This window comes from Vicia villosa, unplaced genomic scaffold, assembly GCF_029867415.1.
Source record: "Vicia villosa cultivar HV-30 ecotype Madison, WI unplaced genomic scaffold, Vvil1.0 ctg.000030F_1_1, whole genome shotgun sequence".
In the NCBI taxonomy this organism is placed as follows: domain Eukaryota; kingdom Viridiplantae; phylum Streptophyta; class Magnoliopsida; order Fabales; family Fabaceae; genus Vicia; species Vicia villosa.
In genome coordinates this window covers 79481-223659 of record NW_026704964.1, presented here as the reverse complement: position 1 = coordinate 223659, position 144179 = coordinate 79481, and the positions used below count along the sequence as shown (strand labels likewise).

The 144179-nt window shown below is 33.9% G+C and overlaps 10 protein-coding genes and 3 long non-coding RNA genes across 17 annotated transcripts; 6 read left to right on the top strand and 7 right to left on the bottom strand.

The window, feature by feature from the left end:
- Window positions 1-2356: 2356 nt before the first annotated feature.
- On the bottom strand, window positions 2357-3409 carry LOC131622498 (uncharacterized). The gene is made up of 2 exons (XM_058893536.1): window positions 3190-3409; window positions 2357-3075 (listed from the first exon to the last, which is right to left on the bottom strand). Exons 1-2 carry the CDS (start codon window positions 3407-3409, stop codon window positions 2357-2359), a joined length of 939 nt encoding a protein of 312 aa, XP_058749519.1.
- A 13492-nt stretch (window positions 3410-16901) lies between these two features.
- LOC131622497 (uncharacterized) lies at window positions 16902-17988 on the top strand. Its single transcript, XM_058893535.1, has 2 exons — window positions 16902-17158; window positions 17270-17988. Exons 1-2 carry the CDS (start codon window positions 16939-16941, stop codon window positions 17986-17988), a joined length of 939 nt encoding a protein of 312 aa, XP_058749518.1. The 5' UTR covers window positions 16902-16938.
- A 3553-nt stretch (window positions 17989-21541) lies between these two features.
- LOC131622408 (putative germin-like protein 2-1) lies at window positions 21542-22346 on the bottom strand. Of its 2 annotated transcripts, none has more exons than XM_058893439.1 (2): window positions 22232-22346; window positions 21542-22068 (listed from the first exon to the last, which is right to left on the bottom strand). In XM_058893439.1, the coding sequence occupies exons 1-2, from the start codon at window positions 22344-22346 to the stop codon at window positions 21542-21544; spliced, it is 642 nt and encodes a 213-aa protein (XP_058749422.1). The 2 variants fall into 2 exon arrangements, with proteins under 2 accessions (XP_058749422.1, XP_058749423.1); XM_058893440.1 differs by having other exon boundaries at window positions 21542-22059.
- A 15508-nt stretch (window positions 22347-37854) lies between these two features.
- LOC131622438 (uncharacterized) lies at window positions 37855-38258 on the top strand. Its single transcript, XR_009289899.1, has 3 exons — window positions 37855-37917; window positions 38022-38102; window positions 38199-38258. It is a non-coding gene; the product is annotated as an uncharacterized LOC131622438 (long non-coding RNA).
- Window positions 38259-54178: 15920 nt separating this feature from the next.
- On the bottom strand, window positions 54179-54993 carry LOC131622407 (putative germin-like protein 2-1). The gene is made up of 2 exons (XM_058893438.1): window positions 54867-54993; window positions 54179-54705 (listed from the first exon to the last, which is right to left on the bottom strand). The coding sequence occupies exons 1-2, from the start codon at window positions 54991-54993 to the stop codon at window positions 54179-54181; spliced, it is 654 nt and encodes a 217-aa protein (XP_058749421.1).
- Window positions 54994-59956: 4963 nt separating this feature from the next.
- Window positions 59957-60933, bottom strand: LOC131622440 (putative germin-like protein 2-1). Its single transcript, XM_058893466.1, has one exon. The coding sequence runs from the start codon at window positions 60811-60813 to the stop codon at window positions 60166-60168; it is 648 nt and encodes a 215-aa protein (XP_058749449.1). The 5' UTR covers window positions 60814-60933; the 3' UTR covers window positions 59957-60165.
- A 1365-nt stretch (window positions 60934-62298) lies between these two features.
- LOC131622441 (uncharacterized) lies at window positions 62299-64892 on the bottom strand. 4 transcript variants are annotated; one of them, XR_009289903.1, is made up of 3 exons: window positions 64774-64892; window positions 63086-64670; window positions 62299-62633 (listed from the first exon to the last, which is right to left on the bottom strand). It is a non-coding gene; the product is annotated as an uncharacterized LOC131622441 (long non-coding RNA). The 4 variants fall into 4 exon arrangements; XR_009289901.1 differs by having other exon boundaries at window positions 63086-63257; window positions 64185-64887; XR_009289902.1 differs by having other exon boundaries at window positions 63086-63257; window positions 64195-64887.
- A 1645-nt stretch (window positions 64893-66537) lies between these two features.
- Window positions 66538-69288, bottom strand: LOC131622439 (tubulin beta chain). The gene is made up of 3 exons (XM_058893465.1): window positions 68656-69288; window positions 68278-68547; window positions 66538-67440 (listed from the first exon to the last, which is right to left on the bottom strand). The coding sequence occupies exons 1-3, from the start codon at window positions 69047-69049 to the stop codon at window positions 66770-66772; spliced, it is 1335 nt and encodes a 444-aa protein (XP_058749448.1). The 5' UTR covers window positions 69050-69288; the 3' UTR covers window positions 66538-66769.
- Window positions 69289-78277: 8989 nt separating this feature from the next.
- Window positions 78278-79304, bottom strand: LOC131622406 (uncharacterized). The gene is made up of 3 exons (XR_009289890.1): window positions 79146-79304; window positions 79009-79044; window positions 78278-78861 (listed from the first exon to the last, which is right to left on the bottom strand). It is a non-coding gene; the product is annotated as an uncharacterized LOC131622406 (long non-coding RNA).
- Window positions 79305-90214: 10910 nt separating this feature from the next.
- On the top strand, window positions 90215-104929 carry LOC131622496 (uncharacterized). The gene is made up of 4 exons (XM_058893534.1): window positions 90215-90221; window positions 92060-94036; window positions 104040-104273; window positions 104673-104929. Exons 1-4 carry the CDS (start codon window positions 90215-90217, stop codon window positions 104927-104929), a joined length of 2475 nt encoding a protein of 824 aa, XP_058749517.1.
- A 6485-nt stretch (window positions 104930-111414) lies between these two features.
- Window positions 111415-112955, top strand: LOC131622405 (uncharacterized). The gene has a single exon (XM_058893437.1). The coding sequence runs from the start codon at window positions 111634-111636 to the stop codon at window positions 112765-112767; it is 1134 nt and encodes a 377-aa protein (XP_058749420.1). The 5' UTR covers window positions 111415-111633; the 3' UTR covers window positions 112768-112955.
- A 10601-nt stretch (window positions 112956-123556) lies between these two features.
- On the top strand, window positions 123557-124042 carry LOC131622495 (uncharacterized). Its single transcript, XM_058893533.1, has one exon. It carries the CDS (start codon window positions 123557-123559, stop codon window positions 124040-124042), a length of 486 nt encoding a protein of 161 aa, XP_058749516.1.
- A 104-nt stretch (window positions 124043-124146) lies between these two features.
- On the top strand, window positions 124147-125064 carry LOC131622494 (uncharacterized). The gene has a single exon (XM_058893532.1). The coding sequence runs from the start codon at window positions 124147-124149 to the stop codon at window positions 125062-125064; it is 918 nt and encodes a 305-aa protein (XP_058749515.1).
- The last annotated feature ends 19115 nt before the right edge of the window (window positions 125065-144179 follow it).

The following is a 144179-nucleotide window of genomic DNA, read 5'->3' as shown; positions in this document are numbered from 1 at the left end:
TTGCCCCCACCTCTTATGTTAAGCGAACCAATGATCATGAGACAGAATTTTTCAACCCCTTCCTTCCTGACAAAGAGCCATTATCCGCAAAATCCATTCCATTGAGCTTCAAGATGAAGTCTGATACCGAACCTCCATTAGCATGAACCCCTAAGTCAGAAACCATACTCCAAATCTTCTTGCCAACATTCGAATCCAGCTGGCCCAAATTCCTACAGTTACTCCTTGCAATATCGGATTCCTCCGGTTGGCAACCATAAAGCACCGTCGACTGCCTCTTATCTTTGTGATCAGCTAAAAAGCTGGGACCCGAAAAAGAGGAAATAGGATCTAAAAACGTGTTACTCACAGTAACAGCACCGCTAGCCACTTTCCTAATCCTTGATTTTTTGTTTTTTTGTTTTTGGCTTTGGGCCTCCCCTTTGAGATTTTAAAAAGCCTAATGGATTCGGACAGGTTTCTAAATCTCACTTTCTTACCCAACACCTTTTCATTAAGTGCCGTGGGTCCCTCTCTAAAACTCCTCTCCACCCTTTCAGGTACTAGTGAGCTATTAGGAAGAGCCTTTTCAGGATCCACTTTGTTGCAAATTAATTCCCTACTTTTTGTCAAACACGTGTTCTTTTTCCATTCATCCACCGCATGGTCAAAAGAAAGTTCCTGCGAACCTACCTCCCCTACAGTTGACGTGTCCACATCATGCCTTCTCCCCATGCAGCACTCTTTACCCACCGGATCAAAAGCTAATCCACCACGTTCTCCGCCCCCTTCCTGAGAAAAAGGTTCTAACACCAGAGACAAAGATACAACTTCTTCTTCACTACCTCTAAAACCTTCAGATAACCCTCCGTTAACCAGCGACATTTCTTCAGAGTCAGAGGCCTCCGTCTCCGACGCCATTGCCTTTGTATTTGTAGAGTTGTTTCCAAACGACACAAAGCACTCCTCCTTCAGATGTAATGTGAATAAAGCACCATCAATTCTTACCCTAACCACTGCCGGGACCTCCTCCGTGAAACGAATCCGAACCAAAACTCTAGCCACTCCAAAGTTTGTTCTTTTACTAATGTCCTCATCAGAACAGACATAATGCCCGAAAGAGTTTACCAATTTCTCAAAGAAGTCCATCGTCCAAGCATGGCATGGGACGCCATGGATGCGGATCCAAGAAGAACGTTCCGAATCGACATCTACCTCCTTCCAAGGCCTAATGACGTTAAACCACTGCTTCCACCATGACTCCGCCTCGCATATCAAATCGCAAATTTCGCCTTCCTCCGATTCCTCCAACAAACAAATATTGGGACCCATGGGAGTTACTTTTGTTGCATAATAACCTTCTGAAAAGAAATGCTCCTGGATATTATAAGAAGATCCCGGGGCATGAACAAAACCAACATAAGCCTTTGATAACGCGGTCTTCACCTCCTCATTCGAACTGTAAACCAGCTCTTTAGCACCACTAACTTCCTCTGACTGGCCATCGCCCCTCTGCGAGTTCAACACCGCCTCCACATAAGAACCAACCCTCTTTCCACTGTTAACCTCAGTCACCTTCTTCCCCGACTGCGCCTTTCCTACAAATCCAGGTACACTACTCGCATTGCCCATGACAGCCTCGTCCACCTTTCGAGAGAACCGTGGTATGTTTGCGTGTATCTTAGTCCCGTCAATCATTATACCGTCGAGTTTTAACGCCAGCATTCTCAGATCATCAACGTCGCAAAACCGTCCAAAACCGAACCTTCTCCCCCATTTGTTTCTCCTTGGTGAGATGACAACCTCAACACACTTCCCTACACACCCGAACAAACCGAACAAATCCACGGCCTTGATTCTGTCGGGAAAGTCCGAACAGAAAATAGATGAAACCTCACCACATCCCTTTCCCCTAATCATTCCTTTATATGGGAAGACATCCCACCTTTCTCTTATGTTGCTGAACACCTTTTTAGACGCCGGTCTCCACTCCATGATGCTGAAAGCGTCCCGCAACGCTTTATCCCCTGGTCAAACGAACAAGTTTCCGGCGAAGGAGAGAGAACAGAGCATTGGTTATATAGTGTTGCTGCTTTTCTTAGTGTGAAACGACTTAAAAATATACTTTTGGATTTTTCTATACCTTTTGTTTTTTTTATGCTTTGCGTACTTTTAATATTGGGTCTCAGCGTTCTTTTAAGCCTTCGCGACCGACCAGGAACTTGTATCATAAACAACTAAGCACATTAATTTAAAAAGCATAACATATAAATATATTTTATTTCATTTAGAATACATATGATCAATACATAATTTTCGATACTTTATTATAATTTATATAGATAGATAGAAAGAAAAGTCAAGTGATATTGAAGTATCACTCCACCACCATAGCAATAATATCATTATTGTTGAATCCTTTATTGGCAACAAAACGAGCAACAGAACAATCTGGGGAGAACAAGCTTGTAGTTTCATACTCTTTTCCTCCTCCCATTATTGGCATCTTTGCTCCAATATTCACACCACTCACATAATCAGGTTTATATGTCTGACCCAACACGCCACTCACATTGTTGCTCAAAGAATAGAATTTGAAACCTAAATCAAGGTGAGCAAAACAATCATCTTTCGTGATACCATAATTATGAACCCTCGAATCTTCTTCTGTTATAGGGACAACCTTCGCAGTTATCCTAAATTGTCCTTCAACTTCAACAACGATGCTGTTTGTGGAAGTTTCCCTAACAATGGACACGCCGGATGATTCCCATTTCGCACCTTCTGATTCTTGGAGAGTGATCGGTTCGCCATCGAACGATAAGGCAAGACGATCCACAGAATCTTCCCATGTGGCTGTTTTCCGTGCTCCAAGGAAGATTTGGTGATTGTCAAAGAGAATAGCAATCGATTGGACCCAAGTGAAGTCCCTCTTCATGTTGTCATTTCTTCTACCTATGAAGTGTGCGTTGATATGGAGATTGGTGTCAGAAACAAGACAGAAGGTGTTGTCTTTCTTGCCATGGAAGTAAAAAGTGAGTCCATCACCACCAATGAAACGAGGGTCTTGACAAACAGATCCCGGTTTGTCACAGTCTGCAAATCAAGAATCATCATTATCTAATTAATCACTGTATATATATTCATGCAAAAATTTATATAACTTATTTAAACCTAATTTGGAAAATATAGAAAAATAGAAAGTCTTACTGCAAATTGGTTTGCATGAGGGACAGTCCACAGTACAACCATAAGGACAAAACTTAGGACATACATGAACTAAATTATAGCAATGTTTGTATTTCTGTATCTTGCAGCTTGCATAGCCATGCTGGCCTTTAGCAATTCCTGGAGGAGTTGCCCCTGCCTCCGCCAATAGAACAAACACAAGTATCATTGACACTAAAATTTGAACCATCATTTTAGCCATTGAAGGTAAACGAATTTGCTATTCTTAACTTAAAGTTTAGAATACGGATATATTAGTTATTTGTTTGATGTGTGTGAATAACTGGCCAAGAGCATTGCTTTTTATAGGCATAGAAGAGAATCTATCATGACAAGAATAGAGAAGGATTTCCAAATTAAGAATGTGATGTTTTCTTGTTAGTAACTACATCTTTTCACACATGGTGGGTTTCTTAAGAAGAGATTAAGCTTTAATTTGGCTCTATTCATATGAATGCAAGCTTGAGAAAGCTTTATGCTTGCTTCTATCACGTTCAAAGTGGTCATGTTAATTTTGTATATGTCACTTCAGAATGAAGTAATGATATGCATTGTTATACCCAGATAAGGATGCGTCCAATCATGTTGAGGAACCCATTGAAATTGTTTTGGCAAGTCACGAGAGAACAATTATTTGAAAAACCAAATTACAAATAAATTAATGCTTGTCAAATCTGGGCCTTTATTCTCAGCAAAGTAAAAAAGCTCCTGTACTTTCTTATCTATGAATATTCTTTCAGAATAACTAAAAATAGTAAAAAAAAAATAATTCCATCTACATAGTTTTCCTGCAATGAAGCACGGACACGATCCGAGTATCGGATACGATACGTATCCGATACGGTGATACGTTACTAATTGAATAATATAAGATACGATACGTTTAAGATATGCATATAAAGATTAAAATAAAATATTTAGTTAAATTATAGTCTAACAAAACCACTCTCATAATAGAACTTTCAATACATAACTATATTACTAAAAAAATATTAAATCTAAGATACTGGTATAATATCAATGTTGGAAAATGTTAGTCATATAAATAGCCACTAATAATAGCCTTGAAAACTTAGCATAGTTATTATTAATGCCTATTACTTTTAGAGTGTTGCTATTCTTACATTGGAAATGATACACCGTATGCATACACCATCACAAATACAAAAGTGTGGGTGTGTTTATGTATTTGAAAATATGAAAAGAAATTATTAGATATATTAAAAAAAGCCAAAACCGTATTAAAGTACGGTGTAGTTGTCATTTTTAGGTGTACCAATATTATTTCTCTTACTTTTATGATAACGTACAACTATTGCCTAATATGCCTAATAGGAAGTCCCAACTAATGATGAATAATGATGAATTTAATTAAATAAGATATTAAAAATTGATAAAAAAATTATTGGAATATAAATATTAGGAAATAATTAAATAGGGAAATAAATAATGACTATTAAAAAATAAAAAAAATAAATGAAGAGTCATTAAAAAAATAAAATCTGCAAAAAAAATTGAAGATCAAGTATCGGGACGTATCGGAAGCGTATCGCAGCCGTATCGGATTTTTTTTTATTTTAAAAAAAAATTCGGATACTCCTTCGATACGTATCGGCAGCGTATCAGAGCGTATCGGAGCGTATCGGATACGATACGACATGGATTTTGAAGTATCGGTGCTTCATAGTTTTCCTGACATTAGCAAAGTAAGTTATCTGGTCCTTGTAAAAAAAATTGTACTACTAGATGTCTTGATCTTAAGTCATCCGATCCACATTTATCACTACACGATGTCGTAAGGTTGAGTCATTCGGTCCACATTTTTCTTTACCGATATCTTGATGTTAAGTCATCAGATCTACATTTCTCACTACCGAAAGTATTGATGTCAAGTCATATAGTCCACGTGTTTCTTCATCAAATGTCTTGATGTCAAGTTATCCGGTCTACATGCTTCTTTATTGGATGTCTTGATGGTAAATCATCTGGTCTATATTTTTTTCAAAATTTTTCTATAATTATGTTATTTTTTTACCAATGGTGCGTAGGAGAGGACGACACGGTAGGATAATGCAGCACTAACATATAAGAAAAGAAGACTTCTGAGCTCAGCAAGAGGAGATGGATGCACAAGGTGCAAGTTGCACATGAGCAGCAAGCCAGCAGCAACATTATATCTCACGAGGATCGTATGACGCGTCTCTTCTAGTACTGTATGCACATCATGTTTCTCCCCAATTTAGTTTTATCAGGTTAAATAATCTTTAATTTTAATTATTATTTATATTTTATTATTGTATAATTCAAATTTTATTAGGAGTGAAGTGCAAAAAAAACTTAAAAGATGCGACACATGGTAGTAAGTTTTTAAAGTTGGTTCTAGTGTGTATCCCGCTTGTGATTCAAGCTTACATGGATGTTTATCTTCACTCCAGAGATTAGCAATAACCCATTGTTTTACTTAAGTTAAGTTTCAATCGGTCTGTAATTTTCTTGTTTTGGTTTCTTTTTGGTGTAATTTCGAATGGTTGGAGCTTTTTAATATATTTCTTGATTTCAAAAAAAAAGAAAAGAGAATAAGTTTAAAAAGGTTTGATCCCAACCTTATATCAGAATTTGTTGAGAGGAGGAATCTGGGAACATTGTCATTTCATATGCTATTTGGAGAAATGACAATTATTTTAGATGATGTTTCATGTCTACTTCACCTTTTATAAGAGGTAATTTTTATGATCCCTCACTAGGTATCAACGAAGAAGGTTTATTTGCTCTTTTCGTTGAGTTATTAGGATTGATAATGTAGGAGGCCACACTTGAGAACCGTACTTGTAGGGGTCCACATTTCTGTCTAGATGGGTTGCATACTATATTTGATAGGCATCGAGATTTTAGTTCATTCGACTATGCTTCAAAAACTTACATGTTGTTGCTGGTCAGATGTACTTTTTTTTGTTGCAGAAAAAAGTTTTACTCTAGTAAAGGAAAAATATATACCATTAATTAGAAAATTGTAACATGTGGTGGATATAGTTCGGGCGCAACTGCCATGGGCACCCTATACACGTTTTTAGAAGATGGATCTATATTTACTTGTAAATATCTTGGAGGATATGCCACTATGATATACGTATTTACTTATTTATCATTTATTTTTTAATGTTGAAACAATGCTGGATTCACGAGTATTTTCTAGCTATTGGAAAGAGAGGAGAAAGTTGGGCATCAAATAGTAGTGATGGGCTTCATAGAGCTATGAGATAGTATATAAGCATGTGACATTGAAGGTTGGTGAGTTTAGGAGGGTGTTGGGTGAGATGTCATATCGTGATTTCAATTAGCGTCCATTCGAGATGCACAAACAAGTTAAGCCATTTGATGATATATGTTTGTATAGAGGTTATCTTGGATGGGGTGACACAATTGTTTCTTACTTACCTGACATATGTATACCCCAATTAGTTTTAGACAATATATATCACCTCCACATTCCGATTATAATACATGATGTTGATGTTGAGTGGATTGGTTATCATTCTAATATTCATGAGGTAGTTATCTGAAGGTCATAATGGATACATGGTTGGTATAATAGATTATCACATCCTCGATTAGTAGCAACCCTTCAGGATGCATAAAGATCAATTATTTTTCCGGACTATGATGCGAGATTGTCAAATTTGATATTATCATCGATTGCTCGCTCAAATTTGATGTTATTGTGATACTTATTTATGGCAGTAATGATTGAGAACAACAACATCTAATTTAATATAACATTTATAACATCCATCAGAATATAAAATACATTAATAACATCAATAAAATAATTCTAAGCTAACAATGTTTGACGCTACAGGTGTAAGTTGTTGCCAATTTTGTAGCTATATATAGAATCCTAATATCTTAGACATTGCTTTCGAAGAATGAAATTTCTTCCAATCCAATGTGATTTATGATAAAATAAACCCTTGCTTCATTTTTATCTGATTAAAAAAATGACGTCAAAAAATAAATAATCAATTCATAATAAAAGTGAGTAATTAATTAAATAAAAGCAAATACATAATTACCGAACCTAATGATTTTGGATGACAAAACTAGTGGAATAAAAGGAGACCACATGCGAAAGTGAAATAGTAATAGGAGAGAAATTCACACTATGATAACCTATACTGACAAGAATGATATTATATGAATTTGTTATAACATAACCCATATCTAGTATTATTATTAATTTCTCTTGTGGTTGAGGACCCAAACTTTATATCTTCAAATATTCTCTCACTTTTTGTAAGTGTTCTCCAAATGACTTCTCATAGAGACTTTGTCAAGCTCTTAATTCATTATCCAAGTCTTTACGGACCATGGATCAACCATCCTAACCATATCCACACAATGATACAATGGCTATAAACCCACGCAGATTCCCATAAAAAGGACTAGTGTGTGCATGCTCAACTTCATAAAAACTCTTTCAAAAATAAACTATAATGTTGTCCAATTATAACATGAAGTTGTTATTCATATAACTTCCCAATATTTCACAAGTCACCTATATAGTTCTATAACATCTGTCTTAATTTCTAAGGAGCATAATTAAACGTAAAATGAAAGAAAATATCAAACGAGCAGACTCAAACCCTAAAAAGAAAAAATTGGTTTAATATCATTTTTTATCCCATATGTTAACCTCGAGGTTCATTTTTTCCACCTAACTTTAAAAAGGTTCATAGTGGTCCTTTAACTCTTCAATTAGCGGCAGATTTTATAATTTTTTATCCCATATGTTAGTCTTTTTCTCTAATTAGCGACAAATTTAGCGGCATATTTTATAATTTTTCGATCGCTAATCAGACAAAAAGGACTAACATGATACGTTTTTAATAGTTAAGGAACCAATTTGGATCATTTTTAAGTTAAGGGACCAAAATGAACCCCAAGGATAACATACGAGCCAAAAGAGTATTAAGCCAAAAAAATTAGCAAAGGAATATAAACGTTAAACATAAAAAATCATACATATTAGTCGTAGTGTTTCCCGAATACAACACTCGATTGGTCCATATTCCAAAAAATCTATGACTACGGGGAGTTAACCACGCGTCTTTCACATAATCAATGAATTGACTACAATCAACATGTGCTTGATCAAGCTATTGCAACCAATGATGATACTTTACCTCATAACTGACCAAAACAAGATTAATCCTCAGTGCATCTATCGCCTCTTGCATATCATTCACAACATATTGCTTTCATTTTCCTTTATGTGAAATCAACAAAGCAAATTAATCGTCATTGAAAAAATAACATCATTTTCTTTCTTCAAATCAAAATCCATATCAGTCAACATCACTTATGGAAAAATATATGTGCCAGCTCTTATTTGCAATAAAAAAAGTCAACTTGTTTGACGCCATACAAACAATTTCATACATTGGTTGTCTATACTTGTTTGTCTTGTACATGTTGTCTATAATCAACACAATAGGAAAAATATTCAACAACTTCACTTAAACTGGGCGGGCCCGAAAAAATCTCTCAGAACATCTGAGTCATCTCTTCTACTAGTCTAGTAAGTATAATTTACACCTTTCATCATCTTACACCAAATGTTTTATCTCAATTCTAGGACCTATGATATTTTTTGGTAACTTACTCTTATGTTTATATATTTCCATAATTCAAATGATATTCTCAAGATCTCTCTATTGCAAGGAAAAAATATGCATCTAGGTGGAAGATTCCTCTTTTTCAAATCAACATGCTTTCAATGATCCGCATTTATACGATCAACAATAGTATAACCTTCAAATCTATATGGTAATTCATCGTTGTCAAGTCTGCCTTTTACATCAACAATAGTGATCTGATTTTGAATATACAACAATATTTTTTAATAGCACTTTCTGTTGCACTATCCATTTGCTTTTGTGACCAACAAATATTAATTTGATGCTTCTCACTCTCTTTCGTGTTTCGGTATCTAAATGAGTAATGATGAAAATCACCTAATGTATGACGCCAACCTATATAACACACCTTATTACCTCTTCTTATGTACCAAATTTTTACGTGGCTAAGAATGCATCAATGGTATTAATAATACGGTGAGAGAACTGACTTTTTTAAATGTTGCGGATAGCAAGAGTCGCCACCGACTTTTATTTTATCCAATTAGGAAAGGCAAAAATAACAGGAAAGACCTTTGAAAGATTTTGAGTTCGAGGGGTAAGTTATACAAAGGGAAGGTGTAAGCACCCTTTGTATCCATGGTTATCCATGGGCTCTTAATTGCTTAGCTCACTTTTGAATGTTTGAATTGTTTGAAAGTAAGTGTAGTGTGTGAATTGTAAAAGATTTTGAATAAGGACTTTAGCTTGTAAATAAGCGTAGCCCTTTTGAATTGATTTGAAAAAGGGGTGTGAAGAGTAATTTGAAAGTTTGAATGTGGAGCAAGCATTTGAGAGCAATTACCTTAAGTTTAAATTTTCTGTTCTTTAAGACTTTAGTTGGAAAGGGCTATCCATACCATAAAGAGGGCAGTTAGCCCTTTCATTGGATTTGATAGGGTCATCGAGGTTTATCGTTCGCCATAAAACTGCCCCTACTATAAAGAGGGCAGGTAGTCTGTAGGGAAGGATATAATAGTCATTAAGGAAACCATGAGGATACCTTAGCATTCGAAGGGGCGATCATCATTTTATTCGAGGCAACACTGAGAGAATAGATCTCATATGATGATTTTACTTGTATGCAGTAGGTTAAGGTATCCTCGTATTCGAGGGACTTGACTATTTTTTCAATTGAAAGGCAACAGGCAATTCACCTGTCATTCGAAACAACCTCATACATTCATGAAAATTAAAATCAAGACCACATTCGGTTTCGTCTTGGTCATGCGAGTCCAATAGTACCTGTATTAAGCCCTAATTTCTGCTAAATCAAAGAACCCTATTTTAAAGCTCACGAACCTTAACATGGTGGATGTCTCACACTAACGAATAAATGCAATTAAATTTCCAGAAACGTTCATTACATCACACTGATCACAAATATGCAACAAAAATTCGTTTATGATGCAGAAATCATTGGGATCGAGTGTAAATAGAAAACGCAAACCGTGAGTTTGGAGGACGTGTTCTTGATGTTGTAGCCTTGGTTGGAGAATGAATGAAAATCCCTCTGTGATGCTCCAGGGAGGTGTTGGAATCTCCAAAAGTCCTTGAATTGCCCTCCAACCTCGAATTCGATCTCTCACTTTTCTTGAATTTTTAAGAACTCAATTAGGGTTCTTATGGCCAGAAATTCGTCCCCCTTGCATCTGGAATTGTTGGATACTTATGGTGGAAGAGTTTAGGTCAACAAAACCTGATTAAATCTCTTAGAATCTTTGATTGTAATCTTGGAAAATTTGATTGGAAATTGTTTCTAAACTTGGCCTTATTTGCTTCAATCTACTCCAATCACCATGTGCACGAAATTGAATTGAAAATATGGCATAAATTATGATTAGATTTGATTCCTATATGCCTTCAAATCAAATATTTGATCTTTACATGATTTACATAAACTATTTATCACTTTGAAATGATTAATAATTCATATAAAATCAAATAAAATTCAAAAATTCGTGGCAATAATATTTGGAGTCTTGGATAACTTGAGGATCAATATTGGGCCAAAAAAGATTGGGCTTGTTTGCAAGAAAATCCATTTTGAATCACTTTTGTTTCACATTTTTCCTTCAAAATTGTCCAACTTTGACAAGGCATATCTCCCTCAATTTTTAAGATATGAGATAGTTCTAGGACTTTTTGGAAAGATAGAGATGTCCTTTACAAGCCACTTTGGAACCTTTTTCCCATTTTGAGATTTTATCTTGATGATATGGGCTTTGACAAAAAACTGCTTTTGGTTGACTTTCAAAAAGGACCTGTAATGTTTTGGCTCATATCTTCCAAATAAAGCATTTTTGGCCTTGGCATTAGAGAGACAAAGTTGTATAGAATTCAATTTCCTTCAAAATATGCTTTAGTTGGGAAATTTTTGATGTTCCATGTGAAAGTTATGGCTGGTCAAAGTTCAGTTGACTTTTAGGTCAAAAACCCTAATTTAGAAACTTTGAGTTTTGTTGATTTCTGAACTTTCCTTGATGAATCATGATCAACCCTTGATCAAATGATGAATGTTACTTCAAGATGTTGATGTTGACCAAAAATCAGGAGTTTTGACTGTAATTTGACCATGGTTGACTTTTAGGTCAAACTGGTCGACTGTTGACCATTTGAACTGTTGACTGAGCAATCTTGTGAATCAGAGCTTGAAACTTGGCATGAGGATCCTTTGAAGCATATGATAGGCCATGGAGTCCACTTGAGGCATCAAAAGTTGATTTTTCTTGGAGAGAAGCAAAACTTTAGTTGTGGGTTGTTTGTTTAGGAGAGTGTGCATTCAGTCAAGTCTTGAGCCTTTGATTTTCATGTGAGCTTGAGTATAAAATGTGGTGGGCAAATTTTGGGGTATGACAGTATCTATATATGTCTAGTTTCTATCGCAAATTGTGAGAGAGAGAGAGAGAGATAGTTTCTTGATCAAACAAGAAAACAATTCAATTTATGAAGAGAGAGAAAGAGAGAGGGAGAGAGTGAGAGAGAGATAGAGGAAATAAGAAGATAGAGAAATAGAGTTGGTTATGACAATTATTCCTTACTTTCTCATTAAGCATTAATGATTACAAGCAAAGCACAATAACAACCAACCTCTCTTAACAACCTAAGAGAAAAACCTATTCATAGGCTTTTATCATATGTATGTCAAGTATGATGATAACACTCATACATGACATGCATAGTTACTGCATAATAACATACATAATCAACTTCGACTACAACATGCACATCCCAGTTGAACCTTGAAGCTACCCCTGTCGAGACTAGAGTTCGATCCAAATCACCATACATATCCTTTAAGGGATCTCCATATTTGTGAAACATTAAAAAAAATCCATAAATTCACTTTTGATCCCGCCTATTTAATTTTTTTAATCTTTTAGTATCCCTTTATAAAAAGTTCAGCTTTTTGGTTCTCTGTTCAACAGTTTTTGAGAATTTTTTGGTCCCCTTTCTGATCTATCTGGTTGTTACTTGATTTTGTGATGTAGCACTGACATGGCGTTGTGTATGTGACGTGAAGGATATATACATTGTGTTTGATCCAACAAGTGCACATGTGCGTGGATTCTTGACTCTAGTTCTTCTTATGACATGATGTTGCATTGGGAATGGTTCACTATAGTCAGGTCATGTAATTTTGTATTTATTTATCTAGGAAATGATAAAGTATGTACTATCACTAGAACATGACAAATTAATATTTCTATGGACGATGGTGGTGTGCGAATATTGAAAAAAGTTAGATATATTCCTGTTCCGGGCTCGGGATTCTTGTAAGGCCGCGACCTTCAGACGAGCATACTCATGCACACTTCACTGATCTACCCGGCAATAACTTACAGGACCAGTCAAGTATACAAGCCGGATAGGGGCTGCTGTACGGATCTATCTAGGTTTTCATAGTCGGGTTCCGAGGCCCCATAAACGGATACCTCAGCCGAGTACTCGTAAAGGGTCGAGTAGGGATGGAATACGAAGGGTCATGATATAGTCTGGAAGTAACGCCTAGCCGTTATGTACAAGTCGGCAGTAACTGATGATTGAATGTGTCATTAATGAACCTCGCATTAATGGCTAAGCCAACGTCTGTAACGACATAAAGCCAAAAGGCACCTCTATAATGAGGTTCTGAAGGCCAAAATAAGCTATAAAAGGGGCTTCCGCCAAAGGGATAAGCAAGACACTCATCTTGGATCAAAGTGCTTAGCCCACTGCTTCCAAATCTCCTAAGCTACCCACAAATATCATTCTGCTTGCAAGCTTCCCTCTCCTCTGAGGGCAAGCTCTATCACACTAAAGTTTTTACACAAGAACAATTCCAAAATTGAGGAAGAACTTGATTTACCTAGGTACTCTACTGGAAAATGGTTTCTAATATAGGTCCGATGGAGATAGGGACATTATGAAGGTTAGTTAAGGGGCATTGATTGTGATGAAATCATGGAAGACTGCATGTAACGTCTATAAACTGCTGGGGAACATTGTTATAGGTGATGTTACTTTAGTTGATTTGATAATTATACAACCAAACTCTAGCATATGCTTCTAGGTCAATTGAGTGATAATGGAATGATTGGGCTTCATGAGAAAAATATATTGAAGGGATGATCGCAGTTGCAAGTTGAAATTGTGCAAGTATTGTATACTTGGGAAACAATGTTATGTTCAATTCAAAATAAAAAAAAGCATAAAACATTAGGAATTTTAAACTACGATCATTCATATATTTCCAGGCCTATAAAAGAGGGTTCCTTTGGTGGTTTCAAGTATTTTGTGACTTTCAAAAATGTTTTTTCTCGCAAGTTTTGGGTGTATTTCTTGAAGCAAAAATTTAAAGTCATTATCAAATTCAAGTTGTGAAAGGCAAAGGTAGGGGATCAAACAGGCAAAAATATCAAGAATTTGCGGTTAGATAATGGGAAAATGTACATTGATTTGAAATTTAATAAGTTTTGTGAAGAACACAATATTCTCATACATTTCTCAGTATGTAAGAGACCAAAACAAATTAGTATGATAGAGATAATGAATATGTCTCTAAATTAAAGGGAAATATGTCACTTATTAAATGTTGGATTATCAAAAGGTTACTGGGTAGAGGCAATTAACATAGTGTGCTATCTTATCAAAAAGTCATCACATGCTTAATTGGAGGGAAAGGTTATCTAAGAGGTATGGAAAGGAAATCTTATTGATCTTGACATCTTAAGGATTTTTTGGCGAGTGAAGATCGACCCAAACTGGATCCAAAGTCGAACAAATGTGTCTTTGTAAGTTACACAAAAGGTGCGAAGGTGTTCAAGTTATTGGATTCAATTTAAAAGGAGATTGTAATCAACATCGATGTTGTTTTAGATAAACAATTAATGTTAAATCAATCAGTTGCAACAGATGTATTAACATTTGAAGAAGAAACTTCTAGTAACTAGGTGATTCGTGTGGATGTTGAACTACCAACAGTGAACAATATACAAGAAGTTCCTAAACCTCGGGAGGAACCAGACTCTGATACTGAAATTGACCACATACCTGAAGTTTTAGATGGAGTACAAGATTATATTCTTGTACAACACAGAGAAAACTATTCAACCAAGCCATCAAAAAGATATGGGTATGAAGACTTGAGAGCCTATGCACTTCTTACTAGTTTTCAAGACCCTTTAACCTTTTGAGAGACTATATCTATTCAAGAGAAAAATAAGTGGATAGGTGCAATGGTGGAGGAGATGCAGTCCTTGAAGAAAAATCATACATGGGAGCTTGCTCATATTCTTAATGGAAAAAGGGCCATCAGTTGTAATTAGTTGTTCAAGAGATAACCAACACTAGGAGAAAAAGAAGGGGAAGTTTAAGGCTCTTTTTGTAGCAAAAGGGTCATTTGCAATAGAATGGATTTAGTTATGATGAGATTTTTTCTCGGATCGTCTGACATACTTCTATAATTGCAGTGTTAGCCTTGGTAGTTAGCTAAGACATGCATTTATAGCAGATGGGTGTGAAGACAATATTTCTTCACGCTAATCTAAATGAGAAAATTTACATGGAACTTACATGGAGGTTTAGTGACATTGGACATGGAAGACTAATTTTCATATTGAAGAGGTCTTTGTGTAGTTTAAAGTAGTCTCCAAGGCAATGGTACAAACACTTTTATTCATACATACTTCACTTTGGCCACAGAAGGTGTGAGTATGAATATTTTGTTTATGTTATGAGTCTTGTCGATGGCTCTTTTATTTTCTTCTTACTATATGTGGATGATATGTTAATTGATATTAATCATTTACATGATGTAAATGAATTGAAAATCATGTTGAGAAAATAGTTTGATATGAAAGACTTAGGTGATGCTAAGAAGATTCTTGATATGGAAATTCACAAGGATAGAAGTGCTATAAAATATGGATCTCTTATAAAATCTATGTTGAAAAGGTGTCATACAAGTTTGGTATGAGTAATTTGAAGGTTGGGAGTACTTCATTAGTGAATCACTTTAAACTCTCATTAGATTAGTGTCCAAAGACAGATGTAGAAGTTGAGTATATGTCATATGTCCTTTATGCAAGTGATCTTGGTTGTTTAAGGCATGTTATCATCACCACTATACCAAATTTAGCACAAGCTGTAAGTCAAGTTTATAAATTTTTGTCCAAACTAGGAAAATATCAGTAGGAAGCAGTCCATTGAATTTTCAAGTATTTGAAGGGTACTATGAGTTATGGTATCCTATTTAGGAGTGAATAAGGTGATCTTTCAGTTGTAGAATGTATTGATTCAGTTTGAGATATAAATGACATGAGGTTTACAACAGGGTACATCTTTACTTTATCCGGAGAACCTATTTGTTAGAAATCATCGGTTTAATTCATAGTGGTCATGTCGATAACTGAGTAGTATACACGGCGGAAAATGAAGCTGCTAAAGAAGTCTTATGGCTTATAGGAATGGTGAGAGAATTAGGTGTTGAGCAAAGTGGAGTTCGATTACATTGTGATAGTCCGAGTACCATTAATTTGGAAACCAATGAGATGTATAATGTCAAGACCAAGCATATTAATGTGAGATTTCACAAGATCAGAGAGTTACTTGCATCTGAGCAGATATTACTTGTAAAGTTTCATACTTCGAAGATTTAGGTTATATGTTGACCAAGTCAATTATCAGTGACAAATTTAGACATTGCTTAGACTTATTACATGTTTCTAAGTGTTAGGCAGAATGTGTATTTCCCAAGTTGTCAGAATGAATCGTGAAGGTAGAGATTGTTGAATATGACTCATATATTGTGAAAATTACTGTGGAGATTATTATGGGTAGAGATAGCTATTTCCCGCGGGTAACTGAGGATTAGAGTTTAGGTAGACAGAACCCTAATATTATATATATGGTTTGTAACACTTAAACCCTAATTTTATCAAACATAAATCAATGGAATTATTGCTACTCTATAGTTGTAGTGATAAGTACCATTGAGTGAACTGCGTTTACAAATATCAATCGTATTTATTATCTTTTTATTTTGTTTCTCTGTAGTCCTCTTTAATGTTCATCGTTGTTCTAACATAATGATTTAAATCTATTTACTAAAATTTAGTTTTTTCTTTTTGTTTTATTCAGGGAAGGGCGGATCTTCCTTAGAGGTAAAGATGTGGCGGCACTTCTCAAATAAATGAATAAAAATACATGCATCCTTTTGTAGGTGCACACTGTATATCTTTACTTCATTTTAAAGTGACATATACAAAATTAACATGACCACTTTGAACGTGATAGAAGCAAACATAAAGCTTTCTCAAGCTTGCATTCATATGAATAGAGCCAAATTAAAGCTTAATCTCTTCTTAAGAAACCCACCATGTGTGAAAAGATGTAGTTACTAACAAGAAAACATCACATTCTTAATTTGGAAATCCTTCTCTACTCTTGTCATGATATATTCTCTTCAATGCCTATAAAAAGCAATGCTCTTGGCCAGTTATTCACACACATCAAACAAATAACTAATATATCCATATTCTAAACTTTAAGTTAAGAATAGCGAATTTGTTTACCTTCAATGGCTAAAATGATGGTTCAAATTTTAGTGTCAATGATACTTGTGTTTGTTCTAATGGCAGAGGCAGGGGCAACTCCTCCAGGAATTGCTAAAGGCCAGCATGGCTATGCAAGCTGCAAGATACAGAAATACAAACATTGCTATAATTTAGTTCATGTATGTCCTAAGTTTTGTCCTTATGGTTGTACTGTGGACTGTCCCTCATGCAAACCAATTTGCAGTAAGACTTTATATTTTTCTATATCTCCAAATTAGGTTTAAATAATTTATATAAATTTTTGCATGAATATATACAGTGATTTATTTGACAATGATGATTCTTTATTTGCAGATTGTGATAAACCAGGATCTGTTTGTCAAGACCCTCGTTTCATTGGTGGTGATGGACTCACTTTTTACTTCCATGGCAAGAAAGACAACAACTTCTGTCTTGTTTCTGACACCAATCTCCATATCAACGCACACTTCATAGGTAGAAGAAATGACAACATGAAGAGGGACTTCACTTGGGTCCAATCCATTGCTATTCTCTTTGACAATCACCAAATCTTCCTTGGAGCACGGAAAACAGCCACATGGGAAGATTCTGTGGATCGTCTTGCCCTCTCATTCAACGGCGAACCGATCACTCTCCTAGAATCAGAAGGTGCAAAATGGGAATCATCTGGTGTGTCCATTGTTAGGGAAACTTCCACAAACAATATCATTGTTGAAGTTGAAGGAAAATTTAGGATAACCGCGAAAGTGGTCCCTATAACAGAAGAAGATTCGAGGGTTCACAATTATGGTATCACGAAAGATGATTGTTTTGCTCACCTTGATTTAGGTTTCAAATTCTATTCATTGAGCAACCAAGTGAGTGGGGTGTTGGGTCAGACATACAAACCTGATTATGTGAGTGGTGTGAAAATTGGAGCAAAGATGCCAATAATGGGAGGTGGAAAAGAGTATGAAACTACAAGCTTGTTCTCCCCAGATTGTTCTGTTGCTCGTTTTGTTGCCAATAAAGGATTCAACAATAATGATATTATTGCTATGGTGGTGGAGTGATACTTCAATATCACTTGACTTTTCTATCTATCTATTTATATAAATTACAATAAAGTATCGAGAAAATTGTGTATTGATCATATGTATTCTAAATGAAATAAAATATAATTATATATTATGCTTTTTAAATTAATATGCGAGTAAAATTTTTCCTTATCCCATCACATTGGTTTGATTGAAACTATAGGTATATTAAGGTTCACACCTAAATATGAATAATTTATTCGTCGAATTGATAATGATTGTTCAGCATAAAGAATAGCACTTCATCCATCTCAAAATAATTATTATAATCGATCATTTACCAGGATTAAGAAAACGTGATAAATGAAAGAGAATATTATTTTTATCAAATTATTCTTATTTATTATTGGTGTATTCGAATCATCGTAAATATAAAATGAGAGAATAATAAATTGAGTCTATTAATTAGATGGTAGAATTGGAAGATAAAAATTAAAATTGTATTAGAAACTAAAAACGACAATTATTTTGGGACAAATAAATATATCAGATGCGACAGTTATTTAGGACGAAGTGAGTAAAGATTAGTGAAATAATTTATCCGACAAGTTAACTACATTATGGATGAAACTATTACATAGAACTTTGATGTAACTGAGCCAATACTTTCTGTTAGGTTGTTAGAAGTTTGTTTGTAGTTCTAACTAACTGTACAATTGATATAAGTAGTGGATAGCTCCAATATTTTGGCAAATTTGGTGTAATATCTCATTTGATCAATGCAATAGTAATCAGGGGTGGTTCCAAGGCCCAACGAGTCCGGGCACGCGCCTGGGCTCAACCCCTATTTTTTTTGTATTCCCTCCAATTTAATAGCTGACTTTTAGACAAAATCAATGGTAAAATTAAGGGCAAAATTAGTAAAAATAGGATGTGAAAATTAAAACAAATGAATAATCAATTATGTAAAGATTTTGCCCAGACTATCTAAAATTCTTGACTCCGCCGCTGATAGTAATTCTTCAATCTCTTTCTATGGTGCTTTTGTTTATCTTTCACATGATATCATCAACCTGTGAATTTAACACCACCATTTTCGTTGCACATCTGCATTAATTTCACAAATCTCAATCTCATTTTCATCTTCTTCATGTTTTGTTTTTTCTCTTCTTAGATTTCTACTTCAACAATGTCAATTGAAAGTCATTCGAGCTCCAATGGTGGTCCTGCTCATAATTTGAATCACAACAAGGGTTATCATAATGATACTCTCAATCTAAATTTCATGCATCCAAATGAAATATCTATTATGGTGTTAATCACTCCATTATTGAATGCAAAAAATTATCATTCTTGGTCGAGGTCCATGACCTTGGTGCTAAGATCCAAGAACAAGCTACACTTCATCAATGACGCTTTACCAAGACCACTAGATGAAGATCAAGATTCTATTGCATGGGATCACTATAACACCATGATTATGTCATGGTTAAACAATTATGTTGAATCTGAGATTTCTCAGAGCATCTTGTGGATGGAAACCGTATCAAGCATTTGGAAGGATCTTAAGGATCGGTTCTATCATGGTTTAGTTCAAAACATTGCTTATGTGATATCTCTGCCGTGTTAATTTTCATTATCTTCTTGTAACTATTTTCACTAATCAACGATATTCATTTAGTCATTTGCCGTTTATATAAAGAATCTTTAAATTTTCTGTCACACAATCCTTAAACATGAGTTACAAAATTCTTTAACCAAGTACAACCATTCAGCCAAGCCACTTACTAATCTCAATATTAATCAAAAGTATGATAATAAACACACATGAGAAAATAAGAAAAGACCAACACAAATTCAAATATACAAACAAAAATATATCAAATCCAAACCACACATCATTAAGTGTAAAACTGAGTAAGCACTATAATTGAATTTTGGGTTAAATGCAATTCACCCCCCTGCCATTAGGGCGTGTTTCAGATTTGCCCCCCTGAATTTTTTTTTTAAAGAAGACACCTTTATAAAAGTCTAAAGTCAGTTTCACCACACCCTTTTACTACTAATGCTGACTGGGCTTTGACTAATTGGCTGACGTGGCAATTAGTTATTTAATATTTCATTTTATTATTACTGATTATTATTAAGAAATAGTGTACTACTACTACCCTTCGTCACTTTCAGTCAATATCAACTCACCTAACAATTATGTACCAGATTTCAACACGGTCCACCAACAAAACAGCAAGAGTATTACTACTACCTGTTCTCTTGAATCATCACTTGATAGTACTAACGCATCCATTATTAGTGCTAGAAACAAAGACATGAAGTATCCAAGATGGGGTGATGATAATAAGAAGTGTCCTGGTTCATCAAATATCAATTTCCAGCAACCGAATTCATCACTTTCATTGTCAAATTCATCGATTCACGAAGAGCCTAATCCAGAAGCTATAGCACAAATGAAGGAAATGATATATAGAGCTGCAGCACAAATGAAGGACAAGTTATAAAATATAAACCGAATTAGTTGCTAATGATACTGGCTTTAGCCCTATACAGATCCACACCATTGATAAACAGTAATCAATTCGTAATTGTAGCAATTAGAAAAAATTGCATACAAAATTGTACAACACTGAATATCCATAATCTGCATCATTAAAGCCATTGACTCTGTAAAAGCCAACTATTCTTAAGTTGAGACTGTGCAGTTTCCCTGAAACTCTTCACTCTAACCAAACAAAAGTGGGTCGAGAAAACACCCATTCACGAACCGGGTCCTGCACCGACCCGACTCGTTTTCAGCAAATAACAAACCGGTCCACATCTTGTAATCCCCTTCCACCGTCTTCCTCCACCGCCTCATCTTCACCTAACTCCTCCACGAATATAACTCCCTCCGGCATCGGACTCTCTCCCGCCTCCCATCTCTCCTTCACCGCCTCCCAATCCTCCATCATAACAGTTTTCTCCGTCTCCGTTGCTATTGTCACTGTTTCACCCTTCCTCTTTGAAAAAGTATCACACCTCTTATTAACACCACCAACCCCGGCGGTGAAACGGTTGTTTCCGCCACAGGCAATGCGTATAGACGACGTCGCCATGGAGGATGGCCGGAGAAAACTTAGAACAACACTCAGAGGAAGAAGAGAATGAGAAAACGGGAAAAGGTAAGTGAATTTGTGAAGCTTCGATTTGATTAATCGATTTTTTTAATCAAGATAAAAGAAGAAGAATGTGAAAGAGAAGAAGTAGAACACAGATAACATAAAGAGAGAAATTGAGAAAGATGGTTGTTTTAGTGATGACGCGTTCAAAAGTACTGGCTGAGAAAAATTAAAGCAATGCGTTTTATTTATCACGCTTCAAATGAAATAAAATGAAATATTAAATAACTAATTGCCACGTCACCCAATTAGTCAAAGCCCAGTCAGCATTAATAGTAAAAGGGTGTGGTGAAACTGGCTTTACACTTTTATAAGGGTGTCTTCTTTAAAAAAAAAATTCAGGGGGGCAAATCTAAAACACGCCCTAATGGCAGGGGGGTGAATTGCATTTAACCCTTGAATTTTCTCTAATGATTCTAAAACTTCGTCTGCAAATAATTGATGATATTCTTGTCCAAAAGAAAAGCCTTTGTGAGCACTTCACTAGATACCTCAGGTGTAGCCCCAAAAACTGCATTGCCAATAGTAATAACTCCTGGATTTTGACTACTAAGAGCAGCAATGGCAACAACATTACCATATCCAATATTTCTTTGATAGTGAATCAGTCCTATGGGAAACACAAACACATCTCCCTTTTGTAGAATTTTTGTAAAGTGACGATTTTCCGGGTTTGAAGTGATGAATCCAACTTCTAATGTACCTTCAAGAACAGTCAATATTTCGGTAGCACGAGGATGTGAGTGAGGAGGGTTAACTCCCCATGGTGCTATATCGATACGAGCCAGGGAAATTCCGAGTGTGTTCAATCCTGGTAGTTGAGCTGCGAAGACAGGAGTTACTCTAGATCCAACAGGGTTACTAGTATTTCCAGCTATGTGAAGTCCTTTGAAGAAGAAGTCATTTGCGTCAACAAGTTTAGGATCTTTGCAAACTGAGTTCCCTAGCATTACCACAATTGATCAAAGAGACAAAAACGTTAGAATTTCGATTTTATAACCTCATTGTGTATGAAAATGGTGAAAGTTTTTCATGAATATATTTATTTATGTGGAGTGGCAAGAATAAATAAAATTTTAGATGTAAGGAAAAAATGTGAATTATACCTTGGCCTATTGGGTTTGTGACGCAAAAATCTTGGAGAGTACTTGGATCAACTGCAAAAACAACTGAAAGTGAAAAAGCTAAAGCTGACAGCAAGAATAATGAGAGATTAGCCATTTGATAAGAACTTTAAACTTGTAAACTCTAGTAGATTTCTGAGACGGAAATTTGTACTAGAAATTGTGATATTGGTGGATGAATATAGCATAGTATTAAGGACTATTTATATTGAATTTGTACGAGTAATTCGAAATGGTCTTCTTTTGAAGTGGTAATAGAATTAGTAATAACTTAATGTAATGTGCTACCATTCGGCTAAAGAATATTAATTGATTAATTTAACTGATCAACATGCAACACTTCCATTTGTCAATAACATTCCAAAAAATGAATCCGAGGAAACTTAAAATAATAATAGTTTTGACTCGTAATGATTGACATTGGTATCTATTTTGTATTGGAGCTAAAGTTCGTATACTATGGGGACATTAGCAAAATTGTATCTAAAAAGTATTTTAAATGATTGAAGAAAAATTCTAAGCTAATTATGTATGTTTGTTAGTCATCTCTTTATTTTTTTAATAACAAAATAATTCATTTTGAAAAAGAAAAAAAATACTAGGGATATTTGTTGTATAAGTTTGTTGTTTGACCGTTTTGAATAAGTTTGGCATTAACAGATATGCAAGTAATGACCATAACAATCGTTTTATTGTGTATATAAAGTCATTGTGGTATTTCCATTGTATTTAACAAGTGGTATCATTGCTTTAAACTTTAACAAGCGGGTCGATCCAAAATATTTAAATTAAAAATTTGCAATTATTCATTTATAACTGTCAATTGATTCCGCGTCACTGCTACATCTTCTTCTCTCTTCTTGAACTCTGCTCATTCCAAGTCTTTACACTGATCCTCTTGTTCATGACATAATCATCGCAATTCATTCTACTAGTAATCAAAAGATTTGATAGTTTTTATAACCATGGATCAATATTAATGGAGAATTTACTTCAATTAAAGGAGTATAAGGGATTGATAACTAATATGAATAACCTATTTTACCTCGGTTAAGAAAGGGATATTACCTTGATTTTTTGGGCGACGTAATGAAGAGTGTCTTAGAAAGTCACCACTTTTCCCCTTGGACCATCGGCAACCGAGGAGAAAATTGAAATTATAAATGAGTTCGATCTCCAACAATAGTTTGTATTTTTTTTTTAAAAAGAATGTGTTACTCACTATACCAAAAAAGACCTACGAAAGCGCTTTTTTTGGGCTGCTATAGGTTTTAGCAACGTTTTTTGTTTAGGCAAAAGTGATGTCGTAGGTAGGCCTAAGGCAGTGCTTTTTCTTAAAAAGCACTTTCATAGGTAGGCCTAAGGCCGCGCTTTCTCTTGAAAAGCGTTTCGTAGGTGGGTCCTTAACAGCGCTTTTTTTAAAAAGCGCTTTCGTAGATAGCCTTTAGCAGCGCTTTTTTTCAGCTTTTATGCTTTCTTTTATCATCTTAGGCAGCGCTTTTTGTTAAAAAGCGCTTTCGTGGGTAGGCCTTTAAGAGCGTTTTTAAAAGCGTTGTCGTTGCTAAACATAATATTTTAAAGTGTGTCGCACGCTCGCGAAAAACGAACAGAGTCGCCACCAATATATTTATCCCATAAGGGAAAGGAATATCAGAAAACCTAACAAAGGAAGGAACAAGGTCTTGCGACCAGAGAATCAAGGTACGGAAGTCGGTTACGCAAGGGGAAGGTACTAGCACCCCTCACGCCCATCGTACTCGATGGTATCCACCTATGTTTGTTTCTATCTAAAGGGTGTGTACTATGTCTATGTCTACATGCGAATGAATGCAAAAGAAATACAGGGAAAAGAAGGATTATTTACAAATGTGCTCGTTCAAGCCCCGCGACTTGATGCCTACGTATCCTTTTCAGGAATCAGAGCGCCGTAGTTCGGCTCACGATTTTCTGTTTGTTTTTGTGTTTTTTAGTTGGGCGGCGTTAACGCTCGCGCTCTTGCATAAGGGGACAGCCTAGGATGCAATAGAGCGGAGATAACAATGCCCTTAAGAAAGGAGGTGAGAGAGTGATTTTGAGCGTTTCGAGGAAATCCCTTAAGCAAGGGAAACTCGAGTTACTCTTTGGTTTGTGTTTTTTAGAAGTTGGGAACTTACGCCTGAATGGTACCCTTAAGCAAGGGAGATCCAAGCACTCGAACATTCCCTTAAGCAAGGGATGTTCAAGCTTCCATTCCCTTTTTAAGAATTTTCACTTTGATTATTAGTGTTTTAAGTATTTTCTTTGTATTTTTTAAAGGGATTTTATTTGAATATTTTTAGATGTTTTATGTTGTAAAAGAAAAAGAAACTAGCCTAAGTAAACTAGCCTAATATGAATGGGAATTTCTACCTAATATTATCATGGTTTCTACCTAAGGTTAGGATTTAAAAGAAGCATGAAAAATAAAGCGCTAAGTAGAATATTGAAAATAGCATAAAAGCATGAAATCGAACAAGTCAAAAATATAGCACAAAGGTGAATTAAAAGTACTATTATTTTTATGGTTTTTATGAAAGAAATGAGTTCAAAAGATTAATGTCAAAATTAACCCAAAATCTATTTATTTTTATGAGTTTTTAATGTTAACCATTATCTAAGAACCAAAAAAACTATGCTTTTTATCGTCAAAAAAAGGTAATAAAAAACTAAGTAAAAAACCTAAAACTATCAATTTCTTATGTGAGTCAGGGGAGTGTGAAATCAGAATAGTGGTACTGTTAGCAGTTATGCGTATGGCCCAAAGAATAAAGCCCAGAGTGATGTTTTTGTTTTGTAAATCAGATTTTCCTGCAAGAAAAACGTATGGGCCTAGGGTGTGCATTCAGCATTTTGGTGGCCCAAAGCATTTGATTCATCTCAGATTCTTTTCATGATTTATTCATTCAATTAAAGTAAACAACAAAGATACGAAAATGAAAATTAAAAAAGAAAGAAAAATAAAAATAAAATAAAAAAAGATTAGGGTTAGCGACGTTCCCCATCCCTTCTCAAATTTCTCAGACTTCTCCTTCTCTTCGTCAATTCGAACGACGGCGCGCGGCGGAGAACTTCGTCTTCTCCGATCCTAATCTCCCTGCCGCTAACACAATCGGACGAAGCAAATGCTTCTCCTCACGTCTATCACCTCTCACTTTCCTCGAATTCATTCTCGGTTCAGATCTACTCAACTTGGACCTTAAATTCCTCATCGATTGAACTCAAAGCTCAGGATCCTAATCTCAACATTACACGAGGAAACATTCTGCATATGAAGAATACTGAAGATTCAGAAGCATACCTGGAGGCGAAGAACACGCGAATTGAAGAGAAACCGGAGGGGAGAATCCAAATGGCGTTAGCGCGAAATAAACGCAGATGAGGTCGAGAGAAGATGCTTCAATTTCAGGTGTGGATACTCCTAATCCCTTGAATTCAATCTTCTTCTTCTTTGCTTCTTCTTCCGTTCTTCTTTTTTGTGCAATTTCTGAGTGCGATGTTGTTATTGTGTGCTGCGGAGAGATCCTGAGAGACTATTGAGAGTGGATGGGGTTGTTGAGTGATGAGAGAGTAGAGTTTCAATTGAATCGCAGAGATCAGGTGCACGTAGGAGTCACGACAGTGAATGGTGGCTGAGCTCAGTTGTATAGAGTTTCAGAGGTTGAAACTCTAGCAACAATGGCGATTTGAGCGTGTAGTGAAGGTGAAGTGGAGAGTGTTGATGGAGGAGATGGAGAGTAGTTGAAGAGAGTGAGAAAGGAGAAGTTGCAGAAGTGATGGTGATTGAAGGAGGTTGAAGATGATTATGGAGAGGGATTGAAGATGGAGAAGGGTGAAGAATTGATGAGAGAATGGAGAAGGTGATGGTGAAGGGTAGAAAATGAGCGTGTAGATTTTGAATTGTGGAGGGAAAGAGAATATATAGATTGAGATTCTGAGAATCAGTTAGAGAGTGAGGATTGAGGGCCGTTAGATTGAAGTTTTGGTTGGAGAATTGAATGGTGAGGATTAAGACTGATTTTTGGTTAGTTACAATTCTGTTTTTTCTGTTTCAGTTAGTTATGGATTCTGTTATGTTGAGCTGGCAGGTAGTTACATGGATGTTAGTTATAAGCTGAGGTGTGAGTTAGTTATAAACTGTTAGGGGTTGGTTATTAATCTTTGCAGAGTTGTGTATGTGCAGCGTTGGTTTTACTTAGAAAATTCTGAACTGATATCCTCTCTCTTTTTGCAGGGCAGATGGTTAAAAGCTTGCTTGATTATCGGGTGGACTTTGGACGGTGAAGCTGTTTGTTATTTGTTGTGGCAAGTATGATGCTGTTTGGATGACTTGAACGTGTTCTCGATCCGACGTACACTTAACCAAAGGTGCAAGATGTTTTTTAACTGAACTGAACACTGTGTATGATATGATGATGGATTGTTATGTTGAGTTTTGTTTTGTAGGCCATGTATAGGATCATGATGAATTGACTTTTGCTTTTGAACTCTTGTATGTTTGCAGGTTACGACTTGGCTTTTGGATGTAGGCTTGCAATGCGCTGTAGAGTCGGTTGGCACATGAATGGTACAGATCTGGATATAGCTCTGATGCAATAAAACTGAACCATGTACTAAGTACTGGTAAGAACTGATGCTGTCTTTAAGTGTTGCTCTGTTTTTAGATGTTATAGTTGACGGGAAATTAGTGGTGAATGTATGTATGAGCTGAATGAAGTTCTGAATGCGGTATGTAGTTTGTGTGGTGTTATGAATTGGTTAAAAGAATGGGTGCAGGGCTGTTTTGAATAATTGTTTCTGAACTGATTTGGAAATGTGCAGTTATGGTGAGCAGAATCGGATTTTTGATGTCTTGTGCAAGGTTATTGTATTGGTTTTGATGTGTATGTACTAACAGTGTGAATGAACTGGTTTCTGTTGTTATATGCAGGTTTAGGGAAACTGTGGACTATCGAAAATGGCTTGGTGGAAGAAGTTGATGAAGAGTTTTGGTTCTGTTTGGAATATTTAGGTTATGGCATTGGTGTGAAATTGTATGGCTTTTCTTGATGCGTGCAGGGACCGATTCTAACTGCTTTTTGCTTTCCCATCTTCTGAACTAATGCAGGGCGGCTTCGGATGTGTTATGGCGTGGACTGTTTAGTGTGTATTTTTGTTTTGATGTAGGTTTGCTCCTGAATGCTGACTACTCTTGGCGCGATGAAATGCCGCGGATGGATCGGTGAATCAATTAGAATCAACTATACAGTCAGGGTGCTGATAGCTAGAAAATGAGTTTAGCAATTCCTGTTAGTGTAAATGTATTTACTTGGGGTTTATTGTGAACTGGAGTGGATTGGTGGGAATGCTTTATGACTGTGTATTGAATTGTGGTTCATAGATGGACTTCTGTTTGGACTTTGAAATATGGTTCTTTGTTTTGTAACGGGATGGTAGCTGAGTGGTGTAGGGAGATACTGTATGTGAATTTTGTAGGGACATGTAATGTTTATGCTTTGGCTTATGGAACCGTTTGGAATCTGATGAATCAGTATTGCCAACTGCTTCGAGCCCTTTTATTATTATTTTTTTATCTTTTGATTGCAACCTTGGTTGGATCATGAAGGTGGATACTGTAACACGATAAGGTGGATACTGTAACACGATATTGCAGTGACAAAAGGTTTGGAACTTGTAATGAGAACTCCTTGAGTGTAAGGGCCTTTTGGTGTCTTGAATAAAGTTTGAATCTTTAGCATTAACAAACATGCCCAAAATTTATCCTAAGATGGACTTAGTCAAAACGTGACCATAAGTCCCTAGACTTGAAACGATGCCATATCTCTTATCCAATATTTGCAAATAGCCCAATCAATTGACTTAAAGATGAATCAACTTGAATTGACAAAATGAATCCCAACGAATCCACTTCTTTCTCTTGCATAAGAACCAAAGCCAATTAATGATTTATAATTCCTGTAATGAAGTGGCCCAATATCTCAAATGATATTAAAACCAACTTGAACCGAGCTGCAAGGACCGACTCCATTAAGCCTCTGATGATGATGATAGAAACTCCCATCCATAAGTCAAAATTCAAAGAAGAACGAGATGAATCATGCCACACTTTTCAAGGTCCTTGATCCCAAGCCAAAGTTATTCGTTAATGATGCATGAGTTAATTTAATGTCCTAATGGAGGTATGCAGATGAAATGCGAAGCTAAAGCCAGTTAAAAACAAAATGGTAGGACAAATTTGGGGTATGACAGCTGCCCCTATTTAATCGTCTTAAACCTGAAGGTGAGATTGGCGCTAGCCTTTCGAACATTGAAGGTTGAAGAAGATTAAATATCAAAGTACCAGAAATTTGTCCTGAAGAGATGGTGTGAGTGTTATCTTTCATTTTTGTTTTGATATTTGCTGGGGAAAGAGAAATTTATTGTTTTTCTGGTGGAAATTTATGGTAAGGGGTTGAAATGGGGTAACTTGTAACGTAGCCAAGGTGCCAATACAAGGTTCTCAATGGAAATGATTGTTGTATGAAACTGTGGTTGGAAAACATGGGTCCGATGGAATGATAGGATCTACTGACTCAGAAATTGAAAGTAAGGGTAAATGACTCGAAACCGGGGTGGGATCAACAGATCCACGTCTCAAATCTAGGGCGAGTATAACAGACTCACGACTCAAATTCAGGGTAAGATCAACGGACCTACGACCCACTTTGAAAAAGATGAGGATAAGGTCAACGGACCTACGATCCACAAGAATTGAAAAAGATGAGGATAAGGTCAACGGACCTACGATCCACAGGAAATGAAAAAGATGAGGATAAGGTCAACGAACCTACGATCCACAGGAAATGAAAAAAATGAGGATAAGGTCAATGGACCTACGATCCACAGGAAATGAAAAAGATGAGGATAAGGTCAACGGACCTACGATCCACAAGAATTGGCAAAGATGAGGATAAGGTCAACGGACCTACGATCCACAAGAATGAAAAAGATGAGGATAAGGTCGACAGACCTACGATCCATGACTCGAAATTAGGGTAAGGTCAACGAACCTACGACCCACAAGAATTGAAAGAAAGAATAAACATCAACACTGGGGTTGGAGGACATCAACGCTGAGGTTGGAGCATATCAACACTGAGGTTGGGGGACATCAACACTGAGGTTGTGAAAGGAAAGGCGTCGACACTGAGGTCGAGACATCAACACTGAGGTTGTGACGAGAAAAGATAAACATCAACACTGAGGTTGTGAATGACGATTGGCATCGACGCAGAGGTCGGGGAAGGAATGATAGGCATCAACACTGAGGTTGGACAAGGAAAGGATAGACATCAACACTGAGGTTGGAAAATAAAGGTATCGACACTGAGGTCAAGGGAAGAAAGAATTAATATCAACACTGAGGTTGGGGATTGGGAATTAGTTTTGAAATGGTTTGCTAGGACGGAAGGCAAAGGATACACAACACGGGGGTTGGATCTAAAAATTTTTCCCGTACGAGGGAAAGGGACCACGAAGACTAGTGACGACTAGACTCGATCAAAAGACATAATCACGAAGATGTTGATGCTTGCGAAGCATAAGAATTACATTAATCCCTCAGGCCAAAGGCGGGGTGTAACTCTTCAAGAGTGGCAATCGTTCGAATTACCACACACCAAGTATGGTTATTCAAACGATTGAAAAATGAGATGGGTTGACTGCTCACCCTCATTCGCACTCTAATTTGCACGCAACATACGGGAAATAACCATCACAAGACTAGAGACGACTAGACTCGACAAGAAGGCGATAGTAACCACTGGGGATTACGGGAATATCGATGCTTACGAAGTATAAGAATTACATTAATCCCTCAGGCCAAAAGGCGAGGTGTAACTCTTCAAGAGCGGCAATCGTTCGAATTGCCACACACCAAGTATGGTTATTCAAACGGTTGAAAAATGAGATGGGTTGAATGCCCACCCTCATTCACGCTCTAATCTGCACGCAGCACACGGGAAATAACCTCGGAGACAACGATTCTGACGAAGAAAGACATTGCATCCGATCCATATCGGAGAGAGAAAATGAGACTTCTTTTGGAGATTTAAGATACCAAGTATCGGCACCGTGGCTGGAGGAGATTTGTAATGTAGTAGCAGATATCAATCGGAGTTTGTAAGGACAACTTTTTTATGTGGGGAAGTATCGTTGTCTTGATTGAATGTTGATTTGTATTATCTGGCTTATGCTTTGTATGCGTGTTTGAATTTTTCTATGGCGTAATGCTCCATTTTAATGGATATGCTACGCTTTGAGGATGCAATGCTGTATGCAATGGATTCTATATGCAAAAGTGCCAAATAAAGGCGTTAGTGAGATAGAGAAGCATGATCATTGGGGTCCGTTGCTTGTTGTCTTGAGATGTCATTATGAGTTGGTGTTGGAAACCATGCAGTACCAAAGATCTTTAGCAACTGCACTGAGGGTTGGAATGTAGCTTCGTTGGGGAGGAAGTGACTTCATCTGACTTTCCCTACATCTTGAACTGCTTGGGGATGGTGAGTTTGAGGAGATTCCCTCGTTTCACCATGTTGAGGATGAGAAATTCAGATAAGAAGCCCAGGTTGGGGAAGTGGAATAACTCTTAGGAGAAATAAACTCATGTGCATGAGGAGAAACCATAATTCCAGGAGAAATAAACTCCTATGATTGGGGAGAGACAGTACGACTCAGAAGATTGTGCCCCAAGCTTCATGAACTACGAGGGAATTTGCCCCAAAGGATCCTTGGAGAGATTTGTCGAATCTCGACGTAACTGCCCCAGATTGGTTGAACCCAAGAGAGATTCCTCGACTTGATTGCCCCAGATTGATGGAAGCTTGAATGGATGCCTCAGTTGACAGAGTCTTCACACAACTTGCCCCTTGGAGTAGTCAGCCTTTGAAATGAATGGCTCATAGAATCGATCAACTCTTTCTGCAGTTGTTCATTGTTTAATCTTCCTCGATGTCAAGTATTTATTCACAAGTAAAAGATATTTGTTTTGAAGATGATAATTTTAATGCAATGCTTATGCTAGCTTCGAGATCAAGATTATTAAAACAAAGTTGTGACATTCAGTGTTTGAATTATTTGTCACATCGATACCAACATGAATGGTAAGCAACATCTAGGAGTCAGTTTAACACAACTTGCTTTTGAAATAAACCCTGCTTCAATTAGGTCTTTTAAGGGTTGTAACGTGGCCTGGTTCACGGTTTTTAGAAAGAAAGGATTTAAGGCTCAAAGTCTAACCTAACCCACCCATTCTTCGTGATGTTCTCCAGTCCTAAGTTTAACTTAACTTGATACGAGCGTTCATCCTTCAAGAGGAGTCTGAGATGATTGAGGAATCAATGAAGTCTTCTTGGGCATGGCAGTCACTTTATCTTTCGTTTTTTGGTGTCTGATCACACGAATTTGTTCCTTTGATGAGGATCTTTATTTTGTAATCCTCGTTTTTCGCTTCTGCTTTGCCTTTCTTTTTTGTTTCCCTAATTTTTGCCTGGACAAATTCTTTTGAATTTTATTTTGGAGTCCAGCGGGATGCCCTAATTTTTGCCTAAGTCACTTGTTTTCAAGTTGTTGACTTAGCGGGCTCTTTTTCTTTTCTTTTCAATATTTTCTTTTTGTTATTGTTGAACAAGCCGTGTGATCCTGAATCTCTGACTTGTGGGAGTGATTGTGCTTGCCTCATTCTTTGATTGATGAGGGATTACCATTTGTGATATTGATTTTTCTCAACCTTTTGAAGGATAACCATTGTTGTATCCTTGGATGCACACTCCTGATGAATTTTGAATGCTCGATCAGATTAATTGAATGCTACCCTGCCCCTGGGTTAAATGTGAGGGTTTTTCTTTGTATATAAAAGAAACTCCTACTTCAAGGCTCAAAGGGGTTAACGAGGGTCTATCTCCCTTATATCTCCGGTGTTTGGGGATTTGAAATAATGCCTGTACATCCTCAGTAGGGTTTTATTCAAAAGCGCACAATTAGAGATTTTTGCATTTATTATATTTTTCATCATTCTCCTTTTGATGTTTTTTGCTTAAACCAGAGTTTGATATCTATAGACAGAAAGATATGAGTGAACACGAATGGATTGATTCGAAACTAGCATATGCAGTGCATTTTTTTATTTTCATTAAAAAACAAACAAGTTTTACATGGAAGAAACATTTAACAAAAACAAGGAAAATTACAAATGAAAATGCAGAAATGAATTGATGATTGCCATAGTGGAGGAGTCTTGACTCCGTCTGGACTTGTTGATCTTGAATACTTTTTGGCAGTTCTTTCCAAACACTTCAGATTACTCCAAAAGAGAACTCCAACGAAGTCACCCATGAGTCGTAAACTTTTGCCTTGCTTTAGGGATTCGAGCAATGCGAGTGATGCAATGCTCAAGATAAGAGTACGTCTTGCTTATCCCTCGTGCGGGAGCCCTAAGCATAGTCATTGGAGAAGTATTTGCCATCAAACATGGAGGAACCTTGCGTGGTCACCAAACTTAGAGAAGCTACTTGTTGCAAGGAGAGCTCAAACACCAACTGAAATTCCAACAAACAGGGAAGCGAATGGGCACAAGGCAATAGAATCACATCCATTTGTTTCTCATATTCTTCTCGTCTCTGTTAACAAGCGGAGGCCAATGAGAGGGAAATTCCGAGAAGAGGCAACCGGGGTATGAAGCAAAACCTTGAGAAAGAGAAGCGTTGTGTAGAACACTCTCGATTACCACTTGGAAGAAGATTCAGACGAAATCACCTAGGAATTTGTAGTGCTTTAAGGGATTCAAGCAATGCAAATAGTACAATGCTCAAGATAAGAGTACGTCTTGCTTATCCCTCGATTGGGAGCCCCAAGCAACTTCCACACATGTACAGGAGATGATTATCAATTTAGCTTCAATATCCATCATTAGGAGTGAGAATGGATGATCCTTACATTTCTTGATATCAGGCATTAGGCACAAACCAACAACATATGAATCAGTAGAGTCACGACTTTTATGGTTTTCAATCTTCTTTCCAAGAGGTGGAGCCTTTTGTCAATCTCACTAATCGGAAACTTGAAGACTTCAATTTCCAAATTGTTTTCATGATGTGTTTCCTCCTTAAGAGTGATAGGAATCTTAGCTATGCTTCAGACATTTGAATCCATAAGACATTCTCTTGAGGTGAGATTAACATTTGCATTTGGCTTCTAAGGAACTTGTCTCAACTCTTTGTGTCTAAGAGAAAAACTTGAAGAACCTCCATACATTGATTCATGTTAATCCCCATTTCTAGTCTCATCTCAGTCAAAAACCTCACGGAGTTGTTCCACAGTTGATCTAGGAGCTTGTGGCGGTGAGAAGTCAAATCTGTTGTTGATCTTGAATTCTGGCAGAAAGGGTCCCATAAGTCTCTGAAAGAACCATGAAATGCATGATAGTATGAATGCATGTTTCATTTATGGAGAATCCTAAAGTCCTTTCACACATTTCCATTTTCTTTTTATCTATTTTTTGAACTCAAGGCTTGTTTGTATAGAATATCTTTTCTTTTCTTTTTTCTTTTTTTCTATTTCCTTTTTTCTTTTTGTTTTTTTTTCTTTTTTTTTTTGGAAATAGACTTTAGGATTCTCACAAACAAAGTGGATGAATTAATGATGTTATGCAATGCAAAAGCATGGGATCAAGGTCCATATAATCTTAGTAGCATCTGTACAATCTCTGGATAACTGATGTAAAGCCTCTGTACAAGTCAAATGTCACAGGATCAAAGGTTCGACGCCTTTTTGAATACCAGAATATCAAGCACCATGAGAACAGACCAAATAAAGGCCCGACCTCAAATATGAAGAGCAATGGTATGTAGGAGCCAAGGTTTCCTGTCCCACCCCAATCTCACAGGTATGAAGTCTAGACACGGACAAGTGGTCCCTAATGGTCACTAGGGTCTACAGTTCCCATGGGGTACAAAGTGTTTGAGGCAACAAGCGTGTCAGACACAATGTTCCATGAAAGAACCTCGCACAGTTGTGGTACCCCATGTCAAGCTCGATCGTAGCAAGAGCCACGGGAGTCAACATGAGCATCCACGCTAATCCTATGTGTCACTGGCCTGGGTAGTGGGCCTTTTACCTCACACAAACCCCCCACCTGCAAAACAAAGCAGAAAAATATGTGGCCCCCACGGGGACCCATAATATAGTCCAGATGCATGCGGAAAGTAAACATGATATGCAAGCAGGAAAATAGACATGATATGCAAACATATATACAAGATGTAAACATATAAATAAACAAAGAAACACCCAATAAAAGAAACAAACAAAGGCTAGGATCGACTTGCTTAGGTAATCCCCAGCAGAGTCGCCAGCTGTCGCACGCTCGCGAAAAATGAACAGAGTCGCCACCAATATATTTATCCCATAAGGGAAAGGAATATCAGAAAACCTAACAAAGGAAGGAACAAGGTCTTGCGACCAGAGAATCAAGGTACGGAAGTCGGTTACGCAAGGGGAAGGTACTAGCACCCCTCACGCCCATCGTACTCGATGGTATCCACCTATGTTTGTTTCTATCTAAAGGGTGTGTACTATGTCTATGTCTACATGCGAATGAATGCAAAAGAAATACGGGGAAAAGAAGGATTATTTACAAATGTGCTCGTTCAAGCCCCGCGACTTGATGCCTACGTATCCTTTTCAGGAATCAGAGCGCCGTAGTTCGGCTCACGATTTTCTGTTTGTTTTTGTGTTTTTTAGTTGGGCAGCGTTAACGCTCGCGCTCTTGCATAAGGGGACAACCTAGGATTCAATAGAGCGGAGATAACAATGCCCTTAAGAAAGGAGGTGAAAGAGTGATTTTGAGCGTTTCGAGAGGAAATCCCTTAAGCAAGGGAAACTCGAGTTACTCTTTGGTTTGTGTTTTTTAGAAGTTGGGAACTTACGCCTGAATGGTACCCTTAAGCAAGGGAGATCCAAGCACTCGAACATTCCCTTAAGCAAGGGATGTTCAAGCTTCCATTCCCTTTTTAAGAATTTTCACTTTGATTATTAGTGTTTTAAGTATTTTCTTTGTATTTTTTAAAGGGATTTTATTTGAATATTTTTAGATGTTTTATGTTGTAAAAGAAAAAGAAACTAGCCTAAGTAAACTAGCCTAATATGAATGGGAATTTCTACCTAATATTATCATGGTTTCTACCTAAGGTTAGGATTTAAAAGAAGCATGAAAAATAAAGCGCTAAGTAGAATATTGAAAATAGCATAAAAGCATGAAATCGAACAAGTCAAAAATATAGCACAAAGGTGAATTAAAAGTACTATTATTTTTATTGTTTTTATGAAAGAAATGAGTTCAAAAGATTAATGTCAAAATTAACCCAAAATCTATTTATTTTTATGAGTTTTTCATGTTAACCATTATCTAAGAACCAAAAAAACTATGCTTTTTATCGTCAAAAAAAGGTAATAAAAAACTAAGTAAAAAACCTAAAACTATCAATTTCTTATGTGAGTCAGGGGAGTGTGAAATCATAATAGTGGTACTGTTAGCAGTTATGCGTATGGCCCAAAGAATAAAGCCCAGAGTGATGTTTTTGTTTTGTAAATCAGATTTTCCTGCAAGAAAAACGTATGGGCCTAGGGTGTGCATTCAGCATTTCGGTGGCCCAAAGCATTTGATTCATCTCAGATTCTTTTCATGATTTATTCATTCAATTAAAGTAAACAACAAAGATACGAAAATGAAAATTAAAAAAGAAAGAAAAATAAAAATAAAATAAAAAAAGATTAGGGTTAGCGACGTTCCCCATCCCTTCTCAAATTTCTCAGACTTCTCCTTCTCTTCGTCAATTCGAACGACGGCGCGCGGCGGAGAACTTCGTCTTCTCCGATCCTAATCTCCCTGCCGCTAACACAATCGGACGAAGCAAATGCTTCTCCTCACGTCTATCACCTCTCACTTTCCTCGAATTCATTCTCGGTTCAGATCTACTCAACTTGGACCTTAAATTCCTCATCGATTGAACTCAAAGCTCAGGATCCTAATCTCAACATTACACGAGGAAACATTCTGCATATGAAGAATACTGAAGATTCAGAAGCATACCTGGAGGCGAAGAACACGCGAATTGAAGAGAAACCGGAGGGGAGAATCCAAATGGAGTTAGCGCGAAATAAACGCAGATGAGGTCGAGAGAAGATGCTTCAATTTCAGGTGTGGATACTCCTAATCCCTTGAATTCAATCTTCTTCTTCTTTGCTTCTTCTTCAGTTCTTCTTTTTTGTGCAATTTCTGAGTGCGATGTTGTTATTGTGTGCTGCGGAGAGATCCTGAGAGACTATTGAGAGTGGATGGGGTTGTTGAGTGATGAGAGAGTAGAGTTTCAATTGAATCGCAGAGATCAGGTGCACGTAGGAGTCACGGCAGTGAATGGTGGCTGAGCTCAGTTGTATAGAGTTTCAGAGGTTGAAACTCTAGCAACAATGGCGATTTGAGCGTGTAGTGAAGGTGAAGTGGAGAGTGTTGATGGAGGAGATGGAGAGTAGTTGAAGAGAGTGAGAAAGGAGAAGTTGCAGAAGTGATGGTGATTGAAGGAGGTTGAAGATGATTATGGAGAGGGATTGAAGATGGAGAAGGGTGAAGAATTGATGAGAGAATGGAGAAGGTGATGGTGAAGGGTAGAAAATGAGCGTGTATATTTTGAATTGTGGAGGGAAAGAGAATATATAGATTGAGATTCTGAGAATCAGTTAGAGAGTGAGGATTGAGGGCCGTTAGATTGAAGTTTTGGTTGGAGAATTGAATGGTGAGGATTAAGACTGATTTTTGGTTAGTTACAATTCTGTTTTTTCTGTTTCAGTTAGTTATGGATTCTGTTATGTTGAGCTGGCAGGTAGTTACATGGATGTTAGTTATAAGCTGAGGTGTGAGTTAGTTATAAACTGTTAGGGGTTGGTTATTAATCTTTGCAGAGTTGTGTATGTGCAGCGTTGGTTTTACTTAGAAAATTCTGAACTGATATCCTCTCTCTTTTTGCAGGGCAGATGGTTAAAAGCTTGCTTGATTATCGGGTGGACTTTGGACGGTGAAGCTGTTTGTTATTTGTTGTGGCAGGTATGATGCTGTTTGGATGACTTGAACGTGTTCTCGATCCGACGTACACTTAACCAAAGGTGCAAGATGTTTTTTAACTGAACTGAACACTGTGTATGATATGATGATGGATTGTTATGTTGAGTTTTGTTTTGTAGGCCATGTACAGGATCATGATGAATTGACTTTTGCTTTTGAACTCTTGTATGTTTGCAGGTTACGACTTGGCTTTTGGATATAGGCTTGCAATGCACTGTAGAGTCGGTTGGCACATGAATGGTACAGATCTGGATATAGCTCTGATGCAATAAAACTGAACCATGTACTAAGTACTGGTAAGAACTGATGCTGTCTTTAAGTGTTGCTCTGTTTTTAGATGTTATAGTTGACGGGAAATTAGTGGTGAATGTATGTATGAGCTGAATGAAGTTCTGAATGCGGTATGTAGTTTGTGTGGTGTTATGAATTGGTTAAAAGAATGGGTGCAGGGCTGTTTTGAATAATTGTTTCTGAACTGATTTGGAAATGTGCAGTTATGGTGAGCTGAATCGGATTTTTGATGTCTTGTGCAAGGTTATTGTATTGGTTTTGATGTGTATGTACTAACAGTGTGAATGAACTGGTTTCTGTTGTTATATGCAGGTTTTGGGAAACTGTGGACTATCGAAAATGGCTTGGTGGAAGAAGTTGATGAAGAGTTTTGGTTCTGTTTGGAATATTTAGGTTATGGCATTGGTGTGAAATCGTATGGCTTTTCTTGATGCGTGCAGGGACCGATTCTAACTGCTTTTTGCTTTCCCATCTTCTGAACTAATGCAGGGCGGCTTCGGATGTGTTATGGCGTGGACTGTTTAGTGTGTATTTTTGTTTTGATGTAGGTTTGCTCCTGAATGTTGACTACTCTTGGCGCGATGAAATGCCGCGGATGGATCAGTGAATCAATTAGAATCAACTATACAGTCAGGGTGCTGATAGCTAGAAAATGAGTTTAGCAATTCCTGTTAGTGTAAATGTATTTACTTGGGGTTTATTGTGAACTGGAGTGGATTGGTGGGAATGCTTTATGACTGTGTATTGAATTGTGGTTCATAGATGGACTTCTGTTTGGACTTTGAAATATGGTTCTTTGTTTTGTAACGGGATGGTAGCTGAGTGGTGTAGGGAGATACTGTATGTGAATTTTGTAGGGACATGTAATGTTTATGCTTTGGCTTATGGAACCGTTTGGAATCTGATGAATCAGTATTGCCAACTGCTTCGAGCCCTTTTATTATTATTTTTTTATCTTTTGATTGCAACCTTGGTTGGATCATGAAGGTGGATACTGTAACACGATAAGGTGGATACTGTAACACGATATTGCAGTGACAAAAGGTTTGGAACTTGTAATGAGAACTCCTTGAGTGTAAGGGCCTTTTGGTGTCTTGAATAAAGTTTGAATCTTTAGCATTAACAAACATGCCCAAAATTTATCCTAAGATGGACTTAGTCAAAACGTGACCATAAGTCCCTAAACTTGAAACGATGCCATATCTCTTATCCAATATTTGCAAATAGCCCAATCAATTGACTTAAAGATGAATCAACTTGAATTGACAAAATGAATCCCAACGAATCCAGTTCTTTCTCTTGCATAAGAACCAAAGCCAATTAATGATTTATAATTCCTGTAATGAAGTGGCCCAATATCTCAAATGATATTAAAACCAACTTGAACCGAGCTGCAAGGACCGACTCCATTAAGCCTCTGATGATGATGATAGAAACTCCCATCCATAAGTCAAAATTCAAAGAAGAACGAGATGAATCATGCCACACTTTTCAAGGTCCTTGATCCCAAGCCAAAGTTATTCGTTAATGATGCATGAGTTAATTTAATGTCCTAATGGAGGTATGCAGATGAAATGCGAAGCTAAAGCCAGTTAAAAACAAAATGGTACGACAAATTTGGGGTATGACAAAGTGCAACCTGTAATTTAAGCCTCCTAGTTCGACCTGTAATTTATTTGGAAATAACAACTTGTAATATTTTTGAAAATAATCCCTAAACCTGTAATTCAAGCTTATATATATATATACACACACCATTATTTCAACAAAAACCCGTATGTAGGACATTATATACCATTATATACCATTATAATCCAAAATAAAATATATACACCATTATAGTTCAATTCACATATGTTTGCAACAAATACATATAACTAAATCATCTCTAACATAACTAAATTAGAATAAGTCTGAAATTCTCAAAATCCGACGAGCGGACGGTCCTGGTCCTGCAAAGTATGAACAGAACAACACAGTCAATTAAACTAACTTTGCTCAAAAACAATTAAAGGCTCCAACACAAAGTCATTATCAAAACCCGTCACACAATAATGTATCATTACACTTTTCACACAATAATGTATTCATACCTATACGATTCTTTCCTGAATATAAAATTGACACAATTCCTCTTTGATTTCTTCCAACTTAAGTCTCGTGTAAGAAGCATAATAGAACTCATCAAAGTACTACATAACAAAAACATAATATGCATGATTTAGTTAAATGTAATAAATTATAAGAAATTATCCTAAGTTATAAATTCATACCGTGATTGGAATCTCTAATTGATTCATTTGAAGGATTTCTTTCAAAAACCTTAAAATAAAGTATCCGCAATCTTTACTGTTTCGCTGTAGCAGACACTACATAGAAAAATAAATAAGATTTTATAGTTGTCTTGTTTTATCAAGTAGCATAACTATTATAAGCAAAATTGTGAAAATTAATATATACCTGCACTTTGATCCAAGTAATGTTGTTTGATTTAGTCTGTGATACATGTGCGTCTCTATGACTTCGGTATACTTGTATTGATCTAACAAAATAAAAGCATATATTTAGATCAATCTCACAAATAATTAATCTATAAATATACACGAATATTTAGAATGATCTCACTTACCTATCAATCATTGACTTCATATCCGGATAATTTGTCCACTCACAATCTACCGAATTCAGATAATAGACCACTTCTTTTATAGGATCGATAGCAAGCAATAACTAGTGTGCTCTATAAATTAAAACAAAAGTTTATATGAAAATTTTTCTACGCAAAAGAAACAAAGATTAGATGAACCAAGAATGAAAAACTAACCCTATTGGTCGAGTATTATACGCCCAAAGATACAAGCTTTCTGTATTACCGCAGTGGCCATGAATCTCTCGACTAAGCGCTGTCTAACTGAATCCGGTTCTCTATCAATTGTCGCTCTGCTGACATGGGAGGAAGACACGAAATGGAATCTGTTTGACAATTCAGTCCCGCGCATCATTTTGTCATACAACAACCTTAAATAAAAACATAATAAATATTAGACTATTTTCATCGAAATGTGTAAATAAATTGTTCAAATAATTAAATAATATATTCATCGGATTACCGGATGTATGAGTGAATATTACTGACGCCTAATTGTTCATGCTTAAAAATCTCTTCCATGTCCTCTAGTGCAACTCTCTCGGGGAATTCAAAACCAAAGACAACTTCATCCATATTAATTTCACGAATAGCACTTGTCGTCAAATCTGACATATCCACAAGTGTTCCAAGCGTCTGCCGGTATCGAGGCACAAAAGCACCTCTTTTTGCCACGGCCTTCGGAGGACCCTTTTCCTTTTCCTTGGGTGGTACGCTACGAATTTAATGCGTCACTTGTTGTGACCCTTGAGCAGATACCTAAAAATCATATAACTTAAGTAAATTATAAAATCATGCAGTTTTAGATTCAGAACATATATTAACACTTTAAATGTATCTCTTTTAGTGATGCAACATACTCGTCGTGCTGCAAAATCCCTTTACCCTTAATTGCGGGTTTTGTAGGAGTAGTCTAAAATTATCATGTAAAAAAAATTAACGTAACGGTTCAGAATTGACATTCGAAAACTAAATGATTCATAATGGTTTTCAACATACCTCATCATCAATGAAAATGAGTTCCGAGGGCCATGCAACAAATGACCCTATTTCATCTCGAAGCAATGTTGTCTCTGAGACCATGTCAGGTACCAGTAGCAACGCATCGTGATCTAATACAACATCAACCGATACTTTCAGGTGTCCATCCGGGAGCGGTCTATGGTGAAGTAAATCTCCCAAAGTGTTGTGCACTTTTCCCTTGCCAAATAGCCGATAATCCGGTGACGATAAGTATAGTTGGCAAACCAAGTATGTAGCATTTACGCTCATCTGGTATGTTAAAAGACCTCTGCAAAAAAACATACGCATAGAGTGTGTTAGTATAAGTAATTTAAACACATTATCGTCAAGATAATAACAACAACCATATATGATACCTTAAGCTCAGCCCAAAACATATCTTTTTGCTTATCCAACGCTTTACTTTTCATATTCCATTTAGATACGGAGATTGGAATATGCATACGAACAAGTGTACTAATGTAGCTTGTCAATTTTGCAACATTAGTACCAATTGCTTGGTTATTAGGATTCTATTCTAAATCATATATTAATCCTTTGTCTCTATCTCGAATGATTCCCTTCATAATGGTGATACCTCGTGCAACTTCTCTTGCTGAAGTATCAGCTGGAGGATTTGTATCTGGAGCATCTCTATCTTGTGAGTTTTCTTGATTACTAGCCATTTGACCTGTATCAAATAAACTAAAGCACATTAGTACACTATTACTATTTAAACATGTATACAAGTCAAATGGAAGTCAAAGTAACTATGTACAAGTAAATCGGAACTGAAATCGATGAAATCGGAAAAAGTGTCAAAAAAAGAAAGTTGTCGGAATTGAATGAAATTTACATGGCTATGGTAAAACGTCCTCACGGACTCAAAAATGAAGTCGGTTTTCCGAAATTCAGACCCTAAGCCCGACTTTTGATTATGGACAGAAGCAAAACCGATAAAAAAAAAGTCCCGAAATGAAAAGATAAGTGCATGAGTAGCTCCGGAATCATCAAAATAGTATAGTTACATGTAAAGAAGTCGACAAACGGATACATGGTTCAAAATTTATGTACAAAACGAGAATATGCACCAAAATCGGATATTTGTGTCATTTTCCGATTAGCTCGAGTTTTGATGTTTGGAAATAGTTTAGAAACTATCTTGAACTCAATCGGTACATGACACAAACCTCAAATGACAAGTACTTTAACAATCGGCGCAAAATTGATAAAAACTATACAAATTGAATATATATATATATATATATATATATATATATATATATATATATATATATATATATATATATATATATATATATTAATTGAATAGGAATATATAACTATACAAATTGAATATACTATTACCTTTTTCACTAACGTCTCTTTCTTTTCTTGGTAGGAATATGTTCTACGCGTCTCTTAACAACGCGGACGGTTGGATTGATCCAAATACTCTCATTATGATCATTTCTAGTACAAGATTCATTCTCGTTTTGATCGTTTCTTGTACAAGATTCAATGCCAACACGAATATCACCTTGATCTCCAATGTTTTCATCAATTACTTTGTTAGATAAAAGCACTATAGAACATTTCGTACTTGTCGGATCATTGACATAGAACACTTGTTTGGCTTAAGAGGCTAGAATGAAAGACTCATCTTTGTATCCCACCCTATTGAGATCCACTTGCAAAAATCCTGACTTATCCATTCGTATGCCATTATTATTTTCAACCCACTTGCAACCAAATACAGGAATCTGAAACTTCACGTAATCAAACACCAAAATGCGCTCGATAACCCCAAAATATGACAAATTTGCAAATTTCGGGTTTAAGTCATTCGCACTTGATATGTGCGTTGCTTCAGCTACCAAGGTAACACCACTATTTTGCATATTACTTTTATCATCCTGTTCTTTGGTATAAAATGTGTGTCCATTAATTGCGTATGCGCTATAAGAAAACACAACTATACTTGGACCATATGCTAAACATCTCAACCTTTATGTTACTAAAGCAGGATCTGAACGATACTTTGAATAAATATGTTCCTTAAACCACGGAATGAAACTTTGATTGTTCTCTCGTACTATCTAATTCTCATTTCTATTCGGATTTAAACCTCGGAGAACACCCTTGTGCATTTTAACATACGGCTCAACCTCAATCTCATTGTGCAGAACATACAAATGCACTTGATCCCGTTCGACCATTGATACTGTCACAACTTTATTTCCAATTAGATTGTATCCTTCTATTTTTTTGACAATATGAGATTTGGGGAGTCCAATTGATTGAACATTTGATAGATATTCAGTACAAAACTCAACAACTTCTTTTACAACGTATCGTTCGGCAATACAACCCTCCAGTCGACTTTGGTTTTTCACGTACCCTTTTAATATTTTCATATAACATTCAGCAGGGTACATCCATCTCATATAAGTTGGTCCGCACAATTGTGTTTCTTTCACAAGATGAACGACTAGATGAACCATTATGTCAAAAAACGAGGGAGGAAAATACATTTCAAGATCACATAAGGTAACAACTATCTCTTTTTGCAATGTTGGTAATATCACAGGATCGATCACCTTATTGCAAATTGACTTGAAGAAAAAATACAGTTTAGTTATTGCGCTTCTTAATTTTTCTGGCAGAATAGAACGTATACCTATTGGTATAAAATGTTCCATTATAACATGGCAATCATGTGTCTTTAAACTCTTTAACTTGAGGTCTTTCATGGACACAAGTCTTCTAATATCTGATGAGTAGCCTTCTGGAACTTTAACTTCACTGAGGAACTTACACAATATTTTCTTCTCCTTTCTAGATAGAGTGTAAACAACAGGTGGCAGATATGTTTGTCTTCCTTTCGTCACGGGTCCCAATTCAGTTCTCATTCCCATGTTTACCATGTCCTTCCTTATGTTAAGGCCATCCTTAGACTTTCCTTGTATATTGAGTACCGTACCAATAACACTGTCAAATACATTTTTTTATATATGCATAACATCGAGAAAATGTCTTACGTACAACGACTTCCAATATGGAAGTTCAAAAAAAATTGACCTCTTCTTCCACCCACTCTTGACAAGTGCATGTGCAAAAAGCTTGCCAAACTGAGTACTCACATCTTTCACCTTTTCAAAAATTTGATCACATGTCAAAAAAGGTGGAGCTCTACGTTGTTCGGCCTTTCCATTGAATGCTTTTCTCCACCCACGGTAGTGATGATTAGAATTTAAGAATCTACGATGACCGAGAAAGACATTCTTCTGACAAAGATCCAATTGTGTTGTATCGGTTCCATCTTCATAAACAGGACACGTTTTTTGACCTTTATTGTTGTACCCTGATAGATTTCCGTATGCTAATCATTAATTGTTCCAAACAACATCGCCCTCAAGTTGAAACTTTCTTTCCTATACCCATCATAAACCTCCACACCGTTCTCCCACAAAAACTTTAAATCTTCGATTAAGGGTGCCAAGTATACGTCTATGTCATTCCCTGGTTGTTTAGGCCCAGAAATTAACATAGATAACATCATGTACTTACGCTTCATACATAGCCACAGAGGTAGGTTATAAATCATAAGAATCACAGGCCAGGTGCTATGCGAGATACTTTGAATACCATGCGGGTTCATTCCATCAGTAGACAATGACAAGCGAAGGTTTCTTGCTTCTTTTCCAAATTCAGGATAATCATTATCAACTTTCATCCATTATGGTGAGTCTGCCGGATGTCGCAACTTTCCATCAATAATTCTTTCATCTGCATGCCAAGTCAAGTGTCTTGAATCGGTTTCACTACGATACATGCGTCTAAATCTTGGAATTATAGGAAAATACTATAAGACTTTTGTCGGAGACAACTTTTTCTTATATCGAGGGGCACCGCATTTAGGACACTCATTCAACGCTGCATACTCGTTTCGAAACAAAACACAATCTTTTGGACAGGCATGTATCTTATCATAGCTCATGTCAATAGAGGACAACATCTTTTTGGCCTCATACGTTCGATTGAGAAGAACATTATCCTCTGGTAGCATATATTTCATAAGGGCTAATAGCTCTGTGAAACTTTTATCCGACCATCCATTGCCCGCCTTTAAGTTGTACAACTTTAACACCGCAGACAATCTTATGAATTTTGTACAACCATCATACAACGGTTTCTGTGCATCGCTTACCAACCTCTCAAACATTTTGGGACAATCCTCAAGATCTTCTTCAAGCACTTCCGCAATCTCTTCGACTCGATCATAATCGTATGTGTCTGTGCAATCGTCGTTTGAAGCATACATCGTATTATACCTCGATTCAACATTCCCGTTACTTTTCTCACCATGCAAATTCCAACATGTATAACTTCTATAAATTCCAAGCCGTGGTAAATGTGATGCCAACTAATCCCCGTCAACCTGACCCCCATAACAGCAACCCAAGCAAGGACACGTCATTCTACTCGAGTCTTCGGCGTGCGCAACCGCAAACTTAACAAATTCCAATACCCATTTCTCGTACTCTTTCGACAATCAATTTGAATGTATCCATCTCTTAATTAAGCTAAACAAAAACAGCTAATTAAGGCACAAAATAGTATAATGCATTTCTATCAAAATGCAAAGTATACACGGAATGAATCCGAAGCAATAAAACGCAACATATTACTTTGGCGAGAGAGAACAATTAGTTACCTGTATAGAAGTAAGCAACTTCTAGACCCACACAATGTAAGATTCTTGAAAACGATCAAACTTTCACTCTTCACAAGTAACCGCTATAGCAAATTTACAAAGTTAGTAAGTTCATCACTTAATGATTAACAACATTGATATCAAGAATCATAACAACATTGTAAAATATCAGCATTATGTACATGGTGCTAAACATATTTAAAAAAGATGCTTTGTTAACTTTCAAAAGACGCTGAATTGTAAAAAATCAGCATTATCTAACAATTTACACAATTTACAACTTGTTTGGATTTAGATACATCGTTATCCCACCCCATGGCCGATTAACTTTCCAACTCCTACTTTCAGCTTAACTTTTCTACTTGTATTTTCGGCTTTAATGTGCATTACACCTAGCTATATTTATGTAGTAATTTTTTAGTTTGTTATAAATTTCTAACTATACTTTGATAGAAACATCACCGGAAATAAAATTCTAAACTTAGCTAAAACAATCATTCACCAAAGTTTTAATTACTTCCTACATCAACTCAAATGGGCATTGAATTCTAGATAATCAATCAGGGACTAATATTAGCTGATGACTTTAGAGTACCAACTTTATTAAGATATCAAATTTGGCATCTCTTGCACTCTTAAGAAAAGATTATATTTTGAAAGACAGAGTTCTTTTTCAGAGCATGTTGCTCCCAATGAGATCTCTTAACAAAAATCTCAACATACGAAAGCAAATAGTAATTCCATCTAATCAAGGATCTAAATCATGCATATTACATACCATTCATTTTCTTTCAATAATATTAAAGTACTTGTACAAGAGAAAAGACTACCCCACAAAGTACACAATCCAACTAAGAGGAATGTCCTTCTAATTTATTCGTATTGCCTCATCACTCACAGGTCAAGATATACAAGACACAAAATGAGTGATTCTTAGAGTTCTAACTTCCAACTCCAAGGAACAAAAACAACACACAAAGCCTAAACTATTTTCAAAATGGGTGTGATTAAATCAGCTATAGCATATGCAATTCTAACATTAATATTTGTTTTCTTCATCTCAACACTAAGAATTCTCACTTCAAAAACAGCTTTCCTCCTCAATCTTCAACCAGTTTCACTACCAGGCCTATTCATCACAACCATCCTAAACACAATTTCTTAATCTTTAACCAGTTTCACTAACAATTTCTTAAATAACATAGAATAAAAATTAACAGTAATGCTAGTAGAGTAGTAGAGGGATGTGAAATCGTCTCACCGAGAGAGAAGAAGAAGTGTAACAGTGGTGGTCAAACATGTCAACGGAGGCGGGGGTTTCTGTCGCTGTTCTATACTCAGCCGCGAAGTGAAGGAGAAGACGAGAAACATAGAATAGTGGAAACAGTGGCTTATCCCTCCTTGTACCCGTTCCATTTTTGTCGCTGTTCTGTACTCAGCCGCGAAGTGAAGGAGTAAACGAAGAGCTTTGCGAGGCGGTGAAGGAGAAGACGAATTGTAGAACAGCTTACCTTGAATTTTGATGATGGAGATGCGAAATACGAACGACAGTCAAGTCAAGTTGGGGAACTGACTCCGTCTTCGCGGTTTACAGAGATGGAATCAACGTAAACCAGTTCCTATGGTGACAGTATCGTCGAAATTCAGAATCGATTTCGTGGAAGGCAGAGATTTTCGTGGAGAAGCTAGGTTTACGTTTGGGGAAGAAGAAGTTGGTATCGTGATATCTGAAAAACTTAATAACCTACGAATATTTTGTTTTAAAAAATTTAATTTTAAATAACCTACGAGAGCACTTTGGTAACCTACCCCTTTACCAGCGCTTCTAAAAGCGCTCTGGTAACCAGCCCTATAGTAGCGCTTCTATAAAGCGCTTTGGTAACCAGCCCTATACTAGCGCTTTTTAAAAGCGCTTTCGTAGGACCCCCTATAGCAGCGCTTTTTTCCCTTCATTTTTAGTTTTGTTTTTAGCGAAACCTATAGCAGCGCTTTTGCCTAAAAGCGCTTTCGTAGGGGTGCTGCTGAAAGACAAATTTGGCGTAGTGACTTTTCCTCTAAAATAAATTTTCAGTTACAAAATAAGAGATTATGTAAAAACATCATTCTTCCACCAATTTCTTTTCTATTTTTGCAATTCATCCCAAAGTTTGTCTCCAAGTTTTTTATATTTTACTGTTTTCAATCAAAATGCTAGCAATGTTTGAATTTTACAATATAGAGTTCAAGATATATAGTTGTAGTGTTCGCATTCTGATTTGATGTAGATAGTTTCTTGTGGATTAATGTGTTGCCAATATCTTGAGGGTTGTTATTTTAAAAATGATCGATAGAGGGTTGTTTATAGACAAAACTGAATTACTTTTTCCCTCTATTATTTAGTAAGACCTAAGTAAAAGGTTATTTCTTTTTTAAATAAAAATAAAATAAAATAGATACTTTCTCTTTGGTGTCTAAATCTGCCGAGATAATAGATTACTTCTATTAAAAAAATGGTGATGAAAAAAAAAATTAAAAGTAACATATATTGTTTTCTTTTTTTTTTTAATTTTCCATCATTCACTAGTTTCTTTGTGTGTTGCAATATTCAAACAAATGACTATATTCAAAATGAATTTTTCAAGTTTTCAGTGTGACTAAAAATAAATTTCTCAATGTTGTCAGCTAAGTATATCAATAAATTATAGAATGTTTATTTTGATTGACAACATTGCAAAGTTATTATGAAATATAACTATTTTCTTGCAAGAGGTGTAAACAACAACAACAATACCATGATGTGAGATAGATTGCAAAAACAGAAACATATTTTATTCAAGGTACATAAAATTAGTTTCTCCAATGCGTGTATGGAAAAACAACAATAAACAACCTTGAAAAATTTCTTAATTAATTAAGAACACTTTAGGATTTTTCTGTCTTGCAATGCATTCCAAAGAATGAATTTTACGAGTTTGAAGCGATTATAGATGAGTTAGGTTTAGTGCAAATCTTAATGAATGAATGCTTTTATATATAGTTAGATATGGGTATCAAACCCCTCGGTTAGTAGTGTAACCGAAGGAATAAATCATTTTATTTTGAGTGAAGACCCATTTTGCTCCCTCACAAAAATTACACAACTCAAATTAGTCCCTCACAAAAAACGGGTCTTCACTCTTTTATTTTTAAATAAAAAATAAAATAAAAAGAAAAATATCACTATAAAAACATAAGTTGCAGTTGTTGTGATTTAAAGCATGTTCCCTGAGGAAATAAATGATATTTTTTATAAAAAGAAATTTAAATCCGGCGTGTCCCGAAATTATACCTTAGTTATTTATTGGTTGAGGAAAAAAATTCATAAAATGTATCATCTATAGTAATGGATTGAGAATGAGATGATAGTTGCACATATAGATTAAACTCATGAACCACCACAAAAAATTTAAATTATAAGGACGATACAATTTTGGATGTTAAAATTTCAAAACCTTGGGTGTATAGATTGTCAAACCTATACAGACAGACATTTTGTTCAATGACTTTGATTAACCTATTCCCACGCAAATTTGCCGTTCCAATAGCCTAGAGCTATGGTAATTTGAGATCATTGGACAAAACCTCAAACCTATATCCACAGACATTAACATTATAATTATATTAATTGGTTTACCCACAAGTTTGTCTGTTGGTATAGCTTTGGTAATATTTTTTTCTCATATTTCTTTTATTATAATAAAAAATTGCCAATATTTTTTTGTACACACCATATGTTCACTATAATTATAAAATAAAATTTCAATTATATTAAAAAACTAATAAGTTTTACAAACATCTCAAATTAACAAAGTATATTAAAACAATGTCACCTATAAATATCTCAAAATGGAAACTGCACCAAATAACTTAGAATAGAAAAAAAATTGTTGCAAACTTGAAAGTAATATGACCACCACTATTTACTTCAAATTCATCCTAAAATTACAAATATAAAAACTAACAACCACCACAATATAAAATCTGCTTGATGTTTTCATAATATTGGAAATATGAACTAGAAGAGTAAAATAGTATATGCACGTCGTGCAACTTGTAGATTGTCATAGTGTATATTATGCTAAGAAAAATCTTGGTTGTATGGAAGGGGGCGCCTCGTCATCATCCACCAGTTGGCCATCACAAATAACCTTGAAGACATCCATAAAGCTCATATATAGCTCAGGATAGAATAAGGACACTTACTCTTTTGGAAGCCCAAAATAGGCATTAAAGGTCACCATCATCTCGTCTTTGAGGTCTGATACCCCATCCTCCAATTTATTTTTTGAGCAATGCTACTTCCAAATATGAATTCAAAGCCTTCTCTGAGGCAGCCAACTTCATGGGTTCAGTCTTTTCCGCACCCAACTTAGTCGCTTAGGATTCTTTCTCCTTTTGTAATGACTCAAACAACTTCTGGCCCTTGGTATAACTCTCATCATAATGCTTGAACTTCTCGCTCGGATCATTCTCTACCTAATCTTGCCTCTCCCTATTTATACGTTCTAACATTAAACCCCAGAGCAAGTGATTCTCATTCAGGTCAGAAAGTTTAGGGGATGGTTTGGTGTTGAAAGTCCTATAATTGCCCATAAATTCTTTAGAGAAAAGGAGGCAGGTGCCGGTAAACTTGACAGCATCGAAGATGTGGTCACTCCACAAGAAATACTTGGGAGGCAGAACCTTTCCATCAGGGGACTTCTAAACTCCAGCCTCCTTAGGAGTAGGCTAAACAACTCTACTCCCAACAACAAGGGGAAACTCCTCCTACAACTTCTGGGACTTAGAGCTTGGTGAGTCAAGGGGTTTTCTTCTGCCTTCCTTTTTATCCCCTTGATGGTCATAACCTCTGGGTGGCTGTGAGGACTGTCAATTTCCCCATGCACTTCCTTAATTTAACTTAATTTTTTATTCCTCTCCTATAAAAAATCATGGCCATTTGATATACAAAACAATGAGTAAAGATCACACACCTCCAAAAGGTACCTATAAAAACATCAAAGTATCCAAGCATAATCAAATATCCATTAAGGGCTTCATCACCCTCTTGGTTGCATTCAATCACCATGCGAAACTCCAAGATGTTGGATTTTTCAAAAGGCGAACCATCTTGGCCTCGCTAAAAGCAATGTAATTATACTTGGCGATCGCCATTGGCTTATCCTTCTAGGCTAGGGAGAAGAGAGGAGCCTCATTTAACGCTACAAAGACTTGGGAGGCCTCTCGCCCTTTCACTCATACAAACTTTTCTTTCCAATTTTTTTAATTGTTGAAGAAGGGTTTAAATAAGGTTTTTCCCATTTGGCTCGCTTGGGTTACCCATCCCCTTTGGCAGAAGGTCTTGTGGCATAAGTTTAAAAGAACATCCCTACAGTGGGAGGTGCCTCCAACCCTCGGCCCACGATCTCATATGCCCTAATTAAGATCTATTTGTTGGGCGCCAGCTGAGAAGACATATTGTTGAGCACCCTCATAACTTCCGCTTCGAAAGTAAAAAAGGGATAAGTTCCCTCATTTCCTTAATGATGGGGAGGTATAAGTAGAAGTAAGATGAGAGGGAGTTAGGTAAGAAAGCCATGTTAACCCTCTATGTTGATGAAGAAGCCTCCAAAATGACCATATCTTTGTCATCCGAAGAGGATATAACGACCTACTTTCTAAAGGAGATTACCTTCTCCTGCTACTAAAAAGATCTAATATCTCGGACCTCCTGGGACACTACGGAGAGGAAATCCATTATCTCTTTGTTACCTGGGAACACAAAAGATAAAAAGAAATCACTACCAACAGCATTATCGTTACTAGAACTACTATAGCATTCAAAACTATAAAAAAAGACCAAACTCTGCCAATCTATAATCAATTGATCCCACAAAAGCTATATGCAATTCGAGGGCTCTATAAGTTACCCCTTAATACCTAAAACTCTAATTATTACTATGAAAAGGAATAAGAGAAGGAATTGATACCTAAAAGGGGATTGATTAGATGGAAGCTAGAAGGAACTTGCATATGATTGGTTGAACAAAGACAAGTAAAGAAAATGAAAAAGAGATAACGAACACTCAAAGGCCTTTCAGGCTTCCCATCAAAGATCTTACCACGTCTCTAACACGTGTGAATGCCAAGTCTATTTAGCCTCTCAAGAATAAATAATCATTGCTTACATTAAATGCTATCAAGCGCTTTCATTAATTGATTGATGCTTAATATCTCTCAATTGACTTACAAGCTACATATGGAACACATGACAGAGACATTATGGCTCATTCATACACGAGGACTCGCCCCAAACTAAGGGTAGGGGTGGCAAAACGGGCCGTGACACGCCAGGCCGGCCCGCGCACCCGCCAAAAAATGGCGGGTTGGGTTGCGATTTTAGGCCCGCCGCTCACCAAAGCCCGCCCCGCCAAAACCCGCCGCCTGCCATAGCCCGCTCCGCCAATGCCCGCCGCTCTTCCAAAATTCCCTCTTTTTTAGTTAATTTTAGTAATTCCAATTCTTGATGGTTTATTTTATATTTTTATTTTTAAATATATGTAATATTTTTTAAGTAAAATTTGTTAAAAAGTTGCTTTTATAAAAAATTGTTTTAAAAAGTAAGTGAAAAATACAATTAAAAGGTAAAAAAAACTATTAATCTATTAAAAAATGAAAAAAAATATAAATAAAAATAGGCGGGCAAGCCCGCCGCCCGCCAACCCATTTCACTTGGCGGGCATATTCGCCCTGCTCGTTTTTTGGCGGGCTTAAGGCGGGGCGGGCAGCCCGTTTTGCCACCCCTAACTAAGGGGCTCACCCTTAACTGAGGGACTCGCGTGAATGGGATGAAAGGTCCAAAACTACGTGAAAGATGAGTTTAATCACTTTGTCTTTTATAAGTTTTCGTGCTTGAGGGACTATGTAGTGAAATATTTTTAAAATATATTAAGTTAGATGAACTAGAGCGTAAAAAAACACAATCTAGAGTAAGGCGTATGGCTGGAAATGAGTTGAGTCAAACTTGCCTCAGTTTGGCTCGACTCGTTAAGAATTGGTTCAGCTCAAATCTCAGTTAGAGTTCGGCACAAATTTTTTCTTGAGCTCAAACTCGACTTGTTATATGTTCACGAACTACCCGGTTTAACTCGTTAAGTTCATCTCGTTAGGTTAATCTCGTTTACTTCACGGACTTAAAAGTCATTTTTAATTTTTTTCATATATATATTTGACATTTTAAATTAATTTTTTTTAAATAGAAAATATAGAAATAAAATAAAAAAATTTAAGATCGGAATTTAACTTTATCTCATAAATCTATTAATTCAAAAACTACACAACTATTTGAAAGTCTAATTCAGAAACTACTCAAATGAAATTTAAATTTATCTAAAAAATCAACACTTCTTCTAAATATTTAAAAACCTTACAAAGTTAATGAAAGAGTACATCAAAAACTACTAAAAATTGATGAACGTAAAGATAGCATAATTCATCTCATTTATAATCAAGTTGACTCATTAATCTAACAAGTCAAACTATGTATAGTTCAAGTTCAGCTCATTTAGTTAACAAATTTAGATTTTCGTTCATATTCAACTCATATGATTCATGAACCTAGTTTAACCATTTAATTGTCGATCTGAGTTTCAAACAATTTTCAAGTTAGTTCGGTTCATTGTCAGACTTAATGAGGTGTCATAAAAAAAATTATTACTTTATTAAAAAATTTAATTGAAATACCAAATAAAAATTATTTAGAATTGCATAGTTAAATTGTAAAGATATAGATTTTAATTAACTAAAATTTAAATGACTCCTATTTGCAGGAAGCATTTAAATAATTAAGCCAAAATCTATTCAAATTGCAAAACTTTTATGATATTTCGAGAATGAAAAAATGAAATCAAACAATCGATACATGAAAATAGAACAACAAAATATAAAAATGAATAATTGATATACTGGGAGATGGAACAAACATCAAATGAATGATAATACAATACCAACAAATGAAACATACAAAAAAACAAACCAAAACATCAAATCCACGCGCCTAACCATTAGATAGTCGAGCAAAGTTGTAAAATTAGTGTAAGCAATATTCTAAAATTTTGACTGCAAGTAGTTGATGACAGTCTTGTCCAATTGAAAAGCCTTAACTAGCACTTCACTAGATATCTCAGGTGTAGCCCCAAACACTGCATTGCCAATAGTTATAGCTCCTGGATTTTGACTACTAAGAGCAGAAATGGCAACAACATTACCATATCCAATATTTCTTTGATAGTGAATCAGTCCTATGGGAAACACAAACACATCTCCCTTTTGTAGAACTTTTGTAAAATGGCGATTTTCCGGGTTCGAAGTTACGAATCCAACTTCTAATGTACCTTCAAGAACAGTCAATATTTCAGTAGCACGAGGATGTAAGTGAGGAGGGTTAACTCCCCATGGTGCAATATCGATACGAGCCAGGGAAATTCCCAGTGTGTTCAATCCTGGTAGCTGAGATGCAAACACTGGAGTTACTTTAGACCCAGCAGGATTAGTAGTATTGCCTGTTATGTGAAGTCCACTAAAGAAGAAGTCATTTGCTTCAACAAGTTTAGCATCCTTGCACACTGAATTACCTAGCATTGCCACAATTGATAAAACAGAAGGAAAAAAACGTTAGAATTTCAATATAGTAATTAACCACATTGTATAAGAAAATGTTTAAAGTTTCTTCCATGAACATATTTATTTATGTGGAGTTGTAAGAATAAATAAAATTTGAAATGTAAGGACAAACTGTGAATTATACCTTGGCCTATTGGGTTGGTGACGCAAAAATCTTGGAGAGTACTTGGATCAGCTGCAAAAACAACTGAAAGTGAAAAAGCTAAAGCTGACAGCAAGAATAATGAGAGATTAGCCATTTGATAAGAGCTTTAAACTTGTAAACTCTAGTAGATTTCTGATACAGGAATTTGTACTAGCAGTTGTGATATTGATGGATGAATAATAGCATAGTATTAAGGACTATTTATATTGAATTTGAACATGGGATTTGAAATGGTCTTCTTTTGAAGTGGTAATAGAATTTGTAACTTAATGTGATGTTCTGCCATTCGGCAATAGTCTTTCACTAAACAATCTCAAAAATTGATTAATTAGCTTACCTTATAAACATCCAAACACTTTCATTTGTCAAGTGTATTATAAATATCAAAGAGTAGTGAACCATAAAATAAGAGTAGTTTGGATTGGTAATGGATGACAATAGTATCTCTTTTGTATTGGAGCTAATGTTCGCATGGGGGACATGAGCAAAATATTTATTGCTTTCTTATATGAAAATAAAATGATATTCAATGGGTGTGGAATTTTTGAGAATTTTACTGCTACCCCAAATTATACCTCACACCCCCTATATTTTATTATTCCATAAATGTCTTTGGTGAAATGGGCCAATTTTTTCGAACAAAATTTCTGGTAGAGCAAAGGAAATTTTCTATAGTTGAAATTTCCGGTAATGCATTTGAATTTTCGGTATTAGTAAATTTTCGGTATTAGTGGTATAGTGTATTTAGTTGGAATTTTTTAACGATCAGGATTTTGCCGACATATTTGGAGAGTTTTGATTGCACCGACAAATTTGTGTGGTCTAGAATGAACAGTCATTTGTATAAATAGGGACATATGTTATAGAAAAATACATCTCAAAATGTCTCTTCCTCAATTTCTTATTGAGGGGAAAGTGTATTTCAACGGAAACAACCCTCCAGTTGAATTCAAGCTTTCAAATGGCATCACATCTCTCGTCAATTTGACAGACAAGTTGAATGAATTACTTCCTGATAATGATAACATACGGGTGAGGATGATCGAGTGAAGAATATACCAGCCATGGGAATATGAAACAACGATGAGACATCATCCTATGCGATAATCATCAAGATGAAAGGATGATGTCTCAGGGTGCCACCGCTCAACAAAAGCTGACAGGAGGGAGGCATTGAGCATGGTAAGTGAACACTCGGCGAACTCCGGCAGGCTAAAGTCAGTAACATTACGCCTGACCTGCTCAGGCATCTACGCATTTGGGAATCAACTTTGAGCGATGGAATGCGACCTTCAGCGTCGGGCGCTGCTATAAGAAACAAAATTAAAAAAAATAATCAATAAACTTGCAGATAGTCAATTGAATGAATAATTTGCAATAAAAAATATAACATATATACCTCGCCCTACCATATACAGAATGCAACATGGTCAGCATATCCTGTGAGCATGGATCTGTCAATAGGTTCTCCTGAAAAGGCTTCATCAGTGTGAATTGATTGCACTGTAGACGCACGTGTCGTGGTGTCTATATTGGTAGGAGACACCTCATCAACTTCAATAGCCGCCTCCTTAACAACCACCTCCATAACAGGTATTAGCTCCCCCACATCGGATACCTGCTCCTCCAAAGTTGGTACCTCCACAACTACCTCCTCCACAGCGGGTGCAGGCACAACTGGCTCCTCCACAAGTACCTGCTCAGCCACATGCACAAATACAGGTGCCTCCGTGGTAGTAGCAACTCAACCATCTGTTTCTGGTGAGAGTCGGTCGCAGGATGTCTTCCAGCCCGTAGCTGGGCTGCCTCTCTGTCTCAACTCTCTGGGCCTAAGCTTCCTCTTTATAAACAAGTATACCCACAACTGAATTGTCTATACCCCTAGTCCTCACAGAAAAAATAAATAAAACAAAAAATAGTTTAAAAATAAACTACCAGAAATTTTGAAATTTCCAGTATTTTTCAAAAAAATGAACTACCGAAAATTTTGAAAATTCTGGTAATTTTTCAAAAAAAAAAAACTACCGGAAATTTCAAAATTTCCGATACAAATGCCTCAAAAAAGCACCGGAAATTCCTAAAATTTATGTGAATATCTACCAGAAATTTCACTAAATAACCAAAAAGTCTTACTGTTTCGTGAAATTTCTTATAATTGCCTTCAAATTTTTCGGTATTGCTCCTGGAATTTAAAATATGTTGATAATCTCCTGTAAATTTTATGAAATGGTAAAATTTTTGTAAAGGATCCACAAGATCCGCATGAGGCAAGACAAGATCCACCAAGGACAGACAAATAACACACTTCGCCCAAAGTAGTGCTCTTAGTCGCTCAATTATCAAAATGTGTGCCGACTTATCACAATGCATGCCCATTGTATACCACAGTCGTCCTTTTGGTCTAATCATTTGCCTTATGATGATCTTCGATAAAACTAGATGTTGCTCATTCATAAAACGTGGGGATTTGTGTCCTAGGGGATTAACGTTATGGAAGCATAGTCAAAAGGGAATGCCATGTTCTCCTATAAGAATAAAGAGAATAATGGTTTCACGCTCTCAAGAGGGATGAAATAACCACCTCGTGGAAACAACAACCCACCACTATGCCAAAACATAGTTTAGGCAGCACCTCCTTCACCAGCGTTTATTTTTAAAAACATTGCTAAAACTTATGAGAGGACATTAGGCTGCGCTTTTTAAAATAAGCACTAGCTAAGGTATCCACATTAGACAACGCTTTATTGTATAAGCAATGTTGTATGTTTAACCAAAAATAAAAAGAAAATTATATCCCCTCCGGTTTCATATATAAGCAACTTTACAAAAAAGATCACCCCTTTATAAAAATGTCTAAATGTATTTAAGTCTTACACTCTTTCTATTTTTACATCTACTTTTTGCTTTGGAAATCGTTAAAAATATAAAAATATAAAAAAAAAAATAGGATTATATTTAAAATAATGATATTGAATGTAATAATTATAGATGACTTTTGTTTATATTAAGACCAATGAGTTTTTTTTCCTGCTTATATTCATTCAAGACCGGAAGGAATATATTATACATCGCTTTTCTTTTAGACTTCGTCCAAAATTAAAAAGCGTCAGCCGTTATCTTAAATATGCATAAGACAGCCCCAGAAAATAAATAAGCGCTGTCTAAAATCAAAAAACTTAAAATGTACTTTATTTTAAAAAGCGTTCTTTATAGCACACATTTTACAGCACTTTTATAAAAAGTGTTGCCTAAAGTTAGAAAAATTGAAACGCCAGTCTATCAAAGAATTGTCTAAAAAAATTATAATGTACTTTTTAACAGCACTTTTTATGAAAAGCTTTGCCTAAAGTTAGAAAAATTATAACGTGACTCTACAAGCGCCTATTTTAAAAAGCGATGTCTAAGCTAAAAAAATTATAACATACCTTTAACAATAGGCATGGCAATGGGGTCGGGGACAGTTTTTACCTTCCCAAACCTAAACCCGAGTCCCCAATCAATCCTCGTTACCCGCCTCAAATTCAAACGGGGATGGGAAATTAAAACTCAAACCCGTCCTTAACGGGTTCGGGTATCCCGCCCCGCCACCATATATTTCGTAAAATCAATTTTTTTAATAAAAATATTTACTTTTTCAAAAATCAAATTATATTATAATAACAAAATAAAATAATCTCAAAAAATTTCATATATATATTTCAAATATTTAAAATATTAAATACAAATCAAATTATTAAAACATTAGTCACATATTTAATAATATAAATTATGAAATATAAATAATATAATGTACATATCGAAATAAACGGGGCGGGTTCGGGGACGGGTTCGAGGTGGGTACTAGTGTCCTTATTACCGACTAATCCTCAAGTTTTCTAATCGAGGAAAATTCAAACCCGAACCCAAACCCAGTCAAAACGGGTTTTTCCCGTTAACTTCGAGGCGGGTTCGGGTGAGTACCCGTGGGTCTGGGTTTTATTGCCATGTCTATTTAACAGCATTTTTTATAAAATATTCTGCCTAAGTTAACAAAATTATAACATGGCTCTACTCGCGCTTATTTTAAAAAGCACTACCTATAGTTAGAAAAATTATAACGCACCTTTAACAACGCTTTTAAACATTATAATTACATTTTTAAAAATTATTAAAATTTTCACTAATTATATTTTCAAAAAAGAAGAAAGAAGGGGGTTTCATACCCACACCTTTAACTACTTACATGTTTTTTATTACAATAATACTAAATAAACAAAACTCATATGACGGATGTTTCGCAAACACCTTTTAAGAATTTTAAATACAAAAAAATTAATTATTTTAATATACTAAATACACACATTTCTAAAAAAATATCTCTTTAAATTCCCTAAAAATGTCCCTAAACACTGGTTAGCATCTTTCAATAAACAATTATATAGATTTCTTGATGAAAATTTAGCATACTTAATACTAGAGCTGTCAAAATGGACTAACCCATATGGACCGGCCCACCAGACCCGAAAAATCATAGGGCATGAACCTTAAAATTAGAGCACATATTTTTCAGGGCCTTTTTAGCCCAGCCCTAAAAAGCCTGCTACCCATTAGGGCTAGCCCATATGGGCCGTGGGTAGCCCATCGGGCCCGCATAATTATAAATTTTAAAAAAATATATTAATATTTATATTATCTTACTCCATAATAGCATATTGATTTTTCTGACTTCACTAAATTTTATCTCTATTTTATTCAATCTTTCTCTTTTAAATATTATACATTAATATAATCAACATTTTTTTCATCGTATTATATTAGTTTTTCTCTTATAATAAATATTGAAGTATTATTTTATACAATTTAGACATATATTGTATTTAAAAACACATTATAGTATTTATAAGAGATAATATATTACTTAAAAATGTATTATGTTTAAAATAACATAATTTTTAATTTTATTTTTAATAAATATTATGGAGTTTTTATTTTAATTTTTTAAATAAAAAAGCCCATTTACGGTCTGGTAGTCCGAAGGCCATCTAGGGCCAAGTTCGGATAGTAAATCTCGAGTCCATATTATACAGGGCCTTTTTAGCCCAACACTGAAAAGTCCAAAGCCCGCTAGGACCGACCCGTTTAGGGCCGGGTAGCCCATATTGACAGCTCTAATTGATACCATAGAAAAAAGAGCACACCAACAAATAATTCAATTAAAAAAATATCAAATACACACCACAAATCATTAAAACTGGATTAGGCAACATAATGATTTCCTCCCAATATTCTAAAACTTTGACTGCAAATAGTTGATAACAGTTCTGTCCAATTGAAAAGCCTTTGTGAGCACTTCACTAGATATCTCAGGTGTAGCTCCAAACACCGCATTTCCAATAGTAATCGCTCCTGGATTTTGACTACTAAGAGCTGCAATGGCAACAACATTACCATATCCAATATTTCTTTGATAGTGAATCAGTCCTATGGGAAACACAAACACATCTCCCTTTTGTAAAACTTTTCTGAAGTGGCGATTTTCTGGGTTCGAAGTTATGAATCCAACTTCTAATGTACCTTCAACAACAGTAAATATTTCGGTAGCACGAGGATGTAAGTGAGGAGGGTTAACTCCCCATGGTGCTATATCAATACGAGCCAAGGAGATTCCGAGTGTATTCAATCCTGGTAGCTGAGATGCAAAGACCGGAGTTACTTTAGAGCCAGCAGGATTAGTAGTATTGCCTGCTAAGTGAAGTCCACTAAAAAAGAAGTCATTTGCATCAACAAGTTTAGGATCCTTGCATACAGAAGTACCATGGGTTAATGGAGTTGTGACGCAAAAATCTTGTAGAGTACTAGGATCAGCAGCAAAGACAACTGAAAGTGAAAGAGCTAAAAGCAAAATAGGCAGCAAGAGTGAAAGATTAATAGCCATTTTTGATAAGAACTTGAAACTCTAAACTTAAAAATTTTGGTAGATTTTTGAGACAGTAGTTTGTAGTATCAATTATGGTATTGGTAGATGAATGTTTGCATAGTGTTAAGGACTATTTATATTGAGTTTGTACGTGTAATTTGAAATGGTCATCTTTTGAAGTGGTAATAGAATTAATAACTTAATGTGATGTGCCGCTATCTATTGTCTTTTGCTAAAGAATCTTTAGCTGAACACCAACACTTCCATTTGTCAATAACATAACATTCGAAAATATTAAACGAGTGAACAATAAAATAAGAGTAGTTTGGAATCGTAATGGATCACAATGGTACTTTTTTTTGTATTGGAGCTAATGTTCGCATCCATGGCAAGCAAGGGCGACATTAACAAAATAGTTGCGTCTTTCTTTATGAAAATAACTAGTCGGAGACCCGTGCTGTCGCCCGGGTGTAGTATTTGTGGTGTAGTATTTTTGGAACGATACGAAAAATTTGACCAAATTATAATATAAAATGGAAATTAAACATTTAAAAAAAAAGTTTACTAATAAAATATTAGTAGTATGAAAATTAGGTTCAAAGTTAAAATAATAATTCATAAAAAATATTTAAGATAGGTCAAGAACACAATAGCAAAAGTGGATCAAGTATTGAATTAAATAATTGACGTTCCAACAACAATAGAGAATAACATGGTTTAATGACCCGTAAAATAAATAAAAAAAATTATCTAAATTAAAAATAAATTATACTATCATGTAATTAATTTTTTATAGAGTTTACAACATTATCACAATATAATATTATACTATATACAAATCGTATATAAATCAATATATTTATGTTTATATTCTTGGTAAAAAAATATTTATAATTTATTTAAAATTATATCATTTTGAATCAACCAATTCTTAAGATACATTACTAAGCATATCCCATAATCATTGCACATATCCAAAGAGTGAGAAAGAAATTAGAGTAAATTGAATTTTTCATTTTTTACATTGATAAATATACATTTCCATTTTGTTAATCACAAAAGTCTGAGAAATTCTTAGTTACCTAACCTAGAGTTATCATTGTTACAAGCTACACAAATGGTTTAATGTTTACTATATAATTTATCATGATTAAATTTATCAAAGCAAATGATAAAAATTTTAATTTCGGTAATCTGTGTTCTTGCTAGATTGAGGATGAGACAGTTGTAATAGGAGCTGTCATGGCTATGAGTTACCCAAAGAGTTTGTTTGATTCATGATCTAGATAAACTCATCAAATAACTTAGCTCATACCTGTTTATATTTATATTGATAAGACAGACCATACCTGTTTATATTTATATTGATAAGACAGACCATAAGACTTGTAGAAGTGCTATTGTTTAGATTGAATTATACTACTAATTAATACACCTTATGTTTAGGATTCACAAGAAAGAAATATATAAGAACATTTGTTTAACTATTTGTGTCTAATAAAGTGAAGAAGCCAACATTTTACTTGAAAATTTAAAAATACAAAATCGTATATTTATCACATTTAGCCAAACAACACAGTTGCAGTAACAGATTCGGAAAAAAATAATTTCGCTGCAGAACAAAATTATGTTGCAGACTCACAGCTACATGAGTTTGATCAATTTGAAATTCCAGCAGATATAAACTACCACCTGAACCAAACTGAATCATATGCGGCGATCAGTTCATGATACGCCAACCGCAAAGAGGCAGAAACACACACATGACATAGCGGACCTGCATTGTTATTGTCGTGGTCAATTTTGTTAAATGTGCCATCAGTTTCTATGAATTAGTCCTGCAAAGAACAAATATATTCAGTTTCATGCACTATAATTGTGATGTAAATTAGAAAAGTTTATGAAATATGGGCTTAAGGTAAATATAATAAAAATAAAAAAGAAGCTTTACTACAAGATTACAGCATATGTATTCATGCTCAAGAGCGCCCCTACATATGTCGCCTACTACACCATTATAAAGAAGATTCCATATACTAACCGTGATTAATTCTCATAACAGAAAAGTGATTAATTCTCATAACAGGAAAAATTGATATCTAGTGGTCATTAATTAAAATGAAAAACACACACGTGTTTACACAGACAAAAAATTCGGCGAACAAAATTGACAACACTTCTAGCCTTTTTAACAGCCATGCTTGCTTCTATTTTATCATTATGGAAAAAGTTATAAACAATAAGCTAGAATGCTAGACCATTAGAAAACAAAGCTAAAAAACTAACATACCTATAACAGTAGTAGATTAAATCAAACTATACCAGTTTGGAGGAATAACAACACTATTGTCAATTTACTGTAAATTCATTGCATAGACACTTTCGAGTTTCCGATTAGTAGTCCAAGCTGAGACTTACTCCTTCCGTTCAGCACCCGCATTTCGCAAAGCAGCCAACCTTACCTAAATTTTTTCCAACAAAGGAACGCATAATTGTATCACAGTCACATAGAGTTTATGTTTCTTAAACTGAAACGTCAAAATAGCAGATGAACAAACTTGGCAAAAGGTTAGGTTTTTCCACATTCAAAATTTAGAATAAACTCAAACACATGTGAGCTATACAGAGAGTTATACAAATAGAACAATAGAACTTAAATGAAACAATTAGAACAGTAGAACTCAAATGACACAAACAAATCCAACTTTCCCTTTATCTTATATGTAGTCTTATAAGTCTTGTGAACCAACTTTCTATATGAAAAAGAGAGTACCTACGTTTTGAAAGTGTCGGCAAGATAGTTAGTAGTGAAACAGGTCATTATTTGTACCACAATAGTTGGCACTCAGCTTAATTAGTTCATTGTCAACATCAAGTATCCTGATGTTGATGAAAATCCAGAGCAAAATTTTATCAAATACATGTGTGCGTATATAAAATTTCAAAATGCACATGAGTACAAACTTTGACAAAAATATGTACTTTCCTATCTATAAAACATGTCTTTCATTTGATTACTATAGATACTTTATGCAAGCTAGAGCTAACATGTAGTATATTGAAGAATCTGGTAATGAGACTAATATAACAACGGAATTTGGCCATGAGATCTTATTTGTTGAAAAACTGTCTGCAAAATATGAAAGTGTTAAAAGAATAATTAAGAGATTATCCCAAATATGATGCCATGTGCCCTGCCTTTGTGTAAGCAAAAAGTGCATCCACTTCTAAATGATTGGCTGCCAAAGTTTAAACTCTAACTTCTTTTTAAGGATTAATGTCTAGTTATGAAGCTAAATAAATTTTTCTTCGAATCCCAACTTCTTTTTTCATCCCAGAAACTCATAGAAGAAATCGATATGGAGAAAACCAATGTTAGGCAATGTTACCGAAATTTACGTTGTGATGAAGTTGTCCAAATACGGGGTGTTGTTGGTGATGCTGACTAAGAAACAGTGAATGATACGACTGTGTAACCATAGTGTAGCAAAGCAGCATTTCACAGTTGAATCGACTTCATAACCTGCACAAAACTTAACAAAAGGTAGCAACCCAAAATATGAACAAAAAAGCCTCGCGAAAATCGACAAAACCAGAGCAATAAAGGTAGGCAACAACAGGAACAAATCCATTCAATTTGCGATGGGGAACAGAAATTTGCAAATCGATTTCAAAACATGAAATTTGCAAATCGATTTCGAAACATATACTCAAGAACAACAGGTAATTTTTAGGTAATATAATTTCATTTCAGTTAATTTAGAAAATCAACACAAAGAAACTCATTATAATGTTACCGAATCTACTTCGTAATGAATCTGTCCAACTAAATTGAAAACGAAATGAGAAATACATCGAGCCTGTGTTTTCTCTTCCTTTTCAGACAAAGCAAAGCAAAAACGAAATCATATGTAAGATTGATGAGTTAGTGCAGTGAAAGAAATGGAGGTTGAAGAAGGAGTTGGAGAAAGATAGTACCTGATATTGTTGAAGGAAGAACTTCAAGAAGGTGATGAAATCAGCGGCTGCGCTAGGGTTTGTTGAGAAAAGAGAGAAGAGGGAAAATGGGTGAAATGAAACAACGTTGGAAGATTGAGTCTTTGGGGGGAATTTTTAATTTGGACCAATTAGATGTTGACATGTGGTGCATTATGTAAAAAAAGTTGAAAAGTGAATGACTAATTTGTTAGTTACTATTTTTAGAGGTGTCAATTTATGGGGCCAATTAATTTGAGCCCCAGCCCTATAATAATGGGGCTTAAAAAAAATTCAAAAATAATAGGCCCTTAAACACATAGGGCCCAAACTTAAAAGGCCCCAAAATTTAAAAGAGGGTCATTAGGCCCCAAATCAAATAAAATTAAAATTTTAATTTAAAAAATAAAATAATAAAAAATTCAAAAAATAATAACTTTTAAACAAAATAAATATATTAAAAATTAGAAATAAATAAAAAGTTTTTTAAAAAAGTTTTTTTTAAAAAAAATTAAAAAATTGCATTAAAGAAATTCTAAAACTAAAAAAACAACTTTTTAGAAATGAAATTTTTAAATGAGTCCCCTCAATATTGCGGTTAATCCTATTTTACAATTTACAAGATTAATAATCCATATTGGAACTAGAAATGAAATTTTTGAAACAAAATAAGGCCCCTCAATAGGGCCCAAAAATAACACATTAATTAAGGGGCCTAAAATTATGGGACCTAAAAAATTTTTCATTAACAAAGGGCTTAGTAAAGTAGGGCTTTAGTGGGGCTAAAATATTGGGGCTTTGAAAAATTGGGCTTATTTGACAGCTTTAACTATTTTATCCAAAATGAAGTGTAAATTATTTTGGGTGAAAGGGTAAAATCGATAGTTAGGGCAATTGATTAGTAATTGATAGATAGTAGAAGTAGAGTAGAAATGTTATCCAATGGGTGTGGAATTTTCTACACAGGATACATCATGAAATACATTAACCAGTTGTAATGAAACAAAAATCAGTCAACTATTGTAATTTGTAACAAATCTTCCTAGGGAGTAAGGATCTCTCCATTTCTTAAAAGAAATAGAGGTGTCCATTATTATAGTTTTAGTGTAAATAAAAGTTATATTCACACATATTTTTAAAAGTTGTCACATTAATTACACATTTATACATTAAAATTATTAAAATTATAGTAATGGACACCTCCATTTCTTTTGAGAAATAGAGAGGATCTTTATTCCTTCTTAGGTGAGTTAGTTGGAGACAAAAAGTAAATTCATTTCTTCCCATCAAATCTAACAAAATTTTCTTTACACAAGTCAATACTAAGACTGGCTAAAATTGTCTGTGTCTCTTAATTTAGAGCTAGCAGTAATTTTTAATTTTATATCACTATAATCTTAATCCTTCACTATTGAAGAGCTCTACGGACAAAACTAAAGGAATTTTTATGGGGGATAGATATTTAAAATAGGATGTTTCAAACTTTATTTTATTTACTTCAACCTACAACCCATAATTTTGATAAAACCCAGATTTTAAGAACATCGCGATTATTGTTTTCTAATAATGGGCCTTCTTAAATATCTATTCGTTAGAGGTGCACACCCTTATACAAAATTAGAAAAACTATCAATCTTGACAAGAATTAGTAGTTGAATTTATATATAAATATCAGCAAGAGAACTCCGAAATTGAACTCAAGTTATAATTTGTGAGAAAGTTTCAACCATTTGTGACATTCCAAGGCAATATGTATTAATCAACACATTTAAAAAGCAAACGAGATCATTTTACTTTTATGCATATAAACATTACCCATTACAAACATCTCAAGAAAAATGCATTGTCAATAAAACCCAGTTTTGACAATGACGATTAATACAAACATACACACTAACGAGTCAATCTAATTTGACTGCTTCACAATTTAAACATATACCACTCGCTCAAAGCCAAGTATATATTGATATTTGAAACAATGTTGACATATAGAGATGCCTTAAGCATCAACCTCTTCTTCCTCCTCTCCATAGTCTTCTTCATCGGCAGTTGCATCCTGATATTGCTGATACTCGGCAACGAGATCATTCATGTTACTCTCAGCCTCGGTGAATTCCATTTCGTCCATTCCCTCACCAGTGTACCAATGCAAGAAAGCCTTGCGCCTGAACATAGCTGTGAACTGCTCACTAACTCTCCTGAACATTTCCTGGATTGAAGTTGAATTACCGATGAAAGTAGATGCCATCTTAAGGCCCTTAGGTGGGATATCACACACGCTGGATTTGACATTGTTAGGTATCCACTCGACAAAGTAAGAAGAGTTCTTGTTTTGCACATTGATCATCTGCTCATCGACTTCCTTTGTGCTCATCTTACCACGGAACATTGCTGATGCAGTCAAATAACGGCCATGACGTGGATCAGCAGCACACATCATATTCTTGGCATCCCACATCTGCTGAGTCAATTCAGGTACAGTCAATGCACGATACTGCTGGGATCCTCTAGATGTCAAGGGTGCAAACCCAACCATGAAGAAATGGAGCCGCGGGAATGGGATAAGATTGACAGCAAGCTTACGAAGATCTGAGTTCAACTGTCCAGGGAAACGTAGACAACAAGTAACTCCACTCATGGTGGCGGAAATGAGATGGTTTAGGTCACCAACTGAAATAATAAAATCAAGAAATGAAATTCATAACTGAAATTCCAACTAAAGTGCAAATAAAGTAAAATACACTTCATTAAGAGAAAGTGACTTGATAACCAAATTGATTGCAAAAGTTCAACTACAATAACCACCAGCGATGAGTAAGAACAAGGGCCCTAAACCAACTTGAACATCCAAAGGTCCCATCAATAATCCTAATTAAAATTGTAAATTTAATGGAAAAGCATACCACTGTATCAATTTAATACTTGATGCTAACTGTTTATCTATAGCAAACTACTACAACCGAATGGCCACAGATAACCATGATTCATGATGATAACAACAACATATGTGGCAGCAGAAGCAACACAAAAATGGGAACAACATTAACAACAAACTGCACTGCATCAACAAAAAGCATTTCCTCATTAAAATAGGCTATCTGAATCATGTCCTCTAAATTCTTTTCAATAAATTGATTATTAATTTTTTCTGATCTTCCTCTATCTTTATCAAAATGTCGTTACATCAATAAAGAATATGCCGCATTACAACTTTAACAACCAAATCATTCTTGGATGAGGCTAACTACATCAATCAAACAATCCTATAATGTTCCATTATAAAACAAGTTTAATGACAAGTTTTACCTAAAATTTTTCTTAATGTGTCTCTAAATATAAAAATCTAACCTTCATATAAAGCAAGGTTGTACCATATTTAGATAACAGATACCCCAACTTTTTCCTCCCAGATTTATATCAATCATCATAACATTCTAATCTATAAAAATTAAGTTAATCTGCACCAATTAATCCCATCAAAATTAAAACTAAAATTAAGAAATTTACATGTAGGTGTGGCGAGCTTCAAAGTCCTGAAGCAAATATCATAAAGAGCCTCATTATCCAACACCATACATTCATCCGCATTCTCCACAAGCTGATGAACAGAAAGCGTGGCATTATACGGTTCCACAACCGTATCAGACACCTTCGGCGAAGGAAACACCGAAAACGTCAACATCATCCGATCAGGATATTCCTCTCGAATCTTCGAAATCAAAAGCGTCCCCATACCAGAACCCGTGCCACCTCCCAAAGAATGACACACTTGAAATCCTGCAACACAAACAAACACAATCCTAAATCAACCACTAACAAATTCATAATCATTTAATCAGTTCATCAATGAAATAAATGAAATAAACAGATTAATTAATTAATCACCTTGAAGGCAATCGCAATTCTCGGCTTCCTTGCGAACAACGTCAAGGACGGAATCGATGAGCTCGGCACCTTCGGTGTAATGACCTTTCGCCCAATTGTTTCCGGCACCGGACTGACCGAACACGAAATTATCAGGACGGAAGATCTGTCCGAACGGACCGGATCTAACGGAATCCATGGTACCGGGTTCAAGATCCATGAGGACGGCGCGTGGAACGTACCTTCCGCCACTGGCTTCGTTGTAATAGACATTAATCCGCTCAAGTTGAAGCTCGGCGTCTCCGTTATATTTTCCGGTGTGATCGATTCCATGCTCGTCGCATATTACTTCCCAGAATTTGGCGCCGATCTGGTTACCGCATTGTCCGCCCTGGATGTGTAAGATTTCTCTCATTTTTTTGTCGGGGGAATTTTAATGGAGGGAAATGAGAAGGAAGGGGGTGTTGTTGTTTGATTGAATTTGAAGGAATAAATGGAAGGAGAGTTAACGGTGGGGAGAATTTGAAGGGAAGTGGTTTTTGTGGAGCTGTGTGTTGGTCTTGAGGGTGTTTTTGGAAGGAAAATTGAATGTTGTTGTTATGAGCGCTGAGGTGGGCTATGGCATATAGGATTTGTTTGGTTATTGCTTCATTATTACATTGTCTAAAGTCTAAATTGTGGGACTTATATCCTCTTCCAAAAAATTGATTAAAAATATTATCTCCCAACAAATTTCTAACTATGTTTCTATAATATATCATTTTCCGTTAATGAAACTTTTTTTTTCCTCTAAATATTTCAAATTTAATTTTTAGTCCTTCTAAATATTTTTTTAAATAATAATTTTTTTAAAATTTTTCATCCATATTTTTCCTTCCTATTAGGTATGTTAACAGAGCTAATGTGGCAATGTCAGCGTACCAAAGATGTTGAAATGGATGTTACTTGGCATTTGGTCCCATTTTATATTTTTTATATAAATTTTATTTATAGCGACAGACATTCCGTTGTAAAATCCGTCGCTAACATGAATATCATATAAAAGTCCAGAATTTGTAGCTAATTCACAGCTAATTTATAACTAATTCCTAGCTAATTCAAAGACATCATTTTTATGACCTAGAATTTTTTGTTTTTTGTCATGATTTTTTACAAGAAATTTGATCACATTATTATGATATCTCTCACAAAAAAATATCATGAATTAAATATGAATTTTTTACGAGTCAATTTTCTTTAAAACGGAAACAAGGAAAACGTTAGCATATGATTGATTTTTAGGCTATTATTTTTTAAGGAGTTATATCATAACATATATAGAATATCTATAAATCTTGATAGAATTTCGAATAAGTCTCGATTTATTTTGATTTTTTTATCAAAACATATATAAATGTATTTTTTTTCAAGTGACGAAATGAGAAATTTAACCCTATTGAAATGCCTAACATGTTTTAATTTTTTTCACATTAGTGTATCAAATTATAAGGATCTCTCCCACAAAAATTGATTTTTTTTGCTTGAGATTAATTAAATAAGAATTTTTTAAGCGCCAGTATTCCACGAAACGAAAATAACACAATATTGGAATATGATTGATTTTTTAGCTAATATTTTGCAAAGAATTAGATGATAACACATAAAAAATATCTGCAAAGTTTCATGACATTTAGCATAAGTCTCGATTTATTTTAAATTTCTGATCGAAACACATATTTTTGGAGGTCCAAACTCAAAAATTAGAAGGCCCTTTATTTTTGGAGGTCCTAGGTTATGGGTCTGCTTGCCCTAGCCCAGGTCTAGCCCTGTCCATATACATACGCTTTAAAAATAAAGAAATAAAAATATATATAAAGGAAATACCTCAAGTTCAATTCAAGTAATTCGAAGAAACACGTTAAAAATGTCAGTTGTATGAAAGAAGCAATTTGAATTTGATCTAAACCCAAAAAATGAAGACAAAGAAAATAAACTCTTTTCTGCATGCCCTCTTAAAACAAAACAAAAAGTGAAAAATAAATACAAAATTCATTTTTATATAGAAACTAAGCCATTTTTAATGGTCATGGTTCATTGGAAGATTAAAGAATCAATCCAATAGTTCATGGAATCATGAAACAATAACTATACTTGAGCACATCGCTGCAACAAATGTTGCACCTGCACAAAGCGCATTTGATGCACATGTTCTCTATGCCAGCTACTCCTACTTGGTGTGGCCACCATAGAGCACTTTCTCCATGGAGCACCCTCTCAATGAAAAATATCTCGCAATAGATAATTCTAACACAACTCATATTCTTGGGTCAGCCTCACTTTGTGACAACAATCATTGCTTCAAGCATGATAATAATGACTTTGAGGAGATTTGTTCTAGGCAGGCTAAAAGCCCATAAAGTCTGGACTTATCCATATGCCCAATCTAATCAAGGTGTGTCAATCACTAACGAACATGTGAACCTACATTCACAGGCACCACACATGAGCACTACCCTTCTTCCATCAAGACTATTGATCGACATCTAATGGATCCTCGCTCTCCATGTCTTGCAACCCCGAGACTATTATAACCATCCTTCATGTATAAGTGGATTTATATCACTCTTAACTACTATTCAACTTCTACTTGCAAAGCTTCACATCAATTCTATAGTGACTTTAACGTTAAAGTATTAACTTTTTTCAAATACTTTCTCTAATCATTAAAAAATATGTTAGTATCGTACCACAAGCTTATTTACGGTAATTGTCTTCGACCTAACACTGATTCTCTATTCCATTAAGAAATACTTGAAAAAAATTAATACTGCAGCCAATAAAATTTTGAGTTGATTAAAAAAGTAATGCACAATAACTTGTGGATGCATATCTATTTATAGGGATGTGGATCCTCTCCAGTGATATTTTCATTCGATGAAATCCACTAGGGGTGGACAAAAATTCACCAACCGTACTTATCCGACCGACCCATACAATCTGAATCCTTTCGGTCGGGTTGAAGTTGGGTCTTCGTGTCAATCAGGTGAAGCATCTGGTTTATAGTGGACAACAACGGTTTGGTTCGGTTGGTTAAATTGAACCTAGAAAAAATCGAACCCGACCATATCAATGGTGTTATTTTGATTATTTTATTTAATATTTATATTGGACTTGAATTGAGTTGTTTCTAAAGCCTGCCCATTCTACCATATTAACTAAACACATGTAAAGAAAACCAGAAAACTCTAGCCTTTGCACTCTTATCCCTCTTTGCTCTCTCTCATAATCAGAACTTCACAAACGCATCCATTTCCAAAATCCTAGGTCATAAAATAGAAAGAGCGGCACAAGATCTAAATCAACCATTTAAAGTTCAAACTCAATCATTCAAACTCAAACTCATTCTACTTCAAAAAATTTATTTTGTTTTAAAGTTTTCATTTTTTACTTGATTTGTTGTTGTATTTTTTTAGGTTTGTCGATGAGATTCTTTACTCTTGAAATTATTAATATTTTGTTTTTATTTTAGATGTTTTCTTCTTTAAAAAAATGTTTGCTTTTATTTTAATATTAAGATGTTTTCTTCTAACAATTTTTTTTTTTTTGTTTTAGGTATCTCTTTTGACCAAAATCAATAGTGGAAGAATTCAACTTTTCTTTCTACCCAAATAACACTTCTCTACTAGTTTAGTTGCTGTTAGACTTTATTCTTTTTATAGTAAAAGAGGTTGAATTTGAGGTTAGGATTTTGTAAGGTTTCGTGTGACTTTATGCAGTGCTTTGTTTGGATTACTTGTTTGTATTATAATTTCTTTGTTGTTGTTTGGAAGTATTATGACCTCTATTAAAATTGTAGATCTGGCTGCATTTGATTGGAGTTACTATACAATTTTAATCTTAACTAGTAACAAACCCGTGCGTCCGCACGGGTTCTGGAACGGGACACGCATTTGTTTCAGATGTACTTTTAATAGAAAAATATCTGATTATTCGTAAAAAGTAAATAATTGAATGTATAATTAATAAAAAAAATATTTTGATCAGTAACTTCATGTCCCGTTAAGAATTAGTATTTTGATCAATAATTCCATGTCCCCGTTAATAATCAATATAATAAGAATGTAAAAAAGAAAAAGAAAATTATTTAACTGAAAGAGCTTATTGATATATGGATTAAAAAATAAAATTATTTGGATTAAAAAAACTTGTTCCCATTTTTTAAAAAAATATATTAAAATTTAGTCATTAATTTAAAAATAACTCTTGTCATTAATAATATATTTCCTCTGCCTCAAAATAATTGTCAATTTAGCGTGTGTTTGTTTTTTCATCTAAGCAAACGCCACCGCACGTCCAAGTTAATGCTACAATTTGTAGCTTCTAAATATTGCAGTGGATTAGACAGCTGGACGTGAAATTTGGAATGGAAACGCCAAACCAAACATATACTTAGATTAATATTAATAATAAATGGATAGTATTTGGTGTCAAACCTTGGTGTCAATTGATTCATTCCCTTTAAAAAAATACTATTAACAAACTCATGCGTTCGCGCGGATTTTGATATGGGACGCGCATTTGTTTTAGATGTATATTTTTTAATAGAAAAATGTCTGGTACCCGTGAAAAAATAATAATTGAATGTATAGAAAAATGTCTGGTACCCGTGAAAAAATAATAATTGAATGTTTAGAAAAATGTCTAGTACCCGTGAAAAAATAATAATTGAATGTATAGAAAAATGTCCGATACCCGGAAAAAAAATAATAATTGAATGTTTAAAAAAATGTCTAGTACCCGTGAAAAAATAATAATTGAATATATATAAAATTGTCTGGTATCCGTGAAAAAATAATAATTGAATGTTTAGAAAAATGTCTGGTACCCGTGAAAAAAATTGAATATACAGAAAAATGTCTGGTACCCGTGAAAAAATAATAATTGAATATATAGAAAAATGTTCGGTACCCTTGAAAAATAATAATTTAACGTATAGAAAAATGTCTCGTACTCTTAAAAACATTTAGATCAATAAGATTTTTTAATCCAAAATACAATTTTATTACAAAATATGTGAATAATATAAGCTAAAAAAATGTAATAGAAAAATAGAAGAAAATAAATATTAGAAGAATAAATTAGTTGTAAGAAAAAGATGGAAGATGATTGAGTTTTAGTCTGGGGAAGATGGTTGAGTGTAAAAGAAGGTTGTTGAAGAGAGAGAATGAAGTGAGAGTATAGGTAGGAATAGGAAAACACCATTTATTAATAGAAGGGGAAAGAAAATATTTGGATTTCCAAAAAAAAATTTAAAATATTTAAATTAAAATTTACCTTGCAATGTAGCAACATGAAATGAAAAGAAACGTGATAAGATTATATTTTCATCAATTTACAAACACTATTAATTATTATTAAGTATTATAAATAGTATAAAATAATACTAACATCTTATCAATCATTTAATATATTATAAATGGTATAAAAAATATATTGAATATTATTAATTATCATTGTAATTATTATTTATTTTGAATATGTAACATTAAATAAAAATAAAAATTATTTTGACAGTCTTTTATAATACTAAAAAACATGTGTGATGATGAAAAGAAAAAAAGACATAGAGATAAATATATTTGATGTGACTTTGGCTTGCACTATACAACACACTATACTAAGACCTATACTAAGACCTATTATCATTGTTCTATAGATTTTCTTTGATACAATCAAGACATTAATTATCTCTTTTTATCAAATTTGTCATTATTTTTTAAATCAATTTGTCATAATTTGTTTAATTATTATTTACCTTAGTGATCAAAAAGCATTTACAAACTTTATGTTTTTTCTTATTTATCTTAGAGATAAAAAAAACAATTACAAACTTTTTCTTTTAACTTAAAAAACTGATGATATAACACTGATATTTTACCTCCACTATTTAACATACTTCACGTTTTCAGTTTCTTATATGTAAAAAAATTAATTACTTCCATTAACTATATTAACTTTATTTTTCACTACCATTAAATCATTGCAATAAGGAATATTATATAGATTATTTTGCTTCTTATAGTAATCATGTGTGATTTTATTTTTTTCCAAAATTGCACTCCTTATGTAAATTTAATTATTCTAAATATATATATTTTTATCATGGATTACAACAATTAACAGCTTTTTTTTTTTTTTTGCTTTATTAACAGCCTTTTTCAATTAATTAAATTTGTACATTTTTTATAATATCATGTATTTCAAATTGATTGTAGCAATTGTGCATATGTTATGTTGCTCCTCACAATACTCAGTTTATTTTAATTATTTATTTTAATTTGTTTATTATCTATTAGTTTATTTTTCTTTTTCGTGTGATAGTCTTAAAAAGCTTTAGAGATCAATTTATCTTTAATAAAACTATTTATGATGTTAAAAGACTGGAATTAAAAAAATTGTAAATATTTTATATTCATTTTTCAAAATTTTCTCAATTATATCTTAAATATTTGATTAGTCCATAAATTATATTCATTTTTCAAAAATTTCGAATAAAAAAATAAAATACATCATGTTGCTATTATTAATTAATAAAAAATATTATTATTTATAGTGTCCACCATTTGTTTTTTAATAAATTAATTGTAAGAAAAAGATGGAAGATGATTGAGTTTTAGCCTTGGGAAGATGGTTGAGTGTAGAAGAAGGTTGTTGAAGAGAGAGAATGAAGTGAGTATAGGTAGGAGTAGGAAAAAACCATTGAGTAATAGAAGTGGAAAGAAAATATTTGGGTTTCCAATAAAAGATTTAAAATATTTGAATTAGATTTTACCTTGCAATGTAGCATCATGAAATGAAAAGAAATGTGATAAGATTATATTTTCATCAATTATACAAACACTATTAATTATTATTAAGTATTATAAATAATATAAAGAGGGAAGACCCATTTTGGTCCCTCACAAAAACTATTGAACCCAAATTAGTCCTCCACAAAAAATAGGACCCGATTTAATCCCTTACAAAATATAACCAGGTGTAAATTTGTTCTGAAAAGTAATCGAACTCAAGACATTTAGGTCACATCCTATGCCTTTACCACTATGTCAACGTACACTTGTGGCAAATAATTCGTATGATTTATAGTAATATTAAACAATTCTAAATTTAAAATATAAAATATAAAATTTGTACCCATGAGGTCTCAAACTCAAGTCCCTTCAAATTTAATGATAGTCACTTCACTGTAAATATGAAAAGTGATTTAAGAGCGGGTGAATCAGTTAGATTAATCGGTATTAGTGAATTTTTCTCGATTATGAATGTTAGCAATATTGTTCTAATTTTTTCGAAATTGTTATAATAGTTTCAAAATAATCAAAACATTGTTAACATTCATTATCGAGAAAAATTCACTAATATCAATTAATCTAATTCATGCAACACCTCTTAGATTACTTTTCATATTTACAATAAAGTGACTACTATTTAATTTGAAGGGACTTGGGTTTGAGACCCCGTAGGTATCAAAATTTATATTTTTTGTTTTAAATTCAGAATTGTTTAATATTACTATAAATCATGTCAATTATTTGTCATCAATGTATGTTGGCATAGTGGTAAAGGCATAGGATGTGACCTAAATGTCTTGAGTTCAATTCCTTCTCAGAACAAATCTTATCTTTTTTTATATTTTAAAATCTGAATTGTTTAAAAATAAAATCGAAAATAAAAATAAAAATCAATTTAGTATTTAAAAAATGAAAAATGAAAAATAAAATACGACTTGGCGGTCCAGTTACGGTTTAAAAGTAGAAGAAAAAACATTGTAAGGGATTAAATCGGGTTCTATTTTTTGTGGAGGACTAATTTGGGTTTTGTAGTTTTTGTGAGGGAACAAAATGGGTCTTCACTCTAGTATAAAATAATACTAACATCTTATCAATCATTTAATATATTATAAAGGGTATAAAAAATATATTGAATATTATTAATTATTATTCTAATTATTATTTATTTTGAATATGTAACATTAAATAAAAATAAAAAATTATTTTGACAGTCTTTTGTAATATTAAAAGACATGTGTGATGATGAAAAGGAAAAAAGGCATAGAGATAAATATAGTTCATGTGACTTTGGATTGCATTATACAACACTATAGTAAGATCTATTATCTTTGTTCTATAGATTTTCTTTGATACAATCAAGACATTTAATTATATCTTTTTATCAAATTTGTCATATTTTTTAATCATTTTGTCATAATTTGTTTAATTATTATTTACTTTGGTGATCAAAAAGCATTTACAAACTTTATGGTTTTTCTTACTTAGCTTGGAGATAAAAAAACAATTACAAATTTTTTCTTTTAACTTAAAAAACTGATGATATAACACTGATATTTTACCTCCACTACTTAATATACTTCATTTTATTTTTTTCCAAAATTGCATTCCTTATGTAAATTAAGTTATTTTTATCATGGATTACAACAATTAACAGTCTTTTTCAATTAATTAAATTTGTAAATTTTTTATAATATCATGTATTACAAATTGATTGTAGCAATTGTGCACATGCTATGTTGCTCGTCACATTACTCAGTTATAATAATAATAATAATAATAATAATAATAATAATAATAGTCAAAATTTTGTTATTTTTATAATAATAATTATTATTATAATTTTGTTATATAGTAATTAAAGTTAACTCAATTTTTTTTTAATAAGGTTCTTTGAAAAATGTGTATCAATTTTGATAGACAGCTAAGAGATACTTTTAAGAAAAATAGGGCAGTCTATTAATAATAGTTAGACAGCTATAGTGACTACAATTACTTTTACTTTTGATTTTGAAAATTGTGCAGAAAGGAAGTTAGATAGCTATAGTTAGAACCTCTTTTAAAGTAATGTTCAAAATTAATATTTCCTCAATACAAATTACAATTTTAGGTATTTTCGTATGCAAAGAAATATATTAATATTTTAATTTTTAATTTAAAAATATTTGTTCAAAATTAAAAAATAATTATTTCAATTATATCAAATAAGAAAGGGGAGATATTTGTCATTTAAAATAAAAGTATATGTTGGTTAAATACAGAAAATACAAAATAGAGCACTAAATGTATAAATAATTCAATCTTCCATAGCATCTAATCTGCAAACAGTGGCGGATCCAGAACAATTTGTAGGTGGGGGCAAGATAATTTTTAAAGATAAAATTAAATGTTCATAAAATGATTTAAACTTTTACGAATTAAAGTTGTTTTTTATGTATATTTTATTTGATGAATGAATCATATTATATTATCAATGTTTAGAAAAGTATACATAACATTTTCTTTTGTATTAAACATAATTTGTTGGCAAAAATTATATTTATAATTCAATTAATCACAGATTTTTTTTTAAAAATAAACAAAGTTAAAAATCAAAATCATTTATACTTTTTGTTGAAGAAACTTTTACTCTCCTGATTGATGAATAGAATTTTTTATAATGTTAATCAATTTTTCCATTTAATACAACGTTTATAACAAAATATTTTTAAACTTATGAGTCATTAAAAAATATATAATTAATAAAATATTTGACACCTAACCCTTTCAACTATATTTATAAAAATAATATAGAATAGATAATCTAATGCATTGGTTTTAAAAGTTATGTTAAAATACTTTCTTTTTTTTAAAATGGCCATAAGACTATAGAAGAATGTGATAAAGTATAATTAAAACAAATAAGTAGTAGATTGTGTTTTTTAATTAGTAACCGTAAGTTTTTATTTTGAATCGATAAAAATAATAATTAAACATTGAATTAATATACATGATTTAATATTTATGGTTATTATTCTTGTGGGGGCAAGAGCCTCCAAATCCCACAACATAGATCCGCCCCTGTCTGCAAACATTTAAAACTCATTTGTCTTCAACACCTCAATAGCACCTGTAGCAATTAGATGAAAAAACTTAATAGCACAGTAGAAAATAGAGTTTATACAGATTTTAATAGTAATTACAAAAAATTAATATTATTCAAACAACATTAATGATATCATTTTCCCTGTTAGATTAAAAATTTCCTATACAGATTTCTTTCACTATTTACCTGGTTGATCAAAATGTAAAAATAAAATTTCAAAATCAAAACTCTAATACTCATTCTTACAAGTTACAACATTTCATCCCAGAATCTTGTAATCTTCTGCAACAAACAAACTCAGATCTGAGAGAAAAACTACAAATCAAACAAAAACCCAGATTTGAATTTAGAAGAAGTAGAAAAACCCAGTAACAACAAAAAACTCAGATCTGGGAGGAAAAAGAAAAATGTTAAAATGACAAAACCTTTAATATGGTAGAAGAAGAAGAAGAAGAAGCTCACCTGCTCAAATAACTCAGTTTTTTGTTATTTCAGAACCTATCTCAAATGAAAATAATAAAAATGATGTTAGTGATGTTGAATAAATAAAATAATGAAGCATTTGAAAACGAAAAACCACAAAAGTTTGTATCTTTTACCTTTTCCAGATCTGAATCGTTGGCAGTGGCGGTGGTGATGGGAGGAGAAGGAAATTAGGAAAATAAATTTGAGAAGAAATATCAAAAATTAGGTAAGAGAGAAAATGAAATGGAAGAGAGAGAAAGAGAAAGGAAAATGAAATTGATAAACTTGAAAGAGAGATATAAAAAGTGAAAAGGGAAATGAGAAGTCAAGAGGGAAATGAGAAGTCAATAGGCTGGAAGGAGAGGATGTCCACGTGGACAGTCCAAATGAAGAGTATTTGAAAAAAGGGCAAAACTGGAATTTCAAGAACATCTATCTTTCTTATATGATAGATTTTATTGTTAAGTTTTACTCAGTGTGATTAACATTGTTCAGTGTGATAAAAAAGTTACCACTATCCAAATTTAAATGAAAAAAATTCCCAATAGCCAAATTTTAATTTAAATAGATACGAATGAAAAAATTAATAATTTTTAATTTGGGCCAAATTTCTGAACTGACTTTATAATTGTTTAATTGCTTTGACCATAAAATTAATTTTTTGAAAACTGGATGCAGCCCAATGTGAAAAAAATTGATTGATGTTTGAAAGGCCCAATTATCTTTTATACCCAGAAAAACCGAGGTATTTAACCGAACTCGAAAAAACCGATTTTTGAACCGATCAAAATTTGTCTTAGTATTTCAATCGAGAATTGGGCCGATTTTAGGTTTTGGGCCCGAAACCGAACCGGCCCGGCCGGATTTCCACCCCTAAAATCCACTAATAATTTTGTCCATTCACTTTTTTTTAATTAATAATTTAATTAGTACACTACACAAAAAAACCAATGACTATTACACAAAAACAATTTTTCATGAGAGATAATTACTCTCATTTATAAGCTTGTTGAATAGAGATTATCGATGTAAATTCCTTAGCCCTTTAGTAGACCCAATAATTGGCTTTAATAAGATGGCGTCCGGAATGGATCTTGCCAAGTAGACACACGAAATATGTTATTGGTCATTAAGCTAATAATTCAACATAAGCTAAAGTATGAATGAATTAGACAATGGACCACTTTCTCTTAGCACGAGACTAAAGTTCAAATTCATATCATTCCACGTGTTTTTCATTCAAATGTCCAATAAATTTATTCAACCACTAACAACTATTTTAACGTATTTGAATGATATGATAGGATCTCTTTCAATTTAATAAGAAATGTTGAGATCAATTTTAAAAACATATGTTAAATCTTTTATATAAGAGTTCGGTTGTATAGTGTAGTTCTTCTGGTTGGAGTTAATCTCAAATTTTAAAGTAATTTTTTATCAGTATAATGACAAAAGGAAATTTGAGGAAAAGGTAAATTAAGATTTGCAAAAATAAAAGAAAAGAAGATAATTTTCTACATAGTTTCTCTCTGCCCACAAACTGTGAAAAAAATTATTCATTTGCAACTGCAAATTCTGTGAATACAAGTTGTTATACAAAATAGGAGTTACTCCCTTTATTTATAGTTTTAGGTTTGCTTTCTCTCTAATGCAAAAGCCCAAAATATAAAAGCCACAAAATACATATTTTAGACCCAAATCGAGATATTGTGTGAAGTTAACTGCTTCCACACTTCGACAACCTAGACTATTTCGACACAACCTACTTCGACTCAAAGAATTATAATTTAACACACCACCTAATTTATTGTGTCTAAGCTATCTACATTCACCATAGCTCTTAGTCTTCTAAACACTTCGACCTGCACACCCTTCGTCATGATGTCTGCAATATGATTCTCAGTTCTGCAGTGTTCCAGATTCATCTTTCCTTTAGCTACCTACTCTCGAAGATAATGAAACCTCATTTCGATGTGTTTGCTTCTGCCATGTGCTATCGGGTTCTTCGCCAGATTGATAGTTGACATGCTGTCGATCTTCATGGAAATTGCTCAATGATCTTCTGTTGTAATCTCTTCGACCAAGTTCACCATCCATGTTGCTTAACTTGCACAATAGGAAGCAACTACGTACTCTGCTTCACACGCCGATAGTGCCACTGCTGATTCTTTCCTCGAACTCCAAGCAACTGGTGCACCACCTAGCATAAACACATAACCTTCTGTATATTTTTCGATCCTCAACATCACTACACCAACTTGAATCGGTGTAACCCACAAAATTGCATTATTTTCCCTTATCAGCTGTAGGGAACAAAATGCCATAGTTGAGAGTTCCTTTCAGATACCTTAGTATCCTCTTCGTCACTGTTAGATGTGATACATTTGGATTCTGCATGAATCTACTTACCATACCCACACTACATGCTAAATCAGGTCTTGTGTGACAAAGGTATCTCAATGATCCAATAAGTCTTCTGTACTGGGTTGGGTCGACATCATCTTCATCTAATTCTTTCGACAGTTGTAGTCTTCGTTCTATAGGTGTCGAAGTCGAGTTGCATTCTTCCATCTTAAATCTCTTGAAAATTTCACTTGTATATCTTCTTTGATGCATCATTAAGCCCCTACTACTCTTGTAGAATTCATGCCAAGGAAATATAAAATGTCACCCATATATGATGTTTCACATTCTTTACTAAGATCACCTTTGAAGTATTCGATCTCTTTCTTTCAGCTACCTGTTATCAACAGGTCATTGACATAGATACATAGTATAAGCAATTCATTCTATCTTCTTATTGCATGTACTCCATGATCAATTGCGCACTTCACAAATTCCTTCCCCCTTAGGAAACTGTCGATCTTTTCATTCCAAGCTCTTGGAGCTTGCTTAAGTCCGTACATGGCTTTATGCAGCCTGTACACCTTTATTTCTTCGCCATGTTTCACAAACCCAAGTTTTTGTGCAACATAGACTTCTTCGTATAAGGGTCCATTCAGGAATGCATATTTAACATCCATCTTATAGATGTGCCAATTTTTCATGTTCGCCAGACCAACAACCAACCTGATTGTTTTGATACTAGCAACTACAAAAACTTCATCGAAGTTGGTTCCTTCTTTCTGAATAAATCCTTACGCCACAAGCCCTGCCTTGTATCGACTCACTTCGCCTTTGGGATTACATTTTACCTTGTATACCTAATTTACATCAATTGTCTTCTTGCCTTGAGGCAATTCGACAAGTGACCAAGTGTTGTTGTCTTCTATGGACTTCACTTCTTCATTCATAGCTTTCACCCACTTCGAATCCTTCAATGTCTCAACTACATTGATAAGTTCAACATTTGCCTAGAAAGCGCAATTTACCAGCTCACCTTCATCATCAACCACATCATCTGATGTAATCACACATTCTTGCAACCTTTCAGGTATGTGTCTTATTCTCTGAGGTCTGCTTAGGCCTGTATCACCTCTGACTTGTTGAACTTCTTCTCTTTCGACTTCAGTGGCTGGTTCTTCACATAAGATTCTCACTGAATCTTTCTTAACATTCTCAGTCCAATCCCATTCTTTAAGCTTATCTATGATTAGGTCCTTCTGATCACTACTTGCTTGTTCACTGGGTCGAACAACTAGTACCCTCCAGGCGAATGATATCCTATTAGGATCATCTGACTTGACTTGTCATCAAGTTTTCTTCTAAAGTGGTATAGCACATGTCTATGTGCTTTAGATTCAAATACCTTCAAATTACTCAAGCTTGGATTCACACCAGACCAACATTCTTATGGCGTAGTTCCTTCTAACTTCTTTGTCGAACATCTGTTAAAAATGTATGTTATTGTCGATACAGCTTCACCCCATAACTCTTTAGGTAAATTCTTTCCTCTCAACATACTTCTCATCATATTCATAATAGTTCGATTCTTTCTTTATGCAGTTCCATTCTGCTGTGGAGTGTAGGGTGGTACCACCTCATTTAGAATCCCTTATTTCTTACATAACATGTCGAAGTCTTTCGATACATATTCTCCACCACCATCATTCCTCAGAACCTTGAGCTCTCGCCCTTTTTGCCTTTCGACCATAGACTTGAAATTGGCAAATACCTCGATCACTTCATTTTTCTTCTTGATCAAGCAAGTCCATAATTTTCTATTGAAATCATCTATAAATGTAATAAAGTATTTGTTACCTCCATCCGAATCCACGTGGATTGGACCACATACATCAGAGTATATGACTTCAAGTATTTCTTTCGACATGATTTATGCATCCTTGCTGAGCTGTTCTTGTGCTACTTCGGCTGCACACATTCCTCACACTCTTCTTTTAGAATGTCGATCTCCGGTAATCATGAAACCATATTTCTTATTTTCAACTCTCTGATGTCATTGAAGTTGAGATGGCCTAGTCGATAGTGCCATATCCATTCATATATGCTAGATGCAGTTGTAAGGCACTTGTGCTCCATTACATTAAGTTAAATCTTGAAGGTTCTATTCTGAGACATGGGAGCCTTCAAGATTAACTTTCCACTTGAGTCGACAACTCTCAACATCTTGTCTTCGATCGAAACCTTGTAGTTTTTTTGACCAACTGCCCTATGCTGAGAAAATCGCTCTTCACGACTGTTATGTTCAACACATTGGAAATTACTGACCTCTTGCCATCTTTCCTCATTATAAGAACATCACCAATACCTTCAACTGCTAGAGTATTGTCATTTGCAAATTTCACTGTGTTCTTCAAAGAGAACTTTATGTTGACAAACCAATCTTTCCTTCCAAAAATGTGTGATGAGCATCCAGAGTCTAAGTACCATTTGTCTTTGAATCTCTATTCATCTCTTGTTGTGACCATCATCAACATCTATTCTTCTTCATGTTTTGCAAACTTTGCATCACTTTCATGATTCTTATGCTTTTCTGGACAATCACTAGAATAGTGACCATACTTATGAAAACTTAAACATTGAATGTGACTATTGTCAGGCTTTCGACCACCACCTCTTCCTCTACATGCAGCACCACCTCTTTGCTTACCTTGGTATAAGGGCTTTCTCTGATTCAACCAGCTTTCTTCTTGCTGATTTCGACCAGTCAAATTATTGTAGCCACCTCTACCTTTATTTCTACTCCAACTTCCTTTTCCTTTCTTTTATTTTGCTGACTGAGCCTGCAAAGCCACATCGCTCTTCGACTTGCCTGCAGCTCTTTCAGCCATTCTTTGCTCATGAGATTAAAGCGTCCCTTGAAGCTCTTCTTTTGTCAATTTTGACAAATCTTTCTATTCTTCTATGGCTACCACTATGTGGTTGAACTTGGGAGCCAATGACCTCAAGACCTTTACAACAACTGATCTTGATGTCAACATGTATCCACATACCTTGATTTGACTCACTAGTTTCGTAATCCTAGTGAAGAAATCATTTATGCTTTCACTTTCTTCCATCTAAAGCAATTCATATGTTCTTTTATGAGTTTGTTACCTCGCCTCTTTCACCTTTTCTGCACCTCCAAAAGACTTTTCTAGAATCTCCCAAGATTCTTTTGCAGATTCTACATCACTAACCTTTTCAAAATTATCTGGACTCAGACATTGATGAATTATAAAGAGAGCTTTATAATTCTTCTTCTTTAATTCTTTATATGCAGTCTTTTTTTCATTTGTCGCGTCTTCTACAAGCGGTTTTATCCCTTCTTTCAAGAGATCCCAATGATCTTGACAACAGAATACAACCTTCATTTGCTTGCACCATTTCTCATAGTTATCTCCTTTCAGAATTAGAAGACTTGCTGGAAAATGTCCATCCAGATGATTCATTATCATCGTTATTCTCTTGCCTTGAATCGTTTAATTGAAGTTTTAGATATCAGATGTTGGAATTAATCTCAAACCTTTGAGTAATTCTTTATCACTACACAATGACCATGAAAGAAAGGGAGTTTGGGGAAAAGGTGAATTAGGATTTGTGAAAATAAAAGAGAAGAAGATGATTTTCTGCAGAGTTTCTCTATACCTATAAATTGTGGAAAATCTTTTATTCACTTGCAACTGCAAATTCTGTGAATACAATTTGTTATGCAAAATAGAGGTTACTCCCTTTATTTATAGTTTTAGGTTTGCTTTCTTCCTAAACCAAAAGCCCAAAACATAAAAGCTAAACATACTTATTTTAGACCCAAGTCAAAATATTGTGTGAAGTTAATTGCTTCAACACTTCGACAACCTAGACTATTTCGACAAAATATTTCTTCTGTCGAAAAACCTGCTTCGACGTAAAGAATTTCAATTTTAATTTTATTGTCTTAAAATGATACCCTCACTCACTCCCACACACCAACCCCATTGTCACTCACTTACACACCAAGCCATAATCACATTAAATATTTCATTTTTTTAAACTAGATATTTCAATTTTTTTTGGTTGAAAAATAGATATTTCAATCTTAAGGCTTAACGTTTTCTCTTTGGGTCTTATCCCATTTTATGGACCCAAAAGTCAATCTACTTTTAGTTCTTTTTCTTAATATAAAAAGCATTCATATTAAACATTTATATATTTTCCATCAGTTATTAAGACAACATTTAGTGTTCATTGTGTAGTGGAAACAATTATATAGTAGTCAATCGCAATCAAATGTAATTGTGTATTGTCAATACAACAAAAGGCTTAAGAAATGGAAGAAAATTTTTTGTTGAATGTGCACTGTGGCAGCTTATTTCCGTAACATTTGTAAAGTTTGTTTAACATCTTTTGTTCTTTTCTCTTTTAAAATTGAAAAAATTTAAGTAAAAATCTGTGCTCCCAAAAAAATATAAGGTACATTACCTGAATGAATATATTAGAGGGTGCAGATCTATCAATCTCACGAAAAAAATTGCGGACAATAAAATAACAATGGAAAGATTAACCGTACTCTCCTACTGAAAAAATAACATAGTTTTTAACTTTTTTATAAAAAATGATTTGAGAAATATATATATTTTATAATGTTTTACATCAATATTCTTATAGTTTAATTATATTTTGTGAACAATGATTTAATAGAATTATATAAATTTACGTACGTTTTTTTTAAGAGAAACTCGTTTGCCATTCAAATTCAAATATTTAATTCACTTAGGCTATGTTTGGATAGACTAAAATGAACGGAGCGGAATGGAGTGGAGCAGAATGGAGCGGAACGGAGTGGAGCAGAATGGAGCGGAACGGAGCGGAGCGGAATGGAATAAAGATGGTGTTCCACTGTTTGGGTATTTCATGACAGAATATAAATATTTTGTCATTCCGCCCAAATCGGAGGGTATAAAAAATGATGGAAAGCGATGGAATGGGATGGAATGCATTCCATCCGTTTCCGCTCCATTCCATCCGTTTTTAATCAATCCAAACAATGGAACCTAAGTTAATACCATTCCGCTCCATTCCATTCCACTCTCTTCCATCAATCCAAACATACCCTTACAAAATATTTTAATGTATATGAAAATGTTCAAAAATTAATTACCCTATGACAAGAGCATTTAGGATTTCTTTATAGTGGCTATTCACTACTCTTAAAAAATAGAATATTTCAATGCACCCTTTGTTACTCTTAGTTATCTAGCGAAATTTCAATTATGTTTTCTGGTTCTGTAGATACACGTTCGGAACCACTTTTTAAAATAATTTGGTTTTTTCCTTAGGTATATCTACAGAAGCGTTAAAAAATATAGTGAATGTAACACCCCATTTCTACCCGGCAATTATTCAAGAATTAGAGTTTCAAAATTTATCAACAAATAAATGAGGCGTCACATATTCACTTCATAACAAATCACTTTATCGCATTTAGCGGATACATAGCACTTTCTTTAATCAATCAACAAGTACTCAGGCACATAATAATTTTTAAAACAAAATAACTTCTTTTATTAATAAAACAGCGGAGTCATAATTCTCAGTTTCTGAATCAAGTATCATCTTATTGACATAGATAACATCATATTAATAAAGCAACTTCACTTAACATATCATTCTAATATACTAGGATAGTCACAATAAAACAACAACGTCATAAACATCATAAATCATCCCCCGAGTGCTACGTATCAGAGCAACAACCGACTCAAGTAACGACAACTAAATCTTCATACTTGAACATCTGCACGTTACCAATATAAAGGCAACAGCGAAACAAGAGGAAAGGGTGGGATATCAAATCATATAAGTGAGCGCATGATAAATTGTATATTAGGATCCAAGCATATATAGTCATCGCATCGCAAGTATTAATATTGCTATACACTTCATACTTTCACTAATTCACAAATCTCACATACTTTACATTTCACAACAAGTCACAACACTTCATATTCACATCAATTATACATACACTTCATTTACTTTATAAGCCAAGTCATGATACATTACAAATATAAATCACAAGTATAAATCACAATTTCAGTCCAAAAACGTCACAACACATAAGTCATACCTCGAGTCACAAAACATCACATATACATCTAATCACAAAACATCACATATAAGTCACTCCAGACATATTCAGTTAATCGCATTCACAAATATTGACACTATCATACTATTCATAAAATCACCAATTCACATCTTCACATACTTCCATCATGTAACAAGTCACGAAATCCAATCACGATATATTCACAAAACGTCACAACTATGAATCACATAAGACACATGGGACATGACTCATGTATATGCATGTGGTACCAATCGGAGCTTCAGCCCCCGTCACCAATTGCCCAATTAAGAGGCACAAGGCATAAGCCTTCGTCACTAATTTGCCAATCCAGGCCGTCACAGAGTATGCATATGAAATGTGACTCGACAAACAAGACATAAACAACATAATCATCACAATCACACATCATTACTAGGCATACGCCTACGTCACTTATAATTACCAATTATTAGAGGTAACTCAATGTCACAATTAATCATTCATCTTCACATAAAATCGTCACGACATCATCATCATATTTCGGCATATCACGGCAAACATATAACTTCACATATTAACAAGATCATCATCATTTACTTCACAAAATATTCGTCGCAAGGCACACACCCATATCACAATTATCATTTATCATAAGAGGTATTAACACTTCACCCATAATACAACAACTTCATATAAACAACGAAGCAATTCCAAGAATTCACATAATCAACGGTCGATACCATTAATAAACAATCACATAGATATCCACAACAATTCATAAGGTATGATCACAATTTGATACCGGTTAATCGGACACAATTCAACTACTTCGCCGATTATCCAATTCATTCGGTTAAATTTACTACTTACTATCATACCATAGTTCCTAAGTTATTTACTAAATCCCAAATTGGTCGGTTTATTTACCGACCAACCGAACATTTAATCTAAATTCAAGTTTATTCTAATTAAATAGGTTCATTGAAGATTAATTCAACCATTAATTAATCGACCGATTAATATCGCAATTCCGACAAAATAACACCACCACGTTAATGTACTAATTAAACTTAGCTACCACATAAATTTTCATCAAATTCCGAACAACTAATTATACCACTTAATTCAGCTATTTCGATCAAACGGGACTGTTTTATTTTCCACTATAGCATACTACTATTTCCAATCTAATTTGATTTCGTTTCATTTCAAGTTTTAATACTAATATATTTTAATTCTTATAACTATTATATATATATATATATATATATATATATATATATATATATATATATATATATATATATATATATATATATATATATATATATTATTCTTCAATAAAAAAATTATATATATTTTTCAATGAAATAGTATGAAATGAAAAACAAAAATCATCACAATGGGTGCTGAGCGGCAATCCTTCCATGATTCCTTGCCGCCCGTTGTGGCTTTCCATGCCGTCCGTCAAGGGCTAGACCAATGTCCCGTAAATTCAATTTCATACTCACGTTTGATAACACAATTTAACATTTTCAGTTTACACGAACAGTAACAAATGGCATCAAGCAACAACAAACAGCAACAACAAAATTTTCAAGTTTTCAGAACAATTTAACACACAACCACAAAACCTAAATCCCTAATTTCCAGCAACAATTACCACAGGCAAATGCAATAAATCTACACACCGAACCCCACCCTTACCTTATCAATTGAAGCAACTCAATGGGTCTCTGATTCACACTTCCGATTGGGCACCATGGATGGAATTCTTCAAGCTTTGATCATCTTCTCCAAAACTTACCTCTTTCTCTTCTATTCTTGTTTTCTCCAAAAAATGACAACTGCTCTTTCTCTTCTCTAAAATCCTAATTTTATCATTCTAATTGGGCTTAATCTTTCACTTCCTTTTTATTATTCTTCACAAACTAAGTAGGCCCAATAAGATAAATAACTCCAAATAACCAATACCTCACTTAATAATATTCCATCGCTATAATAATTCCGACTTATAAATAATATTATTCTTAATATTATTTTCCGACTTCAATTTAATAATTCCAAATATGCCCTTAAATAACACCGACAATCCAAATTTGACTAAATCGAATATTTAAATCCTTCAATAATTTAATTAACCAATTTAATTAAATTCGGGGTGTTATAGTGAACGTCAGGGAAATTTAAAATATTTCAGTTCAGTAAATCTTTCGTAGATGTATCTACGGAACGTGTTAAAAACACAGTGTTTCGTATATGTGCCTACGAAACCTTCTACTATATTTTAAATCACATGCATTTCACTCCAAAACTCCAATATTTTTAACAAACATGGAACATCAAATTATAGTACATCAAAGTAGTGCAATTTAAAGGCAATGGTATATAATACATCAAAAGAGTACATCATATAGATCAATCCAAATAATGTCAAATACATAATCAAAATAAAGTACATAAATATAATCAAAATACCGACATCAATAAAATCACAGACATCACTATTGTGTGTGTCGGACAACATCCTCCTCCTCTACCATACCTCTAGCCCCGCGTCTGCGTCCACGTTGGCTGCTGGCTACTCTGCCTCTACCGTCAAGTGTCCCGCCGGTTCTGGCACAATGTCGATGGTACAAAAATGTCCAATCTGCCACCCTAATAATACCATCCAGTATACGCTTGTGATCAGACCCCTCAGGAAAGAAACCATCGGCAATACCTGCTCGCGCTATGTCAAGTATCTCACGATAGCGGGGAAGAACATCGTCAGTGTGGTCCAACTGAGACTGACGAGTCTATAAGATCTCCTCATGGACTGGGCTGAGTGGTGATCCCGCTGCAGTGGGATCATGTATGGGCGTGACACCGTGAAATACCAATTGATGTACCCGTCGGTGCAGCTCCAATCTCTCTGATCTAGTCACTCGAGCCTCGTCTGAAACCATGTGATGCTCAAAGTCTGCAAAGACCTCATCTATCTGCCGACGGGTGATGATGATAAGAGCGGGGACGGAAGGGTGGGGAGGTATCGTCTGACAGTAGCTGAACTGCCGCATGACGCGTTCTAGAAGATAACGAACAATGATGGTCGAACTGGAAGCCAACCATCCAGAATATAGGGCAATGTCATCTCACGCAATCGTCTCACGGTGAGCAACATAGCAGTCGTATCGGATGTCCTCTACAACCATGCAGTCAAGAGAGTGCCTGTAAGGATCCGACAATTGGTTCCCCTCTAAGGGGGATGAAGGCACTAGCACGCGGCATAGCCTCAGAGGCTTAAAAACCCCATTTTAGTGGCTTGATCGTCCGTGTTACATATCCAAAAATACTTACATTGTCTCTAAACTATGTTTCTAAAACTATCCAATCATTTCTACACCTTTAAATTGAATTCTAACTCTATTACGGGAAAACTCGAAAACTTACCGATTAAATTGAATTTTGAAGTTGTTGGAATATGTTGATCGTTAATGCACGTGTTTACGGTTTACTGTCGAACTCGAGAGAAAAAAAAAACTTTGATGGATTTTGATTTTTGAGGTTGAGGGAGTCTGAGAGTTAGAAGAAGAAGAAAGTGAAGAATGGCAGAAAAGAAGAGTCTGACACAAATATAACATCAAATGCTTCCGTTGATTCATATACGGAAGTCTTCCGTAGATGCACCTACGGAACAAAACAACTCTAATACAAAAAACATGTACTTTCAGAAATACATCTACGAAAGCAGATGACATTTTTATCAACGTGCATGGTACATAAGAGACCCAAGAGATGATGTTAGAGTATCTCTTTAAAAAAATATCACGTCATTAAGCTAATAATGGAATAGAAGCCAAACTGAAATGATGACAAAATTCCAAATGAAATTGAGACGAATAACATTCAAAATACAGAAGCTAAGGTATGAATGAATTAGACAGTGGACCACTTTCTCTAAGCACGAGACTAAAGTACATCCAAATCCATATCATTCCTCGTGCTTTTCATTCAAATGTTCCCCAATCATTTTTACTTACCATTTACATTACCTCAATACTTAACATTTGTATTTTGTTTAGTCAATTCAAAAACTAACATATACAATTATAAAGTTTTTGTTCATTCATATTTAAGTCGATGTAATCTCGCAAATTTAACAAATTATGCAGAAATTAACACACAATTACAAAATTTAATTTTTGTTTTTTTAATATCTAAATCAAAGTTTTTGGTTAAAATGAAAAATATATTTACCATTTTATTTCATGCAAGTGTTCTTAAGTCAATCAAATACATTTGTGTTATAATGTTTTTAGAGTATTAGATAAAAAATTGAACATAGAAGTTTTGTATACAAACAAAAAAAAGATTATATATATTCAAGTAAATGGAAAACAACTGCGCTCTTATCTTTTTAAAATAATAAAATTAATTTTCTAAAAAATTGCATATATTATTCTAACAAACACAATAGTTATGTATGAGAACTCTATGAAAAGATCAACTATATTAGCACTAGAAAATTAAAATTGTTAACGATAAATGGTGTTTATTGTAATATACTTTTTATATTTGACATTTCATTTGAATTAGGGAATAAGAGCTACAGAGGTAATGTAGCCCTTAAGATAGACATAGCAAAAGCTTTTGATACTTTAAATTGGGATTTTCTCATAGAAACATTATCTTGCTTTGGTTTCAATAGTAAGTTTTGTCATTGGATTAAGGTGATTCTTAACTCTGCTTCTCTGTCCATTGGGCTAAATGGTAAGGCTATAGGTTATTTTAAGTGTACAAATGGGGTGAGACAAGGTGATCCTCTCTCACCCCTCCTCTTCTGCATTGCTGAAGATGTGCTCAGCAGAGGGTTTACTGAGCTTGTGAAAAATAACCAAATGAATCTTATTCAAGCAACTAGACATTGTCATGTTCCTTCCCATACTTTGTTTGCAGATGACATTATGGTCTTCTGTAGAGGTGATGTTAAATCACTCAAGGCTATTTCTGAGCTTCTTGGGGAGTATGCTCTTAATTCTGGTCAATTTTTTAACAAGGACAAATCCCTCATTTATGCAGGTGGCCTATCTCAAGATAGACATACCACTCTTGTAGACATTGTTGGTTTCAAGAAAGCATCCCCTCCTTTTGTTTATCTGGGGGTGCCAATATTCATAGGGAAATCTAAAGTAATTCATTTCCTCTCTATTGCAGGTAAAATTAAATTGAAGCTAGCAACCTGGAAGACTAAGCTCTTATCTATGGCTGGCAGGGTGCTTTTGGTAAAGACAGTCATTCAGAGTATGATGGTTCACAGTATCACAATTTATGATTGGCCAATGAGCATCATCAAAAGCATAGAAACCTGGACTAGAAATTTTCTTTGGAGTGGCAATATGGAGACAAGAAAACTGGTAACTGTATCCTGGAAGAAATGTTGCAAGAAAACAACTAAGGGTGGGCTGGAAATTATATCTTTGAAGCAATACAACAAGGCCACAAATCTCTACTCCTGCTGGCAGTTCCTGAACAATAACAGTGATTGGTATAAGGTGTTGGCTGCCAGAGTGTTAAGACAAGGTAGAATGATAAATTATTCCATAAAGTCATCTTTGTGGAAAGGTTTCAAGGATCATTTCAACATGATTAAAGACAACACTGTTTGGATTTTAGGGAATGGAAAAAAAGTTAATTTTTGGCTGGATGATTGGACAGGTGAACCTCTTGCTCTTAAATTCAAGATCCCTGAAAAATTCCATGCTAACTTGGTTTCCAAAGTTACTAATTACTGGAAGAACAATCAATGGTCCCTCCCTGCTAATTTGCTACTAGCTAGGCCAAACATTATGGCTTCTATCTCTAGCTACTCAGTTCCTGATGTGGGCAAGGAAGACTTGTTGGCTTGGAAAGAAATTGAAAATGGATATTTAACTATCAAACATGCCTACAACATTTTGATGCCTCCTTTAGCTGATAAAATGTTCAACTTCTCTTGGGATTCGGATGCTGCTCCAGCCCACTCCATGTTTTGCTGGAGACTTCTTCACAACAAAATCTCTACTGATGATAATTTAAGGCTCAGAGGTTTCTCTTTTCCCTCAAAATGTTCTCTCTGTTGTGCCCACTCTGAGTCTACCTTGCATCTGTTCTTTGAATGCCAGTATGCCCGAAACATATGGACATGGCTCAGTGATTTTATTTCTAGCCCAACTCCCATCAATTCAATCACAGATTGCTATTTTATCATGGAGACAAACTGGAGTCCTCAGGCTAGGGCAGTGGTTAAGTCTCTTATGCTTCATGCTTTGTATCTGATATGGCAAGCCATAAATTTGTTAAGATTTAAGCACAAGCAAACTCATTGGAAATTCTGTGTTAGCAGCATTATGGCTAGGGCAAGATTGGTGGGTAACTTAACCAAGAAGAAAGCAAATGACTCTATGCTTAGTTTCACTTTTCTCAAAAGTCTTGGCATCAACATTAACCCCCGAGAGTCGTTATCTTTGATTGATGTTCTTTGGTGTCCTCCGTTATTTAGGTGGATTAATTGCAACGTAGATGACATGGCTAAGGGTACCTTGGCAGCTTGTTGTCGCTACCGCGAAAAATGGATCAGAGTCGCCACCAATATATTTATCCCATCGCGGGAAAGGAACATCAGAAAACCTAACTCGAACAAGAACAAGGTCTTTCGACCAGAGAATAGGGCACGGGAGTCGGTTACGCAAGGGGAAGGTGCTAGCACCCCTCACGCCCATCGTACTCGATGGTATCCACCTATGTTTGTTTCTATCTAAAGGGTGTCTAATGTTTAAAACTTAAATGCAAATGCATGCAAAAGAAATACGGGGAAAAGAAGGAATTATTTACAAGTGTGCTCGCTTAGGCCCCACGACCCAATGCCTACGTATCCCTTACAAGGAATCAGAGCGACCGTAGTTCGGCTCCATAGTTTCCATTTGTTTTGTGTTTTTTAGTTGAACAGAGGTTAAGGTCACAATCCACGATGCTCGACCTTTGGAGACTTATACGCCTAGTTTTGGAAAGGACTTAACTTGTTCTTAAGCGCCTAACAAGGCAAAAGAGTGAACTTGGGTTTGTGTTTTTTATGTAACTACATGATGAACAAAACCCAATACAAGGTTTCGCATCACTTCGTCACTTTGTTTTAATTCGAGCCTTTATTAAGTGTTTTGAATGTTTTTGGTTGGGTATTTTTAAGGGAATTTACTTTGTGATTAGAATCACATAAAATGTATAATGATCGAGAAGCAGATTAGGGAATGAATCCCACTCACTTCTATCCCATTATATAATGTTCAAGAAACAGATTAGGGAATGAATCCCACTCATTTCTATCCCATTAATTAATGTTTGAGAAACAGATTAGGGAATGAATCCCACTCATTTCTCTCCCATTAAGTAGTGACCGAGAAACAGATTAGGGAATGAATCCCACTCATTTCTATGCCACTAAGTGATTGAGAAACAGATTAGGGAATAATCTCACTCATTTCTCTATCACTTTCTTAATGTGATTCACCTCTTTATTTATTAGTGTTTTAAAGTTGAAAAGAAAAAGAATGAACAAAGGGGAACTAACCTATTCTCTATTCTAAGTCATTCTAATCTAAGTCTAATGGCCCTAAGGTCAAGGATAACTATCCTAACCTATCTCGATTCCTCTTAACAAAGAAGGAAGAGTCTAAGGGAACATGGCAAAAGAATGGAGTTACAACTCCAACAAGATGAGAAGAGAGCCCTAGGGCAGTAGCAAATCAAGGAAATAAGTGTCCTAAATCAAACACAAAAGCATCATGACGTCACACGACAATATTCGCAAGAGGTTACCAAAGTATCGCCTAAATCATTACTTAACGATTAGCGAACAAACATCGAACAAACATCCATTAATCAAAACAAAAATGAAATGAAAACATGAACAAAGCTTAAAGTCAGTAGCTATTAGTTCATTTATGTCCAAGGCCTTATACCAATCTATGTTAGTCAATTAACTCAAAACAAACAAAGTTCTATCAAAACTATACAAAACTAGGTCAAAACTAGTTAATAGAATTCAAATTAGGAGTGAAGTTAGAAAGATGTGATCAAATGTTATAAGTCAGCAGCTAATGACCTCTAATAGGTGTCTAAACAATCATGGAATCAAGTCACAAAGTCTCATACAAAATTATAGGTCATTTAGACAAGTTATGGCGCAATCGTTAACCAAAGGTGAGTTATTTACATGCGAGAAAGAAAAATCAAGTAAAATAAGAAAACATGACTTGAAAAATTCAACTCCAGGTCTTAGGACCTCTAAACATCCCTACTTATATGTACAAAAAGAAACTAAGTCAATTGCATAAAGGCAAAGCAAATTATAGGTCAAATTCACATGGTTATCCGTTTAGGAACGTACATAAATCGGGTATAGAAAATCTAATGAAAACCTAACCAAAACATAGAATTAAACTTTTATTTTTTTGTATGCATTATGGTATATGAGTCTACTGACGTCACACAAAAGTTGGTGATTAAACTTTGATCCTAAGGTACTAAACAAAATTAATTTGCAAAACCGATCAAAACCAAAAGAAACATGAACATACCAAAGAAAATGATTTGTTAAAAATGGTAAACTAAATTCTAAAAATCTACAAAAAATACTACCATTATTTACACACATAGAAATATTAAAACATTTTTTTGGGGTTTTTTTATTCGAATTGAAATTGATTAAAGGCGCAAAAGTTGGAAAGAAAATGGAATTGAATATAAAACTAAAATCTGCCTAGAACTGGGGGTGAAAAAGTAATTTGAAGTGAACTGGCCTCTAGTTCATAGCGCGCTGGGCCTGTTTTATGGGGGTGTGGAAAATAAATTGTGCAAGCCCAAACTAACTCACGCGTGGCCCAGTTTCTTTATCATCTTTCCATCATTTTTATTATTTCATTTTTTATGCAGCCTTTGTTATTCTTCAGCATGTGACTATAGTCTTAATAAAACGTAACATGAAAATAATATACAGATACACACATCAATGGGTCAAGTGGAATTTAAGTCATAAAAGACAAAACTTGATTCAAGAGCTAATTAAGTCGCGCCACCTCATCATTCTAATGATTGGAATAAAACAAAAACCACAACACAATGGAAGCAGGCCAATACTGTGGCGCCACGTAATCTGACGGAAGGGCACATGCTAACAGCTAGCGCCGGCGCCGGAGAGACCTCCGATCGTCTTCTCCGGCGACTCCCGCGGCGGAGATAAAGAAAATCGCCCAGAAATTTAAAAAGGAGACACCTTTCCACTCAAAATTTCATGCTGAATCCAAATATGACTTCGGATTTCTATAATTATTCCTCTAAGTTCTTGACCGAAACTCACACTTTAAACCCTAACATCTATTACCTCCATGAAAACGAAAGATTACTACACTAAAACACTCCTCATGCCAAGTAACAATCATATACGCAACCAACACATTCAACCAGCAAGATTTTCGTTCCAAAAATCATAGCAATATACAAAATGCAACACACATTTGAAAACATGGTGGTCTAATTCCTAACCCAATCCCTGATGACGGGTTCCAGGCCTATACATGCTTCTAATGCAATGAAAAGAAAACTTACTTGTTTAATCTTGGACTAAAGAACCGGAGCAAGAAAGCGTGATTAATACGAGCTTGTGAAGATGGTGCTGGTGATGAGAAGCTTCAGGAGATCACTGGAAAATGACGATTGATGCGTGGTGATGATGTTGGTGGCATGGTGATGATTCTGATGGAGGAGATCGGAGATGATTGGGGCGGTTGAAGATGAGAAAAAGGAGGGTGATCCGAGAGTGAGAGAGAAGGATAGTGATGACTAGAAGGATAGAAGTTTGTTATGGTGGTGGTGGAAACCGTTAGAGTTTGTTTGTAGAGGGAGGTTGTTATGGTGAGAGAGGGATGAAGTGAGAGAGGCGTAGAGAGAGAAAGAAGAGTGATGAGGTGAGAGTAAGTGAAGATGAGGGTGTATTGTGTTGTAGTATATGTGATGTAGTGAGAGAGAGATGAGGAAATGAGTGTGTGTTACTGATGGAGTCTGAGGTGCATAGCTTATGGTGAGGTTGTTTTTAGGGGATAGCATGAGTTTGCATGGCCATATGGGGTAAACTTTTTCTTCTCTTTTCATGGGTGCAGAGTATGTATGGGCATTTGGAGCAGGGACTGGACGTACTAGTAGCAATAAAATTCAAGCTCCACACTCAACATGTCCATGATGATGATTTTGTTTGTCTATAACTTTAGTTACAAATCACCAATTAACTTTAATCTATGGTCATGGTAAAGAGGGTACGAGGGAGAAGAATATTGCTCTTGAATGTGTTCCAAAAAATTGACTGCAAGTGCAAGAAACATGGCTATGAATTATATGATGCACCAACAACGCGTGAGCCAGACATGACTTAGCCTATGGCACTGACCAGATGCAATTTCAAATGTGTGACTTCAAGACCCCATAACTTGGCAAGCACGCGACTAAAATTCTTGGTCTTGAGCTCTTTGGATAGATGAGATGGGATACAACACGTTCACATAGGAGTTGCTTCAAAAAGACATTCACAATTGTCTGAAACTGGATTTGGATCTGGCACACCACATGTTCGACACAATGCCTCGCGTATGCCTTAGATTCTGGCCCAACCACATGCCATGAAATTTCTTTGCGTGATCACAACTTTGAGCCTTCCTAATTCATTAATTACACATTCAAATAACATGGTTCTTGGCTCAATCGGTAGAGGGCATGGAAATGAGTGGAAAGGCTTCAAGAACGACTTCAAAAGATCTTTAGAATTCCCTGAAATTTAATTAGAAAATGGCGCGCCACGTGTTCGATTAAATGACCATGCTGCCCAGGAAACTTGCCCAGCTTTTTGCCTCGTATACAGTGAGATTTTGCCAACTTCTCTCTTCAATAACTCTCAATCCACACATTATTTGACAAAACTCCCAACTACAACATTGTAGGGGGCCATGAAGTGAACATTTTTGGTGTTGACCTTGTTTTGATTTGATGCCTAGAAGTACGTGCCATCTGGGGTCAAAGTCAGCTGCTTGACAAATTCCAAACTCTCAAAATTTTTCTAAGTATGGAATATGGTTTCCATGTGATTCTTCCAATTTCCTCGTCTTTTATCTCTTTAACCAAGCCTCAAATGAGAAAACTCCAAACTAGAGAGTTGTAGAGGGCCGTGATTTGAGCAACTTTCATGTTGAAACTTTCTTGAGGAAATGCCTTGAGATGCGTGCAATACTTGCATGAAGTAGGCTAGTCAACCAAATTCCCAACTTTTCAAATATTTTCCTAAGTATAGAACTTGCCTTTTATGGAAATTTCACATTTCAACTATTTTCCATTTTTGGTAACTTTGACATTTTCTTGATTTTATTTCATTCCATTGACTTTCTTTGACCGATTTTCACCCAAAAATCAATATTTGACAGTTGACCTTGAATTTGACCCAAAAGTCAACTTTCCTGAATTCTCCCGATTCCAGATGAATTTCCCGATTAATCAGTTTCCAATCCGATTCTCAATCAGTTTTCAACCAAAGAAACTTCCGTGAGTGATATTGCTTCAGGGCAACCGCATTTTCATATCCACAATCATTTCTTGATTAAATTTTGACCAAAAAGTCAACAAGGTTGACTTTGGTCAGAAACCCCAATTTGAAAACCCTGATGAACCTGAAATTTGTTTCTTTTAACCTGAGCTTTGACTTGGAGAGAATGGAACCCTGACTTTAGGAGTATGCTGATGGAAATGATCCTCTATAATCAGACTTCAGATCCCTTCTTCTGAACCAAGGGGTTTTCTTAATGAGAGCTCTTCTGTCACTTTTCTTGAACCTTAACCGTGATATGGATGAATGTATGAATGACCTATATGAGGTATGTACATGAATGTAATATGAAAGCCAATTGGGTATAAATAAAATGGGCAAATTTTGGGGTGCAACACTTGTGGTGGTATTTTTCGTGACTGCCAAGCTCTTCACATTTTGAGCTTTAGTGCGTTTATTGGGGAAGGCACTCCGGTGGTGGCAGAATTTATGGCTACTATAATTGCTATTGAGAAAGCTCAGCAAATGAATTGGAAGAAACTTTGGATCGAGACGGATTGTAAATTGGTTGTTCTAGCTTTTACTAATTGTAGCTTAGTGTCGTGGAAAGTTAAATCTCGTTGGTTTGTGTGTTGGGCTTACACGTTTAGGATTGATTTTAGAATCACTCACATTTACCGCGAAGCCAATTTTTGTGCAGATTTTCTGGCGAATATAGGTTTCAATAGCAAAAGGATTACTTGGTTTAATCATGTGCATAAGGATATTACAAAGGATTACTTGTTAGACAAGAATGGTACCCCTAAGCTAAGGCTTAGTGTTTAAGAGGTTTTGGTGTGGCCCCCCTCTTGTGTTTTGTAATCCTTTTTTTTGGTTTAATATATTTTCCTTTTGTTAAAAATAATTGATTTTTTTTAGAATTGCGTCCTACGTTAAAGTCTCCATTTTTCTGTTTTATCAATTAAATTTTTTTAATCAAGTTGGTACATGGATGTTTTTCTTGCATATTTATTGGTTTAAAAGTAATTTTAAATTTAAAAAAAATACTATTTTTTAATATAACATAATTATATTAATTTTTTTATTAAATAGTTTAATAACTTAAAAAATGAATAAGTACTTAAAAAATAAGTAAGTTGTACAACTACCAATTAAATTAACTTAACTTAACCCATCTTTAATAAATATTTCTAAGGGAAATGCTAACCAGTGCCCTTAAGACACTTTTTAAGTGATTAAAGTGGTAAGTTTTTATTGAAATACGTGTATTTAATGCATTAAAATTGTATTAGAAATTGCAATGTTAACTTTTATAAAGAATATTTTTCTTATTTAGTATGCTTAAAGAGTAGCAAGACCCTATTTTTAAAATAATTGTTGTTAACTTAACCAATCTTTAATAAATATTTTTAAAATAATTGTTGGTATTTTTCTTATTTTATTTTATTTTGTCTTCAAAATGATATCTTTATTTATGGAACCTGCCTGCCTGAGATGCCTACACACCAACCCCACTGTCACTCACTTACACAACAAGCCATAATCACATTAAATATTACAATTTTTTTTGAAAATTAAATATTTTAATCTTTTTTTGAAAAATAGATATTTCAAAAAAATAATAAAATCTTAAGGCTAAACTTTTTCTCTTTGGGTTTTATACCACTTTATGGACCCTAAAAGTCAATCTAATTTAGTTCTTTTTCGTAATATATATATATATATATATATATATATATATATATATATATATATATATATATATATATATAATTTGATAAATAAAAAATGGGTCCCTTAAAACACTTATATATTTTCCATCAATTATTAGGACAACCTTTAGTGTTCATTGTGTAGTGCAAACAATTATATAGTAGTCAATCATAATCAAATGCAATTGTGTATTGTCTATACAACAAAAGGTTTAAGAAATGAAAAAGAAGCCAAAAATAGTTGTTGAATGTGTACAGTGGCAACTTATTTCCGTAACATTTGTAAAGCTAATTTAGCACCTTTTGTTCTTTTCTCTTTTTCATATTGCCAAATTATTAAACGCAATCTCAATATTATTATTTTTCTTTCTAAGGAACCAATTAGAATGGACGATAGTGCTATCTTTGATTATAATAATGGGTAGAAAATGAATGCCGTAGTTATTGAAATTAGACGGCTATTAAAGCTATAATCAAGTCAATATCAGTTTGCTAAATAATTGCAATAAAAAATTGAAGTTATATTAGACAAGTTAATAACATTTAAACGTGGATTAACTTAATTTTAGATTGTAACACGCATGTATGTATGGAATACTAAATAATACGTATTTTCAAAAAAATTGTAAACTAATTAGAGAATGTGTCTTTACAACGTATCCATATATTTATATGACTTTTGAAATTTGTATTATTTGTTCTAAAATTCTCGAGATGAATGGATCAAATTTAGCAACAAAAAGACTTCATTTTTTTCATGCTAAAAATCATCATTAGATGAAACTGAAACAAAATTCTCAAAATCAACTTTCCTTTATATATGGACCTTAGATAACATTTGTCATACAAGAGAAAATCCATAAAATTTTGTAAGACCCTTACTATAGCCCAATCAACATCTTATCACCTTTCCCGTCAATTATTGTCCTCAGATAAAGGAAGTTGGTATAGTTTCCCTCACTACATATGTCATGTAATAGAAAAATGGTTGTGAATTTCATTTCATATTCATTTATGGAAGTTACCTTATGACTTATGACTTCTATATATAGCTTCTCATGCATACTTGATTACTAGTCATACACATGATGAATGCTTCACATATTCATGACTCTCATGCATGTTCCACTATGCCATACTTACAATAGTTTCATGCATGTTCCACTATGCCATACTTACAATGGTGCATTTAGTCTTCTATGCTACACTACATTCTATTACTCCCCCACAAGTTTAAGGCGGGTTGAATTCCACGACTTTGAGGTTGGTACGCAATTCTTGAAACGCCCGTGTGCCAAATGGCTTGGTGAGAGTGTCAGTCAACTGAAGAGAGCTAGGAACATAATGTATCTTCATACGCTTTGCAATCACTCTTTCACGTACAAAATGAGTGTCAAGTCTAATGTATTTGGGTCGAGCATGGAGAATAGGGTTATGTGAGAGAAGGACTGCACTAAGACTATCACATAGAAGTGTAAGAGGGAAAAATGACACTCCATGTTCTTTAAGAAAAGACTCTAGCCATAATAATTCAGATGTGGTGTATGCTAAGGCACAATATTCTCCTTCACTACTCTACCTTGTAATCAACAGTTGTTTCTTAGAGCTCTAGGAGGCTAGATTGAGACCAACAAACATGCACAAGCCAAATGTGAAATAACGCTCATCAGGATCACTCCCCCAATCAGAGCCATTGTAGGCGCGAAGAGAGAGTTTACATGAAGTATGAAATGGTGATAGTAGAAAATCATGATGAATAATTCCGCTTATGTAACGTAGAATGCGTTTGACGACATACAAATGAGTTTGCAGAGGTGAGGTAATGAATTGGCACGCCTTGTTGACAGTAAAGGAAATATCTGGTCGTGTAAGAGTCACATATTGAAGTGCTTTAATCATGGACTGGTGTCGCTACCGCGAAAAATCATAGAGTCGCCACTGAACTTTATGTATCCCAACAGGGAAAGGAAAATATCAAGAAAACCTAAAAAAAAAGAAAGGAGATGGTCTCGCAACCAAACTCGAGTATGGGAGTCGATTACGCAAGGAAAATATATTAGCACCCCTTGCGTCCATAGTAATCCACGCGATCCACTCTTGTTGCTCTAGTCAAAGGGTGTGTATATCTAATGCTAAAATTGCTAAGGGAATGCATGAATGAATTATTAAGGGAAAAAATAAAAGGTTTTTTTTATTATTGAGCTAACTAAGATTTCTTGAACCCTGTGCCTACGTATCCCTAATATGCAATAGAGAAATTAGAGTTGTGTAGTTCTTCTATAAAATGTTTGTTTGTTGTGTGTTTTTTAATATGCGGTGTTACCTTTGCATTCTAGCAGTTATGGTTGGTCGCTCGTTGTGTGAAGTCTTATGCGCTACCTATTTGCGATAGAAAGGAAGTACATGCCCTCTAAAGAGGTTTTAAAGAAAATCCCTGAGGCAAAAAGAGTTTGCATTTGTTGAGTGTTTCTGGTAGGAGAATACCTCAAATGGTCCTTCAAATCTAGGGATATTTGAGTACTTCTCCTTTTAATTTTGAAAGGGTTTAAGTTTTATTAAGTGTTTTTGGATTTTTAATTAAGAAAGAGTTTTTATCTTTTAAAGAAAAGAAATATGCAAAATGAAAAAGGAAATTGTACTCTAAAATTATCATGCCATGATGGACTTAATGTTGAGTTTTTAAGGGGAAATTTCTAACCTAAAATGTTATCATGTTTGGCTTAGCCCTAAAGTTCTAATTCAACATTAAACGATAAAAAAACGAAGTTCAATCATTTAATAGAGTTTCCTAAGGGAACATGTGAAAAATCAACCAAACATTTAAACAAAAATAAAAGAAAATTCTATTCTAATATTTATCATTTTTGTCATGTGAAGAAATAAAAGTATCATCACACAAAACAATTAACAAAACAAGAATTAAAAGAGAAAATAGAGACGAAAAGTTGGGGGTGTATGGATCTGGCAAGGGTGTGGACCAGCAAAAGCCTTCACACACCCTGGCTGGCGCATAGGCCAAGCCAAAAAGGCCCAAAGAGGTTTTTTGTCATTACTTCAGCTTGTCCAAAAAAAATGGTGGTATGGGCCTGAGTGGGGGATGCAATGTTATTAAAGCCCAAGGAGAAAAATGTTCAATGCTTTTAGGTTTATTGTGTCGTTCCACCTCTCTTTCACATGATGTCACACCCAATATTGCAACATCAAACTACTTCCAAAGTGCTGAAACTTATTTACATGGACTTAATAGGACTAATGCAGATAGAAAGTTTGGATAGAAAGAGGTATGTCTATATGGTTATAGATGATTTTTCTGGGTTTACATGTATGAATTTTCTTAGAGAAAAATCAGATGCTTTTGAAGTCTTCAAAGATCTGTGTCAAAGCATTCAAGAGGAGCAGAGTAGTGTGATTGTTAAGATTACAAGCTACCATGACAAGGAGTTTGAGAATACAAAATTCTCTGAATTTTGTGATTCTGAAGGTATTAGTCATGAATTCTCTTCTCAGCAAGATGGAATTGTTTAGCAAAATACTAGAGCTATGCAAGAATCATCTAGAGTTATGCTTCATGCTAACCAATTGCCATTGGAGTTTTGGGCTGAAACTATGAGTACTAAATGCTATATTCATAACAGGGTCACTTTGAGAGGAGGTACTTCAACCACTCTCTATGAGTTATGGAAAGGAAGGAAGACCTCAGTCAAATATTTTCATATCTTTGGAAGTAGATGCTATATCTTGACTAACAAAGAGTCCATAAAATATGAAGGGATATTTCTGGGTTACTCTTCAAATAGTAGAGCTTATAGAGTGTTTCACTCTAGAACTATAATTACAATGGAACTCATAAATATGGTGATTGATGATTATATTGCTTAAGAGAAGATGGATGTCAAAGACAGTGTTGGAACATCTTATGTGTGGACAGATGAAGCATTAAGAGAGGAAATTTTTGAATTCACAGGCATTAAATCAATGAGTTTACAATCTAATAAGGGTCTCTCTACTGAAGAACAGATAGAACAATCCAAGGATTTGTTTACAAGATACCCTAATGAAGAGGACATCATTGAATTCAATAAGGAAGCATTAAAAGCTGATGGATGTTTTGCCTTGAGGAACAGTCTATTTTTCTAGATCAATAAAAAGCAAGTATGTGCTTCTTGGTATACTCCTGAAGTTGAACTTTGGGAAACTAGAGGAAGATTCTCTGAAGTGATAAGGAAGAATCAGATGTTGAAAGATTATGATGTCAAATATGATGTCCTGACATTACATGGTGAAAATCTGAATTCTATCAGATATCTCATTAAACATGGATAGAACAAGAACCTTGATATATATAGTCAACTAATCAAGAATCCTTTTGAAGAAAAGGTTAGTACTATGTAGCATATGGACAACAAGGAACAACTTACTATTATGGTTAAAACAAATCAGATTGAGAACATAAGCACTGGGATTGGAACCTGCACTATTAAGGAGTTATAGCAATTATAGATATGGAGGAATGCAAATGTTACTCATATTTCCTCTATTCTCTGAGGCATGATATAGCTATTGATAAGGGTTGGAACAAGATATCTCTGCAAGATAGAAGGACTGAGGACAACAACAAGGAGTGCAGAAGGGTCTTTGACAGGAGCAAGAGGTGGATGACCACTTGGAGATGATATGAGTTATGTGTGTTTCCATCTCAAGTTTGTGTGTTTAAATTAAGATTTTGTGTTTCCATCTGTGTTTATTGCTTGTGTACAATATATGTGCTTCCATTTGTGTTTACATTTACTCTATTTTTTTTGTAAATTTTTGTTTAAAAAGGGGGAGTAAAGTGTTGGTGTGTTTTGTTTGTCCTAATGTTATGACACATGTCTTGACATGTTGATTAGCATGCTGATAGGACTGTGCTACTGCTAAGGGAAGAGTATTTATTATGGTTGTTTGCTGTATGCAACTATTTAGGAGGAGCATGATAGTCTGTCATGCTTGTTGGTGTTGTGTTGATGTTGTTGTTACTGTTGATTGAATTTGTGTACATGATGTCTTACCTGATGTTCTGACAACTTGCCTGATGTGGAGAATCCTAATGTGAGACTTATTTATCTTTTGCTGCATGTGCCTCTAATGTATGAACTTGGGTAGTTCATATTTGGTGAATTGGATTTTTTGGTGATTTGGGTTTTGCCTTTGAGGGGAGTATTGGTTCTGTGTAACAGGGGGAGTAATGGACTTGTTTGATTGTACAAGCTCTTGTGATGTGTTGGAGCTGTGTTGATGTGATGTTAGTATGTGTGAACATCATACTTCTAGATATCTTTGAAGAAGAGGTCTCTATGTAACTGCAATGCATCTCTGATCTATTCTTATGTTGTAGGTTGTACAAAGTTTACATGTTCTGTTCTCATGTAGCTTATGTTGTGGTTTTATTCCTATCTCTAAGATTTATTGTGTTTTGGTTGTTTTAGCCAAAATTTGTCATAGGGGGGATTGTTAGATCCATTGTTTTATGGTTGGTATAAATTTTTCTAAAACGTGGTTCTTAACTGATGTTGAGCAAGATGTTGTAACATCTTGACCAACTATCATGACAAGGTCTGCTGTCATGTGTTTCAGGTAGATATTCTGCCAAATGTTGTGACATGCTATACCAAAACATCATGACAATACAACTAGTTTAAATCCTTGAAGATTTGATTGAAAAATATGAGATTCCGGAAGATTCTAGTGCTCATACGGGCGATTCCGGAAGATTCTAATGACTCCTTTAAGAATTATGACCCAACAGCTCCCTTAAAGAAGATTTACCATGATGACCATCAGTCACCGTCTTCTTGAGTATACAAACTAAGACTAGTCACTCAAGGAACAATCAATAAAAACTGATTATCAGTTGTGTTTACAAAGTTGCTTCTTAAAAGCATATTACACAAATGTTTAAGTACAAGCAACACAAAGGTGTTGAGCAAGATATGAGCAACAACTCCTTGCTTTTACAAGATTCTACAAAGATGTTTTTGATGTTTGTTAATGTACATATTGTAGTAATCTTCTCTTCTTTTTCTTGCCCTCTTCGGCTTCAGCTTCTTGATCTTCAATGATTGAGCTTCGGATTCTTCGCATTGTTGTAGCATTGCAGCTTTAGCATTTGCGAAAAACATCCTCTTTAGCTTTTGGAATTTGCACTAGCAGCATCTTCGTCTCTTGTAGTATCAATCCATATCTTTTGTCTTTTGCAGTGGCAATCAGCGCCTTTGACTGTTCACTTACCAGTGAGCAAGCAACACTTCTCTTGAAGTCTTGATCTTCATTTATAATCTTTAGAGAAAGAGACGTTGAGAGGATATAAGAGTCTTTTCTTCAAAGCTAAGGGTTACTTTCCAACGGATATAAGTGTAGATGTTGGATGTAGGAACACGTTACTTCCTTAGCCTTGTAGCTTGCAGCTTTGATGTGATGGCATGAAAGACAACTTTTAAATAGTATGAACGTCTTGATATTTGTGATTAGTTGAGCAGATCGTTGTACTAAATCTTCATGAGAAAGTTTCTTGATCTTATCTTCAAATGATGTACTTCTGATTTTGAAGTAGTAAGCTTGGAAGAGAACACTTTCTTTTCTTTGTTCTTTTGATGATGTATCTAATGAGTAGTTCAAAAACTACTTTGTTGGGATAGCATAAGAACATCAGAATTCAATAGGAGCAAAACTTTGTCTTTCTAAAATAATGACAGCAACCTTTCTGAAGTACAACGCAGAACTTCCTTGATCAAATCTGTATCTGAAGAGATAACTGATTTGATAGTGGGATAACACGAACAATACAAGCTATAGTGTTTTAGTCCTTTCAGAATAGAACAATGTCTTCAAATAATAGTGCAACAACACATCTGATAACCTTTTACAATTTTCAAGAATTGTTTTGAAAAGAGTGTGTTGTAAACTGTAACATAATTTTTTTAAAAGTTAAATACATATAAAAAAGAAAATAAAGAAAATACAAAATATAAAAATATAAAATATAAGTCAAACTCAAATGGGTATATATATATATATATATATATATATATATATATATATATATATATATATATATATATATATATATATATATATATATATATATATATATATATATATATTCAAATACATTAAACTAGTTTTAAATAAACTAAAGAAAAACACACACGACAACGACAAACATTATTCAATAAACCCGATATGGGTTATGGGTGTGAAATTAAATAGTAAAAAATATCTTGTATGAGTATTCACTTCTCAAAACAGTGATTGAAACAACCGCCATCATAAACTGATTTATGAACCAATAATCTTTGAGTTAGAATCCAATAGTAAGAGGACTCTTCAATCAATCCAACATCAACCAAATAGAGTGATACGAATATCAAATCAGTCTTACCTCAATCACAATGAGTGATATGAATATTAAGTCAACGCCGACGCAGAGGAGACAAACCTTAAATCTTAAAACATCGGATTTCAACATATCTGAAGGCAATCAAAGAATCAAAATATAAGGATATCAACCATGTATAAGAAATGCAAACTTGCTATCATGGCTAAACCACCCACTTGCTAAAATGAAATAGCTGTCACAAACGTCAGAAAAACGCCACCTAGAGTTATTAAACTAAAATTTCTTTTACTATATATAATATAGATATATAAAGCGTGTTTTGACGATTAGTATGTGTTAATACTGTTTGCCTTTGACACTTTTGTTTTCTTAGTACCATAAGTAAATGATCTTTTATAGAGAGTTCAAAGACTTATAAATAACAATGTTGTATCTTCTAAGTTTATGAATGTAGTTTAAAAGGATTAATTTTGCCATTCAAAAAAAAATAACGGTGCAATTTATTGCTCCTTTACCTTATATTTATGTATAAATTTTATTATATTATTAAATTTTATAGATTTAATATATAAATATTATTGTAAATTATTTATGTAAAATATTGGTTACAATCTAATGCACTTATATTATATGTTTTTTTTAGAATGTTCTCATTAATTTATAGATTTTTCAAAAACAGTTAAATAAGAGGAAAGGTTTTAGAGTGTAAAGGTTATAGGGAAATGTCACATAAATAATTTTTATTTATTTTTGAAGGGTAAAATAAGTAGAAAAGTGATAAAGTGGAAAATTATATAAAGAAATCACATAACCATTAATCTACTTAAAAAAATAATATAGATATTTTTCAAATTTCTATATCAAAAAGAGGTCAAGTTTTTTTTTTAATAGATACTATATAATATAGATAAATATTTATAAATTAATTATCATTATAAACTATTTATATAAAATATGGGTTCCAATATTATAATACATTTTAGAATATACTCATCTATAATATAAGAAAAGTTGTTGTTTTGGAAATTACAAAAATACCCTTGTGTTATCTTAGTATAAATTAATAATTTGAGGACAAAAAATGTCTTTTGTTGATTTTTTTCCTACTCACTTTTCACTTTTCACTAATTTATTATTATTATTTCTAATAATTATTAAACAAAATATTTCAATAAATTATTTTTTAATAAAAAAATTATTATGATCATTTTAAATAATTTTTAATTTACATTTAAAATAATATTTAATTTTTAAAAATTAACTATAGTAATTGAATATTAATAACGAAGAAATATAATTTGAAATAATTTTTATTTTAAAATATAATATTTTTTAAGAAAATAATAATAATTTTAGTTTAAAAAAATTATTTCAATTAAAATGAACTTAAAAACATACTTGAAAGGTGTTTTATTGGATAAAATAGAAAAATGTGTCACTTATCATTAACTTTAATCTATAATATAAGAATAGTTGTTGTTCTGGAAATTACAAAAATACTCTTGTGTTATCTTAGTATAAATTAATAATTTGAGGACAAAAAATGTCTTTTGTTGATTTTTTTTCCTACTCACTTTTCACTTTTTCACTTTTCACTTTTCAATTTTCACTTTTTCACTTTTCACTTTTCATTTTTTATTACTTTATTATTATTATTTCTAATAAATTATTAATCAAAATATTTCAATAAATTATTTTTTAATAAAAAAATTATTATGATCATTTTAAATAATTTTTAATTTACATTTAAAATAATATTTAATTTTTAAAAATTAACTATAGGAATTGAATATTAATAACGAACAAATATAATTTGAAATAATTTTTATTTTAAAATTCAATATTTTTAAAGAAAATAATAATAATTTTAGTTTAAAAAAAATTATTTCAATTAAAATGAACTTAAAAACATACTTGAAAAGGTGTTTTATTGGATGAAATAGAAAAATGTGTGTCACTTATCATTAACTTTAATTTATATGATTCAAAATATTATTATATTAATATATTTCATTAATGAAGTTTATACAATTAAAATAATATTTACACAATTAACTATTAAAAAAATTATTTGTTATTGATGTCATTTCACAAATATATGTTATCAATGTAAATAGGATATATATATATATATATATATATATATATATATATATATATATATCCACGGGAAAAAAGTTTATTACTTTTTCAATTGTAACATATTACTATTATTTATAGTCAAATTCTATTAGTATCAAATTTTATTGATTCAGTTATTTTTGTAAATGATATCTAAACAAAAATAATATTTATATACTGGAAAAAATCTATTATTGTCCTAGATATATTTATATACGAAAAATGGTATTTATGATCCAAAAAAGTTTTATTCAAAAAAGTTATACGAGAAAAAAATTATTATTGATCTAAATATTTGTATATGATCTAAATATTTTTATATATGAAAAATGATATTTATGATCCAAAATGTTTTTATTCAAAAAAGGTATACGGGAAAAAACTATTATTAATCTAAATATTTTTATATATGAAAATTTAAAATTGATTTAGATATTTTTGTAAATGATACTTAAACATAAATAATATTTGTATATGGAAAATCTATTAATGATCTAAATATTTTTATATATGAAAAATTGTATTTGTGATCCAAAAATAGTATACGGGAAAAAAATTGTTATTAATTTAAATATTTTTATATACGAAAATTTACTATTGATCCAAATATTTTTCTAAATGATACATAAACATGAGTAATATTTGTATGCGGGAAAAAGTCTATTATTGATCTAAATATTTTTATATATAAAAAATGGTATTTGTGATTTAGAAATTTTGATTCAAATTTTATTTTTGATTTAAAATAAATATATTATATAAACAAATGTGCGTACCAAAGCAAAACTCGTGCGTACTAGTAAGTTTTTAAAAAAACAAAATGAGTGAAAAGGCTTTAAAGTTGAAAGGTTATGGAGAGATATATACATAGATAAGTTTTTGCTATTTATTTTTAATAAAGGTATAAAGCAAAAAGGTTACAGAAAGATGTCGCATATGCATTATTATCTAAAAAAAAGTTAGTTTTAGTAAAGTGTAAAAATTGTTACTTAGAGATTGTTACTTAGAGTTAGCCTATATAATTTATATCTAAACTTTATAAAAATATGGTACCAGTGTACATACAGTACAAAATACACATACAGTATGTCTCAAAATCATCCAGCTAATATATAACAACCAAAATACACGAAACTGAGTCGCGTTCAAAGTTTCTCACAACAACCTTCGTTTTCTTATTCACTCACGCGCCCTCTCACCCTTTCATACGTTTCTTCATTTTCTCTCTTTCATTCTTCTCCCTAGAAACCGTTTCACTTCAACTTCTCTATAAACCAATGTCCTATTCCTAAACCCTACCCACTCTCTCACACAACAAACAAACGCAACCGTTTTTCTTCTCACCATGCCTTTTCTTTGGAAGAAGAAAAACCGAGTCACCCGAATTTCACAAATCGTCGCTGATTTTCAATCACCGAAACGCGGTCGTTCGCTCTTCGTTGAAACCGGTTTCCCCACTTCTCTCATCGATCTCTTCGTTAAAAACCGTAACCGCTTCAAGAAAACCAGATTCAAAAAACCGGTTCACTCCGATAACACTGATCTATCACCGTCATCGTCACCGTCACCGCCTCCTCCGCCGCCGTCGTCTCCGGTCACACCTCCTTCACCGATTCATGACTTTTCATCCGAAGATGTTCCGATACTGAATCCTATGATCGGAGAAAATACCGATGAATCCGCCGTCGGTGATTCTCCTCCGGTTGAAAAACCGACTTCCACGTTTCGTTCAAAGGCGATCGTCGTGAAGACGTTGACGGTTATTGTTTTAGCGGCGAGTGTGAAGGAGTTAACGGTTGCGATCACGGTGTCGGCGTTCGCGCTTCTGTTTCTCGAAAACGCATTAAAACGCGCCGTTTCGTGTTTGAAGCCTTGTTCTAATGCTAGCGTTGTAGCAATTGAATCGCGATTCTCGAAGATTCTATTTCGTGTTAAGGATAATGAGATTCAACAACCGGTCACCGTTTTCAATGAAGTTGAATTGTTGAATTTGAATCACGATGAAATTGAAGCTGTGGAAGAAGAAAAGAGTGAGGAGTTAGGGATTTGTTGCGAATTGGAAGAATCAATGGTTTCTGAATGCAAAATTAAAGGGAAAGGTAGTCGTAGCGGTAGGTTTAAGGCAACGATGGTGAAGAAGCTTCAGAAGTTTCGTTCTAAGAGAGAGAGAAAGGAAGAAGAAAAGGGAATTAGTAATTTTAATAATAATAGTTATGAAGATGATAAAGTTGAAGATAAAGAAGCGATTATTATTATCAGAAATGAAGTTAGAGATGATTGTGGAATCACTTATTCTACAGAATCGATTATTGCAGGGAAGAAAAATTCAGGTTATGCAATTCTGGTTATGATCGTACTTATTGGGCTTATCGTGGGACGTTTACAAGCGTTGATTCTGACCATTGGATGGTGTTTCTTGGTTAAGATGGTTAAAGTTATTTGGAGATCAAAGAACGTGTCTTCTCTTATGGAAAGATGAGTTTCAAAGTGTTCTTCATGGAGTCAATTGAATGGTTTGAACTTTGAAGCATTGAAATTAAAACTCCAACCATTTGTTGGAAATAGCCAACTTGATGAGTTGTAATTTTTAGATGTAACTATGGATACTGGATAGATACTAATTAATTACCACAGTGGATACTGAATAATAATACTTTCTTTTTAAAATATTTTTTTATTTATTTTTAATGTTGTTTAGATATTAGATTTATGTTTAAGATATAGTTTTGATTGATTTTGAATATCAAAATTATAAAATGAGATAGGAAAGAATGATATGCAGGAATCTGATTAGGAGACTTTGATTCACTTTATATTCCTTAGTTACTTATTTTCTTTGTCTTCCAAATTGGGATTTATTTAAGATTAGAAAAGGAATAAACTGTAAATTCCTTTCTTAAACTATCTAAAGTCTAACTAATGTAGCTTAAAATTTTATTTTAATAATTTATATCAAATATAAAGTTTATAACTATTTAGTTTAACTATGTTGCTGCAGTTATTTATTTGAAATTTGCATGTGACTAAGGAATTTGTCCACTTACTAGAAGAAAGATAAGCTTAAGGAATTTGTCCACTTACTAGAAGATAAATGTGTTGATTAGCAACTAATTAGTTGTTTCTAGTGGTAATTTAGATATTGACATTGACTTAAGAATGGAAAAACATAAGACACTTTTTAGTTGTAATTTATGAGAATTTATCTATAATTATGCAATTTTATATAATTATGTTATTTTATGAAAATAAATTTGCTTTTAAAGAATATTATTTTTTGACATAAAAATGTAACTAAAAACAAAAGAAAAATAAATAATTTTGATTTTTATCATTAATTTTGTCTATATTTTTTCAAAAAAATAATTAAAGTGATTCATTGAATTTGATCTAAAATAGTTTAACAATTAAATTTTAGAAAAAGTTATTTCGATTATATTCATCTATGTTAAGCTATTAACATTTTTATTGTAAAGTAGATGACTGAAAAATGAATAAATGAATTCATTTGTCATTTTTAGTCACAGTCAACAACATGTTTCACTATAAAATTAATTTTTAAACTCTATTTTAATAAACCGAAAAATCTCACACTACTTAAGAATCATCAAAATCACAATAATTTAAATTCAGAATTCGTAACATTATAACACTAGAAAGAAAAATCAAAATACTCTTTAACTCCTTAATTTTAAGTTTATTTTAGTTACTATCAATCTTAAACAGTTAACTCACTTAAAATAAAATAACTTCATCACATGAGAATCAAATCAAATATGCTAAAATTGTTTAATAAGTTAAAATCACCATTAAAAACAAAACACACTTTTTTAGGCGTACATATCCAATTTGCCGTACTATACATTCCTTTTACCAAAAAGCATCCAAAGGCAAGCTGGGAGGAATCTAATTGAAACATCAATGAATGGAAACGCAGTCCCTTGTCTCATGATTTTTGTTTTTTATTTGAAGCTCATTGTTCTTTTTAAATTCAAAACACTTTTTTTTCACTCTTTGGAACATTTGGCATGCCCAACACACCTTATGATGATGGAGAAGCTGATCTTGCCGGCAATAAGTAGAGACAACCCTATCTTCCTTTTGAAGTCTCTTAGTAAGCAAAAAATAATTACAATACAATTATAACTATAATTATTGTTATGACAGAGTAAAAAAAGTTTTATATTTAAATAGAATTAAAAAAAACATGTTAAAAAAGAAAAATAATTAGACATAGTTTTTTATGTTATCTTTATATAATTGTTAAATAAATATCATAAGAATTTGCTCTGCATTTCCTATCATGTTTGTTTGATGCGGAGAATATACAGTCATTCATTAGTAATATTATATTATATACGTGTATTTTTATATTTTAAAAGAGGTATAAAAAATGTTTTACTTATTGTACATACTACATTCAGAATACTAAACATTTGTTCATAGGAATCTGGTCAATCAACATATTTTAATAAATGATGTTTTTGTGTTGTTTTCAAATTATATCAGTATCATGAAAAGTTGTATAATCTTGATTTTAATTATTAAAAAATAAAATTGTATCTTGAAAAGTATACTAGTGTAGAATTATTTATATTTTTGAAATTTGAAGACCCTTTTTAATCTATTAAATAGACTACAAAATATTCGTATAAGTGAAAATGATGATAAGATAGAGATAACTTGAGAAAGCAGTGATATTTGTGACATTATATATAGTTATTGTTAGTGACATTTGTATCATTTTTTACTCCTACTTTGTTTCATTTAATTATTATTTAATTAGGAAAAATAAACACAAACGATAAATTGATTTGTGCATGATAAAAGTGTTTACCACTTGAAATTTTTTGTGGCAAATAATGATTCTGATTCAATAAGAGAGTGACACAATTTTTTTTAACTCTATCTAAGATATCAAACCCCCGTACAATATTTTTTTAAGGTGTATTTTAAAAATATGTGTTTTAATGACCTTGCATATGTATCTCGATTTAGTGAAAGCTCTAATAATTCTTTCTCAAAATTTCATAGGAATCGGCCTAAGTTCCACTATCACATAGGTGAGTATATCAAGAAGACTCATATAGTTATTTACTCCCTCATACACAATATAAATATCATTTAAGAGTTTCTATTATCCCATCCTCTTTTTGCTTCAGGATTAATGCTTCTCTTATTTATATTAGCATGATCACCTTATATTACTCACAACTTGTTATTATGCATTGGACCCGTTTCTTAAAATCTCCCGTTATTAGGTCGGGTTACCATTATGAGCAACTCACTTTAGGAATTAGTCCAATTTTATTATATGCATTATTGACTTTCTCTATAGTTAATCCTTTCATCAAAGGATTTGTTAAATTTTCATCAGTTCGTGCATGATACACTCTTACAACTCATTTAGAGATACAACATCTAACAGTTTTGTGCTTCCTTCTTATTTAATGTACCTTACCGTTATACCAAAGGTTCTCAATTTTAGCGATAGTCACGATACTATCGCAGTGAATTAACACAACTGGCATAGGTTTTTCCCATAAAGGGATCTCAACTAGCAAGCATCTCAACCAACTTATTTCTTCACAAGAAGTCGCTAATGCTATCATTTCAGACTCCATTATGGATTGTTCCAAGATAGTCTATTTGTTGACTTCTAGGATACATCTCATCCAGTTATACTGAATATATTATCACTAGTTGATTTAGAATTATCTGATAAGGTGTTCCAAACTGCATCATTGTATCCTTCAAGTACAACAAGAAATCTCTAATAATGTAAACTGAGATTCATGGTTCTCTTAAGATATCACATGATTCTCTCAATGGCTTTACAATGCTCATTGCTCGGTCAAATTATAAACCTGTACAACAATCTTACGAAATATACAATGTCGAGTCTTATACAATCACTGACATACCTATGGGTGCCAATCATGCTTTCATATTCTATTTGTCTAACATTATCAATAGTACTGCTCTTAAATAGTTCAACACTAGGATCATTTGCATGAAGGTTTACAGTCAAAATAAATATAATTCTTTAAGATCTTCTCCATATAGTGAGATTGATCCAAAGATATTTCCTTTTCAGAACTAGTGATCATTGTTCTAAGAATCACACGGGCTTCTGTGAGGTCTTTGACATCAAAATTGCTGCACAACAATGATTTCACATTAACTACATGAAGGTTTGATCCAAATATGAGTAAGTTGTCTATGTTAGAACAAGATTTGTTCTGATCAATATTCTTAGTTTTGATGATAACTATGTATATGAATTTTGTATGAGATAATGTGGTACTCTAATACTATGCAATTTCCATTTCAGGAATTATATAAAGAGTATGCACAAAATCAGCGCAAGAAGCACTGACTCAGAAGGTTCAGCATGCAACATCAGAACATGGTCTGGCAAGACATCAGAAGATGGTCAAGCAGAATCAGAACATGGTCTATGGAAGCATCAAAAGGACTTGAGATCAGAAGCAGAAGCACTGAAGTTCTCATGGTATCACGCTCAGAAGCACTTCAAGGTCAGAAGACAAGAAGATGCTCTGCACCAAGCTGTTTGACTCTGATGATATTCAAACGTTGTTTACACAAACATCAGATCAGAAGCAAGTACTAGCTGGCAGGCTACGCTGACTGACAAAAGGAACGTTGAAAGCTATTAAAGGCAACGTCAGTAGACACAACGAAAGCAAGGCTCGAGGTAGTTGACAAAAGAGTGAAACATTAAATGCAATGCTGTACGGATCACGCAAAGCATTAAATGCTCCCAATGGTCATCTTCTCAAACGCCTATATATATATATTGAAGTTCTAATGAGATGCAATGTTACGAATTACGAATTCTGAATACAACACTTGCGCAAATATACAGAAACGCTGTCAAATTCAAAAAGATCTCAAACTTCATCTTCAACCTCACTACATTGTTGTTGTAATATCTTAGTGAGATTAAGCTTAAACTTAAGAGAAAATCACAGTTGTGATAATAGCTTTATAAGAAGCATTGTAACTCTTAGAATTTGTTTACATTAAGTTGTAAGAACTAGAGTGATCAGGTTGTTGATCAGTATACTCTAGAAAGTCTTAGAGGGTATCTAAGCAGATTGTTCCTAGAGTGATCAGTATACTCTAGAAGACTTAGAAGTTGTCTAAGTGGAAAACCATTGTAATCTTGTGTGATTAGTGGATTAAATCCTCAGGTGAGGTAAATCACTCCAAGGGGATGGACTGGAGTAGTTTAGTTAACAACGAACCAGGATAAAAATCATTGTGCAAATTGTTTTTATCTTACAAGTTTTAAAGCTACACTTATTCAAACCCCCCATTTCTAAGTGTTTTTCTATCCTTCAGTCTACATAAGGACATATGATAGTGCAAATTCCATATTTAGATTTGTAATAAACGCATTTGTCACTTTCATTCATTTTGTACCATTCGATATCATTAAGATATCAAACTTTTCATGTCATTGCTTTTAAGCCTTTTTTAGACCATACAGACACTTATCTAACTCACATACTTTGCTTTCATGCCCGTGAATCACAAACCCTTATGGTTGGTCCATATAGATTTATTCTTCTAAGTCACTGTTAAAAAAATGTTATTTTAACATCCATTTATTGTACTATTAAGTTATAAATAGCAGCAATTGAAATCATTACACTAATGAATTTAATTCTAGTGAATGCAGAAAAAGTATCGAAGAAATATATCTTTTCTATTTTTCTAAAACCTTTGGCTACAAGGCGAGCCATGTAGTTATCAACAGTACCAGTAGGTTTTAGTTTCTTTTTCAAAATCAATTTACATCAGATTGGTTTGCAACCAAGAGGCATGTCTACTAAGTTCCAGGTTCTGTTAGATTATATAGAATATATCTTATCGTTAATATCTTCTCACCCCAAATTTGCATTCACAGAGGACAAACACTAATGCAAATAATACATTTCACGACAAAGCTTTCACCTCAGCAAAAAAACGAGGTATAACGGTGCCAAAACACCTCAGTAAAAACAACATATTCCCTCGATTTTTAATAAAACTGAGGGAAAAACAATTCAGGACACGCTTTGAATCCCAACTATTGCAGTTTATATTTTTATTTCGTTATAAGTGTAAACAAAATGATCTATCCATTCGTTTTCTTTCATAGTCGGAGGATAAAATAATCAAATTTTACTATAAAAGCACTTGTTAAACAGACTTTACAATAAACCTAGCTTATATGTAGTTGCCCCAAACTCGTATGCATCATTCTTGTGGGATGAATTGCGAGACAGAAAAATCTCCAATGTACTCCAATCTTGAACATAAAATTTTTTACGCCCTTCTAACTTATCTCACATAATGTTGTTGATGTTGTTGTTGTATTTTTAAAATAACCTTCCTATGTTGTCAATCAAAGAAAACAACATTTTTTCCTTGGCTGACAACATTGAGAAATTTATTCATAAACATGATGTAAATTGCACACACAAAACGTTACTTTCGATTTTCATCATTTACAATTCTTTTCTTTGAACTTGTTAACTCGATTTTTATCTAAACCCGAGGGGTTTATTTTATTTTCCAATTTAAAAAATAAAATACGTTTCTCCTAGATTACTTAGCAAAACCGATGGAATATGTTACACAGCTACAACAATGAATTTCTATCCTACATTCTTAAAGAAACAACGCTCAAGATAGTGTCACGACATCAATCCACAACAAATTATCAACATCCACCACTATATATCTTTATTAAGCATTTTCCATGAAAACATTTGCTCAAGATAATGAAATCTTGGGACTTTAAGAAGCTTGGAAAAGTTCTCTATGATGGATTGTAAGTGCAGAAAAAACATTTTTCAATGGTTGGAACAAATAACTCCATTCTTGGAACAGATAATTCCTTAGAAGTTGGATGTATGCAATCCATAGAATCTTAGAAGTTGGATGTTGCTCTCCAAGAATAAAAGCTACTATAATAACACTTATTTTATTGTAATAATATAATTTAATATTCTGTGCAAATAATATAATGTTAAAAAAAAGCTTATTCACCATTTATCTCAGTTTTTGTCAAAAATCGAGGGTATAATTTTGGCGAGATTATTGATGATATTGATCATCGTCCTTATGCAAATCTTTATCGTCCATTTCATGGGTATCAACGTTCAATACACTTCAATTAGTGATCCACGTGAAACCTAACAAACGCTCATTATAAAAGCATTCTAAATATCAATAATTGTTAGTAAAACATATAACATGAAAACTTTGAAGCGTAAAAAACTTGGTAAAATTCTTTACGATGGATTTCAAGAGAAAAAAATAATTTAGGTTTATGGTTTGTATTCTTCAATAATCATTTTATTGACGAGGTTCTTCAATAATCATATATTAACTCATTTAACTAACTCTTTTCCTTTTTTACATCAGAAACAAATAAATGCAAAAGCAATCGAAAATATATTGCATCCAACATTTTATCTTTCGCAACATTTTAATGAAACAAGGATTCAATGACTGATCTTCACCAACAGTGATGATGATGAATCGAATTCAAAATTTGTTATATATATTTACAGAAATATTTTGTGTAAACAATATAATCTTCTAAGTAAACAATTAATTTATTAATATTTTGTAGTTTGTAACGAGTTTAAAAAAAAGATTATCAATTTTACCCCTCGGTTCTACTAATAAACCGAGAGGTATGACACACTAATATTAAAAGTGCAGAAGCTAGGGTTCGAACCCATGTGCGTAAGCATTTTCCCCTCAATGTTTTAAAAACTAAGGGGTAAAGTGAAAACTTTTCATGACACTCTTCGTTACCTCGCTTCTATACTCGAGGTTAAATACATTTTATGGATGAGGTGAAACGTGTTATTTGTAGTGGTGAAGACTTCTTGAAGATTTGTTGGACCTTCTTCTACTCTACAACTGCATAATCAGGCCCATAGTCTTTAGCAGCTCTTATTCATTTACTTAGTTGAAGTTTTATTTCTACTTCGTCATTGCTTTCGGTGCTTCTTATCACATGAATGTGATTCGATTTAGTCCCTTCATTATTTCTCTATTTGAAAGGAAATTTGTCTTCATAGAATTCAACATCATTTGATTCTAAGATCACTTTATCACTTAGGTCATAAAACTTATATGCCTTATTGTTTGTTAGATACCTAATGAATACACATTTGGATCTAGCATTCTGACATAAGCCATACAACCCTAAGTTCTAAAGTAAGACAAGTTTGGTTTTCTTTCCTTCAATATCTCATAAGGAGGGTTTTACCTTTATACTTGAAAACTCTATTTAGGACATAGAAAACAGTCAATTAAATTTCCCCCACTAGTGAGATGTAGCATCATAATTTAACATAATAGCAACGACTAGTTCACTCATAGTTCTATTCTTTCTTTCTGTTTTACCATTCATTTCCGGAGAATATGGCGCAGTCGTTTCATGTACAATTCTGTAATGATTAAAAAATTCATTAAATAAACCAGAATCATATTCAGTTCTCATATCAATATGAAACCTCTTAATTTTCATACTAAATTAATTTTCAATTTCATTCACATATGTCTTAAACATATTAATTTCATTAAAAAATTTCATTCTTAGTGATAGTGTAGAAATCTACCCCAATAGACCGACTAAACCATTTCTTATTCATAAGAAAATAAAAAAACAAGATTCTTTATAATATCGGGAATATACATGACATCCTTCAAGATTAAAGTATTTTCTGAGATAGACTTCATCTCCGCTTTTCCAATATCTGTAATATTAATGATGTGGGAAACTTTGAACAACACTATCTTATTCATGCATGTCTATCCATCAACCATCGGGTTCACCAAACAAGTTGATTTCATTGATAAGAGCAATAAATTGTTCATTGGTCAGGTTAACCTGTACATTAGGGGTAGCACAAGGTTGTTGACTATCAATTTGAGTAATTAGGGCCTCTTAAGGGTTCTCATTCTTAATTTGGTTTACAATTTTGCAGTTCTGATTATTTAATCATTTGTCAAATGGCTGCAACTACACCAAATTTATTTTTGTTGTTTATAACAACCGAAAAAATTTATCGTGTCTCTTAGATTCTTCTTCAATTCAAAGGCGAATAATCAAACTCTCAATTAAAAATTATTTTGTTTTGTGGTGTAGCAAAAATTGTAAAAACTTTCAAACTAGGGACATTTTGTCAATAATAAAATCAATTTGAAATTATTCATCTAAAGACGTACCTTCGATGATGATCTCATAACTAATATTTTGAAGTTCGTAACGTTGAGCCTCTAGAGACCTTTCACCTATACCAGCTTCCACACTATTAAGTGTTGCATCTAAATTCACATATTTCTTATCATTAGTTTTCTCGGTTGATCTAGAAGGAACAACATGAATGTCATCGGTCAAAATGTTGTCAACCTTTTTTAAGGCTAAGAAATTCACAAATTTTGTTGCCAGCATTTGAAGTGACTTCCCTCAAACTTGAACGGTTTGTCAGAGACAACAACCATAGAAGTACCAATAATTTCTTTGGTAGCCATGACTGTTCGAAACGTCATAAAATTGTTGTTTTGCAATTCTGAAAAAATGTCATCGAAGAAATCATCAGGTCGATTGCAGATCATGTCGCTCTCTTTTAGACGTTCCTCGACACTGCGTAAAGTTGTACAAAACAATCACTCAACCACGATGCCTCCATGATAAAACAACTCAGTTCTATAATGTATGATTACTACTTGCACAGTGGATAATTGGTCTAGAAATACACTCTCTTGTGGTACAAAGACTAGTCAAATATGATATAAATACCACTGGTATTATCTTATAAAAACCAATCGTAATAATTTTTTAAACAAAGAGAAATTCAAATAATTCTTCAAAGAGAATTCAATAATGATCATTTGACCACTCAAAAAGTTTTCTCAACCATATAGAAACTCAAATAATTCTCCAAAGAGAATCCAAAAATATTACTTGTTAATTTCTCAACTCAAACGAGGAGAAATTAAAATTATTCTCTAAAGAGAATTTAAGAAAATACTCAAAAAATTCAACGAGTAGAAATTAAAATTATCCTCTAAAAAGAATTCAAGAAATTACTCGAATAATTCAACCAATATAAACTGAGAGAAGCTGACGCTTCAACAATTTAAAAGACGTAAAGTTATGAGAGTGAGGAAAAAAAATCTCAATAAAAAGTTTGAAATAAATATATAATGAAATAAGCTATCTAAAATATCTAATTTAACCATTGTGAGGCTAATGAATTTTTTCAATTAACACATAAATATACTTATTTTTTTTAACAATATCAAATCTAAGAAACATTTTCAAATTCATGTTCATATTACAATACTGGCATCTTTCAACATGAAATCTCGCACACAAATGTATGGTTACATTTAGTATTGGATTGCTGATAACATTTTAAACTACATGAATGGAAGAAAATATATTAAAATATTGTTAAATAAACTTAAGTAGTTCTTAGCCAAGAAGCCAGACATTAGTAAAAAATATATAATGTTAACTTTCCAATTTGAAAATTTCTCAACCAACTCCATGATCTCTTACACACCACAGAAATTTCCATTTTGCCCCCAGTTTATGTAGATGGATCTCCGGAAGCACCTCATATTTTGAAAATTTTTGTCCTCTTCCGTGGATGCATCTACGGAAGCGTAATATACTAATAAATATTGAGAGAGAATACACATAAAATCACTTCAGGGGTTATTCCGTAGATGCATCTACGGAATGCTTTTAGCGCCACATTCTTCTGTAGATGCATCTACGAAAGTGTCTGATATAGTTTGAACCAACATGATCACTCCCTCCATTGTTTCATTTCTCCAAACACCACATACTCCACACCCTAAAAATCCTACTTCATCAATACTTTATATCACTTCAAGACTCAAAATTTTTGGTGCAACAAATCAAAGGGAGCTAGAAGAGTCAGAATTTCAAGTAAATAATCACTGCAACCACTACATTGTTCACATTATCAATCATTTTCTGTGCAGAAATGTAACGTAGCTTCCGTAGATGGATCTACGGAACGTGTTGAGGAAGAACACTTCTGTAGATGGATCTACGGAATAGTCCCTGCAAGTTTTTTTCCAGCATTTTGTAATTCTGTGTGATTTTTGGCAAAATAGGTATGGTGCACCCAGTTAATACTTCAAGTAAATTAGCTTCTTTAGTCGATGTTAGTGCGAGTATCGATGAGGTGGTCGCAAATATGGTAGATGTCGGAGGTGACTTTATTAGCAAGCACGACTTTGATGATCGTGAAAGCATGCTAACATGGATTCGTCGGAAAGCAGTTAACCTTGAATTTGGTATGGTAATCGGAAGATCAGATAATGGTACCGCAAAAAGAAACCCGTTTGTTACAATGTTGTGCAAAAGAAGCGGGAAATACAATACTCCTTTAAAGAAGTTTAAAAAAGACGACACGGGTACTAGAAAATGCGAGTGTCCATTTAAAATCCGTTGTTATATGTTGGCTAGCAAGAAGTGGAGAAGCTCTGTTATTTGTGGTTTGCATAACCATGAATTTTGCGCAAAATTACAAGGCCACCCTATAGCATGTCGGCTTAATCCGGTTGAGAAGGCATCTATTAAAGACATGTCCTTGAATTTTGTCGAACCAAAAAATATACTTGCCTCATTGAAAAGGAAGGAACCCGACAACATATCAAACATAAGACAAGTGTATAATTAACGGTACCGCAATAATAAGGCGAGTAAGGGTGATAGGAATGAGATGCAACAATTGTTTAAAATGTTGGATGATAACAAGAGAGATTTTCGAAGGCCGACGATAACATGAAATTAATCATCAAAGAACAATTATGGAGGATTGGATTTCCCGAAACAACCGACATGAAACCCCCGTCTCAACCCGTTAAGATAAAGGGTGCTTCCAAGAAAGTGAAGCCTTCACCAAATGACAGCTTGACAACACAGTGTCCTTCATATTTTGAGCATGTCGACAAACGCTTTCCAGACTCACCTACTCCGAAATCGCAAAAATCTCAAAAGAGTTCAAACAAGGGAGCTCGCATAAGCAAACCGCCTCCGACGACTAGTCCACCGCAAGTTCAGCAAGTTTCGACGCCGATTCCAACACCTATTTCCCCATCAATCAAAGAGGTACAAATTGCTCTAAAAATTCCATTCATTGACAAGATGACGGTTTTTATGCATAAATACATCGATCGGATCATCAATGTGGTGGAGGACGGTAATTGTAGATTTCGGGCCGTATTGGCTTTGCTTGGTAAGGGAGAGGATGCCCATGAGCTTGTCCGTCATGATCTTATCAAAGAATTGGTGAACCATAAAGACTCGTACACGCGGATATCTGGAGACGAAACCAAATTTGAATCGGTAAACGAGGCTCTTGTTCCATGGGGTGGCGCTTATGCACCGTTTTCGCATTGGATGAGATTCCCGGACATGGGGCATCTTATTGCATCCGCATATGACATTGTATGCATTGACTTGAGGCATTACAGTTTTTCGGAAACCTTTTTTCCGCTCCGCACGACACCTCCTACAAATCCAATTGATCGTATTATATGTGTTGGATGGATCGCCAAATCGCGTCATTTTGTACAAGTTTACTTGAAACCGGGATGCCCCATACCACCTACTTCACCAAAATGGGCACTTTATCACACCGAAGTTGCTGATACGTGGCTGGACCTTTTGTGGATAGGATGCACTATTTTGAAAGGTTGAACAACACCAAGAAGGAATCAAATGCCGAAAAGTCAAGATTAGAACCTCCAATAGATTTAGCCGACGATAGCTCTTTTGATGTATTTATGTAATTTCAAAGTGTAATATATACACTCTATAACATTGCAATATAATCATTTTTTGTCAAGTCTTACATTATGTGTTTATGTGTTTATGCATTTTTCCCCTTTCTCACTACTGCTAGCTACTGCATTGCTTCTGTTGGAAAAAACAAACAGCGAAACTTCCGTAGATGCATCTACGGAAGGTGGTAATTTGAAAACTTATGGGTGTTTACCGTAGATGCATCTAGGGAAAGGGGAATTTTAAAATCCTTCCGTGGATATATCTACGGAACGTTCTGCGACAGAGATTGTGTGGTCCATAGTCTCCAAAGGCTTCTATAAATTTGGGGTTTCTAGATTTGCATTACACACAAACACAAACACAAACCCGAAACACAAACATAGAAATGTCTCGAATTAGGCCGGATGGATGTCACCGAACATCAATGAAGCGTCTCGATCCTGAACCGGAATACCGCATAAGGGAAGGGCATGTCATTTTCTCTCCCGTCAAATCCCACGTGCCGATGAAGTTTTGGAATATCCATTCCTTCGACCAACTCAAGAGGACTATCATGTCTTTTTTAGAGGGGGAGTACGAACCCGGAGAAGAAATCAATAGGATCAAGAGGCTTATAACAAGTACCTCGTTTGCGACTGGAAAAATGGAACGTTGGTGGGTTGAAGTGAAGTGGGACATCGATTGTATTCAAATGATGCATGAGTTAGATGACATTGTTTTAACAGTTGTAATTTCTTAGATCTATTAGCTTTCTTAATTTTCAGTTTGAAATTTCGTTGTAATATCTATTAATCAATGAATCAATGCATGGGTCTTTTATGGTTCAAAATGCTTCTGTTGTTGTCTGCTTCCATAGATGGATCCACGGAATGTTTCCGTATGTGCATCTACGGAATAAAGTAAACGTAAACAAAAAAAAAGAGTGCTTCCGGAGATTAATCTACGGAAACACGAAGATAAATTTGTCATTTCTATGGTGCGCCTAAATGCTATGGGGTGGGGTGAGAATTTTTGTACAGTTTTAAGAATGGAATTCTTTGGAAGATCATTTGAATATCTTCTAACGAATTAAAAATCATCTCTTAGTAAGGAACAATAAAGAAATTATATATGCTTAGAGTCAAAATGTATGATGGAAATGGTATAAATTTCATGTTATTGAATATCTTATATTGAATACACTTTAGATAATAGCACGTTATAATATTTATAATAAACATTGAAGATTTTTAATTTTATTTTTATAAAAAAATCACAAAAAAAGTAGGCCTAGTTTATACTGTACCATGTCTCCAAATTTTGAAGACCCAATTCTTCTTTTAAAAATAAACATAAAAAATTAATAAAAGTTAATTACTTAAAAAATGTTATAATAAAAGCTTAATGCATAAAAAATAGATTGACCAATAGTCAAACAATTATAGTTAAATTTATTTTTAATTAATAAATAATTTTGAGCTTAAAGATAGTGCACTGTCAGTGTAAAATTTTTTACACAGTCAGTGTATCACAACCCTTAAAAATAAATACTTTATATTTAATTTAAAGAAAAAGATAAATTTTTATAAAATTTAACGTTTTAGATTTCACTGACAGTGTAAAACTGCTTTACAATGTCGGTGCATTTCCATTAAATCTAATAATTTTATTTTTAAACTATCTTTTTAATTATTATAATTATATATTTTCATGCAAGGTGGTTTTGCAAAAACGTTGGATTAGGGATGTCAATGGGGCGGGGCGGGGACGGGGATACATTCCCATCACAATCCCCGCCCTCAAATCTATTCCCCATCCCCGCTACGGGGGGATTTTGTCCCCCATCCCCGTCCCCCGCGGATCCCCAAGGTTTATAAACATAATTTTTTATTTTTTATTTTAATCCAAATTAATAGTAAAAGCTTCAAAAATTAACCACAAAAAATTTTGAAATTATTTTTATGATAAATATATTATTTTAACAATATTTAATCTATAATATTGAGTGTCATGACCACCAAAATTTCAACTAAAAAAATTGAAATAATCATTTAGATCTTACTCTTTTACTAACAATACATATATATTTTAAATGTGTGTAAGATTAATTATATGAAATTATAAATAAACTTACATAATAATTTAAAATTGCATATTAATTAAGTACACTAAGCTATTTTAAGCGGGGCGGGGACTGTACGGGGCGGGGATATTTACGCCACCCCGTCTCCGAAGTGCCTTCGGGGAGACTTTGTTCCCCATTCCCGTCTCTGCGGGGGGGAAAATTCTCCGTCTTTGGGGCCCCAAACGGAGAATCCCACGGAGATCCCCGCTAACGGAGGCAAGTTGACATCCCTACGTTGGATGCATCATATCTCCTGCAAATGCACTGCATTTCAGTGAACAGATTGCGTTCGAACAAATCGCAACGTTTGAATATTTTTTCAAAGGTTTTTGAGTCAACCTCACATGTAGATTGTTGAAGAACTTGTTACAATTGAATCTTGATGCAGGTACACCTTTATAGTTTGAAATATAAAAGACAATAATGTTGATTTGTTGACAATTTATGGAAAATTTGCGGCATAGATGTTGGAACCACAATAAATTTCTCCACTTGAGTTGGTCGGTCCCTTCTTCATTAGGAGCCTACTCGCAAATTAAAAAATGCAACATATATGAAGGAAAAAAAAAAAACCCCACACTGCAAGGATCATATTTAGATGAATGAATAAATTCATATTTAAAAAATAAAGAATATTGATTGGTCTAAAAATCACTCCGAGTTGGATAATAATTTATAAGTGAGATAGTTTTGTTAAGTCATCTTATTTAATAACAGTATAAGAAATATATATATATATATATATATATATATATATATATATATATATATATATATATATATATATATATATATATATATATATATATATATATATATATATATATATATATATATATATATATATATATATAGGACGACTCAAGTGAGAACAATTGGTTATTATGAGAAATGAGAACAATGAATCACGACTCAAGTGAGAACAATTGGTTATTATGAGAAAAGAGAACAATAAATCACGACCATTAAATCCTTAATATATATATATATATATATATATATATATATATATATATATATATATATATATATATATATATATATATATATATATATATATATATATATATATATATATATATATATATATATATATATATATATATATATATATATATATATATATATATATATGACATTTTTATGTGAGAACATGATAATGAATTTGAACTATTAGAGTTTAAAATAAATGGTAAAGATTATGTATCAATATTTTTTTCTCTCTCATCCATCATTTATTTTAATAATGAAGGAGAGAAAAAAATTTTTACTCATAATCTCCACCATATATATATATATATATATGACTTCTTAATTTATAGAGATTGTGTCATATATTTTGTAGTTTTTATGGTTCAATCTTAAATGTTACATGATTATATATTCAGAGACATTGAGATGAATGATATAAACTCTGATCTTAATAGAGTTTTGAATGGTCTTAATGTTGCGATTGCAAATTTTGACCTTAGCAGTTTTACTAGTAAAGACATTGTTCTTATTAAATCACAACAAGTTTTGACGAGAGTCTCTTTTTGTAAATGTGTTTAAGACATGGATGTATAGTTTGATATTTTTATTGATGGTTTAAGCTAACACATGTCACCGACGGAGTATCGAAAACCATCCTTAGACACCGCCTTATGACTCCCTTATTTTCTATTGATGAGATATGTCTTGTTTGTCGCAAGGTATGTTTGGATACATTTGGGAAATACACGATTCATTGTTAGGAGTTTTCAGGCTTAAAGTGCCGACATGACCTTATTATAGATGTTCTGTTTGATATATTTTGGCGGACCGAAATATCTGTGAAGAAAAAGACGCTTGTGAATTTTTTGACTGATTTACATGAGGGGAGATCGACACTTAAGCCATCAAATATTCTGATGTACGGGTGGATAGGAGGGAAACATGCTAGTGTGAACTTGACTGAAGTTTCTCCACTAGTTGGACTGAGGACGGAAGGTTTTACTGTGGGACAAACATCTCTTAAAACCGCTTCAAGTAAAGTGGTTAAACATGAGAAAGTGTATTTCGATAATCAACATACTTTATATCATTTTTCTTTGACACTTTTAATTTCTTAGCACTAGAAACAATCGATCTTTTTCATATAGTAAAAAAGCTTATGAATAACAATGTTGTCTCCTAAGTTTATAGATGTAATTTTTAAGAGGATTCTATCAAAAAAAAAAAAAATACCGTTCCGTTTATCTTTTACTTATATATAAATTTTATTAATTTTTCAATATTAATATTATTCGCTAACACATTTCTTCTAAAAATTAAATAAATGTATTTTAATATGTTAACTCACATCCATTTATTTTAAAAAAGATTGTTTTAGTAAAGGTCCAACTGAATAATAATATAAATAAAAAATACTATGGATATAAATTTTAAATCATTTTAAATAATTATATATATATATATATATATATATATATATATATATATATATATATATATATATATATATATATATATATATATATATATATATATATATATATGAGGTGGGATATATTTACTCCAAGAGTAAATGTAGAAGACTTACTCCAAATCTTAACCATTGATTATCATTAATCTAACGGTTTTAATTAATCATTTAACCCTCCTCTATATATATATATATATATATATATATATATATATATATATATATATATATATATATATATATATATATATATATATATATATATATATATATATATATATATATATATATAAAAAACGTGCATGGATACAAACATAAATCATGAGTGTTAGGAACAACCAATAAGAAAAGAGAAATTTTTAATTTATTTAAAATTTAATTTCTTTTTTAATTGGATTCATGGGGTGGTTCTGATTGAGTAGGAGAGAGAAAAAAATATTTTTTATTTTTAATTAATAAAAAATTGTGATTGGTTGTTTGTATAACCACTTGTTATGTTTGTGCTCATGCAAGTATTTTTCATATATATATATATATATATATATATATATATATATATATATATATATATATATATATATATATATATATATATATATATATATATATATATATATATATATATATATACATTAAAATGATAATTTTTTCATTTATTAAAATTCAATTTTTACTAAAAGTACATAAAGAACTTATGAACATAATTATGCCCATTTAATGAATACATTACGTGTTGATCTTATTCTCTTGTTGCCGGTTGAACAAGTAATCACCAGTAATGTAGTCTAAAGTAGAAACCATGGTACAAGGGCAAAAGAAAAATCTAGAATTTGAGTAGATGAATAAATGGGTACTTACTTTAACAGGATATATAAATATCACATTAAGTGGCCATTTTTAGTGGTGAAAGGCAAAGGTTCATGGTATTAGAAACTAAATAAAAGGGGTCAACTTTATGCGACAGGGACTAGTAAAAAGGAAAACAGCAACACACGAATCATGTGTATTTGGTCACGCTCAGCCGTAGGTGATTCCCGTGAAGAGCCAACTCCCTCTTAGATTGGGTATATTTATTGGGGGAGGTCAAGGGATCAAAAAGTTATATAGGATGTTTATGGGACAATGTTTATGATACTTAGTAATCTCTTCCACTGTTGAAAGGATATTTTCTATATTCTTTTTTGTTGGATATAAAACTAAGAATAAAGGTTGTTTAAATTTCTTTTACATCAATTAATAGATACCCCTAATAAAGGATATTTTCTATACAATAAAATTGTTTTAAAATGCATTTTTGTTAAATTAACTTTGATAGTGTTATAAAAATAATATATTAGGGGTGGTAATTGGGCCACCCGCACTTCCTAATGTCCGCCAAAAAAGAGCAGGACGGTCAAGCTCGTCAAATTAAAATGAACATAAAAATCAAGCTCGTCCCGTTAAAGTGGCGGATTGGCGGCGGCGGATTTGTCGGCCTATTTTTTTAATTTAATTTTTAAAAATACTAATAGACTATTTTATATTTAAATTAGATTTTTTACTTATATTTTAAAATAATTTTTTATAAAGCATATTTTTAATAAATTCTACTTAAAAGCTATTGCATATACTCGCAAATAAATGTATAAAATAACACAATTAAAAATTAGAATTACTATAGTTAACTAAAAGAGGGCGGGTTTAAGCTAGTACGGGTTAAACGAATAGGTGCGGCGGGTTTTGGCGGGGCGGACTTTAGTGGGAGGCGGCCCAAAATCTCAACCCAACCTGCAATATTTTGATGGATGCGCGTGTCACGACCCACTTTGTCACTCCTATAATATATACAATATTAATCGAAATATACAATTGAGCAAATAGTTCTCATTTCTATATTAAAAAGTGAAAATAATATTTAATTTAAAATACAAAATTTTTAGTGAGGTTTATTTTAAAATAGAAGGAGTATGTTGATTAGATGTTATTAAGGCTAGTTTGGTTCCTCTAATGTCAAAGAAATAATTGCCCGTGTGATTGAACATTTACTTAAAAAGTAGGCTAAATTATAGGGGTGGCAAACGGGCATGCCCGTCCCGTTTAGGCCCGCTCCGCAAAAGCCCGCGAAAAAACAGGGCGGGGCGGGCTTTTTTAAGAGTGCGGGTCTAAAACCTTGCCCCTTGTTGCACCCCAAAATTTGGCCACCTAATTTTATTTTCTAACTGACCTATGGTTTCTCATTAATTTGCATATGCATCTCCCTTAGGCCATTAACACATCATACATTCATTAAACAGTGGTTTTGAAATTGGGATCGAGTAATGGAAGAACATTGTGTGACATCTCAGGCATCATTCTAAGTGGGGTTCAGGATACATTAACAAGAACTTTGACTTATTGGTCATAGTCAATCTTGAGAAGTTGACTCTTTTTACCAAAATTCATCTTTGACGACTTATTCAATTAGTATCACAATAAGGGCACAAGATTCATTCAAACTGATGGTGTTACATTTTAAAGTCAAACTACACAAATCCCATTATCAAATTTAATCATATTTTCAAGACCTGACCGAGTTACATCCCATGGTGCATCAAATGCAGTTTCAACTTTCATTACATAATCAACTGCATTGTGCTCCATACATTAGACAGTGCACTTCATTCACAATACATTCAGAGTACTTAAAATTACAAGAAAAAAATACATTTAACCACCTATCCTATCCTATATGATGTTCTCCAATTTTTCTCTTGCGCTTTGGGTTTGCATCTTGAGTTTGACTCTACACTTATTTTTAAATCGATCCGCTTCCGAGTTCTCAATACACTAACTCCATGGCCTCGTGACTCTTCCTTTGAAGTTCTTTTTTGTGACCCTGCTGCACCATATATTCACTACCAGCCCTGCATACAAAACATCAATACCATACAAAACCAGAGAAAAATCAGTTTCAAAACACATTATTAATCCAAACAACCAGCATATCCTAACAGTCCAACCACAAACCCGTACATAGCATACTACCACATTCAATACATACGCCACAGCATACCCACCGTGTACAAAATATTCCAAACCAATTTTTAACAGAAACAGAATTCTCAACCATTTTTCTTAACTGTTCTAACAAACTGTCAAACAAAAAAAACCAAATGCCAAACATTTCATAACCTTCAGCCCCTTACCTCTAACTTCTAAACAGTTGCTACCCTAACAGAATTCTAACAACCTAGTATTAGCCTATTTTCCTCACCATTCCTTTCAGTTACTAACTAACTAACATCTAACTGACTATAACCAACCCTAACAACCTCATAACAGAATCAGTTATTTATCTCTAACAGACCTAACTGAATTATAACAGAAAAATCACTGGATAACTAACCTTATAGGAGACTCAATCTCAGCCCTCCAATCTCATAACCGAAACTCAATCCAAGGGCTATAATCTCTCCTCCCTCAACTAACTTTTCCCTCTCAATCTCTATATATTCAAACCTCCCTCCATTTTTTGAAGCCTCTCCACCATTTCTCACTTTCATTCATCATCATCTTCATCTCTACACACTCTTCATACCTTCAATCCCTCTGCAATTCTCAGCTTCTTCCACCATTATCTTCACTTCACGCACCAACGCCATCTTCATCTCTCTTCAATCCTCATAACAATACTCACCTTCGCACTCATCAATCACAACACAAATACAGAATCAGAGAAGTCGCAACAAGAAGGTGGAAGAAGGAGAAACCAAAGCTGACATCAAAGAAAAGATCAGAGAAGGAAGATTAACAAAAAACGCACCTGCATCAATCCTGCATCGAACATCTTCATCTTCATCGATCATCTCGGTGCCAATCATCATCTCATATCTTCAACAACAATGAATCGAGAATCTCCATGACTCCCTTCGCCTCAGGCTTCCACAAACCTGCAAAAAAGAAGATCGGTTCAGGGAACGGTTCGACTCAAAGCTCAGATCACCGTTAACCTTCGCCTTCGGTTCTTTGAGTGTGTTTTACAATCGATCAAGATCGAGAAAGACGAGAGGAGAGGTTGACGGTAGGATGGCATCGCGTTTTGACCAGAGAAGAAGGATTCTCCGTCTTGCCGCCGCGGTTAGAGAGAATGAAGGGAGAGAGTTTGAGAGACATTGATAGAAGGGAATCGTTCAAAGAAAAGCTCAAAGGTCAGTTTACCCTAATTTCCCATAATTTCCCTTTTACATACTTTATTTGATTAATTTTAGATTTGTTGATTAATTAAGCATAAACTACATAAGTCTGGATTTATTAGATTAATTGAGCTTGATACATTAGATTAATTGGAATAATTGGATCTGCAAACAATAATCTACGCCATTTGCTATTCACCGCCATAAAACCAATATGCACCCCCTGTTTCCATTACTAGAATTTAAGTTTTAATTAGATTTTTACCATTTTCTTTTGTACAATAAAAATGCTAATTTTTCTCCTATAGTTTTAGACTTTAGTACTAATTTTTGACATATAAAAATAATCACTAAAAATATTAGTTTTAGGCTATTTGTTTTTTAGTCTTTTCGCTTGACTTGTAATTCAATTTCTCTCATAAAAATCAATATAAAAATAGTAGTATTTTACATCATTTTAGTACTATATTTTGACTTGTTACTTCATGCTTGTATGTAACTTTGTACCATTGTATCACTCTTCACTTTTGCTTCTAATTGTGGCTTTAATTTTCATGTCTCCTTTAATCCTAACCTTAGGTAGAAACCATGATAACATTAGGTAGAAATTCCCTTCATGCTTAGGCTAGTTTCTTTTCCTTTTCAACTTTAAAACACTTAACAAATACTTGACTTAATTTCCCTTAAAAAATACAAAGAAAACACTTAAAACACTAATAATCAAAGTGAAAATTCTTAAAAAGGGAATGGAAGCTTGAGCATCCCTTGCTTAAGGGAATGTTCGAGTGCTTGGATCTCCCTTGCTTAAGGGTCCCATTCAGGCGTAAGTTCCCAACTTCTAAAAAACACCAACCAAAGAGTAACTCGAGTTTCCCTTGCTTAAGGGATTTCCTCGAAACGCTCAAAATCTTTCTTCTCTCTCTTGCCTCCGAGGCATTCTTTCTCTTGCCTTCAGGGCATTCTTTCTCCTAATCGGACACGTTACTTCCGCTCCATTCCCAGCTTAAGACTCCAGAGGTCGAGCAGCGGAGTGCGAATGTAACTTCGTCCACTAAAAAACACAAAAACAAACAAAAACTAAAGAGCCGAACTACGGCGCTCTGATTCCTGAAAAGGATACGTAGGCATTAGGTCGCGGGGCCTAAGCGAGCACAACTATTTAAAAACCTTATTTTCCCCGTGTTTCTTTTTCATTCATTTGCATGCATTCCCTTTGCATTAAGCTTTAGATTTATAGTACACACCCTTTAGATAACAACAAACATAGGTGGATACCATCGAGTACGATGGGCGTGAGGGGTGCTAGTACCTTCCCCTCGCGTAACCGACTCCCGTACCCTATCTCTGGTCGAAAGACCTCGTTCTTATTCTTTTCCAGGTTTTCTGATATTCCTTTCCCTTATGGGATAAATATATTGGTGGCGACTCTGTTCACATTTTCGCAAGCGTGCGACACCCCTCCCCGCAAAAAAGTAAGGGAGGGGCGGGGAAAGTCCGCAGGCATTCGACTTTTTAGGTCTAAAAATAGTAAAATTCTATGAAAAAACAAATGCCCGCAGAAGCCCACAAAAAAACAGGGCGGGACGGGGCGGACACATTAAAGAGAGCGGACCTTGCCCCGCCCCGCGAAAAAGTGCGGGTAAAATGGGCTTTCCCCGCGGACCGGGCCCGTTTTGCCACCCCTACTAAATTACCTCCAGGATTCCTTAAGTTATTTAATTGTAATAAATTAGTCTTTTATGTCTTTTTCGCTACATTTTCATTGATTTTTTTTTCAAACTCCTTTCCAAAAAAGTTGAAGTAGCACTAATTTTATTGATATGTCACTTAGGTCAAAAACCATCATTGGATCATATAATAACATTTTCAAAAAATTTTAGTGCATAAAAGTATTTTTAAACTAATTAAAATGCACGCAAAAGAAGAAATTAAAGAAAAATAGTAAAGCAGAAAATATTATTCTCATAAAATTACACGAAGTGTAAAATGAGAAGAAATATTTTTAGAAATATTTTCTTAATTTTGAACCAAAAACGGATTTAATATGAATTTTAGAAGTTAAAATAAAACTAATAGAATAAAACAAAGCAGAAAAAAGGTCAACGGTGCAAGCGTTAGTTAACATAAAGGACCCACATGTAACGAAAAAAACATAAAAGACTGACTTGTTACAATTAAATAACTTAAAGGACTCTGAAACTAATTTAGCCAATGATGTAATTTTACATCGATTGTATGATCGGTTAGGCCTCACTTGTATCATATTATCCATTGTTTGCATTCTTCGATTGTTAGCTATGGTATATATGTCTTAGTGAGATCATGTGATTAAGGCAAGTTGATGGCCTTCAATGTCCATGTTTTTCCTGTCTGAGTGAGATAATTAATTCGTATTGAAAATGCTGTCTAAATACTTAAAGCTTTTGAATGGGTTGTCTTATCATATTAGTGTTGGGTCATATTTATGAGATGGTCTTCTAACATAGGGTGGATTGGTTTTGAAGTCAAGGGAGATGGTTCGATCTCATTTCTAATGGCCCAAAGCCTGCCTGCTTATTAGGGGGTATTGATGATATTAGCGGGGCTCTTTACTTGTGGGTTTTCAATTAAATTTGGAACCCATCGTGAGGTGTTCTCCAGGATATTGGTGGGGCTCTTTACTTATGGGTTTTCAAGTACTTTTGACTCCCACCGTGGGGGTATTCTCCAAGATATTGGCAGAAGATCGCATGTTCGAAATTCAACAGAGTCGTCACCGTATTTTATTTATTTCAAAGGAAAGAAAAAATTTCGATTAAACTCACAGAAGAAAAGAAAATGGTCGTCGCAATCAAATTAGAGTTCGGGAGTCGGTTATGCAAGGGGAAGGTATTAGCATCCCTCACATCTGTTGTACTCAACATGACTCATTTAGTTAGTTTTACGAATGAATGTTATTTGCGATCTTTTAATTATTATGCAAAAAGAAAGGAAAGAAAAGTTTTTTAGGGTTTTTTTATTATTGTGCTCGCTAAGATTTTAAAATCTTATGTCTACGTATTCCCGTGTACAATAGGAAAATCAGAGCTTCGTATTTCGTGGTAGTAAATATTTGTGAGTTGGTTGATTTTAGCGAACGATTTTTAGATTGCATTCGAGCAAAAAACATTACTTACTACTTGGTGTTAGTTGGGAATTTTGACGCCATGTAAATTCGAAGTTGAAAGGATGATTGTTGAAAGAGAGTTAATTCGAAAAGAAATTTAAGTTTATTTCATGAAGATTTCGACTGACATTCATGGGTAGTCTAAATTTGCTAAGTGTTGGTGGAAATTCTTATTTTTGTGAATAAGTGAGACTTAACATATTTTGAAGCTTCGAAGAGAAATACTTCGACAGTCACGTTGGCTAATTTGGCGCTTCGAAAGAAAGGAGTTTTCAAATTCAGAAGATTGGTCTTATCCAAAAGGACACATGGGAGTCTGAGGATTTGAAGGACATGCAAACAGCGTATGTAACATTCTGTTAGGAAAAGACCGTTACGACCGAATTAGTATAAATTAGAATCTTAGCGTTAGGATTTAGGGTGTTCAAATCTCGTACAACCACTCAATATCACTCGAAGTACCAACGTTTACCGAGAAAATAGTTTCTGAGAATATACGTGTGATCCACCAAAGTTTATTCAATTGTCAATTTATATTTTCAAAAGTTCTTTCAATTCCTTTTAAATTTAAGTCGAACTCTCTTTATTCTCTTGTATTTACTACGTATAATGTTACAATTACTTACAAATTAATCGTAACATTCAAAAAGATGAACATTCGAAAGACATTGATCACCAAACTAAACACATCGCTCTAGGATCAATCTAGTCAATCCTGTGAGTAACCAAACATATTTGTTTTGGAATACTAGCGCTTGTTTACCAAATTCCAGGGTGAACAAATTGGTACGCTGTTAGCTGGAGATTTTGAATTATGCATATATTCTTCGAAGAGGTAAGTTTCGGAGTAAGAATGGCTTTGAATGGCTATTTTTGAGAATGTTATACATGTTGAAGATTCCTAAAATCGAAGCTGAATCGAGATAGGTAATCTTCGAAGCCTTGAGTAGTCTTCGAAATACAAAGGTTGTTGAGACTTAAGGTATTTTAATACATTCTCACGAAAGACACGTTGTCACGAATCGAATAAGGTTCGAGCGGGAAGATTTGAAATTCGAAAAGTTCCTTTTTGAATCAAGAAGGACAGGTGGAGCCCCAGGAATTCGAAGCACATGCATACGGGCAACATGGCGTTTCGTTAGTATAGGACCTTTAGGTTCGAATTAGTATAAATAAGGATCTTAGTAGTTGGATCCAGGGTGTTCATTTTGTACAAATTACTCACAAATCACTCAAGTATCAAGCGTTAGAGAAAGAGTTTTCGCTGAGAAATGTACGTGTAACACCAACACCTTATATATGTTTATCTTTCTATTTAAGATCGAAGTATCTTTAAATTCCTTTGCTTTCTTGTCAAGTATTTCAATATTCGCAATTTAAATTTCCTTTACATTCTCGTCAAAGTTTATTTATGTTTATTGTCTAACCAGTTTATTTCGTTGCAACTTTAATTAGTTCTATTTCGTAGTTGATTCATAGATTTATACCATCACATTGTAGAAGAACTAAAAACCAAGAGAACATGAACCAAATTATCATGAAAGACGACTTTTCGACACATTCCTAGGATCAATCTAGTCGATCCTGTGAGTAACCAGAGTATATTCATAGTTTGGAGGACTAGCGGTTGTTTACCGAAAATCACCGTAAACAAATTGGCACACCCAGTGGGACAATGTCAAAAAGTTGTCATTTAGAGTTTTTGTTTTCAACTATTAGGTGTAGAACACATTAGAACCTTGTATGAACCTTAGGAACGACAAATTAACCAACAGTGCACAGCCAATTCCTAAACGTAAGTACAATAAGAAAATGGTCAATTCAACCAGTGAAAGGGGAAATCAAGATCCCCCACAAGGGTCAGGTACAGTTGCTACAAGTACAACAAATGTTTCGACCTCTATGCCAGAAACACAAGCAGTACCTACATCGATAGAGTCCGCGGCCGTGACTAGTTCCCAGGCCATGCCCGAATCTACATTGATGTCAACAGGGACAGTACCAGTACTTAGTTCGACTACGGTACCACCTTTTACAAGCACAACAGAAATCCCACATTTTTCGACAAATTTTGCAAGTCAGGGACCACCATTTACGCCGAGACCAACGGGATTCGAAGGTTATAGGCCTTGGAACCCACAACCTTATGGAATTCCAGCATCCTATATGACAGGAATGCAGGGTGGTGGACCTACATACACCCAGCCTATTACGGCAACCTTTTCGCCAAATGTAGGTTCAGTCGGTCGAAGTGTACAAAATACAGGCCCATCAGGCCAAATGCCTACATTAACCACAAATAATCAAGCAGCATTTTGGCAAGAGATGGATGCAAGCAACCATGACATGGTGGGTGTACATGCTCGAGAAATCGGTTCGATTTTTTCTCCCTTAATAACAAACATTACTAGGATTAACCAGGATAATGTTGATACATACCAACGAATATCCACACAAATGGGGCGTATAGAAGATTTCTTAGGGGCCCTTCAAACGTCTACCCGAAGAAGAAACAACCATGTTGTCATTCAGGCAGACGAACCTGTCTTGGACCCTATCCTGGATCCAGTTCGACCACCTAGGCAAAGGCCTGATGAAAGAAATCAGGAGGTAGATTTAGAACATCAAAACCGAAGAACTATTACTATTCGACAGGAAATTCCTGAAGAACAGCCTAGGGTAGTTATGGTTAAAAGGGAGCAAAACGCAGATGAAGTAATACACAGGGTTAGAAGAGACAACATGGCGACAGAAAATAACTTAACAACCCTGATCGAAAGGATTATGGCCAATAATGGCCTTAATACTGGACTTCGACGTCCCAACTACACTTCCCCTTTAGCAGATTATATTTTGCAAACTCAGAGCTCGTTTAGCCCAACTTTTTTAAGTCTTAAAAGTTACTTTAAAGTTAAAGTTAAAAATAAGAGCTTTTAAAATAAAGTTAAAGTTGTTTGGTTATGATTATTTTTTAAACTTTAAAATTATTTTTACTTTAAAAGTTGTTTCGGAATATATATATATATATATATATATATATATATATATATATATATATATATATATATATATATATATATATATATGAGACATGATCAAATGACATCAATGTATCAAATTTAGTAACTTGACACCTCTGATAACTCTTTACCACATATCTTTATAACAAAATTCACCATTAGATTGAAAATTATTATGATATAGATCATGTGTATAAAATTTAACATCAATCATAGATCGTTTGATATGTGTACGGGATGCATAAAAACTAACATCTTACAAAACTTCAACAAAACCAATAATATTGATCATTCTCTTTAACATATCAAATGATTTTCGATTGATGTTAAATTTTTTAGACATGATATATATATATATATATATATATATATATATATATGATGTTAGATTTCAATTCAACGGTGAATTTTATTATATGGATATGCAGTAAAGAGTCATTGGAGGTGTCATTTTACTAAGTTTGACATTTTGGTGCAATTTGATTCTGACTCATATATATATATATATATATATATATATATATATATATATATATATATATATATATATATATATATATATATATATATATATATATATATAAATAATGATAAGAAATTAATAATATTATTATTGAAAATCATTATACAATAAAAAAAGATATAATATACAAAATGAATAAAAGTTTAAAAATACGAGTATCTACAAAAATATAATGTAAACAAAAGAAGAAGAAAAAAAAAGGAATAAATAAAATACAACTCTAGATGTTATGAACCATAGAAAAAATTGAAAAACTTATACTCTATTGTACTAGTGCCATTTTTTAAAGAAAAGTGTTTTCAATGAGATTCGAACCGCGACCACATATTTTAAGCTCCGAAAAAGTTGGTTTCAACTCCTTTTTTACAAGCTCCTTTTATTCAATTTTTTGTCTTTAACAAAAAGCTACTTTTTTTCATAAGAGCTTTATAAAAAAATGTGTTTGGCCCTCCATCTCCTTATAAGGAGAAGAAAAGTAGATAAAAAGTTGGGCCAAACAGTCTCTGAATTGCCAAGAGGTACCAAAGTGCCCAAGCTTACGAAATTTTCAGGGGATACTAGTGAATCAACTGTGGAACACATAGCCCGATATTTAACAGAGGCATGCGATTTAGCGAATAGTGAGAACTTAAGAATCAAATATTTCCCTAGTTCATTAACAAAAAATGCTTTTACATGGTTCACCACCTTACCTCCAAATTCCATAGTTACTTGGGCTCATCTTGAGAGAATGTTCCATGAACAGTTTTACATGGGACAAACCAAGATCAGTTTGAAAGAATTGGCTAGCATTAAGAGGAAATTCACAGAGCCTATAGATGATTATTTGAATAGGTTCCGTTTATTGAAATCAAGATGTTTCATAGTTGTTCTGAATTGGTCGAAATGGCTGCAGGCGGTTTAGACTATTCAATTCGAAAGAAGTTAGATACTCAATATTTGAGAGATATGGCCCAGTAGGCAGATAGAGTTCAACAAGTCGAACGATTGAAAGCTGAAAAGGCCAGAGCAAACAAAAATTACAAGAAGGAGATAGTGGCCTATGTTGAAGCTGAAGATGTCGAAATTGAAGCCTTTGACGATTCATATGACTTTGATGAAGTCGAAATAGATTTGGCCGAATTGAAAGAAGCACCTCCACATTCTTGTAAATCGCTCACTCCCTCAAATGGAAAAAAATCTTGTCGAAGCTGACAAAAACAACAAATTCCCAAAGAAAACATATACTTTCGACGTCACCAAGTGTGATGAAATTTTTGATTTCTTAGTAAAAGATGGCCAGATGATTGTGCCTCCTAATTCTAAAATTCCTCCGTTAGAACAAGAAAGAAACGAGGTTTTTGTAAATGTCATGGATTCTTGGGCCATAAGACCTCTCAGTGTTTTCTTTTCAGGTATCTGATTCAAAATGCTATCAAGGATGGTCGTTTGAAGTTTGCTGACAAAGGGAAAAACAACATGAAGGTTGATACTGATCCCCTCAATGTCGCTGACACCAACTACGCTGAACCTGTCGACGTTAACATGATGGAGGTGACAGAGACTGATATCATAGAGTGGGAGATGGTTTCAGCAGGAAAGCAGGCTATTGAAAGCCTAAGTAATGTGATCTTCAATGCTGAAGTTGAAGGTTCGTTTGAGTCAAAGACCACTGAAGGTATTACGGAGAGAACAAGTGAGGCCATTGAAGACCTTAGGTTGAAACTCCAAAAAATAAGAATTTCTGAAGTTCCCCCAGCAGGAGTCAACATGGTGAATGTTGGACAACCCTTGTCTGAAATTGAAGAAGTGGAAAGATGTCTAGTAAAGGAGAAGGAAAAAGGGAACTATGGAAATCCAAGGGCAAATGAAAGCCTGAAGGATTACCTCTGGAGGTGCCATGAGAAGAATGCTAGACGAATGCTGATGTGTCCAAGATGCTTAATCATGCAGAGTCGAAGGGTCCAGGCGAACGATGAAAGGGCCCAACAGAGCAAGATGCAAGGACATTGGAGGCAAAAAAACCAGTTGCTGAAGGATTACCCAAGGCCTGGGGAAAGTCTCTTGAGTTTTCTGGTTCGTTGTCACAAGGCGAAAATGAAATCATCATGTGCCCTAGTTGTGGGGCAGTTTATAATAGCCAGATGACATAAATGTTCGAAAGGGTGTCATTCTCCAATGGTTGGGACGCGCAAGGAATCAACCCCAACATGTATGTGTTCGATAATCGAATATTCTCAAGAAGGCATGATAGCCCTCATCCCAAGGCTCGAAGAGTGACGTTTAATCTTCCGGCAGAAGTACCCATGGACAGATGGACACAAGCTGGCGCATGGAACAATAAATGGTGAAACTTCAACCAAGGTGGAAGAACAGCTATGGCGTACAGAAGGCAGTTCCAGACATCCAATCGAGAGATGTACAGGCTCGAGAACTATAAGGGCAAGAATCCAATGTCCAGATCTCAATGGAGGAGACACCAGAGATTGAAGTAGGCTGAAAAAGAATCAAAGGTAAAAGAAGTTGGTGAATCTAGCAGCAGCAAAGTCCCATTGCAAGGGGCAAAGTCAAGCAAACCCCCTGTGGGTCGCAAGTTGTTCAGTTCAGAGAATGAAAAGATAGAAGAAAAAGTGCAATCTAGCCCACTGAAGGAAGAAGATATGATGATAGATGACTTTGATTCAGACGGGGTTTCGTCCATAAACCTCAACTGCAATGTGGTGTCATTTCTCCCTCATGAATACTACCAGGATACGGAAGTCGAAGATTGCGAAGAGGAAGACGAAGAGGAAATGGCGAAGCACAGACCAGTGTGTTACTATGTGCTGAATAATGGTGCGGGCGAAGAGCAAAATGCTTTCTTCGAAAGGCCTGACCAGGGTATGAGGAATCATCTGAAGCCTTTCTACATAAGAGCCAAAATCGAAAATGTAGGCATCAACAAGGTCCTCGTTGATGGAGGGGCAACAGTGAACTTAATGCCCCAGTATATATTGAAGAGGATTGGGATGTTCGACACAGACATAAAACCACACAACATGGTTTTATCTAACTATGAAGGGAAAGTAGGCCATACCTTGGGAGTTTTCCAAGTAAACCTAACTGTGGGTTCACTCACAAGGCCAACTATGTTCATGGTAATACCAGCAAAGGCAAACTATAACCTTTTGTTAGGAAGAGAATGGATTCATGGAGTCGTTATTGCACCATCAATAATGCACCAAAGGTTGACTATCTAGAGAGAAGACGGGATAGTTGAAAACATAGAAGAAGACCAAAGTTACTATATGTCAGAAGTGAATCAAGTCAACAAAACAAGCTTCGACAAAAACCTGGCCAACATAGGCCCATGCCAGGCGGCAGAGGATATATATTCTCTAAATAAGAATGCTTTGTACTATTTATCTCTTCACCCTAGTGGATTTTAGTGGAACAGAGAGATAATGGGAGATCCCGAAGAGATAGAGCACATCGAAGGATTACCTGGAACACGGCCAACTGGCTGGGACGAAGACGTTGAATATGTCTGAGTTATCCTTCTTCGAAAAGATTTCGGCTTACATAGCCGAGAATAAAAGAAAGGCGGCTCTAGAAGCCGAAATATCAAACATGATTGTCGAAGCCATACGAAAAGAATCAGAAATACGAGGTCCAAGGATACAC

Bases quoted from the DNA above. Each gene is read 5' to 3' on its own strand.
- LOC131622498 (XM_058893536.1), bottom strand. From the start codon at position 3,409: ATGGCTAAAATGATGGTTCAAATTTTAGTGTCAATGATACTTGTGTTT. The intron at 3,076-3,189 runs GTAAGACTTTCT...CTTGATTTGCAG, and splicing joins CTCATGCAAACCAATTTGCA to ACTGTGACAAACCGGGATCT.
- LOC131622497 (XM_058893535.1), top strand. From the start codon at position 16,939: ATGGCTAAAATGATGGTTCAAATTTTAGTGTCAATGATACTTGTGTTT. The intron at 17,159-17,269 runs GTAAGACTTTAT...CTTTATTTGCAG, and splicing joins CTCATGCAAACCAATTTGCA to ATTGTGATAAACCAGGATCT.
- LOC131622408 (XM_058893439.1), bottom strand. From the start codon at position 22,346: ATGGCTAATCTCTCATTATTCTTGCTGTCAGCTTTAGCTTTTTCACTT. The intron at 22,069-22,231 runs GTATAATTCACA...TGGTAATGCTAG, and splicing joins CACAAACCCAATAGGCCAAG to GGAACTCAGTTTGCAAAGAT.
- LOC131622407 (XM_058893438.1), bottom strand. From the start codon at position 54,993: ATGGCTAATCTCTCATTATTCTTGCTGTCAGCTTTAGCTTTTTCACTT. The intron at 54,706-54,866 runs GTTTGTCCTTAC...TGGCAATGCTAG, and splicing joins AGGCCAAGGTATAATTCACA to GTAATTCAGTGTGCAAGGAT.
- LOC131622440 (XM_058893466.1), bottom strand. From the start codon at position 60,813: ATGGCTATTAATCTTTCACTCTTGCTGCCTATTTTGCTTTTAGCTCTT.
- LOC131622439 (XM_058893465.1), bottom strand. From the start codon at position 69,049: ATGAGAGAAATCTTACACATCCAGGGCGGACAATGCGGTAACCAGATC. The intron at 68,548-68,655 runs GTGATTAATTAA...TTTGTGTTGCAG, and splicing joins GAATTGCGATTGCCTTCAAG to GATTTCAAGTGTGTCATTCT. The intron at 67,441-68,277 runs GTAAATTTCTTA...TTATTATTTCAG, and splicing joins GAAGCTCGCCACACCTACAT to TTGGTGACCTAAACCATCTC.
- LOC131622496 (XM_058893534.1), top strand. The intron at 94,037-104,039 runs GTACCTTGGCAG...TGGACTTAATAG, and splicing joins CGTAGATGACATGGCTAAGG to GACTAATGCAGATAGAAAGT. The intron at 104,274-104,672 runs GTATTAGTCATG...ATATTGCTTAAG, and splicing joins TGAATTTTGTGATTCTGAAG to AGAAGATGGATGTCAAAGAC.
- LOC131622405 (XM_058893437.1), top strand. From the start codon at position 111,634: ATGCCTTTTCTTTGGAAGAAGAAAAACCGAGTCACCCGAATTTCACAA.
- LOC131622495 (XM_058893533.1), top strand. From the start codon at position 123,557: ATGGTAGATGTCGGAGGTGACTTTATTAGCAAGCACGACTTTGATGAT.
- LOC131622494 (XM_058893532.1), top strand. From the start codon at position 124,147: ATGAAATTAATCATCAAAGAACAATTATGGAGGATTGGATTTCCCGAA.